Source organism: Marmota monax, unplaced genomic scaffold, assembly GCF_021218885.2.
Source record: "Marmota monax isolate L192 unplaced genomic scaffold, Marmota_monax_Labrador192_F-V1.1 WCK01_AAM20220418_F8-fsc00103, whole genome shotgun sequence".
NCBI lineage: Eukaryota > Metazoa > Chordata > Mammalia > Rodentia > Sciuridae > Marmota > Marmota monax.
Window position 1 is genome coordinate 3,108,633 of NW_026694286.1, and position 144,179 is coordinate 3,252,811.

At 38.7% G+C, this 144,179-nt stretch overlaps 1 protein-coding gene across 2 annotated transcripts; it reads right to left on the reverse strand.

Moving 5' to 3' along the window:
- Positions 1-62,898: 62,898 nt before the first annotated feature.
- On the reverse strand, positions 62,899-113,543 carry Akain1 (A-kinase anchor inhibitor 1). Of its 2 annotated transcripts, none has more exons than XM_046467462.2 (2): positions 113,388-113,543; positions 62,899-65,012 (listed from the first exon to the last, which is right to left on the reverse strand). In XM_046467462.2, exons 1-2 carry the CDS (start codon positions 113,401-113,403, stop codon positions 64,819-64,821), a joined length of 210 nt encoding a protein of 69 aa, XP_046323418.1. In that variant the 5' UTR covers positions 113,404-113,543; the 3' UTR covers positions 62,899-64,818. The 2 variants fall into 2 exon arrangements, 1 of the variants encoding a protein (XP_046323418.1); XR_006856834.2 differs by lacking the exon at positions 113,388-113,543 and adding an exon at positions 87,364-87,500 and having other exon boundaries at positions 64,900-65,012.
- Positions 113,544-144,179: the final 30,636 nt, after the last annotated feature.

Here is a 144,179-nt window from a genome sequence, read left to right on the forward strand (position 1 = left end):
CATCTTTCATTTGTGACAGCATGGATGGAACTGGAGATGATTATGTTAAGTGAAATCAGTCAGGCACAGAAAGACAAGTATCCCATGATCTCACTAATGTGTGGAATCTAAAGAAGTGATCTCAAAAAAAAAATGAAAATAGAATGTTAGTTACCAGAGGCTGGAGAGAGGGGTGGGGCAGGGGAGGATAGGGAGAGATTGGTCCATGGGTACAAAGTTACTATAGTTACTATCTTACTGCAGTAAGATACAAGCAAGAATTTCCAGTGAGTTATTGCATAGTAGGCTGATAGGTTACAATATTGTGCTGTACATTTCAAAAAGATAGAAGAAAGAATTTTAAAAATTTCCCCCATAAAGAAATGGCAACTGTTTGAGGGGATAGATAGACTTAACTTGATTAAAACATTAAATAATATGTACATCATCAAAATATTATATGCCATCCTGTTAATATATACAATTTCATGATTTTTCTATGTCAGTTTAATATAAATGAAAATTTAAAAAAATAAAAAATTAAATGATACAACCAATATACTGAATCATTTAAGATGCTTAACAAAAAAGTCTAATTTTTTCAACCCAGTAATAATGATTAGTCCTCTTTCTAAAATGGAATTAATTAAATCATAAACTATCCTAGGAGAAAAGTTCATTTTAGGGTTAGTTCGGAAATGATTAAAATTTCTCTTAATTTTCTAAGTAGATATGGTTTTATTTTACATTAAATATGAGGGATAAATGTTTCTCATATCATTTGAATCTTTTCTTGAGAGGGTAGGGGGATTGAACTCAGGGGCACTCAACCACTGAGCCACATCCCAAGCCCTATTTTGTATTTTATTTGAGAAAGGGTCTCACTGAGTTGCTTAGCGCCTTGAAGTTGCTGAGGCTGGCTTTGAACTCACAATCCTCCTGCCTCAGCCTCCAGAGCCATTGGGATTACAGGCATGCGCCACCTAATGGATACATTCTCATCACTAAAATGAAACATATCTTCTTAAAAATCAAATAATCTTAATGGGAGGATGGGAATTCCCAGTGAGCAAAGGAAGAGACATGAGAGGGTTTTTTTCTATGTTCTTGTGTGTTAATGTAGCTTCATCTCTTTAAGTAAGTCACAGTGGGATTGTTAAGCAGTATGGTGTTTAAGAGCTTGGTCAGGGCATCTCCCAGACATGGCTTGAAAGTGGGAACTTAGTAGCTACAAATCCTCTTAGAGTTTACTCAATCTCACTAAACATCTGTTTCATTGTCTATAAAATTCAAAAAACTGGAAGCTGCCTCCCAAGTTTATAGGAAGGATGAAATGAGATATTGTCATAAGGTTCTCAGGACCTGCTTTCATCTAGTCAGACCTTAATAACTGAGAGCTGTTGCTCTTTTAAAGGTTTCTTCTCAAAGACAAGACTGCAGAATGCACAAGCTCAAATTCCATCGTCACTTCTTGCAACTTTTCCCTCAGCTCTATTTCAGGGAAGCCAAAGCATGTAGCTGTGATTCAAGAAGCTGGCTGAGACTTCTTTGTACCCCAGAATTGCTGACTAGATACAAGAAGAGAACAAAGAAGCAACCAATTGTGTACGTGTGTGCATGCATGTTTTATAGCACTAGGATTGAACCCAGAGCCTTATAAATGCTAAGCCAGTGCTCTACAGCTCAGCTATACCTCCAGCCCCAACAATATATATTACAAAGAAATGCCAACCATTGTGATTCAGACACCCTTCTAAGACTTAGCAAGCATTTTTGTAAATAAAACCCAGCCTCACATGCCCCATCCCAGCCAAGAAAAGGAGGCCAGAAAGCAAAGTGATGGAAATAAGAGCAGGGATAGCTCAAGTCACATTTATAGGAGGAGTCGTCCTCCTAGAAGGGAGAGCTGTGGATCTTCCAGCCTCTACTGGAAACGAATGAGAAGAGACAATCCAAAAGGAATTTAATATGTATCAATGAGTTTGTCCTTCCCCCACTCACGAATATTCTTAATCTGAAATCTTTATCAATAAATAGGAATTGGGCTAGGCATGGTGGTGCACTGTAATCCCAGTGGCTCAGGAGGCTGAGGCAGGAGGATCGAGAGTTCAAAGTCAGCCTCAGCAACTTAGCAAGACCCAAAGCAACTTAGTGAGACCCTGTCTCAATATAAAAAATATAAAGGACTGGGAATGTGGCTCAAGTGCCCCTGGTACTCCCTCTGAAATAAATAAATAAAAATAAAAAACTAATAGGAATCAGTGGGACAAAACAAAGAGACATACTCCTGGAAGAAAAACTAATCATCATGTGGGAAGCCGAGTAGCTACAAACATTCCAAGGTTGCTGTCTGCAGCTACACAAAGCTGACATGCCCCAGGTCCGTATATGCAGAAGCAGAAGCTGATAGGGCAAGAACTCTTAGCAGGCTGCTGATGGTCATAGGGTGCTAAGACATGTACAGTTAGGACTCAATGCTGTAAAGTACCAAGCATCAAATCATGGCTGAAAAAGAAAAATCAAGGAAGTAGTACCTTCATGATAATCTCAATCAAAATCAGCAGCAGGTGACATCAGTGTCTTTTAGAGCAAGCAGGTTCTCGTCATATGAAGACATGTAGATCCAGGGAAGAATTCAAACATATTCTGGGCCATGGCCTCTGATGAGCATGGATTGCTGCTGATCAACAAAAGTCAAGCTGCCCAAGGTCATTGCAATAATCTGCCTTCATTTTGAGTTCTGCAGCTTATTCTTACTAAAGCAATCAAGATGTTGCATGATTACAAAAGATAGTCTCTAAGCTAGGATTTGGGAAATCCTCTGGCACTAGAGATATTTTAGGAGGAGAGAGAAATAAGGAACCATTAGCAAAGGTCTTGCTGTGTGTATTTACTACGCTGTTTCCTTCCAGGAACTACATTTCCCAGCTCCTTTTGCTGCTAGTTTGGAGCCATGGGTGATTCATTTTGAATAATGAAATGTCACTTCCAGACCAAGGCAGATAAGAACTTTTGTACCCACTCATCCCTCTCACAGCCCCGTAGGCAATGCCCAATCTCCATCTGATTGCTCTTATCTCCTTAGCCTCCATCTGGGACCTAGCAGCCTGCCTGTTTTGCTTGGTCCCTTCAGCCCTCCAGGCAATCCTCTTGGGCAAAATGTTTATAGGACCAGGCTGGTCAATATGTGGCCATGGGATCACTTTTGACCCACATGTAAGTTATAGTAAATTTTATTTGGATATTTTAACCTGTTAAGTGTGTGCATTTTTTTCTGTACCCACCCAATTGAACTTTAAATAAAACAAAGCAAAACCTAGTATTAAAATTAAATAAAAGATAGCTTTGAATGAGACTATGATGCAGTCACCATGCATTTTCAGTTTACAGCTACAACCTTGCTGGTCCATTCGTGAAGCAAGCTTGAGCTCACTTTTTAATCAGCTGATCATCAAAGATCTTCCATGTGGCTGTCAGTGTGTACTGAAGGTGATACTGGTGTAGTAATACTGAACGACATGGAGATTTTGTGCAGATATTTTATGACCCCTGGCCTTGCTTGGGCATAATTCCAGATATTCTGGCGCAGTTTAACAATGTATTGTTCCATGGCCCATTCAATAATATGACACAGTGGTTCTGATAGAACCAAGCTCCTGATGGGTTGCTTTGGTCACAAGGTCACTCCGTGTCCTGAGATTAGGTACTCTATCTAAGGTTCCCATAGCATGCCAATACTGTTGCTTAAAGATGTAGGATTCTCTGCTGAAATAGTGTATCCTTGGTCTGGAAGTTCGGGTGTCTACATTGTGATTTTGCCATTGGGGCTTGCCAAAAATTCAACATGGCATCTTTTCCCACCAAAAATAAACCCAATACCAAAAGATCTGCAGAGCCATGTTGTCCAAGAGGCATTGCTACTATAGCCTTGACCCAATGCGGGATCCAGTCTTTTTCTGGTCCACCTGATGGGATTAATTGAGTGGTGGCTTAAGGCAGGTAGGGTGTAGCTGGAGGAGGTGGGTCATTAAGGGCATAGCTTTGGGGTATATATTTTGTATCTGAAGTGGGGTTTTCTCTGCTTCCTGATCATCAGGTGAACATCTTCCCTCTGCCACACCCTTCTACCCTAATGTTCAGCCTCACCTCAATCATGAGGAATGGAGCGGGCTTCCTATGGACAGAGATCTCTGAAACTGTGAGCCCCAAATAAACTTTTCCTCTTCTAAAATTGTTCTTGTCAGGTCTTTGGTTACAGCAGCAAAATAAAAGCTGACTAAAAACAATGTGAATCGTTGTTGCACTATATTGTTTAGAGAATAATGACAAGAAAAAATGTACATCTTCAATACAGATACAATTTTTTCCATTTTTTTTAAATCTGAAGTTGGCTAACTCTGTTATGTAGAGCCAGTGGATCCAAAAGGTCAATTGAACAGCAGACTTTCTGAATGATCCTCTCTTTTGGCTTGAAAGAAGAAGAAACCACTCCTCTCCCACAACATGCCAACAGAAAACATGCTACAGCCATCCATATCTCCCTTCTTAGGGGTTCCTCTCCCAGTCTCCTCAAACTATGCTGCTTTTAGAACCTGGAAACAGAAGATGAACAGTCCTCATGATCTTGACCTGTCTCCTCACTCTTGAATCTGGAAACACTTTGGGGGGAACATTTAAAAAAATCACAACTAACCTGAGAAAGATAATCTCAACTCTGATTGTATCAGTAACATGATCACGATATAGTTTATCTAAAACCAGCTGAGAATTACTCAACCTGACAAAGATGCTTTTTCTATCTACAAAAATGGAACAGTACTGGTAAGAGAAATGAGAAAATGCGTTCCGTATATGTTCTTATTTTTATCATACGGAAATTAAGAATCGTAAGGATTAAATGAGATAAAGTGTATGGTTGTTACTTTACAATATATAAAAGTCTATTTTGGACATCAAAGGTTTTTTTTAATAAGAAACCTATGTTAATTCACAAAGAAAGCATGAGGAAAATGCAAACACATTAGTAAAAATTATAATGTTGTAAAATAGCAACATTATACAGTATTCTTAATAAATTCTCAAAAAAGCAAAATGCAAAAAAAAAAAAACCAGGAGATTCAGTGCAAACTACAAGAATTTGTTCAAATAAAATATTAAACAGAAAAAAATATCAGGAACAGGAAGCCTGCTCTCACAACCACTGTCTCTTCCCAAACACGCTTTATGTACCCCAGTAGAGAGCCAATAACATCCATGCATCCCATTTTCCCCATTCCCCAGGAATATTCAGTCTTTTTCTCCAAGATGGTATTTCTCCTTCATGTTTGAGATCAATTGGAGCTGAATATAACAGAATATGATTTGATATTTAAACCTTTCTTGGTTTTAACTTCCAAAAGAAACATCGTTTGTTAGTATTATACATTTCAAGCTCTTGTTTTCTTATTGAATAACCCTTGGTCAGTTTGTATCAATCATTTAAGAAGTGAATTCAATTATTTCTGAATGAAATCTATTTTGCTTTCCAAATGTATTTCCCTTCTCAATCTCATTCTGAAATTGGAGGCTGGATGGCTTTCATTTTGATGGCAAACTGCCTGACTTGACCAGTTTGGGCAAGAATGAAATTTTGGGCCCAGATCTAATGGCTCCAGGCTTCATGTAACATTTGAAGGAAAAGTAAACTTTGAAATCTTTGTCTGGGGTGTCCATACTCACATAAGACACTTTGTGACTGAGAGATGGAGCCAGGCAGGAGGATAATTTACCCTTCCACCACCCCACCTCCCAGAAATCCAGAGAACAAAATCTTCCAATTGCTGTGAAGGACCATTTGTCAAGGTAGAAGGAACATATGCAGTCATTTCATTTAAAAGGTTGTTAACTCGGTTTCTAACTGGGAAGTATTCAAGCACACAGTATGTGGACCTCTCAAAGATTAGGAGCAGAACTACTTGGGTTAGAGTTAATTCCACCTTAACATGTTCTCAAACATATGTCTTGGTTCTGGAATGTTTAATTAAGTTCTGACAAGGATCCTTCTGAACCCACATAGAGGATGTTTCCTCTTGAGGACTGTCTTCCTCTTAGATTCTTCTAAGAACAAAAATCCTCATTTAAAAAAAATCCTGCCAGCAGGATCATGAGTGACATATACCACTGACTTAGTCTGAAGTTTACAGTATATTCCCCTCAGGTGACAAGTGAGGCTCACCTTGAATAAATAACTCAGGTGGGGTTAATAGACAATGGTTGCCCCCAAAGGAGCTAGATGGGGTCAGCACCTTCTCTACCATTTTGCTGCTAGGTTATTTGTATCTTGATCCAATTTGAGTTTCTGTAACAGAAAGTCACAAAGTGAGTAATTTTAAAAGAACAGAGATTTGTTTGTCTCTGTTCTGGAAGCTGAGAAGTCCAAGGTTGAGGGGCCCACCTCTGGCACCGGTCTTCTTGCTGGCTCATCCTATGACACAAGGACAGAAGGCCAAAGGATATTAGCATGGGAGAATATAGAGTCCAAGCCAGCGTTCATAACAACTTCACTCTCAGAATAATGAGCCCACTTCCAAGTTGATGACATTAAGCTATTCTGCCCTCATGACCTAATCACCTCTTAAAAGGTCCCACTTCATTCTACTGTTACAATGGCAATCAATTTCAACCTGACTTTTAGAGGGGACATTCAAACCAGTGAAAGGAATGAAAGGAAGCCTCAGAGCACACACCCCCAGTGCTTACTAAACGAACATTTATAAGCTTATTACAAATATTTATAAGCTCAATACTCTAAGCTCAATAATATTGCTTCAGGTGATATGACCATACCTCCCAAATAGCGTGAGCCAATACCTACAAGTGCGCGTGCACACAACACATGCTACTGATTCTGTTTCTCTGGAGGATTCTAATACTCTCACCCTCGTCCCTTATCTCAGCAGTTCTCCTGAAGGGACAGCTGACCCAGGGAATTTAGTGTGTTTCCAGCTGTGCAAACCCTGCAATTCCTTGAACGTCTGAGCAAGGGTCGGGGGAGAATGATGGTCCTTTATTTGGTCCACCCACTCCACCTATTAAAACAAACCTACAAGTGCCATAAATGTGATCTTTCTTTGGGTAGATTTCTGGCTTCTGTGATTGAGGACACGAGTATTATTTTCTCTCGCAAAAGTATGAGAAGCCCACTCAGTCACCAAACTTGCCTCTCAGCAAGGGCATAATGGTTGTCTATTTTATTTTTATTTGGGGTACCAGGGATTGAACTCAGGTGCACTCAACCACTGAGCCACATCCTATTTTGTATCTTATTTAGAGACAGGGTCTCACTGAGTTACTTAGCACCTCACTGTTGCCAGTACTGAGGCTGGCTTTGTGGTCCTCCTGCCTCAGCCTCCCAAGCTGCTGGATCACAGGCGTGCACCACCACACCCAGCTTGTTGGCCACACAGAGCACAAAACATACACAAGTATATTTTTAAAATCTTTCATCTGAGAACAGTGGCAAAGGTTAGTAAGTAGCAATTACTAAAACTTTGGAAGACTAGATATCCATTATATACATAAAGCAAAATACCACACTGTATCTCATAAATGTGTACAAATCTTGTGGTGTGTCAATCTAAATAAATAGATAGATAAATGAATAATACTTGATATACCCCTGGTGCGGGGCTTCAGACACAGGCCTGACACTGACTGGTCTCACAGGACTCCAACCAGGCAGGGGAAGCCATCTCCCTGGTTCTTCCCACAGGATCTGAAGGCTGACAGTAGAAGAGGTTGAGGAGCCACACAGCCTCATCATGGTCAACTTGGGCATAAGGGACTCTTCCAGGTGCCATTTTTGAAAAGCAAATGGATAATTTGGAATGACAGATCCAATTATCTAATGTCCAAAACAAGCTTCAAATCATAGAAGTTAGAAGAGAAATACACCACTGTACCATCCAGCTCAGCTGCCAGGAGTCAATGCCAATGTCTTTACAATTATGTAACATTGTACCATTTAGAAAAACATCTTTACACAAGTTAATTCCTTTCATCCTTGCCAAAATCCTAGGATGCCGATTGGTTAAGTATTGTAAAATATCATTTTACAATTAAGTAAACTAAGGCTGAAACTAATTAGGTGATTTGCCCACGCTTACCCAATAGAGTGTTCAGTGCAATGACGGAGGTAGCCTGATTTTTTTAATCCTCTACATCTAAGTAACATATTGCTCATGACTTCATTTTCCTAAACTCCGTAAACCTTGCAAAGTTTTGCATGATAAGGAAAAGCACTAAATTAAAATAAATTTACTTAATAAATTTATTTATATTTAATAAATTTTTAAATATGACTTAACACATTCATTGTTGGCTGAGGGTGCAGCTTGGTTTCAGAGCCCTTGCTTAGTATGCATGAAGCCCTGGGTTTGATCTTCAGGAAAAAAAAAAGGCAATTATACAGGGCAATTGGAATGAAACTAGCAAAAGACTGTAGGTAAAGATCTGCAGGAAATCGCCCACACAAACAGACAATTTGTGTTCTTTCATAATTAGTATTCGTCAATTATGTACATAAATGGTGCTGCCTGAGCCTTTGTCAACCATGCATGGCTCTGTTTGAGCAGAGCAGGTCGATGATGCAGAAGTACCAATCCTAAGGGAATCGTCACTGTATCAGAATCTGGAGCTAAAGCCTACAGTTTTACCTCTTATGAGGGCTTCTTTCTCAGTTGTCTTATGGCTAAATTATTAGCACAATTCCCCCAAGCTTGAACCTTCCTTTTTCTTTTAAATACCATAAAAAATTCTCCACAGAAATTAATTAGGACTGTAAAAATAAATGACCAATGCCCTGTTTTATAATACCAAATAATATTGCTATTCATATTCTTCCCTGGTGAAATTAGGCAAGGTAACCATCTCCCATTCCACTATGACATCCCAGAAGGAAAGGTTAACATAAGAAAGTTAAAGCAGGAAATGGGGATTTAGAAGCCACTGGAAAGACTGAGAGCAGCCAATACCACAGCAAACCATAGCCCTGTGAGGCTGATCTAAAACTGGGTTTCCATCCAAGTTCTCTTAGGTATTTCCATTCCATTTTGTTGACTTGAAAACATATGCGGTTATGATATGTGATGATTTAATGTGAAGACAATGACCTCTTATGTTAAGGGGGTGGGGAGATTGAGAATATAATCCATGGCATTGAAATATCAAGCTGGAAAAGAAAAGTGTTAGAGGAGAGAAAAAATAAGTTGCATCCCATAGCTCAGCAGAATGTACAGGTGCAAACACTGATGGGCTAGCATAACGGCAGGGAATGGCAGAAACGTTAAGAGTTGAAAAAAGAGACTTGAAGGGAACTGATGATAATAGGGATGAAGCAGAGACTTAGCGGCATGGAAATGGAGCTTAATTTCTGGGAATGAAGATATTGCATTGGTTAAAAAGATGATTTTCAGTCTAGTTTTAAAACCTAAACATGTTTGGCAATGGATCAAACTCCTCCCCATGTTGTGGGCACCTCCCACACACACCAGCATATCAAAATACCTATGTTATTGTTCCTTATTTACATTACCAAAGGACATTCTCCTTCTGGGATCATGTGTATCATATGCAGATGGATATAACTCCCTGCTCAACAGGTGAGTGCTTTGGGCAAGTCAGAGCTATTTGCAAGGATCTGAGCTCTGCCTGATTATTTCACAGAAGACTTAGAGATTTAAAAGCATACAGATTCTCAATTCACGTGTGAAACTATGTCCTGGTGGCTTTTTATAATTCTAGAAATGGGTGCATGGTCCAACCCACCCAGAATCAACACTGATTATAATTTAATGAGGAAATATTTTACTAATATCCTGCTGTGTTTATCTTTGACATTGCACAATGCATTTGTTCCAGCTCATTCTTTAAAGGGGCCAGGGAGGGCTGGCATAGATGGGGTCACAGTCTGGATTGAAGCAGGTTGTTTCTATATCTATCAGGGATAAGTAAAGCTAGATGTCCAGAATGGCTGTGCCATCCTAATGATGCCAGCAATGCTAAAGTATATTGAAACCTTGAAGTAACCAAGGCCATGCGTCCACTCCCAGAATTTGGTTGTGAAATAAAATATTTGGAGTGAAATAGTTCCATGGCTCAGAGAAAACTAGTGGTGAAAAACCTAAACACTCCTAGATGCTACCATTTCTTTAATTCTTGCTCTAAAACATATATAACCTAATCATGTACTTATGTGATTAGATTGTGTATGTCTTAATATATTTTCAGTTACTTCATTTTATTTTCAGTGTAAAAATACTTTCTGAACCTTTTTCTGTTACTGTTATATGGTTAATCTCTTTTATATTTCCCTTTTTTTCAAATATCATTGCCATATTGGACTCCTAATACCCTATCTCCAAATTATTTTTACAGCCTTTTTTTAACATTGCTTACTACCTCATATCACTCTCCTTCAAAATGATTTTTCAAACAACCTCAATTTGATCTTTCTTTGCCACCATTCCTCTTTAATCAAACAATCCACATTGCTGGATTCAGTATTCAAAGATTTCCATGGAGCTGGCAAAACAGCCACTTTTCAGTGTTAGCTCCCTGCTTCTTTCTACAAAGCTCCAGACCACCACAAATATCTGCAATTCCCTGAATTGGCTGTGGGCGTGGCTTATTATTTCTTCTACCCCTGCTCCTCCTTGAAGAGCTAGCAAGTGGGAATCCAGCCATCTCTCCTTGAAACACCAGAGACACCAACAGGAGGTCAGGATGAGCATCCTAAACCAGAAACCAATTCTCCTCTGGCTGCCCCTGGAGCCCCTTCCTCTTCCTTAAATCCTCCAGACTCTGCTGCCTTGATTCATCTCCAAGCTATTCCCCTTTATGTTTTTACCCGGTGTTCTGGCTCCTATGAACTTCCTCCAGTCGTCCCTGTGGTTTTTCTCCATGCCACAACTTCATTAAAACAACCCTCTCTCCAGACACTTTGCTTAGAACGAGCTTACCTTCCTCCTCAGCTCCCCATGATTTCCCCTGGCTACTTCATTGTCCTCTGATCTGATGCTTTTGCTTACTCCTAGGAAAAGATATTATCGAATCCCAGCTTCCCTTTTAAGGCTCACCAGTTTGCTGAGCCCGGAGACCTTGAAATGCAGTGGAGGCTCTTTCCAGCTGGTGCCTTCCATCTAGTGGATATATGTGGTAACTACACTGAAGCAGGGCTCAAACACCCAAGAACCAAAGGATTTTATTCCCTCTTTGCAACACAAGACCCCTTAAATGCTGCCCTGTACACCTACCTTTACTGATCACTCTGGTCTAGAAGGATTTATCTAGTCTCTGTATTCCTACTGATCTGTTCATATACTGTCCCTGATAGTGATATTTAGGTACCCGCTTCATAAAACATCTTACATAAATCCCTTCTGTGTCCTGCAGAGCATTTAGCACTATGCTTTTTTTTTTTTTTTTTTTTGCAAGCACTTAATAAATGTTCTGGAAAATTGAAAATCTAGCTGTTCCAACCATGGGCCTATAATTAACTTGGAGGCAACTTATCTTAATTGCAAGTCAAATGCTGGAACCTTTTGCTTACCAATAGATTAAGTTCCAAAAGACTATTTTTAGATCCATTCATTTTATGAGAAATTTAAGCTCACAGTCTCCAGATGTATTTCCACCAAATTACAGTGTGAAGCAGTCCTTGGAAGTTTTGAAACAAAGCACATTCTCATTGTCCTTGTGGACATATGTTCTACAGGCAACTTTCTTCAGCTATGTCTTGTGAATTTTCCCTTTGTCTTAGTTACTCTCAGCCTTCCTGCCCCCCACCTCCCATTTGCATTACAGCTTTTCCCCCATTTTGTGGGCAGAAGGCTGATCTATTTAGGCTGCATTCTCTGAGCTCCCTGCCCTCTGGCTTTCTGTGGGGCTGGCCCACTAGAGGCAGGTGGGAAGGGAAAAGGATGTTGTGAAGCAAATTCATGTGTCCCCTCAAAACCCATATGTTGAAACCCTCGCCCCCACAATGGCTGTATTTAGAGTAAGAAAGGCATTAGGTTTAATGAGGTCATAAGTGTGGGGCCCTAATCCAATACAGTTGGCAGCCTAATAAGAAGATGAAGAGAGGTAAATCTCACCCCTCCATCTTTATCCTTATCTCCCTCCTTCCCTCCCTCCCTCTTTCATCTCTCCCTCTCCCTCCTTTTCTGTCTGCACATGCTCAGAGGAAAGTTCATGTCATCCTCTCTAAGCCAGTATAAGAGCCCTCCTCAGAAGCTGAATCCTGTTAGATCTTGATATTGAACTTCTAGAACCCAGGACTGTGAAAAAAATGTTTTCTCTTTTGTTTAAGTCACCCAATTTGTATTCCAAGTCAATTAAGATAAGAAGTCAGGTTGTATTCTCTCATCGCTTTCCCAATGATTCTTCTGTGACCTCACCTCTGCCAGACTTTGGTTTCCTCCCTATCCGCCATGGGTCGAGCAGTGATAACTGTTTCCTGCTGACTTTAATGTCTGGGTACCTCCCTCCTTTGGGTTCCCATATACCCATCTACATTTCTGGGAAGAGATTCATCACTGGACAATTTTCATTAAACCCTTTGGAGCATGCTCTCTGTTTCCTTAGGATGTTTTTTCGTGTTTTCGTGTTTCACATGCTTTTTCTGTAAAGGGCTAGAGAGTAACTATTTCAGGCCCCGCCCACCATATGATCTCTGCTACCATTACTTAACTGTAGTGGGAAAGCAACCAGAGATTTTGTAAGCAAATTAGCATTTATGTTCCAGTAGAATTTTATTTATAAAAGAAGGTGGCAAGGACCAGTCTAACTCCTGTTCAAAAATCCTGATGGATGCACACACTACCTATTAACAATAGAAGGTGCTAGAAGGCTGCAGAACCATCTTGCTTTTCCTAGTTTGCATCAAAAATGGCATCAGTCATTATTTTGGTGAGCTTCAAAATTCTGAAATAAATGCCTAGCTTCATCTTGAATTAACAAGGGTAGACGGCCATCAACATTAGTAATGGTATTCTGGGTGAGTCAAGCCAAGATTGCAAAAGTGTTTTGTTTCACAAATCACTTCTCCTCATTCTTCGCTACTTACTGAGGATTACCTAGGCACAACAGTTTTCATGTTTTCCTGGATTGACTCTGTTCTTTAGAATCATCCCCAATGTCAAATAATCCTCTCATGTATGGGGGCAATCAGAGATTGGATGGATCAAGAAGCTAATAACTCCACAAGGCCCCACATTCTCACCCACCCCTTCATGGTCCTGAGGAGCACCCAGATAATGCTGTATGTTTCTGTAAATTTTGAAAAATAAAATAGTTTAACCACTGCTCAGGAAGAATCTGTCCACTTCTACCCATTCACACACTCCTAAGGTGGGTGCTTTTCATTGCCGTAACCCAAATACCTGACAAGAACCACTTGGCTCATGGTTTCCATTTGTGTGAACCAGCTCCATTTCTCTGAGCCTGAAGTGAGGCAGAACATCTCAGGGAGAAGGGCATAGCAGAGGAAAATGGCAGCTGGGAGACAGAGAGAGGTCAGAGAGAAGAAAACCCTTCTGGGAGATATCCCCAGTGACCTAGTTCCTCAACTAGTTCCCATCTCCCAGTGTTCCCTTCAGCCATCAATGGATTAATCCACTGATGAGGTCACAATCCTCATGATCCAATCACTTCCCCCAAAGCCCCACCTCTGAACACATGGGACTTTGTTTGCCATACCAGATCCAAACCATACCACCATGAGAGTGATCTGGTTATCACAAAAGTGTATTTGTTACAAAAGTGACAATTTTCTCTCTTTGTCTCACATCTGCTTATGGGCCCTTCTGCCATGTTACAATACAGCACAGAGGTTCTCCCCAAATATTGGTGCCGAGCTCTTGGACTTCCCAGCCTCCTGAACAGTGAGAAATAAATTTATTTTCTTTATATGTTTCCCAGTCTGTGGTATTATGCTATAGCAACAGAAAACAGACTAAAACAATTTGGGAGTATAATTAAGATTTTGCTGGCTGTCTCCAATTTAGAATGATTTCTATTAATACTTCTATTAATACCTATCAAGATACTTAAACTTAAGACTGAGGCTATATCTCAGTGATAGAGTACATACTTAACATGAGTGAATGTCTGGGTTTAATTCCCAACAGTACCAAAAACAACAACAACAACAACAAAACATTTAATTGCAATTGCAAAGTCCCTTTTGTCATGTAAGGTGTCATATTCACAGGTTCTGGGGAATAGAACATGGCATCTTTGGGAGCCCATCACTTTATGGTAGGAGTTGTATTTTTCTACTTTGCGTCACTGCAATGAAATGCCTGAGATAATCAACTTATGAAGAGAAAAGGGTCATTGTTGATTCACCATTTTGGAGGTTCCTATCCATGACTGATTGGCCCCATTGCTTTTAGGCCTGTGAAGAGACAGCACAGCATGGTGGAAACATATGCGCAGAGCAAGGCCATTTACCTCATGGCCAGAAAACAAAAAAAGAAAGAGGAAGAGTCCAGGGTCCCACAGTGCCCTTCAAGGACATGCCCCCAATGACCTAAGGACCTCCCACCAGATCCCATCTCCTAAGATCCCACTACTGACCAATAATAGCACCTAGCTGGGTACCAAACCTTTTCCACAAGGGCCTTTGGGGAACATTCAAGATCCAAACCATAGCAGGAAGAGTGAGGCAGAAGATGAATTGGATGAAGCGGTGATTATGGCATTAAAAGGTAAGAAATGCAGGAGAGTAAACCAATCTGGAGAACTAAAAGGTAAAGATGGTTATGTCCAGCCATGAACTTAATGCTTATATTCCCTCAAACTCCATATGTGGAAACCCTAACCTTCAGTATGATGGCATTTGAAGATGAAGCCTTTGGGAGGTAATTAGGGTTAGATTATCTCATGAGGGTGGGGCCTCCAGGATAAGATTAGTGGCCTATAAAAAAGGCACAGAGGCCATACGTGGATGCAGCAAGAAAGGAGCTATCTGGTAGCCAGAAAGAGCCCTCGCCAGAACCTGCTCCATGCAGGAACCTTGATCTTGGACTTTCCTGCCTCCAAAACGGTGAGAAATAAATGTCTGTTGTTCAAACAACACAGACTGTGATGTTTGGCTATAGAGGCCAAAGCCGGCTATGATATCTATTTTAAATATTTTGCATTAGATTCCCTTGTGGAATGTCCAGATGGACACGTAGTTTGGGATAGAGAAATTGCAAGTTCAGGGAATAGATTAGGGCAAGAAGTGATGATGTGAAGTTGTAAGTTTATCAGGAGTTGAATAAAATGCAAAGGTGTCACGAGAGCACTGAGAAGGAGGCTAAGAATTCAAGGGGTGCACCAAGGGAACAGCACCCCAAGAGTCTGGAAGGACAGCGAGGGCAGGGAACAAGCCTCAAGAGAGAGCAATGGCTGAAGGCTTAGGAGGGGCTTCGAGAAGGAAAGGAAAGAAATGACCTGAAGAAATGGAAGGAAAGTCTGCAAAAGACTTTGAGGTTAGCAATTAGGGGGCCTCTGTGATCTTTGACCGAGTATTTTCGGTGGAGGGTTGAACCCATGATAGATCTACAAGGAGTGAACACCAGGAGCAGGAGATGTGGGATGGAAATGTTCTGAAGGATAAGGAGGGAGGCTAAGTAGATGGGGGACTCTTCCAACCGTGGTTCAGAGGGGACACTGTGAAGGAAGGCAGATGGCTAGGAAGAGCTGTGACCTGCTCTGCACCTCTGAGCATCTCAGGCAGGCCACTGGAGACTCCACAACAAGAGTGTCTGCTACCACAGTCCTGCATGGGGCAAAAGGGGCTCCAATGAAGTACCATGTGCCCAATTGTTGGCTGGAGAGCCTGGGTATGACCACAGCTGGGCAGATCTCACTGGGGTATCCACTGCAGAGTCTCGGCTCTCTGCCTCTTTCCAGAAGGTCCCTCTTGAAAGCACATCAGAGCTGCAGACTCTTGTAGGTTGAGGAATGATATGGGAAAAGAGGAAGTTAAAATGGCGAATCTAAAGCCTTATCCACCTACCTACTGAAAAGCTTAGAGCAAAGACAGCTTCTGGAAGTCTTCCAGATACAAACCTCTCCAGAACCAATTTCTACTGCTCAGCCCTGTGTGCACCAAGGCCAGCAAGACAGGTCTTTGTCTGAAAATGGCAGAAGCAAGTCTAATTAATACAGCTGTACTTTGGGAGATGGGTCTCACCTAAGATTCTTGTTTCTGAATCCTGAGCTGTAAGTATGATTTGTTGTCATATTAATTAAAGGTCTTAGATTTTGCTCAGCCTGTGCTAGGAGAAAACTCTCTAGCAAGACACCATAATCCCAGGGTTCTTCTAAACCCTTAAATAGCATGGTCAAAACATTTCCATGTGCCACAGAACACTGCTGATGGGAATAAACTATAATGTTTAGCAGTGTATTAGTGGTAAAATATGTGGGTAAAGCACACGCATCTCAGAGCATTGATCTCCAAGATATATAAAGAACTCAAAAAATTTAATGCCAAAAAAATATTAATCCAATCAATAAATGAACCAAGGAACTGAAAAGACACTTCACAGAAGAAATATAATTGATCAACAAACATATGAGAAAATATTGAACATCTAGCAATTAGAAAAGTGCAAATCAAAACTACACCGAGATTCCATCTCACTCCTGTCAGAATGGCAATCATCAAGAATATAAGTAACAATAAATGTTGGTGAGTGTGGGGGAAAAGGTACACTTACACATTGCTGGTGGAACTACAAATTGGTGCAACCACTATGGAAATCGGTATAGAGATTCCTAAGAAAACTTGGAATGGAACCACCATTTGACCCAGTCGTCCCACTCCTTGGTTTATACCCAAAGGACTTAAAATCAGCATACTACAGTGACACAGCCATATCAATGTTTATAGCAGCTCAATTCACAATGACTGAACTATGGAACCAACCTAGGTGCCCTTCAACAGATGAATGGATAAAGAAAATGTGGTATATATACACAATGGAATATTATTCAGCCTTAAACAAGAATAGAATTATGGCATTTGCAGGTAAATGGATGGAACTGGAGAAGATCATCCTAAGCGAAATAAGCCAATCCCAAAGAACCAAAGGCTAATTGTTTTCTCTGATATGCAGGTGCTAATTCACAATAAGGGGTAGTCTCAGCGAGTAGAGGTAATTTGACAGAGGTAGAGGTAACTAGACAGAGGGGAGTGAAGGGAAGGGAGGGGATATGGGAGTGAGAAGGATAGTAGAATGAATCAGACATTATTACCCTGTATACATATATGACTACAGGTCCAGTGTAACTCTACATCATGTAAACCAGACGAGTGAGAAACTATACTCCATTTATGTATGAAGCGTCAAAATGCATTCTACTTGTCATGTGTAATTAGAACAAATAAAAATATTTATATATTTTAAAAATATGTGGGTAAAAGTGACTAGATTTATTAAAGAAATTTGCCTTTCATCCTGTGATAGATAATCGAGCCCACTGGATGGCTCTTTCCCCACATGGGACACAGCTCACAGCAGATCTATCTCATGCAGAGACAGGCCCATTGCTCTGGCCTAACTCATTCCTGGGGGACTCTGGGAGCAATGGCCCTTCTGCAATTGCATTTATTTCTCTCCTAAAACACTAGGAATAATGACTCATGTGTCCTAAAAGCTTTGGCTGTAAAGGAATTGCTTCTGGGCACTAAGCAAGTAGAAGCACAGCGACTTTGGAGAGAACAGGACTATTCTATTGATATCACCTCCAGATAGATCAAAAGATACCCACAGCTTAACATTTTTTTAAGCACTTTAAAACTTTTTAAACTTATATTCACCGCCTCATCCTTGTGGGGCTAAAATTGCCAAAACCAAAACATTTCAAGTAGACTTCTCTTGGCACATTGCAGCCTTAGCGTGCAAAGCTGCACCCCCAACACTCTGCAGGAGTCCCCCTTCCCCGTCTTCTGCCTCTTTTTCTTCTGTCACTGTCACTGTCCCTGCAGAGTGGCCAGAATCAAGATCCTGAAGGTAGAGATTTGGGCTAACTCTAGATTTCCCCTCTTTAAATTGCTTCTGTCTTAATTTGGTACAGTAGAGGGCCCTGGGGCACCCTGCTGGGGGTTTATACAACCATTCCAAGCCCCTCTTATTGGGAACTCACCATCCTCAAAACAGCCCTTGAGGTAGGTATGTGACTTGGAAACCAACTCACAGAGAGTTCAAGACTTCAAAGCCACACAGTGGCTGAGCCAGGGTTAGCACTAGCCTAATAGATGTCTCTGTATTGCTGCCTCCTCTGGGCTCCAAGGCCTGAGGAAGTGGGCCCCTGCCTTGCTCGTTTGCCTTGGCCACCTTTGCTTGTCATCAGAGGTATAAGATCTATGGCTTGGTATTAGGGGTTGGGTCTTGGAAGCCCATAGTTATTTTTTAGTGAAGACCTTGGCTCAACCTGTCTTCTAAATGTCTTCCCGCTACACATGGCTCTCCTAGATTATTAGGAGATGGTATTGGGTGTGGGGCAAAAGCTCTGTATAATAAAAGCAAATATTGCCTGCATGTGGCTCCTGCTCAACCCCCCAAGGGCCCTGTGGTCCAGGCATGTGAGCTCCAAGGCCTCACCCCAACATTAGCTCTTTACCTCTACCACTGATCTCTCCAAGGACATTGTCTACATGACATGTGAGACTCGTTAAAGAGACCTGAAATATAGAAACTTTGGATCTTCTCCAACCCTCTGCAAGAATATTTGTTTTGCTCCCAGAGGGCTGAGGAACCCTAAAGGGTGTGGCTCTGGTCTTTCCCCTTCTGTGCAGCATGTGGCAGCCCTAACCACTTCACCTAGCACCTTCACCTCCATGCTCACCAGTCAACCTTGAACTGCCAGCGCCTGCCATCTTTGTCTAAGGGCCAAATTCAGGAAGCTCTTCAGTCTCAGGGGCTGCCACAATAGAACAGAGACTGAAGGTGAGAACATTCTTCTGAGATGTGCATTCACTTTCCCAGAGGTCTCTAGCAGAATTAAGTACCCTTTGCCCTCAGTGAGAACTTGTTAGATTATACACCCTTTCTCAGGCTCATCGCTTCCCTGTCTGAATTCTCCCCTACTGATGTTCACTGAGATCACCCTCCAAATGAATGATTTGAAATCAAATACTTACCTCAGGGTCTGTTTCTGAGGAAATACAAACTAAGACACTCTATCTCAAGCCAACTCAATAAAGCTATTACCAGCCAGAGTATATGCCCTGTACAGTCCCCAAGGGATGGATGTGATGCACCTACCCCATGTCTAATATACAGCAGATGCTCAATAAATATAGTCGAATAAGAATCAGCATGCACACAGCATTCCCTGAAAACCTGAATTTTACAGACATTCATTACAGAGTGAAAAACCATTTTCATTTTCAGGCACTAGAAATAGCCACAAAAAGAAACACAGGTTTGATTTGGTTTTATTTTGTTTAAACTTTAAAAATTAAATAAATCCTGGCCTACTCCCTGGTGTCTTGACAAATAGAAAAGGAATCAAACACATTAGATCATGTGCCCAGCCAGCTTTTGGAACAACAGGACAGAAAAGGAAACCCATTACATGTCAAGCTCAGGTGGTTAGATTAGATTTTTCCATATTTGACCTCTCCAGGCTGCATTTACACAAGCTCAGGAAATGCAGAAGAGGCTAAAACAGGTTGTCACGCTGTGCCTGGCAGGACTTGCTAATGCCATCATGACCCAGTGAGCTCCCAACGTCAGCATCAGCAGAGTTAACTCTGTCTTAGCACTTTGGCCTCCAAATAAAATAATTCACAAGGATCTCAGTTCAGAGAATAGTTACATCCAAGGCTTGAGACTCTGCAAGAAATTCTGCAAAGCACAGAACTTAAGAGAGAGATGGAAGAATAATGCAACAAAGTGAATTGAGAAAAATTGGGTATCTTCCGAGAGGGGAAGAAGGAAAGAGGAAAATTGAGGATTTATTTTTTTTAAGTACTACATCATTTGATTTCAGTTGAGCATGAGTTATACTCTCCTATATTTATTTAGTGCTGTAAGCGTTCAAGGCACTCTTGAATCTATTTTTATTCTAACAACACTCTCTCCTCTGCTGACATGTCTCAACTATGTCTTTTATTGACTGTGGAAACTGACTCTGAGAAGCTAAATGACTCTGATAACATCAAGATTAGCAGCCACAACTTAGTACTTGCACTTGGGTTTTCTTTTCCTCTTGGTACTGTAGTTCCTATAAGAGATAAGTTTCAAGACCCCCAATGGATGCCTGAAATCTTGGACAGTACTGAACTCACATCTTTTCTTATGTATAGCTGTGATGATGTTTAATGCCTACACTAGGCATGGTAAGATATTAACCATAATTAATAATAAAATAGAACAATTACAGAAATACACCATAATAAAAGTCATATAAATGTGATCTCTCACTCTCAAAGCATTTTATTATACTGTCCTCTATTTTCAATAGACTATGGTTAACCAGGGTAACTGAAATCACAGAAAGGGAATCATAGACAAAGGGGGACTACTTTATGTGAATTAAACTGTGATACTGGAGCATGTTAAGCAGAAAGATTTATTTTGTGTAGAGTTTAGAATGAAGGAAGAGGAAGGGTGGAGGAAAGAAACCGCAGTTCCTTGAAGCTTACCCTTTCAGTCAGCTTTCCTACTGCTGTGACTAAAACACCCGACCAGCACAATTGTAGAGGAGGAAAAGTTTATTGGGGGGTTCACAGTTTCAGAAGTCTTAGTCCATAGAAGGTCAGCTCCATTCCTCAGGGCTCCAGGTGAGGTGGGACATCATGGCGGAAGAGTGTGGCAGAGCGAAGCAGCTCACAGGATGATCAGGAAGCAGAGAGAGAGAGAGAGACTCCTGTTTGCCAGATAGGAATATATACCCCAAAGCCACGCCCCCAACAGACCACTTCCTCCAGCCACACCCCACCTGCCTCCAGTTACCACTAGTAAATCCCATCAGGGATTCATTCACTGATTGGGTTGAGGCTATAACTCAGTCACCTCTCCTCCAAACCTTCTTGCATTGTCTCACAGGTGGGCTTTTGGGGGACACCTCACATCTGACCCACAACATGTACCTTCACACCGTGACCCCAGCCACCCTCCTCTAAGGTGTCAGACACAGGCTCCTTGGTCTGTCCCAACCTCTGCCAGCCTGAACAGGCCCTTGGTTCTGTAATCCGCTTCACCCCAGGACCCATGGCCTTTCGACCTCCCTACAGCCTCCTTGAGAGTACTAAAGTGGCTTCTAAGACCTGGTCCACTCAGACCCTTGTCCTATCAGTCCCCAACCTAGACCTTTTCCGCAGGCCATTCCTGCTCTGGGGATGCTGTCCCATCCTCTCTGTTCTTGTTTTCTTTTAATGAGTGAAGTCCATTTTATTAGTTCTTTGTGTGCTAAGGATCCAACCTAGGGCTCCGGCATGCTGGGCAAGCACTCTACCTCTGAGCCACACCTCAGCCCTTCCCTTTCCACTCTTGCTGCTGCTTGAGATCTTATTTCCTTACATATAGATGCTTCTAGAGGGTTCCAGCATCCAAGTCCTGCCCACCTTCCCATGCATCACTGCCATAGAAGTCTTACTAAGGGGAAATGTACAGATTGAATGGTTTCTCTATCCCGGGAACTTGAATTTCAATTTCACAAAACACTTTAAGTTTATTAAGACTTTTTATTGTTACATAATATCAATGTAGGAAAGAAAAATGGGTATATCATCATGGTAAACTTGATGTGTGTTCACAAACTGAATAGAGCATGTTCAGCCCAAGCAATACAAAACAAAACAATCCAGAATATACCAGGCCTGAGAAGATTCTGGAATGATCCCTCCCAGTTGTCTCCCTCAGTGCCAGGCTCACCACTGTGCTTTTAGCAGATGGATGGGTTTCTTCTGTTTGGGAAAAAATATACAAGTAGAATCATTCATTATGTATATATTTGGGTTTGGATTATTTTCTTCAATATCACTTTTGTATTATTCAACTGTTTTGTTGTGTGTAGTTCTTGTATATTTATTATAAATGATAGATATAGATATAGATATAGATATAGATATAGATAGATATTCCATTTTGTTAGTATTCCACAATTTATTCATTGAGTAGTTTCCAATTTGGAGCTATTATGGATAGTGTTGCTGTAGACCTTTTCAGACATGTCCTATGGTCTGAGTTGTTGAGTCAAACATTCCACACATATCCATCTTTCCAAGATTTTTCCATTATTCCAAAGTTGTTACAGTTTAGTTATGAGGTGTCCCACAAAAGCTCAACAAGGACATTCAGAGGTGAAATGATTAATTTATGAGAGTTGTGACCCAATCAGTGGATTAATCCAGTGATGTGAATCAACTGGATGGTAACTAAAGGCAGGTAGGCGGTGGGTGGAGGAGATAGATCACTGGGGCATGACGTTAGGGTTTATATTTTGTCCCTGGTGAGCAGAGCTCTCTCTGTTTCCTGACTGCAGTATCCCAAGCTACCTTCCTCTGCCTCACCCTTCTGCCATGGAGGTCTACCTCATCTTGGATCCAGAGATGTGGAGTGCCAACCACAAACTGAACCTCTGAAATCTCTTACATGTTTGGATACTGTTCAATATTGCAGATTCTTATATTCACACAGCTACAGTGAGTGAAATTAGAATAGCTTTGATTCTGAGATAAGGTCTTGAGAGTCTTCATTTTCATGAATATAAAAATTAGCGTTCATTAGTGGCTACTGTGTAACTTAGCAACAGACCCCACTCACTACAGTATGTTTTTTTTATTGCTTCCCTTGGTGAAGTACTTGGTTCTCTAAATGAAAACGACCACACATTATGAGTGAACAGGATCTCTGTTAGCACAGTTGGGGGATATCTATGAGGAATTGCCAGACAATTCAGGGAAAGCCCCCCAGCGTGTGAGTCTTGGTAACAGGCTTCCTCTGCCACAAAAGGACCAGTTTCTCCCTCTTTGCCATTAGTTGGCATTGAGTGAGACTTGTCCAATCACATGTCCCATCTAGGTCTTTGGTACTGGGGAGCAAGATGGAAAGTGTGCATTCATGGCATCTGAGAGAATCCCTAAGAGGACCAGGGCTTGGAGGAAACAGTATCAGAGATGGCATTAGCCAGATCCTGTGGCCTGACTCCATTCCCATGCTATCCAGTCTCCCTGTCAGTTAGAGCAGGCTCTCTACCCCTACTGTTGAATTGGTGAGAAGAAACTGTACTTCCATAAAAGTTACCCATATTTGTCTTCTCCTGCATGCAATCAAGGACCCTAAGGATGCACCAGTTTTCACTATGTTTGGATTGCCCTGACACAGGCCTAAATGTCTTTTTCTGGTGGTTTTGGAAGTCCACATGACTCAGTGTTTGTTTCTATAAAAGGCTTATTGAGAAAAATAAGCTCATAGTAGCCTTATAATGAGAATCCCTAAAGAAAAGAGGCTCTGCAAACATGAGTCTACCCTCCGACTTCAAAATTCCTAGCGTTCCGGGATTATACAGAGAGGTTTCGATCTATACTTTTATTTATCAATTAGATCACTTAAGAAAGAAGCATTGGCCCATGAAGATCAGAAATGCATGACTATGGACACTCAGCCACTTTCCACTCAGCTTACTGCCTATACAATCTTACTCAGCAGTGAAGACCCAAAAGCATAAAGAACTGTTCACAAAACAAAGGAGTTAGGGAATCTCACATATATTCTTAGCGTCCTGTTTCATGAGCAGCTGTTATGGCTGGATATGGTTTAAGTGTGACCCCCAAGCATTCAAGTTTCAGGAGATTGGTCCTCAAGATAGTGTTAAGAGGTGTGGGAACTTCAAGAGGTGGGGCCTAGTGGGAGGTCATTACTGGACCCTCCCCTATGTCTGTCTGGATTCCTGTCTTGCCCTGTGATCTCTCCCTGACACATATGCTCCGGCCATGATGCCATTTTCTGTGATGTCACCCATCCAAGGGGGCCCTCACCAGAGATCCAATCTATGGGGCCATCCTGTCTTGGATTTTCAGTATCCAAAACTATGAGCCAAATAAACCTCTTTCCTTAAAGAGAATCCTGCTTCGGGTATTTTCTTATAGAAAGGACTAATCCAAGACTGCACCAAGAAAATGGTCTTAATTCAAATCCAAAGAGCTATCTCACTGCATCCGGTTCTGTGTGACCCAAGTGAGCCTGCACTGGTTCTGGCTCTGCCTCTTTGCAACAAAAACCAACATTTGTCTCTTGAAAGCAACTTAATATATAGAAAGGATCCTCCAGAAACCAGGAAGTTCCAGGGAAAAAAAAATAACAATAGAAACACCACCACCCATAACTACACCACTAATCATTTGCAGGCAAATTACCTGTATTACTCCATTCACTCTTCCAAAAACCCCAGGGGGTATTGTCTAATGGAATTCTCATTTGACACATGAAGAAACTGAGGTTCAGCAAACTTCAATAATCTGCTCGTGATCTCATAGCTAGTAAATTACAGAGCTGCCACTTAAATGCACCCTGGCTGGCTTCAAGTGCCTTCTAGAACCACTAATGCACCATTAAAAGGCATATGCCCTGGGCCACCTGTGAGCTATGTCATTTCAACTTCTTAAATTCTCAGTCTGCCACCTGCAAGCTGGAGAAGCTGAACGGGGTTTGTCCTCATGTTGTTCTGGCTTAAAATTCTATGATGTCATCTGATGGAGAGCCAAGGAGCAGGAAAGGAAGAACTACAGTCCCAGAGGATATTATTGTAATTTCAGAATGTGGTCACCAGGTGACAGCATTGTACTTTATTTTGATATAGTTCCCAAGGACCTATTTTGCCCCCAAGGGACTTCACCCAGGAGCCCATTATGAAAATGAGTATCTTTCTCCTAGAGACTTTCTTCTTAACAAAGAAATTCCCAACATTCAGATGGGATATATCTTGGAGTAAAGTGATACCTTCCTCCCAATTATTTTTTAAATAATTTGATGTTTCTAATGAAAAAAAAAACTTGCAAATAGTTATTCTGGGGGGCGTGGAGATTCAGAATTTCTTCAACTGCACTACACTTATTCCCATTTAATACCAATCTCATCTTGTATTACATGCATTGGGATTGGGTTCAGAAATGTTTTGATTGCTATGCCCTCAGTCTGACTTTGCTGTTGGAATCAATCAAGGGATTTATACACATAAAGCATTTGCATCTTTCTTTCTGTCAACTGAATGCATTCAAAACTGTCAAAACAACTTTTTTTTTCTCAGACTAAATTTTCAAACACTCTCTTAAAGGAGTCAAGACTTTCTACCCACTAGGGAACTTTTTTGAACACAGACACACAATCACTTCATTTATTCCAACACCAAATTTATATTCTTCTGTTTTCAATTAATCTAGGGCCTCAAACCTCCAGGTCTCGGCAATTGAGACACCAGAAGGCTTATGGCGACCCTCTATCTTGTGTTTATCTTTAGTCTGCAGCTGGGAACACACAGCCTAAGATCTGCAGCGCCCACCTGCTTCCCGTTAAGGTTACCAGGAGCCATCCCTGCAGAGTGATCCAGGAGAAATTGGACACAAGATTAATACTGCATAAAAATTCCCACTGTGAATGTCAGCTCTGGGCTGCAGGATTTCTGTAATTAGAAGGGGAATCAAACCTTAGAGACATTTCCTCTCACTGCAAAATATTAATCCACAAAGAACCAAAGATAAAGATCTTACTTATAATAACACAAGGAGTTATATTAAATGGGAGAGAAACTTTTAGTCTGGGTATAAAGAGCCACAGAGCTCTGTAAGCTCTGGGGAGAATATAATACCTATCAAAAAAATGAATAAAATTCATAGGGAAGCTATTTAAAGACAGAATAGTTATAAAAAATATACAAATGATGAGAGATTATTTCTAACATCTCTGGGACCCCCTTTTGGATTCCAAATATGCACACTAGGCACACACACACACACACACATACACACACAAAAAAGTATTTATTTATTTGCCACTAAGAAAGATGCCTGACCTTTACAGGGCAAATTTATCTCTTTTACATGGCAAAATTATCGCTAAGCCATCTTTCATAGGGTAGTTCAGGAGGATAGAAGGCAAACGAGATCTCAAATGTCCAAGACATTCACAAACCTCTTCAACTCTTTCTTTGACTTGACTTGGTCTACAGAATGTAGTTTCATGATCCCTAGCATACTTGTATTTAACTTACTAGGAACTGTCATCCCAGATGAATGATAAAACAGCTGTTCTGTCATTACTTCATCATTCGATTTTTAAAATGCATACCAATTACCAGTCTCTCTTCTCATTTTTGGAGAAAATATCATATACCCCCAAAATTATTTCAAGTCATCTTGCATTTCAGAAAATGAATGCCTTGATAATCAAAATGGAAAAATGTCAATTGCTGAGGCTGAGGCAGAAGGCTATACCATAGGTGGTTCAGACACATAAAACAACTCCTAGAGAATGGCTTGCAACCTAGACTGGCACTTGTAATGTTAAATTCAACTTCATATGAAAGATTCAATAATTCAGAATTACTGACAATTCAAACTAGGCATAGTTGTCATTCATTCATCAAATTTTCATTCGCTCTCCACTGCATGTTCGACTCTGTTGGGGATTAAGGAAAAGTAGAGCGTGAAGCAGACACAGTGCCTTCTCTCATGGAGCCACATTGCAAGTGCTACGAAGAAGACACTGTGGTGCAGTGTCCACAGAAAAGAAGAGGGATGCAAACACATGAGAATATTTAGGAATTCCAGATGGAAGGACTCAGCAGTTGGGCACAGGATTAAATTGTGGACAATGTGTCAAAAACAAATCCTAAGTTTTTGTTTTGAGTTTACCCATTAAATTGATCCTGCAAAATGTATTTTAGAAATGGTAACAAAATAATGGTTAAGCCTACTGATAAGAAGAATTCTAATAGAGTTACCTATGATTTCAGAAAACTGATGATAGGTTAACATTTCTGAATTTAGAAGTCTTAACTTCAACCAATGCAATATTTTGCAAAAACGCTTGGCCTATAAGGCAATAGGGAAAAAAGATATAAAATATAACAAGAAGTAAGTAAAATATACAAAGTCTATTGTTTAGACCAAATCAGTTGAAGACTATATTACATATCAATAACTGATTCCTCTCAGTTAAAACTACCTGGTGCAGGTCAAAGGTGGCGCATACCTGTTATTCTGGCTACTCAGGAGGCTGAGGCAAAAAGATCAAGGCCCAAGGCTGGCCTTAGAGACTTAGCAAGACCCTGTCTCAAAATAAAATTTTTTAAATGAGCTGTGTGTATAGCTCAGTGGTAGAGCACTTGCCTAGCTGGCAGGAGGTCCTGGGTTCAATCACTTGTACCACAGAAAAAATATATATAAAAAATTAGAAAAATTACTGGGTGTTATCTGAAAATAAAAAAATATACACTACTACAAATACTAGAAACATAATAACACATTTAACATAATCTTTTGTGATGATGAAAATTCGAATTACATATTCATTTTCTTTTAAAATGGTAGATAGAATTGTCAACCGTGTTAGAATTGTTTGTGGGAATCTTTATTGAGCTATGAATGGGAAGGTGGCAAAAAAAATCACTCACCATCGGAAATGATCTTTTGAAAATATCTGTCAACATCCTATGCTTGCTTTAGCAACATCTTCCTTTACACATTTTGCTTGTCTATACTTGTGAAATATCTCTTGCTCTGAAGTAAATAATCTTTGTTCCACGCAACTTGTAAGATTTTCATAACATCCAACTACTTCTGACAGAGTCATTTTTCATTGTCTGTTAACATATCCCACCACTCTGTCTGGTCATGTAGTTTGGGCCACATCCCCCATTTCTGCAGCCTGGCATTTTATATATTTTCATACCCCCAGAGGAGACTGTTCTTCCATGTTGGTGGCAGCGTGATTACAAAAGAGATGATCATGACTGCAAAATTCTTTCAGAGCTATCCCATCATTGAGCCACGTCTCAGTTATTCGCCCAAATCAACCAAGTTCATCAACATGCATTGTACTGAGAAGCTTCAAGAACTCAGCACAGAGAAATGTTTCCTGTCCTGAAGAGCCGAGGATCTGGTTGAGAAGCCAAGATGAGTGCACACAGAACAGCAGCAAACATCCTACATGTGTTATATGGACCAGCAGAGTCTTCAGGAAGTTTCTGTAGAAGTTCAGGGAAAAGATTCATATTTGGATCCTGCCTTGGATCCATCAATAAGGGCTAGTTGTGAGGAAAAAGAGCACAAAAAACTCATCAAGATTAAAATAGACAGAAAAAAACAGCTATTATTCTCTCTCTCAAAATCTATAGAAATCCAAGTCACTAAAGATTTGTTAAAATAATCCATTAAAGGAAACAGGGTGATAATGACATATCCGTGTAAACCCATCAGTTCTAACAAATGCACCATTCTGGTGGGGGGAATGATAATAGGGAGGTTTTGCATGTGGAGGGACATGTGGTTGATGGTTTATGGGAAATCTCTATACCTTCCACTCTGTTTAGTTATGAATCTGAAAATGCTCTTTTTAAAAAAAAAGTCTATCTTTTTAAAGTAGGTTCCTTTGAAAACTGTTTATTGCCAAGCCTGATACCTGGGACGGCTTGGAACACTCTGTGCTACTGTATGGCTAGCTTCCTGGCTGGAGGCTGTGCCTGACCCACCTTCTGCTCCATTGCCTTGAACTTCACAGTGGTAAATCTGTGTTCCACTTAGAAGAATTGACCTGCATTTCCCTGTTCTGCTCTGTGCTTCTCTCCTGATGAACTGTGTGTGATGTGAGAGGAAACTACTCAGTCTCATTTGCAGTCTGTGAAAATGTGGTTGCAGCCAGCCCAACCCACAGCTCTAATTGTTCCAAATGGGTCAATGCAGCAGATGAACAAGGGTGATGAGGACTGTTCTAGTTCAAGGGCAAGTCCTCTGCAAGCCAGGCCCTTAGCATTTCTACCAATAGGACTCACTAAATATGCAAATGTGGACAAGCTACCAGCTCAAGGGGACTTTTTTGCCTGTCTTGTCTTCTATAGAAGACAATCCTTTGGTTCAAGAAATATTCCATGCTCCACAGAATGGAATCACATCAGCAACCATAACTGCTTTACCAATTTACCCAAATGCACACTGTACCATCCTGGAGCATAACTGATGGAGAAGCAGTTCACTTTGTCCTCTGTCCATAAAATAGATAGGACATTCAGCACCACATTTAAAAGGTTTGGAGCAAGTTAAAGGAGCAAATGTCCTTCCAGTGAAGACAAAAATCAAAATTTTCAGTCCTCACTTAAGAAAGAAGTACTGGCCCCTGAAGATCAGAAATGCATGACTATGGACACTCAGCCACATTCCACTCAGCTTAGAGTCTATACAATCCTTACTCAGCAGTGAAGACCCAAAAGCATAAAGAACTGTTTACAGAACAAAGGAGTTAGCCATGTTTCACATGGAGCATCTATCTGGCCTTACCTGCTACAAGATGCTGGTTTCTATGGGTTTCCATAGAACTTTAGGATTCAAGACAGGGGAGCTCATGGGCTATGAGGGATCCCAGATCTTGAATGGGTGCTGGTACATCTCCTGTATCATGGACATGGGGAAGGAAAATAGAATATTTCCTCAAGGGATGGAAAATCCTTTATACACCAGAAGTCCACCGTCTTTTCTAGTGCTCCACCCTGAAGCCTTTCTCCCCCAACACCATCATCAGTCACATATAGAATCTATTGTTATGCAAGCAGACAGATCAAGGAAAGGAGATTTAGTGAGAGAAGCCTTTAGTAGATAAAGGGTCCTGGAAAGATCCCCATCATGGTAGTACTTGTAGGTGTTTGATAAGAAACATTTTATCCACTCAAATAATGACATGAACAATGTGAGCCAGGATTGAACCATTTATCACATCTTGGGAAATGAGAAGCATAGAAATTTTGTGTACCATCTAGCAGCATTTGAAAACACTCATGCTAGCAGTGAACCAGTGACTAAATGCATGAATCTGCCCCAATGGGGACAACTTTAGACAAAAAGGAAGACATAAACAGTTAAGTCAGAATGAAACACACTCAGTGAACACACATGTTGGACATAACAGGGCACAAAGGGGCCATCTGACCCAAAGAGTGGTCATGAGTGGCATTTGGGGAATATTGAGTCTTGGACTTTATCTTCTATGAACATAACAGGAAATAGACTTTGGATGGGACCAGACCCTGGTGCCAACTCTGACTCTGCTGCCTTCAGGTGCCCTAAACAAGTGACTTGACCTCTCTGATCCTGTTTTCTCTGTAAAATGAAGCAAATAGTATTCACTTCTCAGAATTACTCTAAGGAATGTATATATTGAGCAAGCAACCCACAGAGAAAGTCGTTCATAATTAGGAGTTATCATGAATACAAAGAGTTTGCCAAGATAAAGTCTAGGGTGAAAAAGGTATACAATATTGGAAGGATGAAAACATAATGTGCATCGTGAAATATAGCACAATAAGACTTTAAGCTGTGGGGGGCTGGGGTGTGACTCAATGGTAGGGTACTGGCCAAGCATGCACAAGACCCTGGGTTTAATCTTTAGCACCACAAAAAAAGAAAGAAAGAGAGAAAGAAAGAAAATATTTAAAATTGTGCAATTGATTTTGGTCATAGGCAGTCTTGTATAACCACAGTGAGAGCGCTTTTAGTAAATGGTTTCTAGAAGCCAAGTTCAGCAGATTAGGAATGAATGGGAGTGGAGGAAGTGAAAATGAGGAGTCAGAAGGTGACTAGAAGGAGAGAGAATGCAAGATCAGGAAAATTCAAGTGTTTTAAACTGGGGGAAATCTTGAGCATTCTTATAGAGCATTCGAAAACAACAGGCAGATACGTAGAGGTAAGACAGATCAGGAATAATTGATAAAGTTTGGGAATGAATAGGTTGATAGCAATTCTAGAATCCTGGTGAATTATCCTTAGCTAGATTGGAGACATCTGATTCTCCAAAACTACAAGAAATCAGATAAAAATTAGTGCAAGTGTCTCTACCAGGCAAGAATTTAAGGGTCAAACACCTATACTTTGTGGGGTGGGGGGGAGCTGCCACCTGCCACCCATGATAACAGCTAGCACCCCATTCAAGTTGATATTTGTGTCAAATGACAGCCTCCAAAGAAGATCACAAAATAAATATCTTGAACCAGTCAAAACTACCCAGCTTCTCTTCTAGGTGATCTAGCATAAGCTTGGCTATTGTAATAGCATTAAATGCTCAGTTTTCCACAGTTGAGGTGTTTCTGTCCACCACTTTTAAACTGACAATGCATGAAGAAACCTGATAGTGAACTGCAATTGCACAAAAATATGTCCACAATTATATGTTACAAAGTCTCTCCAGTGTGAATACTTGTAAATCTCCAAATAAAATTCTCCTGTTTCCTCTTTGTGAGGGAGACACTGCTTGAGGAGTGATCCCAATGCTCTCCTTACCTGCTGCAAGTCATAAACCTTCCTTAGCCCTCTGATCTCCTGGTTGTGCCTATTGGCTCAGCATATGCCTAGGGACAACCCTGTTTATTTTGTTTAAAAAAAAACTTCCTAAAGCATAAGAAGTAAAATCAAGAATCAATAAATGGGATGGATTCAAACTAAAAAGCTTCTTCTCATCAAAGGAAACCATCAATAATGTGAAGAGAGAGCCTACAGAATGGGAGAAAGTCTTTACCATTTGCACCTCAGATAAGAACTAATCTCCAGGAGATATAAAGAACTCAAAAAACCTAACACACACATAAACACACACATATACACAAAAATAACAATAAATGGGCTAAGGAACTGAACAGGCACTTCACAGAAGAAGACATAATCAATCAACAAATATATGAAAAAATGTTAAACATCTCTAACAATTAGAGAAATGGAAATCAAAACTACTCTAAGATTTCATCTCACTCTAGTCAGAATGGAAGTTATCAAGAATATAAGCAATAATAAGGTTTGGCGAGGATATGGGGAGAAAGGTACACTCATACATTGCTGGTGGGACTACAAATTGGTGCAACCACTATGGAAAGCAGTATTGGAGATTCCTCGGAAAACTTGGAATGGAACCACCTTTTGACACAGCTATCCCACTCCTCGGTTTATACCCAAGGACTTAAAATTAGCATACTACAGTGACGCAGTCACATCAATGTTTATAGCAGCTAAATTCACAACCTAGATGCCCTTCAACAGATGAATAGATAAAGAAAATATGGTATATATACACACTGAAATATTACTCAGCCTTAAAGGAGAGTGCAATTGTGGCATTTGCAGGTAAATGGATGGATCTGGAGAATACCATGCTAAGTGAAATAAGCTCTGCCCCCAAAACCAAAGGCCAAATGTTTTCTCTGATAAGTGGATGCTGATCCATAATGGGAGAAGTAGGGGTGGAGAAACTTTGGATTAGGCAGAGGTGAGTGAGGGGAAGGGTGTGGGGGTGGGAAAGATGGTGGAATAAGACAGACATTATTACCTTATGTATATGTATGATTGCACAACCAGTGTGACTCTGCACTATGTACAGCAAAGAAATGAGAAGCTGTGCTCCATTTGTGTACAATGTATCAAAAATGAGAATGATGCAAATGTGTAAAGGTAACTGCTAGGAGACAGGAGAGGAAAAGGTCTGAGAGCAACAAAAAGGCAAAAAGACAATGCTGAGCTACATGAACATATAGCTGAGCCAGTCTCCTTGTTACTGACTTCTCTCCGGCAATGCTCAGATATCTAGGTGCAGGGTGCAAAAGAGAAAACAGATGCAGAGTTAAAATTTTGCTGGAAATAGGGGAAGAGGAAAGTAGGTGATGAATTGGAATTTCTGCAAGAGTGATTATGAGGTCCAGGCTGGGGAAGCAAGGGAAATTCATAGAGAGCCAGACAAAAGAGACATGGAAAAACATAAGGGAGCAGCTCCATTCTGTAAGTAAGGCTAGTGCAGGAAACACTCATGTAGTAAGCCCAAATGGCCAACAGTCCACACAGGGACACTCAGCCAGCTGCTGAATTTGGAAATAATTATGGGTGAAAGTGTTCAGGGAACACTTCTTAGTGGGATCAGAATTTTATAAACAAATTTACATTTGGGGAAGGAGAGAGGGAGTATATGAAAGAGCAGGTAGGATATGTAAGATGCAACCAAGTTTTCCAGGTGTTCAGAGAAATAGGTTAAGGAATTTAGCCTTTACTCCACAGTCCGTGGAAAAACCACTGGATGTTTTGATTGGAGAAGTGTCAAGATAAAGACTGCTTTGGTAAATATGAAAAGTAGAGGAAAAGGGGACAAGAGATGGGAACGAGCAGGTGCAAGGCCTTATGTTTGAGGGGAAATGAGGTTTACAGTAGGAAAGGGAGGAGCATCATCTTAGCTGTGTGGATGGTAATTCCCAAATGTGTGTGGAAGAAAGAAAAATGAAACATCTGGCAACACAAAAGAAAAGGAAAATATTGGCTTAAGAAAGACAATTCACAGGATACTTGTAAGGCTTAATAACAACCCATGAAATTAGACAGGGATTACACTAAATATTTTGCATTCTATCTTATTGCTTATTGTTTTGACATCCAGAAAAAGAAATCGTATTCTCATTTTTGAGAGAGCCTCTAAGTGGTTACAATTTATTCAAAGTCATGCAGCTAATAAATTTCATGGCAAGAAATAAAATCCAGGGTTCCTCTGATTCTAAAAGTCTAGGCTAAAATCCAAGTTTAAAAAAACAGGAAGCTAGCTTATACAATCAAAACTACTGGTGGTTAATAAAAGAAAGAGAAAATGAATCTTGATGATAGTAGGTCACAATAAATATTATGTATAATAATATTTTTATCTATTAAAATGTAAAAAGCTATGAGCCAAGAGTTATTACATATGCATCCCTGTTGTTTTTTTATTGCTATGCTTAGGCATGCAGAGAAGAGATCCTTACTCCTATAGGGAGGATAATTTTTATCAGAAATGGAAACTATTGGATTGGAAACAGCAAAGGTAAGTTAGTAGAAATATAATGAATTAAGTTAGTAAATTTATTTTTTTAAAAATCATATAAGCCAAGGAGACCTCATGAGTAACAGATGCAGTGGAGAGAGGGAAAGTGAAGAATCTAAAATAATTTGCATCTTTCTGATGATAAAATTGAGCCAAGCCAAGATCTTTATTTATTTATTTATTTTTACACTACATTTAACTTTGATTCTTTCCCTGATTACACAAGCGCAGCAATGCCAACTGATTGGTTCCATTATTTCTAACCCCTCTCTGTTCAACGCTCTCAATCTTTTACTCCATTGGATTTTTATGCTTTCCCTGATGCCCTTGTGGAAGTCCCCAATTCTTTAATCATTTGAATCTCTGGGTGTTTCAGGCACACTGTTCCCCTAGAGTCTTACACAACATTTTTACCCAAGTCCAAGTCTGTTCCAGAATAGACAACAGTGGACTTAGGCATTTATTTTTTTTAATTTTGTTCTAATTGGTTATACATGACAGCAGAATGCATTTCGACTCATTATACACAAATGGAGCACAACTTTTAATTTCTCTGTACTAGATACAGAGTCACATCATTTGTGCAATCATGCATATACACAGAGTAATAATCTCCGTCTTATTCCACCATCTTTCTCACCCCCACACCCCCTCCACTCCCCTCACTCACTTCTTCCCAATCCAAAGTTCCTTCATTCTTCCTTTGCCCCACCCTCCATTTGGGATCAGCATCCACTTATCAGAGAAAATATCTGGCCTTTTGATTTGGGGTACTGGCTTAATTCACTTAGCATGATATTCTTCATCTTCATCCATTTACCTGTAAATGCTGTAATTTCATTCTTCTTTAAGGCTGGGTAGTACTCCATTGTGTATATATACCACAGTTTCTTTATCCTCTATTGAAGGACATCTAGATTGGTTCCACAGTTTAGCTATTGTGAAATGTGCTGCTATAAATATTGATGTGGCTGTGTCCCTGTAGTATGCTGATTTTAAATCCTTTGGGTATAGACCAAGGAGTGGAATAGCTGGGTCAAATGGTGGTTCCATTCCAACATAACTGAACTTTAAACGATAGAGGCAAGTTCTCTGTGAGGAATCACTATGTACTACTCCCATTACTCGGGAATGAGTTGCCAACATGATGGTTGAATTATAAGGAGTAAGGGCTAACATCAAGGAAGTAGAGATATGCAAACATGCAAGCACAAGACAACACAGATGTGCCAGCTCCACTCTGGGGAAAACTTAGGAGATGTTTATTCCACAGTGACATGATGTCATGGGTTTGAAAAATAGTAATATTGGGGTACTGCAAAGCCTGAGCTAGTCTTCAAAGTTCTGGAAGCTTGGGGATGCAGCAGATTTATACCTGAGAGGTCTTTGGTCACGGCCAGTGCAAATAATAACTTTAATTCTTATCAGTGATGTCATGGATGAAGAGAAAGAAACCATAGAAAGAACATCCTACCATGACCACAGACTGGGAAGTGAAATCACAAGATAAATGATTTAGCCATGAACATAGTCAGAAGACCTAGAATTCGTGTTCTTGTAATTGGCAATCCCATGATTTGCTTCTTTCCAGCTATAGAAGAAATCTTGAAAACGATTTTCTTGGTGGTCCAAAGCATGTAGCTCACTAATTTCTACCAATAGAAAGGGAAGTGAGAAAGCCACCTTCAAGGCTGCTCCCAAGGTCATGAGCCTGCCCAGGGGATGACCCCTACCTAAATGCCTAAGTCCACTGTTGTCTATTCTGGAACAGACTTGGATTTGGGTAGAAATATTGGGTAAGACTCTAGGGGAACAGTGTGCCTGAAACACCCAGAGATTCAAATGATTAAAGAAATGGGGACTTCCACAAGGGCATTAGGGAAAGCATAAAAAATCCAATGGAGTAAAAGATTGAGTACGTTGAACAGAGAGGGGTTAGAAATAATGGAACCAATCAGTTGGCGTTGCTGCACTTGTGTGATGGAGAAAGAATCAAAGTTAAATGTAGTGTAAAGAGATGTAAGTGAAGACCCCAGTTCAACTTTTCCATTCCCTCAATCTATTTGGTGTGTAACTCTTCAAATCACTGGTTCTTAAAAACTATTGATGAAGAAGGTAAATATAGAGATTTTTGTTTCCATGTTAAGCAGTTGAATGTTATTATAGAGTAAAAAAGATATTGTTTTTACTAAACATCCTCTTTCTGGTGCTTACAAAGGAATTCAGCTAGAATATAGATTAATACTTAAGACGTCTGAAATTATATGTTCACCTGAAAAATGTTAGGTGGTTCTTAAAGTATTTGGATTCATTCAAATTTTATTCTAACTTATTAAGACCCTCCAGTCATATCAAGACGGGATGCTTTCTCCTGAATTCATATTCACTAGTTTTTATAAATTGTATTTCCAGATAAGCAGTAATAAATCCAGAGAGAAATATGTATACAAAATAGGGCAGGATAATGAACAAGAAGCACAAGAGACAGTAAAATGTGGGATGAAGGAGGAGCTTCCCAAATTCCAAGCTCCAGAGTAAATGCAGGGTTCTCTCAGAGGAATGATTTTAAGTCCTATCCTAGGAGAAGAGTTAGATTTAAAATCCTACTGTGTCTCTAGATCATAGTCTAAGTGAAAACGTGGTAAGACAAAAGCTTATGACTCTCAGTTGTTCATTGTATTTTATTTTCTCAAAAGGGTTATATGTTTTGGCAAGGACAGAGGCTGATCTTGAAAATGAAAGACTGTCGTGAGGTGCTGCCCCTCAGCTCCTCACCAGACCCTGGGGCTACATCACTGAAAGATGAGGCTTATCTCTCACAGCCCCTGTCTGTATTGTGGGAGCCACCAGGAGCAATGTCTTGCTCTGTGAGCCTCTCCTCTCATCTAAGCAATCCATCATCCCATTTGCAAGGATATACTGAGCAGGGAGGTGATAGACTTCTGTGCCCGGCATGCCATTTACTGAGAGCATTGATTGATACCTGCTGTGTGCTAAGCACTATGCGGATTCTAGAGAAAACAATGAGACTCAGCCTCTACTCTCAGAACACTTACTGTTAAATAGGGAATTGATAGTACATCTGTGAAGTGATACACTGAGAGTTCCCAAGATCAACATGTCAAATGTATTTGTGCCTTGAAACATTATATGTGGTCATATTCTGTTGAACAAGGAGAACAACATCTCACCTGCACTGTGGATGACAAGTTGTTCTTATGTGGTGGATATTTAACCACCCTTTATTTGTCAAAAATCAACTTTAGAAAAAAAATCACATCAGCTCTTTGGAACTCCAATCCAATGGTAATTGAAACTCGATGATTACAGACATGAATCTCTGAATTTAAATCTGTCTCTTTATGCATACATCTCATGGGAAAAATTACTTCTTAATTAATATGTTCCAGTTTTCCTCCTTTCCATGGAAGATCCCAGGTTATCTGGAGGGAGTTGATGTAAATGCGCAGTTGAGACTGTTAGTTTCATGACAGTCTGGGTACTGGTGGTCAGAAGACCAAAGATGAAGTCTCAGTGAAGAAAATAAACCCATGCTTGTGAGAGCTGTGTGGTAAGCAATCTGCCTAAAAAGGGGCCACAAGAAGGGCATTGTAATGATTGATTTTATGTGTCAATGTGGCCAGGCTATAGTGCTCAGTTGTTTAGTCAATCAGCAGTCTAGAAGTTTCCATGAGGCATTTTGTAGATACAATTTGTATCTCCAATCAACTGACTTTAACTAAAGGAGATTTTGCTTGATGATATGAGTGAGCCTCATCTAACCAGTTGAAGGCCTTAAAGACTATGGTTTCCTATTGAAGGAATTCTACCTTTGTACTGTAACATAGAAATCATACTGGAGTTTCCAACCAACCTGCCATACGCATTTTGGACTTGTCAGCTCCCATAATCCAATTCCTTAAAACACCTCCATATCTGTCTTTCTTCCCCTCCTCTCCTCTCCCCTCCTTTCCTTCTCTCTCTCTCTCTCTCTCTCTCTCTCTCTCTCTCTCTCTCTCTCATATTGGTTGTATTTCTTCTGTGCACTTTGAGACACTCAGTGAAAAGAAAAGTGACTAGTAAGTGTTTTAAATAATGTAATTTCATAAAATCAAGAGATGTAAGAAAAAAAAAAAAAAACCCTCTCACAGAACTGACCTGGGAAGGATCAGCAGCATCAATGAGGGGTTTTGTCTACAGAACACAGGAAGCAGTCCACTCCTCATTTGGATGAGCTCTAAGAGTTTCACTTTGACATGAATCAGGGCTGCACTGTGGCCTAAAATGAGGAAGTCCAAGGTCTAGGATTCCACCCTGGACAGCTCACTTAAAACCTGGTATCTATGAAAGCAGATGCTACATTTCAATCCTTCTGGAGCTAGACTGAAGATTAAGCTAGGTACTGCCAAAGAACTACAAAAATCAGGCAGATGGCAGCTCCCATGTCAGCATCAAACAAGAGTCCCTTGTGATCTTTGACCTGTCCTGTTGGTGAGGACTTGGACACCTTCCGGGGACTCTTAGACACCCCTGAAGTAATTTTGCCACGTGCACAGAATCCTGCAAGAACCTGTCTGCCGTGTGTGCTGCAAACCAATAAGACATAGTGTTCACGTGGTGGTGTCACTAAACCAAAATCAATTGAAACGTTTGGAGGTAAGTAGTCCCTGCGGGAGGATTGTAAGCTTAAGTACTGTTTTATATATCATATAATTCCCATGTGATTATTCACTATTCAAAAGCATCAATACACAGAGCAGCCACACCAGGCCTCGTAGCACACAGATTAGCCTATAATGAGATTTTCTGTCTTACAAGGTATTAATATGGGAATAGCCAAGCAAAAATTATGTTTTTTTTACTGCAACTAGAAATTCAACTCTTGAGAATTTTTTTTCCTTCTTCCAACCTTAAACAATTTCAAAATCTACACAGGCTTAAACACAAACAACCTCATAGGGCCCCAAAAGAAGAGCCACTTTGCTGAATGATGACTCATTCTGCCTTTTGTGACTAATTGGGCACAAATTTCACAAAGCAGAGCCCACTTATGTTTTTACATCTGGGCTGGAGAAGGGCCAGTTTTTGCAAACCGCTTTTCCTATCAAAGCAATGTGAACTTCAGTGCAGGGTATATTTTGGAGTCATTATGATTTTAAGCCTTCTCTTATCCCCACTCTCATAGGGCCATGGAAACAAAACCCAGATGAAACTTACAGAAGTGGCTGAATGTACCTTTCGACCACATTGCTGCTTACTCTAGGCTCCCACCTACATCCACAATGTGCAAGTTCTTTCTCTTTTCTTCCCTTCCTTCTCCCTTTCTTCCTTGGTCTCCCCATGCCCCCAGCATACACCTCCCTCACCTCCACCCCACCACCCTCTCCTGCCCATGAGCAACCACCAAAAGAGAAACCTCCATCAATAAATAATCCATTTACTTTGTCAAGAGCAAAAGTGTCCAGATGATCTACCTGCCAAAGCAGGTTAAAACAGCAGCTGCAGTAAAGGAGCAGATGCCACTCAGCCTGCTGTTTCCAGAGCATTCCTGTCTCTGGTGTTCTCTGGGAAAGAATATGCAAGATTTGCAGCAGGAAGTTATTTCCTCGCTGAAAACAGCATGAACATCTGCAAGTCAAGGAATCGTTAGGTTTGGATCTCCTAACGGTAGGTATCCAGCAAGAACGACTTAAATGCATCCAGTTTTTTGAACGGCACCTACCCCATCATTGTCAAGGGCCGGGTAAGACACAATGATGAACAAAACATAAGGGTCTCTTCTGCCCTGAAGAAACTTGTGGCCAGGTCTAGACTCAGACACCTGTAATTTCGATCTACATTAGCTGGGATTTTCCTTTCATATGTCAATGTCAGGCTTAAACGAGGTGAAATCGGAGCAGCTGGATTGATACTTTACATTCTTTCTATTTAGGCCCTGTGCTTTTAGGCTTGAAGTTTCTCAATATGCAGAACCTTTTTTCCCCCTCTATTCCCTAAATTATATCCTTGTTCTTATAGAAATAAAAAAGATGCATAGTGGGAGTTGGAAAGAACGCATGGATAGTGGTGACCCCCATCCCTGTTTGCCTGTGTGCCTGGGACCTGAGAGTCAAAGGCAGCCACTGCCACCAGCCTCCCCACTCACACATCCCAGGTGCATCACATGAAATATTGCATTCTTGTGTTCAGATGCCTGAATTTCTACCAGATCCCACCTGTACCACCTAGGCAATTAGTCTGAAGAAATCAGTATTTCTAGGCTCTTTTATCTTCCTCATGGCCTAGAAACTTGTAGAACCTTATCAGAAAGGGTTTTCCAAGCCAATCTTGTAACTGGAAAAAGCCTATGGATCTACATGAAGGTACCAAGTTCTTAGACTAGTATATTTCCAAAATTCAACATTGGAGAGGATGTTGTTTGGGTCTGACAAAAAAACTCTCCACTGATCAAATTCTGACCAGGATCCTGAGAAACCCTCTTTTCAATAAGGCCTCAATTGTGGGCTACAAAGACTTAAACAAGCACTAAGATAGCTCTTAGGCCCATCCCTAGGATTATCCTAGCTCCCTTTAAAGTATCTGCCTGAGAAAACTCAAAGCTGCAGCAAGAATCTGCTGTTTGTTTCAGCTAACACTTGGGAAGGAGGATTCCCAACTTCATTAAGTGCTAATTAGGAAACCCAGCCAGGCTTCACCCACCACCAGTACCCACTTCCTGCTATTGGTAATTTTTTATTTCCTAACTCGCTGAGCTTGCCCTTCTCCCTGCCCCCTCACTATTCCCTCTAAAATCACCTAATCCCCTTAATGGTGAGTTCAATTCATACTGGACTCTGTTCCCTATTGCAATAATCATTACAACCTAAAATCTTTTCTGCTTTTTGTTGTTGTTGTTGTTGTTTTGGGGATTTGTTTGTTTGTTTGTTTGTTTTTGCCACTTCAACTAGTGCTCCCCTCTGATATCTTTGACAGGGTCAAGGACAGCTGTCAATCACGGGAATACCTCCAGTTAAGTGAGTGAACTTAGGACAGTCTAGACAACGCTATAGTGAAAAATCACTCTCAAAATCTCAGTGATTTACAACAATAAAGGTATATTTTCACGCAGGTAAAATCATTTGCTCTCCTCAGTGAGGGAGGGGGAGATAGGGTGAAAATAATCATTTACTCCCTATTTCACCCTTTTTGACAAATAACCCAAATAGGTTCCAAGGCTTTGACGTTGAAGCATTCTTCTAGCCTTCGTAAAAAAAAATCTACCTGCCCTCTCCCAACCCTAACCACCTTCACCCACAAATAAATGATATGTGCTAAATTTAAATCACAATGACCCATATCTGGCATATGTACACACACACCACACACACACACACACACACACACACACACACAAATCTGCTTTGGCAGAAAGGGAATGGGTGAGTCAAGTTTGTAAGAATCAGGAAGAATCAAAATTGATGATATTGGTAGGTACTTACTCACATGGAAAGAGGGCTGGGGATGGAGCTCAGTGGATGAATGGGCTTATTATGTGTGATACCCTGGGTGCAATCCTTAGCACCAAAAAAAAAAAGAAGAAGAAGAAAAGAAAGCCATGGGAAGATGTTGCATATTTACAAGTTAAAACAAATTATGTGTATTGGTGCATACAAGACATATCTATCTCATAATCCCATGGGTCTGTTATTTGTTTTCTATGTACATTGGAGAAGGTGAGGAAGAGTATTTTAATGTGAAAAATGGTTACTTCTGATAGTAATACCATACTTAATTCTCATTTACATTTTTATTTGTTTTCTAATTTTTTATATCATAAACATGAATTATGTGTACAAAACTTAATCATGGGTAACTTGGGACCTCCCCTCCACCACCCCGTGTGGCCAGCTAGGCAGGAGCTGGCAGAATACCCTGCATAGGCAGGAAGGAGGACAGATAGGATCACACCTTGGCTGCAATGGTGGTGAAGGTCAGTGTCCTGCTGAGTGGCATCGAACACAGAACAGTCAGTAATCCTGACCCTATTTTTATTAAAGTGGGTTACTTCATTCGTGGGTTTCTGCATTAATTTTTATTTTTAAACCGTTTCATCAAAAATAGTATTTATTTTAATTACTAAGACATTGGGACCAACACAAGGTACCTCTCTAGTCTAATCTATCCTTCCCTGGGTCTCATCCAGGAGGCATAGAGAGGTGTCTGGCACTGGTCTAGAAACAAGAGCATTCTGAGAAATGAACCCAACTTCCAACAAACACAGCAGGCCAGATGCAGTGATGGCATGGGAATCAGGACAAGGTTGAAGAACTCTAGTAGCTGAGGGGGCAGCTCTAAAAGACCAGAACATACACACATATTGAATACAGTGGGGATTAACAGCCTCTTCACTTCAAGCCATAAAACTTACTCGCCCGTGAGTTAGGTGGTGGTGGAAGCATTTGAAATGTACAAGTAGTTGACACTGAAAAAGCAGATGAGTTGGAAAGATACCTCTTCTTCTGTAGACAACGGAAGCACTTATTCTTGTCTCTGGTCCTTCTCTACTCTTTGGTACAACACAACCCCTCTTCCTTGTGAAGAACCCACTCTGAGAGCATTGGGCAGGTGGACCCCTCTCATTACTATGGGCAAAAAGGGCATGAGACCCAGGCCCAGCCAGGGAACCCACCTCAGGGGCCAGTTCAGGGACGTGCACAGGTCCTGCCTTTGACCCAGACTCACCAGGAAGGAGGCCCTCTCTTCCCCTCTGGGATGAAGTATAGCAGAATATGTCATGATAGCATATTGATCATTTTGAAATGATGACAATTGAGAAGAAGCAGATACAGGAAAAGCTCACTTCCCTCCCCCTAATTATGTCCTAAAAGCAGGACATAAGTGTGTCAAGTTGTCCCTTTCTCCCCTTTCTACCAGCAAGGACAGAAGCTAATCACAGGGCATGACTCTAGACCCTCATCAGTGACAGAGGGCACTAGAGGAACCTACCTAACAAACCTTACTAATAAGTCCTCATCCTCCACAATTCCCCCAGGTATTCACCTTCCCACAACTGACCACTCTAGAAACTCAAAGTCCTTTTCTTTCGTCCTAGCACTTCTCTAAAGCTGCATTGTTCTTTGGTTAGGATACCATAGAAGCCAGGCACAGTAGCAGACACCTATAACCCCAGCAGGTCAGGAGGCTGAAGCAGGAGGATTGAAAGTTTAAAGCCAGCCTCAGCAACTTGAGAGGCCCTAAGCAACTTAACAAGACCCTGTCTCAAAATTAAAAAAAAAAAAAAATTTAAAGGGCTAGGGGATGTGATGGCATGGGAATCAGGATTCAGTGGTTAAGCATCCCTGAGTTCAATCCCTGGTACCAAAAAACAAACAAACAAACAAACAACAACAAAAGCTCTAGAAACCTAAATCAGGCCTTGCCTTGGAGTTGCATACCACTGACTGCTCACATGTGTGTTTGCAGGACACAATACGATGAATGAAATTCTGTTTTTCTCTTGTTAATCTGCCTTGGTTGGTCTCATTTAAGGGCCTCGGGGAGGGCACCAACGAGGGGAGGGAAAAAAACTGATTTCTTCCTCCAACGTTGATGACATCTGGGAAAGCCATTGCTGGCCTATGGCTGTCCCGGTGGCCTATTGGTTGTTGTTCTTTTGCCACTTTATAAAGACAGCTTTTTAACATGAAGGCAAGACAGAGAGTTAGAAACAAGAGAGAGGGAGAAAAATAGATCTTCTTGAAAGTTACTTTCTGTACAGTTATTATCGTCATGAAATCCACCATTGCCATTGGATCTAGATTTGCCTGAAACTTCACCAACATCACTTTGTATGTAAGCAATGAATTTTTCCTTGTGTTCATATTAGTTTGGCTGAGTTTCTGCTGCTAATAGAAAAAAACATCATGACTGACACATCTTTTTGGTGTACCTTTTTCCTTTCCCAAATTTTTAGTGTGAATATCTATTATTTTAATAATCAGATATGAATAGATTATTTTTAAAGATAATTATACAGGCAAGTCTAAGTGTCTGGTTCCAGTAGTTCTGTTAATGAAAGTATTCTAACGGGGCTCCTGCATCTTTTTCTTATCTTAGGTATACAGAATCCTCTTACTATATCTCTTATAAGTAATTCCAAAGCATTAGAAGAATAAACCAGATTTTTCCCAAATAAAGGACAGTCACATAATTTGACTGCAACTCAAAGATTCTCAGCTTGTGATTCAATCTAAGGGGTTGATTCAGTCAAATTATGTGACTGTCCTTTAAAGAATAGGAGTTTTTCAGATATCAGGTGCCAACCCCAGAGCTCATCCACAAAGATTTTCAGAAAGACAAGAATAATGCCCGAGTGTTAGTTTCACTGTCTACAAATTAAATGAGAAGAGAAAACAGATGATGTTAATTTAAAGTTCTGATCCCCCACGAACATGTCAAGTTGGCTTTGTAACTCCAAAAGACACAAGGCTGAGAAATGTTGCCCCCGCCCACCCCACCAATAAAAAATCCATAATGATGTTTGGAAAACACAGTATAACTTTAACATCAGCAGGTCCACCAAGTGCAAATTCCAAGAAAACAAGGGAACTAGCAAGTAAATTTATCAAAGCCTCTCGATTTATTGCGAACAGTCACACCGAATGTAAAAGTTGTATAAAGGAGTCTCATTTTTCTCTGAAAGGTGACTATCTCATAAATCTGCTCCAAAAGATTTTTAAAAAACCGAATATCTCTAAAATGGTAATGTTGTGAGTAATTGAAACACAACTCAATTAAGAAGTTATCACAGCAGGACAAAATTATGGCCCTTCTAACATTAAGAATTGGTTAGTTCTTTAGAATCGATTGGCAGTATATATTAAAATCTTTTAAAATGTGCATACCTTTTAATCTGGTAATTTCATTTATAGTGATCTATCCCGAGGAAAGAAACCGATTTAGAAGAAAATAAAACTCTAAGCACAAAGACATTCATTTCCCTGAACACTTGGAATTAACATAGTTATCCTATCAAGAAAGCCAAGCAGGCTGGTTGGGGAATTGGCACATCCATCAATGTCAAACTTAACCTCCCTAATGTAAAGGTCAACTCCAAGTGATCTGCCCTTTTAAAAAGGACACTCAACACCATCCTTCTAATCATTGATAACCCAAGAAATTAACCACTTGTGGCTCTTGATGGAGTTTCATGTAGCATGTGCCTTTGTGCTGTGTTCCTGAAGTGACCTTTCTTCTCCACATGCCCCATAATGACCTTTCAGCCAATGACAGGCTACAGGCACGACAGCTATCCCATAAGATTATAATGGATGAAAGTCACCTGGTGACATCAGAGCTATTGTGATGTCATAGTGCAATGCGTTACTCATGTTTGTGGTGATGCTGATGTGAACAAACCTATAGTGCTACCAATCATGTAAAAGGACTGCATGTACAACTATGCACGGTGCATAATACTTATAGTAAACAACTGTGTTATTAGTTTATGTATTTAACATCTTAATTTTTAACATTATCTTAGAATGTGCTCCTTCTACCTATTAAAAAAATAATTCACTTTAGGGCTGGGGTTGTGGCTCAGAGATAAGAGTGCTCACCTAGCATGCGTGAGATACTGGGTTTGATCCTCAGCACCACACAAAGTAAAATAAAGATATTGTGTCTACCTATAACTAAAAAATAAATATTTTTTAAAAAAAAACAGTTCACTGTAATAGTAACACTGTAAATAGTAGGCTCTCTTATGCCAGCCAGAGCCTCATGTATCTTGTGTTTACCAACCCCCTCTCCCCCTCTGGTTTTTGTTTGTGTTATTGTTAGTATTTGTCTGCAGTACTGGACACTGAAGCCAGGGATGCTCTACCACTGAGCTACATCCTCAGCCCTTTTTTATTTCTATATTTTGAGATAAGATCTCACTTAGTTGCCCACACTGGCCTTGAATTAGTGATCCTCCTGCCTCAGCCTCTTGAGTAGCCAGAATTATAGGCATGTACCATCAAGCCAAGCCTATCATGTTTTCTTTTTTAAAATTTTATTTTATTTTACTTTTTAATTTGTTCTATTTAGTTATGCATGACAGGAGAATGCATTTTGACACACTGTACACAAATGGAGCACAACTTCTCCTTCCTCTGGCTGAACACAGTACAAAGTCATACTGGTAGTGTAATCATACATGTATATAGATAATAATGTCCTTCTCATTCCACTGTCCTTCCCTCCCTTCCCCTCACTCACCTCTGCACAATCCAAAGTTCCTCCATTCTTCCCTACCCCCTCCCATTATGGATTAGCAGACACTTATCAGAGAAAATATTCAGCTTTGTTTTGGGGGGTTTGGTTTATTTCACTTAGTATGATAGTCTCCAGCTCCATCCACTTACCTGCAAATGACAAAATTCCATTCTTCTATAAGACTGAGTATATCCGTTGTGTATATATACCACATTTTCTTTATCCATTCATCTGTTGAAGAGCAACTTGGCTGGTTTGATATGTTAGCTATTGTGAATTGAGCTGCTATAAACATTGATGTGGCTGTGTCACTGTAGTATGCTGATTTAAAATCCTTTGGGTATAAACTGAGGAGTGGAATAGCTTGGTCAGCCATTCCAAGTTTTCTGAGGAATCTCCATCTTGCTTTCCAAAGTGGTTGCACCAATATCCAGTCCCACCAGCAATGTATGCGTGTATCTTTTCCCCCATATTCTTGCCACCACCTGTCATTGCTTCTATTCTTGATAATTCTGACTGGAATGAGAGGAAATCTTAGAGTAGTTTTGATTTGTATTTCTCTAATTGCTAGAGATGATGAACATTTTTTATATGTTTGTTGATTGTATTTCTTCTTCTGTGAAATATCTGTGCAGTTCCTTAGCCCATTTATTGATTGGGTTATTTGTTTTTGTTTATGTTTTTTTTTGGGGGGGGGGGTGTTAAGTTTTTTGTATTCCCTGGAGATTAGTGCTTTATCTGAGGTGAGTGTGGTAAAGATTTTGTTCCATTCCTAGGCTCACTCTCTGCATTATTGATGGTTTCCTTTGATGAGAAGAAGCTTTTTAGTTTGAATCCATCCCATTTATTGATTCTTGATTTTACTTTTTGCACTTTAGGAGCCTGGTTAAGAAAGTCAGTTCCTAAGCTGATGTGGTGAAGATTTGGTCCTACTTTTTCTTCTATTGGGGGGAATAGGATCTCTGTTCTGGTGTCTAAGTGTTTGATCCACTTTGAGTTGATTTTTTTTGCAGGATAAGAGATATAAGTTTAATTCCATTTTGCTACTTATGGATTTCCAGTTTTCCCAGCACCATTGGTGAATAGGCTGTCTTTTCTACCATATCTCTTTACTGCATCATTTTCTCTGTGTTTGATTTAATCTCATACTGCTTTGTTCATCATCATGGCCCTAAGAGCAATAGGCGATATGATATGGCAACAAGCCCTATGGCCAAGCTATGGTGTAAACTATACCATCCAGGTTTGTGTATGTTGATATTAGTGTTCACACAACAACTAAAACGGCTAACAACACATTTCTCAGAACACATCCTCATTGTGAAGCAATTCTCGATGATATACAAGCACACACCAGGATTCTGGCACTTAACAATTAAGCCAGGATTAACATTTTCCTACACATTGGCAACATATGGATAACTTAGAAGCAAGGTTTTTCAAAATTCATGTTCCATTATTTAACAGAAAACTATAAAGTGTTCTGTTTTCTGTGAGTACTAACAGCTGGATTGAGACTCCTCAAAGTTAAGACCCCATAGCACTTTCAATCCAGGTCATTTGTGTGGCTGATCCATTAGTTGGTTGGTTGATTTTAATCTGTTTGTTTTGGGTTATAGTTTTGCTTTTACTTTATTCTAACAGATAAGAGTGAAAGTAAAACTAATATTTTGTAGTTTTTTTAAAAAAATTAAACAAAACAGAAATATAGTGTGCTGATTAAACCAGCTGAATGATGGTGCTACTGGATAGTTATGCAAGAGAAAACTAAAAATATACAAATAATTGAATAAATACATATAGGAAAAAAGTAAGAAATCATTGAAAAGCTTAATTGACTTCTCAAAAGAACATTTCTAAAGATGGCCTGGAGTTTCATTTCAACGGCTAAAGCGCCACCTAGTGGCAAAACGAGTCCTCTCACCTGAGCTGTGTCTTCACTGGCTTCATTTCCTCTGTGGAGGGTTCCTCTGGCTCCTCAGAGCTCAGAAACATTAAAGAAAGTGATAAGTAGAGCTGCTCAAGCCATCAGCGCTGACAAGAATAATGAAGAAACATGACTCTTAACATTCGAACAATGCACGTTGTCTGTTTACTTGTAATTCAAGAAAAGGTCCAGAAATATCCTTCAGTAAAAGATCAAGTTATGCAAATTCTTTCAGCAAAACCCTGAAAAGTGTAACTGAAAAGCTAAAGTATTTAATAACAGCCGGGTGTGGTGGTGCATGTCTGTAATCCCAGTGGCTCATGAGGATGAGGCAGGAAGATCGCGAATTTAAAGCCAGGCTCAGCAACTTAAGGAGGCCCTAAGCAACTCAGTGAGACCCTGTCTCTAAATAAAAATACAAAAAAAAAAAAAAAACCTCCTCCTACACAACTAGGGATATGGCTCAGTGGTCAATTGTCCCTGGGTTCAATCCCTGGTAATAACAACCAAAAAAAAAAGTGTTTAAGACACAGAGGAACAGAGGAAAACATTTATGAGATCCTGCTTAGTAGAAAAAATAAGTTGCAAACAGCATATAGAAAATGTTCTATTTTTGTTTAAAAGATTTAGAAATGCATAGATCTGCACATGGAGTACCAGACATTAACAATAATAGTGTTTCCCTGAGAGCAACTGAATTAAGGGTTATTTTTTTTTCTTTTTCTCTTTTTGTAAGTATATGTTATTTTGCAATAAAAGTATGATTTAATTTTCTTTACCAAAGGCAAAAATATAAATAAGAAGAAAACTGGTATAATAATACGTTCATAAAATAGATAAATAAAAGCTTACCTGATTTTGGCTAAAAATCAAGAGGAAAGTTATTTTAAAATGGATAAAAGGAAATATTGATAAATATCAAATTTACAAAACTTACCACATTTTCCTGCTCATCTACCCATCATCTCCCTCTGGGTCCACTTGATCACTTCCTCCTCTCTCCTTTATAGCTAATTCTGAGGCAAAGTTGTCATCTCAGGTGTCAAAGGGTCCAGGACATTGAAACGCACCCTTCAAATCCCAGTAGGAAATAGAGGGCTGTGGGGATCTGAGGGATGGACACCTCATCAGAAGGCATTCAAGTTCAAATGCTTCTCATCCTCTCTCCTGCTGTCCCAAGGCATTGAAAGTACTCGTCAACCACTAAATCAGTCAACAACTAAAGCAAGTATTATGTTTAATTCATAAGAAACCTGGTACTTCACTCCATGGATGCTTTGTCAAATGTCCCGAGTGCTGTACTTCTTCTGTTTAGGTTATCCTGGGCAATGAGAGTCAAAAGCTTGCCTGGACACTTTGATCCAAGGATAGCCAAAACCTGATCAAGGTCCTGAATTGTGGACACAAACCTGGACATGAATGCCTGCCCTGTCACTTTTTAGAATCTTCAAAAAATGGTTTAACCTCTTTAAGTCTCAGCCTTCACCTCTGTGAAGAGTCCTGATGATGTTTAAACTTGGTGGTGCTGAGGATTCAACTAGATTATACTTTGCAAATACTTGGGCATCCATCGCAGAAACTTAGGAAATGTTATTTATCACTGTGTAGCTATGCTACCCGGAATCAATGCTGTTTTACATCCTGACTCCTACTAAGTTGACTCAAATTGTTTGTTGAAAGTGGAGTCCATATCCACAGACCTTTCTTTCTCTGCTCTCCTGACAGCTTTTTTTTCCCTAAAGCCTACCATTCTCCCTTGATTTTCATGTCCCATCACCTCCCACAGAGTGGAACCCTCCATGAGGCCAAGCTCTCTCCTCTTCCGAAAGACAAGTTTTCTCCGTGGTTGGCAGCCATCAGTAAGTCGTACAGCAAGTGTTCTTCTCCTCAGGGGGAACATTCTGAACCTACCTACCGTACAAGGGGTGTCTTCTCAAAGCTGCACAACTCTGAGTCATTTTTCCACTCCAGGTTATGGCCTTCATGGATTCAGTCCAACAAATGTCCTTTGAGGTTGGCCCCTCCAAACTCCTACTATATTTCAAGAGCCTATAAATTCTCTCAGCTCTGGTGTGTCTTTAGGGAAGGCTTATCTCAAGACTTTCACAAGTATCCCAGCTATACACTAAGTACCATGCATACAAGGGATATTTTTGGTTTTTGACCCAAGTGATATTCAGCAGGATAGCAGGGTTTTTCTTCCCTGGAGTGGTAAGGATACTAATGGGTTAAACTAATCAGAAATTAATCCAAGGATATGAGTGATTTTTTTTTCAAGATCAAGTCTGGGTACACTACAGGGTTAAATTCAGATTATGGGTGCTGTAGTTTGGATCTTAAGTGGTCCAAGTGATAAAGGCTTGTTCCCCCTGTGTGGTACTTTGGGGAGACATTGAAACCCTGAAGATATGGGATCTAGTAGGAGGTCTCTAGGTCACTGGGGGCAGGCCTTTGAAGAGGACAGTGAACACTAGCCCCTTCGTTTTCCTCTCTTTTTGCTTCCCAGCCATGAGGTGAGTGGTTTTACTCTACCACACACCCCCATCATCATATACTGGCTCAACACAAGCCCAAAAGCAAATGGGACCAACCATTCATGGACTGAAACTTCTAAAACTGTGAGCCAAAATAAACCTTTTTTTATTTATATGTTGATTATCTCAGGTATATATTATAGGAACAGAAAGCTAATACTATGACCACATGATAGATAAATATTTAAAAATATTTAATGGTTTTGGTCAAAAGCTTAAAAAGTCAATCTACAAAACACATATGAGATTAAATTACACATAATTCATGTTGTTCTGTAGCACTGGAAATAAAAATTAAAATACTTCCATTTTTCTTATTTATGAAGGTTAATTGGAAGGACCAAGAAGAAATTAAGGGAAAAAAGAAATCAAGATATATAAGAGTAATTTGTTGCTTCTAATCATTTTAAATATCCAGCCCAGAAGAATTATGCCATGTAGGACTCAAATATATGCTTACAGAATAATTACCAATGATATTTGCAATTCACAACAATTTTAAAATTCAGAATATTCAAGTTTCAAAAAGTTGTAACTCAAGTTTGAGGAGCTTTATAACTGACAACATTTTAAAGCAAATTATTAAAGACATGGTTTGTATACATTGATTTTTAAAAGACATTCAATGGTAGTTCTCTAAAAGCAGGCCATCACAACTATGCATTCTTTCTCTTTTTGGAATAGACATCAGCTAGCTGTAGTAGATTGGGAATCAAGACCCCTGAGTTTGTGGGACCATGGGGAGGTCCCTTGACCTGGACTAAGTATCCCAATGTGTTACCATGCAAGTCGTTAAAGGCTGTTTAGCTACAGGGTTCTGTGGTGAAGCACACTGGTGAAATAATCAATTAAACAAAGACTGATGCATTTCATTACCAAAACCTTATCAGAGTCCATGCACTGACACTTTCCAAGAGTGGGTGGCCATGCTGAGAGTTTTTCAACTTGATCAGCCTAAGAAATTTTTCAGAGTATCCTGCAGACCTCTGAGAAAGGCTGCCCAAAGAGCCCCTCAGATCTAGCATTTTATAATTATAGATGGTTAATTATAGACTATTAAAGTTAATATTGCTACTATGGCTATAGTCAAACCCCACAGTATATACAGATAGGGTCACATTTTCACATGAAGAATAAAGAAACAATATAAAACAAAATACATCCTATCTTTAGACTCTGGAACTTATATATTAAGTGATTTGAAATTCAATTTCAAACTAAATTTTAAGGCAATGTTGGTTTCAGTTAAGGCTATTTTCCTATTAGTTTTTGTTCTAGGAGCTATTAAAGTATATCTTCTGAGCAGCAATAATTCATTGATTTAAATTGCATGTTAATTCACTTATAAAAAGGAGCAGGAGGACCAGGGAAGGGGATGGAAAGAGATCAGCTCTTTTATAATTGAGTTAGCTAATCTTACATCCTTAATTAGATGAGAAAAAAAAAACTTTTAACTTTATCCTGTACTTGAAAGGAACACCAAGATATATTCCAGATACGACATAAAATAAAGAGCAAACAGTATATAACATCCTCTAATAATCATTTAAATTATTAGTATGTACTTTAAGTCTTTTAAAAAATATTTTATAGCATGGATCAAGAGCTACTCAGGCCAGTTAACATTTATGATCTAAGTAGGCATATAGATTCTGCAAATCCCAATCTGTTGGGTTTTTAAGTTTTATTGCTGTATTTACTTAGCATTTCAAAAACAGCTCCTTCTTTGCCAGATACCAAAATCCATGGAGGCTCAAGTCCCTTACATAAATAGCATACCTTACATGGTGTGCTATTTGCAAATAACCCTCACACACCCTCCCATATACTTTAAATCATCTCTAGATTACTTACTATATAAACATGTAAATACAATGTACATGATTGTTACACTGTATTGTTTATGGAAATAAGAACAAGGAAAACCTTCTGTGCATGTTCATTAAAGACGCTGTCTGTTATTTCCAAATAGTTTGGGTATGTGTTTGGTTGAATCATTGGATAAACCTGTGGAAACAGAGGGCCAAATAAACCTATTTTACATATTTCACATATTTTTCATACTTTACAGGTTTTGTCTCACTTTCAAAATAAATCCTTACAACAACCCAGCATAGACACAGAGAGGAGGTTGTCTCTTTCCACACTGACAAGTGTGGACCCTAAGGCAGGGGAGGTCAGATGCCCAGTAAAGGGAAGAATCAGGAGCTTGCTTTCTGGTGCCTTCCATGGTACCTCCTACTCTCTGCACAGACCCACAATAAAGCCCTAGTCACAAGTTGCAAATAGCAGCGTGTTTTCCTTTGAATTCTTATCTCAATACTTATTAGAAGGATTCTTTGGGGCAAGTTACTTGACCTTCAGAGTTTCCAAAACTTTCAAATGGACATAATGTGCTACACACTTCATACAGAACTAAGAATTTAATTGGCCAGTGCATGAAAGAAACTAACCCTGGATTTTGGAATGTAATATATGCTAGTGAATGAGTTAAAAATTCTATGAATAGTTAATTAATATATTCATCCAACAAATATATATTGAGCACCTGCTCGTTGCCAGGCAAGGAAATTGAGGTCATGACCCTCACGGATTCTCTAGTATTTTATTATTATAATGTACATAGCACTTAGCAGATGAAAAGACTAGAAAGCTGAAGACTAAGGAATAAACCAAAAGAAAGAAAGACTCCATAGTAAAAGAGTAGAATATACCTAGATAGGGGCTGGGGATGTGGCTCAAGCGGTAGCACATTCGCCTGGCATGCACCGGGCACTGGTTTCCATCCTCAGCACCACATAAAATAAAAAAAGAAAGATGTTGTGTCCACCGAAAACTAAAAAAATAAATATTAAAAAATTCTCTCTCTCTTAAAAAAAAGAATATACCTAGATAAGTCAATGTATTTTAAATAATAATAAAATAAAGATGGTAATTTAGAAAGCTTATTTAAAGCAATAGCTTGTCTTTATGATTCTTCCCTTTATCTATTCTGTAAGTATTCCATTGAAATATCCATCCCTCCATGAAACCATTTCTGCTGTCCACTATTTTGTATCTTATTAAACCTGTTAGTGTCTACATGACATTAGATGCACTGGCATCAATAGCACTTTACATCTCTTTTTTCCTTCACCTTAAACCAAGCTTTAAAGTGAAGATTTTCATACAGTGTGTAGTGTCACTTCTCAACAGAATCAGTTTGTGTGGTACCTTCTTTTTTCTTAAGTGGGTTCCTTTCATTGTTCTAGTGAACAAATCCCCTGCAGTAGTGTGAATGACACATTTTGTGCCCTAGAGGGAGCTCAACTCACTTCCTCTCACCACAATTCTGAATGCTTCTCATGTGGGTCAAGGACAACAGGCAATCAATCTTCAGAGATCTATAACTAGATCTTTCACCAAGGGATGTAGCTTTTAGGAGATTCAGTGAAGCTTTTATGGGAAGAAGTATAAATCAAATTGTATTAAAGAAAAAAAGTATATTTTCTTGAAACTATTCTACATGGAACCAATCTCTTAATGCTTCTCATCCTTTCTTGCATGTGGTATGAGAAGTCCTTGCCTAGGATGACCCCTATGTTTGGAAGGCAGAAAGAAGGGGCAAGGGGCAAGAAAAAGACACAAATTGGGGGTAGAGCAGGGTGCTCAGGACATGTATTAGTCTATAAAAAAGGGCTATCCTGCTTTTTCACCAGGTGAAGAAAACTCACGATAGTTTTTTGGGATATTTTTGTTTTTGTTGTTCTTTTTAGCTATACCTGATAGTGGAATACATTTTCATTATTTCAAGGCAAGAGGATCATTATACCAGTTACATTTGCTATCAGCCATATTGGTATATATATATAATACGTTATCATACAAGCATGAAATATATTTTGTTCTAATTCAGTTCTAGTACCTCTCCTTCTCCTTCCCTCCCTACAAATCAATGCTCCCTTCCCTAAACTGATCTTTTTTCCATTTACCCATTGTTATTTTTTTAATTAACTTCTTGTATGGTGAGATTCACTGACACACGGTAGTCTTAATATTGCCGTCCAGCTAGTGGTAAGGATGAATTTGCCTAAACAGCTTTCATTTGTTTAGACCCTACAAGGTCTAATCCAATGATTCCAACATTCTGATATGGATCACATATCAATATGGCCGACACCAAATGGAACTGGTATAATTATCCGCTTGCCTTGAAATAATGAAAATAAACCTAAGAAAGATAAATTCATTTGTTTAAGGTCAAAATCTATTTAATTTTGAACAACTCCCAGCATCAAGAAATTGGTAATAGCTTAATAATTATATTATTTCAGCATGAACTCTAATTTTCAATAAACCTTTAATTCAATAAAAATAAATTATCTGAGATAAATTAGTGGAGTAACATGCTACTCCAAAAAGAAATTCTTTATAAAAATGAAACATATTTTCTGAATCCATTATCCACATTATTTATTCCCTGGATATGTCTAAATCATCTACAAAAAGGTCATTTCCTTACATAATTTCTCTAGTATGCACATAGTATTTATTATCAATTTGTTTGCTTATTTTTTAACTCACAGAATATTTATATGTAATTTTAATGCTCTCTTTAGTCATTTAACTTTATAAATTTAGAGTTATAAAGTCTCATGGGATTAAAAATATTATGTTAGAACACATTTTGCTGTAAGATATCATAAGTAATAAAAAATTATATTATATATTATGTAATATAATATATATTATATATTTTGGAACCATTATATTATGGTCCCAAAAATGATAGAGAATATTTTCATCATGTGGGGTTTTAGGTGTTTGTTTTTGTTTTTTATTTTCTTTTATAAAGCAATAGCAAGACTCTGATTTCACCATTCAATACAAAAGAAGAATTCTCTTGGAAGTCCAGCTGGCAAGTTCCCAGAAAATCTTGAGGTCTTTTGTCTATAGCAGACCACTTTAATTTAACCTGGTGCCACAGAGATCTGACCTCCTGAGAAATAGTGAAAGTCTAAGTACGAACTTCTTATGTAAATTATTTCTGTTTAATAATGAATGAGTGATTATTATAAAACAGGCCTACTTTTCATATAGAACCAAGACCAAAAAATACTTATCTGTAATTTCATTCTGAACATACATGTGCGTACTTTGGAAGCAAGTATACCCTAACATACACAAAGTCAAGAGTTGGAAAGGGTTGCTATTTAATGACCCTCTGGGAATCTTTATTACCTGCTTCAAGTGTAATTTTAAGTGAATTTAACCCTGGCAAAATTTCTTCAGTGAACAGCACTTTCTATCACAACACATATCCACTACTCAAAGTTTTCTCCAATGTGGTTTTTGAGGTTTTGGTTTTTGGTTTAAAAGTATGCCTGTGTAGTGCTAGGGATCAAATCCATGGCCTCACACAGGCTATCCCAGTACTATCCAATATTACGATTCTAAAGAGTGACCGTTAGGTTTCAGCTCATACACTTGATCCCAAGATTATAAATATGATCCTTAACAGTATAATATCACTGCCACCAACGTGTCTGATTCCTAGACTCAGAGGACTTCTGCTCCTGGGAAGAATGTAGCCCAACGCTGCTAATGCAGAAAAAAAATGGACATATTACAAAAGGCATATTTTAAATAAAACAGAGTAGCAGGTATGCAACAAAGGCTAGATGAACTGGGAATATAGACCAGGGGAGACCCTTCCACAATAAGCAATCACCTACTTCTGATGGCCAGCAAGGAAGGGAAAGGGCATCTTGGCTGATTCTTGGTGAAGACTGAAAATGAAATCAGCAAGCATTTGGGCAGTCAGATGAACTGAAGGGAAATGAAATTGTTAAAATGAGGCTAGTCCCCCACCCCCGAGAGTCTCGCTTAATTGCAACACTGTACATGGGAGGCTAGGTTTGCAAGGGCTTCAGGGCAGAAGCTATTTCCCATGGTCTCACCAGGCTTCGAAAGCAAGTGCTCTGTAGAAAGACCAAGCCTGCCTTGAACATTCAAAGCAATTGCAACTCAGCTGCAGAGGAAAAACTAGCACTATCACATTGGAACCCTCTGCCGCAGAACCTAGGATGCTAAACACACGTACGATCTGATTCTACAAATTCTATTCCTGGATATTTACCCAAGGGACATTCATGTACATATTCAAGGACATGTACAAGAATCTTTATAACAGCTTTATCTGTAATGGCCAAAGTTAGGGGGACCTTTAATATTCAATGGTAGAATGGGTGAATTATATTTGTACAATAGAAGTCATAGCAAATAAAAAGAACACATTACCCCTATTTGCAACAACACAATGAAATCTCTCACAAAATATTCAGAGGAAAAGGAAGAAAAAAAAAGGAGACTGTATTGCATGATTCTTTTTATATGATATTCAAAAATGAATCTATTATTATATGGGTCATAATATCATTTTGATTTGGGGAGTTAGCAATTGGGAAGAGCATAAGAAAACTTGCTGTATGGTAGAAATGTTCTACAACCACCAGGCAGTGCTGATCTGGGTATATATGCACATAAAAATTCATCAAGCCGTACACTTATCCTCAGCAAAAAAATACAAAACACCTGGAATCATTTACTTTTAGAACTAGAAAGAAGCCCGGAGATCACCTTAATGAACATGTATTTCACAGCTGAACAAAACAAGGCTCAAAAGAATTAAGATGCTCCTTATTATCATATAGATAATTTATGCTTTTATTTAACAAGTAGCTACCAGGTGCTTACTCTTTGTGAGGCTTTAGGATATAGGTTAAACCAAAAGGACATTACCTGTTTTCATGAAGTCTACAGTCTATCTGTAGAAATTGAAATGAAAAAATTTATTAGAAATAGAGATATAATTGCATATTATGATAAATGTGTGAGTGACTAGCACAAGATGTTTTTAGCAATTAGAATGTTCCTGAAACCCAGGTCATAGGCTTAGAGTTGTGTGCTCTTGATTCAACAACATTGCTTTTTTTTTCTTTCTTTCTTTTTTTTTTTTTTGAAAACTGTGAATTTTTTAATATTTGTTTTAGTTGTAGTTGGACACAATACCCCTATATATTTATCTATTCATTCATTTATATGTGGTGCCGAGGATCAAACCCAGGGCCTCGCATGTGGTAGGCGAACACTCTACCTCTGAGCCACAATTCCAGCCCCTGAATTTTTTTTTTTAATTGGGAAAAAAACTATAGACCTACTTGAATTTATTTCTCCAGATTTCAAAAGGCAGCTTTTAGTCGTAAAGCATAAACAAAATAATAAATTAATGGAAAGGATGTCTTTTTCCCAAAACTTGACCAAAATACTCAGCTTTAACACTGATTAAATTATTGGGCTCAACATGCATCATCTGTACACTAAATAAATCTCAGTTCTTCAGTTTCGTAAGTTGTGTGGACTGGCAATATGCTCTCTGCCACTTTCCTTTAGCAGAGCAGCCTCTAGTGGCTGTCTATTTGTTATCTGTGTGTATCCGGTGGCTATAAATCAGCCAGCTTAGAAAATAGAACCAAGGTCAATTAATCTTAAGACAACCAAGACATCTGTAATAAAAATCAAAATGCACAGCACATCTTATTTCTTAACAAGTCACAGCCTATTACTTTGGGGGTTTGTTTTCAATGACACCAGCTCCAGCTCAATATCTGCAGTTTCTCTGCAACAAGACACAAATCATTATCAACTTGGGTTTCTTTGATAGAAAGCACCATATTATGGTTTGGATTGGCAATGTCCCCCATGGCTCATGTATTGAAGGCTGGTCTTCATTGCAGCAGTGTCCAGAGATGGGGCTTTGGGGAAGGTTGAATCATGAAGGCACTAACCTCATCAATGGGTTAACCCATTGATGAATTCATGGCTGAATGGACTGTGGGAGGTGGGACTTGGTGGAAGGGTGTGGATCCTCTCCTCCTTTGAGTTGCTTCCCTAAGGTGTTATGTCACAGTGATCAAAAGCTGACTGACATACACCGTAACACCACAGTCTTTTAGTGTAACACCCCTAAAAGCAGATCCTAAAAAAACGACATGAGTAAAGGTGGTTCATTCAGGAGCTCAGCCTAGGAAGTACCGAGGGGAAGGCGGGAAAATAGGAGAGAGAAGAAAAGGGTTGTGTGCATCTGGACTGCTTCAAGGGACCCCTGCTGGGAAATGGAATATGCCTCAGAGTTGGTTCATCTGAGAAGCTAAGGGGCTGGGGTGTGTAGGCCCCAGCCCTCAATCATCATTTTTTGAGGTCTCTCCTGGGGCTTTAGCTCCCTGATACTTCCAGCTGGCCCCTTATGTAGGCTGAGCCCACAGGCATAGGTGGAAAAGATCCACAGGCAAAAAGTGAAGAATTTTGCAGCAGGCAGCCATCTGTGCAGAGAGAAATGTCCAGACATATGGATAGCGGCAACAGCGTCGGCGACACTGATCACTCAATTAGTAGAACATTCGTGCAAGGGTGTCCAAGACAAGCGGCAGGCTTGTGGCAAAAGCACTGGTTAATCAGTTGAGTAAAACTCAGTTAAGGGAGGCTTTACTGCACACCAGCAACCTGCTTGAACTTTGAAAAGTCCTGTAGGAATGAACCCTTCTCTCTTCTCTTCTTACTTGGGACCACCTGTGGCCTAAGTCCAAAGATAAAAAGAATTATTTTTCTCAGAGGGAATATCCTATGCAACAAAAATCTTCCTGTGGGGCTGAGGCTGTAGCTCAGTGGCAGAGCGCTTGCCTAGCAGATGTGAGGCACTGGGTTCGATCCTTAGCACCACAACAACTACAAAAAAAAATTTTTTTAAATCTTCTTGGGCAACTTCAGGCAGAAGAATGAGAGAATAATGAGCTGTGTATGGTGCTAAGGAATTATTCCAATGGGAATGGACACAGTAAAAAAAACTATGTGTTTGTGAGATACATACATATATATACGTACATACATATGTACATAAAATACCTCATTGCTTTTTAATTTAATGAAAGAAAAAATAATCAGAAACAAAAGAAATTGCTAAACTTTAAATTAGTTTTTCTTTATTATAAGATTATATCCCAAAACTTTCCTCTAAGGTTAAGAAAAGGAATTATGATCACAATAGCTAACTATGGAACCAACCAAGGTGCCCTTCAACAGATGAATGGATATAGAAAATGTGGCATATATACACAATGGAATATTACTCAGTCATAAAAAAAGAATGAAGTTATGGCATTTGCTGGTAAATGGATGGAAATGAAGACTATCATACTAAGTGATAAGCCAGTCACCAAAAAACAAAGGTTAAATGACACAGTAAGAGGGAAGAATAGAAGTTCATTGGATTAGACAACGGGAATGAAGGGAGGGAGAGGGAATAAGATTAAGAAAGACAGTAGAATGAATGAGACATAATTTTTCTATGTTCATATATGAATACACGACCAGTGTAACTCCACATCACATACCACCACCCTAATGGGAAGTTATACTCCATATTTGTATAATAGTCAAAATATACTTTACTGTCATGTATATCTAAAAAGAACAAACAAAAAATGAAAATTTAAAAAATCTAAAAAAAAAATAAAGGAATTATGAAATCTAGTAAGAGGTTGGTACTCCTGAAGTTCATTAACTAGATCATTCAACTTGAGTTCACATAAATGTTCTTTCCGTCAACAGGTGAAGTCATTAGCATAATGGCATTTCCTCCATCCTCCTCCTGATGTTTGTTAGTTATATTTGAGGTTGTCAAGATATAACAATGCACATTCATCCTTTGGGCCACAATTGCCAATTATGGAAAACCTGCTTTAACATTAATGTGAACACACGGCTTTTCTCAGTCTTTTTGTCACAACCTCTCCATTCCCAAAGGATTTGTTTTAAAGCATCTCTGAGTCGGCTCGAGTTCTTGGTCAAGTGCTTTTTGCTCACAAAGGGCTCTTGAGTACTTTTGAGATTTACTTTTATGCTTGCCCTAATTCTAAGTGGCTGGGAATAATCCTCCCTTCCCACCTTCCTTCCCTGGGAGCTCCTCAGAGACTTTTCTCCCTGTGTTCGGGTGTTGAAGGAGACTGGTGCTAGGTCCACACACTGTAGCCAGAAGATAAAGGGTAAAGCCACACACTTGGTTCGTTGTTCTTCACACCCATTCAGGAATTTGCATACTTCTCAAGGCGGCTTCTGAGGGAAGAGGAGAGGACTTCCTGTGCTGTGGTGTGAGCTTCTGTTTTGTTCCCTGTCCTTCCTTAGCTACCAGTGGTCCCTGGGATGAGTGTTCCCTCAGGTCCGTGTGTTGAAGGCTGGTCCACAGGATGGTGTTATTGGGAGGTGGTGGAACCTTTAGGAGCTAGGGCCTTGTTGGGGGGTAGTTGGGTCCATTGAGAGTGTGTCCTTGAAGGGTCTTATGGGAGCACAGTCCCTCAGATTCTCTCTGCCTCCTTGCTCATAATGTAAGTAGTTTGCTCCACCACAAGCTCTAGATATGATGTTCCACCCTCCCCAGAGCCCAAAGCCACGAAGTCATCCAATCTTAGACTGAAACTTTCAGAGTTCGAGCTAAAAAAAAAGACTTTTCTCTTTATAAGATAAATATCTCAAGTATTTCCTTATAGTAATGTGAAACTGACTGATATAGCTACCACTCTTTGAGGTTAATGATATTGAGCTTTTTCTATTGATGAATAGTTTTGCTGGCCCTTTTCTATTTTATTTGGAAAAGAATTCTCTAAAGTAGTTTTATTCTTTCATCTTAATGTAGATATTCCTAAAATGTATATGCAAGCTCCCTGATTCATATTCTCACAAAATTTGAGATTAATGATTCATACATTTGTGTGCCCAGTAGTGCTCAACTTAGGTTATATTTATCCTCCCTGAGATTCAGTGTGACGCTATCTGTAAAAGAAGAATATGGTCTTCTCTGGCTACACCTTATTGTGAGATTGTGGCAATAAGGTAAATGAGGTAATGTGTACTAATATATCTCAGAAAAAAAAATCCCATACTCAAGAGAGAAGGCATTATTGCTGTTTCCATTTTCTCCTTATGTGAACTGAAAAATTTGCTCAAGTACCTACCTGCTCTTTACTTCTGTGTGGATAACACGGTGGCTAAACTTGTTACCTTTTGTCATGGAGATTTCATTCTACTATTTCTTAATAATATTGACATTACAGTGAATAAAATAAAAAGGTCTCTTTTGTGATGTGTTTTCATAAAGATCTTAAAACAACCTTGAAAATACTCAGATTCTCATTTCTCAATGACATGAACACAATGATTAATTTTATATGTTGAATCCGTTTATCTGGAACTTGAAATCCCACCCCAAGGGAAGATTAGTCAGTTCAAAACTTTCTAAAAAGACAAAGAATTCAAAAGGGAAAGGATGCCCAGGAGCCATTAAGTTGTTCTGTATCTATTTACAGTATTGTTTGTACTGGATAGATGATTACAGAAAAGCCAAGTAACATAAAAAGAGAAATCCTTAATTCTACCCTGGAGACAGGCAGAGCAAAAGATGAACAGCTGAACACACAGAGCTGGGAACTTCATGTATACTTTACCTTGCAGTAAATCAGGGAGATAAAGGACTTGAAATAAATGTTCCCATGAATTCCAAAAACTAAAAGCTGTGTGCTGGCTTATGATGACAACCAAGTGGAAACCCACTGGAATCCTACATTAAATGACTTCCCATACCCCCTGCCCATGAAAACCAATAACTTTGTATTTGTACTGAGAGGGATATAAGAAAGAGTTTAAAAGATGCATTCATTTTCATGACTGAGTTTTCTTAGGATTTTGCCAATATGGCACCTACCAATGGAAAGCTGTGGTTGCTTAACCTGTGCTCTCAAGAAATTATCACCATTTCTGTTCCTTGCTATAGACTTTTGCATTATGGGAAGATTATGACAGATGTTCAAACTTCCAGATCCATTAATCTTACTTTCTGAGATCAGCAGGCAACTTCTTAACACACATATATTTACACTTACACTTTTCTTAAACATCCACAGTGAAGAACCCATTAAAGAAACATTTCTTCCAGCCGTGATGATTATCTTGGGGTTTGAAGACAGACACCTTTTAAAGTCTGGGGGTACCATATGCAGGTAACATCTACATAGAAGGATAGCCAAACAGGGTGTAGAAAACTTTGCTTAAAATAACGACATACTTCAAAGCTGGGTATATTTTATTTATAAATAACATTTTGATACAGAGGTTAATAATATGTTTGTTCCCAAAGATCCCCAGTTTATTAGTACAGATACATCAGAGAAGAAAGATAACATGTTTTTATGCTTCTGTATTGTGACAGAAAATAAACAAGGCTGGTTATATTCAGACATCTTAGTAGACATAGTGCCAGATAACTTGCAAACTACAAGCATTGGGTTTGTTTCTTATTTGTGGGCATCCCTGAATAATTTTCCTGAATACTTTCATTTCCACTATCTACACTATGCAATTATATCACATCATTCATGTGCCTTTACATTAACTTAAATTTATTCTTCAACTGTCATGAGTTCTGCCAAAAAATATTTAGGGATAAGCAATATTTAAATTTAACCTCCTTTACTTCCCCTCCATTCTCTCCCTGAATTAATTTATTCCATCTGTGCCATAAGGGAAACAGCCTAACACAATTGATAAAGAGATTGTTTTCCTTTATCTACTCTTATCCATCATATCCATCTGGAAAGTGTAACATACTGAAATTATAGACATATACTTAACGTTAGTCACATTTTATATGCCGATTCTTTGCTTTTTAAAAAAGAATTATCAAACGTAGACACTGATACTCTGAAGCCTCAAAGTTTTAACAAAGGTCAAATACTTTTTCTGCCCCCAATAGCACCATCTCTGTAACTTTTGTATAGCACAGGAAATGATATTCTCAAAGACTCCATAAAGATGGGCAGGAAGTCATCCTGTCCAAAGAGAGTTGGCTCAAACACACACACACACACACACACACACACACACACTTCCCGGAAATGCCTTCATAATACTGTTTGTGTATGCTTCTTCCGTATTTGCATGCTTCATAGAATCAAAAAAAATGCCTTTCCCATTTTAAGCATTATTCATTTCTGATCTGTATGATTTTCATAATCTCAAAAAGCAATTCTAATTTGTGCATGGGAAACGGAAAGTTTCTATGGTTAGGTATTAATGAGAATGCATAGCCTGATATGACACAGTTTTTATAAGGCCCCAAGGTTCCTTCCAGGGATGCTGCAGTCCATAATCAGACCAAAGGCTAAGTAGGTCCAAGGCGAGCAGCAGTTTAGGGATTCGGAGCTGCAGTTCTTCTCCACTGGACTGTGGAGGAATCAAGCAGTCAGTGGCTCATGCATGTAGACTCACCTGTCTTATTTTATTTAATCTTGAGATGAGAAAGGAAACCCATAATATTCCCAGTGGATTTCTGCCCAGAAGGCAAATGTCAGCTATGAAACAATTTAGAGAACTGGGATTAAAGGAATGAGTTCTTAAAAGGCCTATATTCCTTTTTTAAAAAAAAATAATAATATAAATACATGCTTTACTGAGCTTCTGAACTCTAAGAATTTGCTTTTGCTTAATTTGATCTTGGACCTGAACTCATTTCATAAAAAATATATGAAAGGGGCTAAGACTCTATTTCTTCACTCCAGCAACATCTTTTAAAAATATTTATAAAGAACACAGAACTCTACTCAGTATTTCATTTAAAATAACAAAAGGCTGATGGTTGAAATCACAGAAAGAATGCATAAAAGGCAGAAGTAAATAAACAAGACTTAGAACTCTTTAAAAAAAAAAGAATTTAAAAACTAAATTGTGCTGCAAAACTACTTTTGCAATTACAGTGTCAGGTATGGCCCCACTCTGTCTCAGAGGCACTGTATAAATATGAACAGAATCATCTGATGCACTTTTTGAAAACACTGCTTCTCAGCCAAGGGCTAGCACAAATTCATCCTACGGCTAGGTGTCCAGAACACATGTTGGTTTGCTTATTGGCGACATTTTGGCAACGCATCCTATACTAACAGGAAGGCTAGAGACCAAGCATATGACAAGAGCCAAACCCACCACCCTGTTACTTCTTTTCGTGCTTCTTGGTTAACTCCTGCACACCCAGCTGGCTGCGGCCCCGGGCGTCGCTGTTCTTGTCTTCCCGGGGCTGACTCTCCTGGGAGACCTGCTGCACAGCCTGTAGGATGGCATTCTGCACAATCTGTTTGCTGGCATTCTGCAGTTTCACCTCCTCAGGCTCATTTCCAGGCTTCTCACCTAACCAAAAATATAAAAGGGAGGTGGGAAGAAGAGAAATCAATTTGGAGAACTGTGACAGAGACGAATAGAGGAAAAAAGTGCTGGAGTAGCCCAGTCACAGTGAGGAGCCCTCGTAGCACATGCTGCTATTGCCTCCCCTTCCTCATTTCCAACAGAATCTCCATACCGTTCCCCCATGATGCACCTGAGTTCATCTTCTCACCATCCCAGAATCCTCATTTGCGAATGGTGGTCGCCAGACAGTCCCTGGCCACAAAAGACCCCTGGGAAAGTTTGGGGAAAGGGACAGGCTCATGCTCCACTGGCCTTTTGCACTTCCCCCTTAATTCCTGTGTGGTTTGCAAACCCAGGGCTGGCAGGGGCTGTGCTATCTTGCAGTAAGTGTGGAGATGAATGTCAATATTCTGAGGATGGTTTGGAGAAAAACAAAAAAGCCCAATTTCAAAGGCATCATTGAGCATCTACACAAGCCCTGGACCATGTTTGCAAGGAAAACAATCCCCCTTTTTTAATGCATATTATATAGATTCTATGTTATCTGCAGCCAAACACATGCCTGATGGGTATAACCTCATGGTGCTGAAGAAGAACAGACAATCCCCTACACCACATCAAACTCAGCTCTGCTCACATAATGTGTCAGAAGGACTGAACCCATTCATCAGAGCTGTCCTCTGAGATCTAGAACAGGGCAGGAAAACTCCTTCCATATAGGACCAGTGATCTATCAGGCTTGTGGGCCATATGCTCTGAAATAAATGCTTAACTCTGCTGCTGTAGCATAAAATCAGCTATAGATTGTAGGTAAATAAATGTGTGTGACTGTGTTCCAACAAAATATTATTCATTAAAAAAAAAAAACAGGTTGCAGGTAGATTTGGCCTATCAGCTATAGTGTATCAATTCTGATCTAGAAATGGTGGGAAATGTCTAAAGAAAAAGTGAAATAGTGTACTCAACACTAACCAACACTTTCTATTTTTCCTTAATTAAAAACAAAACTTTGCTGGGTGCGGTGGCACACTCCTGTAATTCCAGTGACCCAGGAGGCTGAGGCAGGAGGATTGCAAATTAGAGGGCAGCCTCAGCAGTTTAGCATGGCCCTAAGCAACCTAGGGAGGCCCTGTCTTGAAATTTTAAAAAATAATAATAATAAAAAAGGCTGGAGATGTAGTTCAGCGGAAGTTTATTTAGTGAAAATTCTAGAAAAGGGCTTTTTTAAAAAACAGGCGAATAAAACCTGTTGCCCTCTTCCGATTTTACTGCTCACAACTCTGACCCAATAATTGTCATTACAAGGCCGCTGAGAGTCCTAAGGAAATCCTTAGAATAGAAACCATTTTCAGGGGGGTTGGAAGAAAAAGTTAGAAGGAACCTGGCATTCCCATGACCAAATGGCCACCAGATCAATTCTCAGTTGTCCACTTCCAGGCCCCCTTCACATTACAAAATCATTCCTTGTTTAGGGCAACTGTTATTTTAGATTTTGTTTTATTATGCAGCACACTTAACAATAACGCATACAGGGGCGAATGATGGTGAGTCTAACATTTGAGTGCAGTGCAATCCTGAAATTTTCCTATTCCACCTCTTTACATTTATGGTGATGAAAAGAATGTGTACTGCTCCTTATTCAAAGTCACCTTTTCAGATATTTCCTCTCTTCAGATACATTGCTACCTTAAAATATATCTAAAGTTGGGGGAGGGGTGTGGTTTTTCACCAGGATCGATTTGTAACAATGGAAATTATACATCCATGAAAAGAACACTGTAAGGGAATATTGAGTCCTTCTGGAACATCAGACAGCTCTCATCCCTTTAGACAGACAGCTGTCATTCATTTTGCATTCCGGTCCATCCCCAGGGGGTTTATCTTACCCTCTAGTGCACAATGCAAGATTAACCTATTCAAAACCAAGAGCAGTATGGAAAAGGATAAAATGAGCCACCCACACCACGCCAAGCCAGGAGGAAATCCAGACAGGCTGGAACTCCAGAGGGGCAAAGAAGAAGGCTTTGAATGCTCTCTGTAGAAAAAGAGTGGACAGTAGTGAATGGCAATATTATGGGACCCTAGGGGACAGCTATTAAGAATACAGGTTTGAAACGCTTCAGAGTTGTGCTTAAGTCCTTTCTGCCACATCTGTCACACAGTCTTGAGCAAAACACTGCTAAGCAGGTTTGCACATCTGTAAAATGGGCAAGCAGGACCTCTGTAGTATGGTTGCTAGAGAAGGAAGTGACATCACAACTATTCAGAACTCTGTGTGGGTCCTGACACATCAAAATCACTTAGTAAGTGACCACATGGTGTACTAGTTAGGGTATAGACTGAGCTGTTGTAACAGAGGCACTCAAAAATAGCTCAGCTCACACAGGGAGAGAAGTTTATTGTTCTCTCACGTGACAGTGCAGAAGTAATCTGTGTGTAAGTGGCTTGCTCCAGAGGTGATCTCAGGACTTCTTCCTCCTCTCATCTTACTGCCATGCTATTCCCCCCAATAGGACCCTCATTTACGTGAGTGAAGCTGGTCAAGCAATATCCTAGTGGAGTTGGAAGGGAGCAAAAAAAAAAAAAAAGGAAAAGGACAAACAATTTCCTGTTGGGGGGGAATGCACTGGGGATTAAACCCAGAGGGGCTGGTTACTGAGCCACATCCCCAGCCCGTTTTATTTTTTATTTAAGAAAGCATCTTGTTACATTGTGTAGGGCCTTGCTAACTTGCTGAAGCTGGACTTGACATTGCAATCCTCCTGCAACAGCTTCCTGAGTCTCTGGGGTTACAAGAGAGTGCCACCACACCCGGCAGGAAATTTCCTTTTAAAGATTTGTCAAAGAAGTTGCAATCGTCAGTCAACTCCCATTCTATAGAGTGAAACTTAGTCATCTGGCCACACCTACATACAAGGGAGGCTAGGAAATATTGCTGTTGCTGGGTAGCTGTGTGCACTAACTGAAACTTATGGTGTTCTAATGCCAGAATGAAGAATGACAGATTTTTTTAAATTACTTCCATGCAAGGGCCAGGTTTACATTGAAAAAGAAGGACATATACTTACAACGACTTAAATCTGATATTAAGGGAGCTCTTTCTACTACCACTATCTAGCATAAGTGTGTAGACAAACAAACAAGAAGTTCTGAAGACTCATGCTTGCTCCAAGAAAGAGTATCGAAGTCAAACTGCAAGTGTCTTCATTCTAGAACGTTCCTATTCTCTAGCTATTTTTCTGTCATGGAACAGAGGAAGGAAAAGTCCAGGGACAAGAATAAGCTGAGTCTTTAATAAGAGAAAAAGAGGAAACTCTATTCCAAGTTCAACTGGGATCTGATATTTGACCTAAATTATCATGTTCTCATCCAACAATTATGAGTAATAAATGTATATAAAAGTCAACGGCAGTCTATACCAGGCTATACCCAGGGCACCACAGAGTGACAGGAGGTTGACTTAAGCAATCTTCCCTCTGTGTTTAACCCTCTTGTCCTCATTTCCATTTTGTTCTAGGCCATCAATATTCATCCATCTTCAGTGGAGGATGTGGGACAGAGGGTGGCAAGTGGCTGGCAGCACAAGAAGAGAGGAATAAAGACAAGGAGAGACACCACCATGCACTTAAGAGACAATAAAAACAAAATAAAGAATTATACAAACCACAGGTATGTACTTATTTGTGTAGACTCTTGTGCATTCGAGGAATCACACTCTCTTCTATACCTTAAGCTATAGCACAAGAAAGAGGGAAAGGGCTACAAGGATACGAATGTCATAGCTGATTTTTTTAAATGGTACCGGGCATTGAACCCACAGGCACTTAACCACCGAGCCACATCCCCAGTCCTTTTTACTTTTTATTGTAATACAGGGCCTCGCTAAGTTGCTTGGGGCTTTGCTAAGTTGCTGAGGCTGGCTTTGAATTTGCGATCCTCCTGCCTCAGCCTCCCAAGCAGCTGTGATTACAGGTGTGCACCACTGCTCCTGACTGCGTACCTGACTTCTTAACTGAGGCTCACAATACAATTCAGAAGTCAGCAGAATCCAGTAGAGCTCCAGTCATTGCATTGTCTAGATTTCCCTCTCCCCTGAGAGGGCCTCGACTCTCCATCTGCTACTGCCCCCAAACAACCCCTCCTGTTCTTCTGGAGTCACCCTGACTTCATGGAATTTACTTACCCTTTTCTCTACTTGTTTATGACTCGCTGTGTTTAATGATTTTACATGCTTCCCTCTCCCAGAGGACATCCCAGCTAAGGTTCTGCTTTCAACTGATGCTCACATATCTTCTGCTAGAATTCTTAAGAGAGTCTGCTGGCCTCTTACCATCATCCCTGCAAACTGCCCTAAATCATGCCAGCCATGCCTCAAGTCAGCTGCCACTGAGTGCCTTTAGCTCATGCTGGCTCCATCAGCTGTGGCTAGAGAGGTCAGGTCCTGGGGTGAAAGTAGAGATCCTTAGGAAGAAGGACCCACCCATGAGCCCCCTGCCCCCAAGAAGCACTGTAGGCAGAGCAAGGGTTCACAAGATAGGTTTGGGGCAGTATAATACCAACATGTGATCCAAGCCTTTGACTGAAAGGACATGGTATTCATGAAAATCCTGGTGGGGACCCAACCCTTCACAAAAGCACAGGGTGAGGAAGCGCAACCGGACAGGAGGCAAAGCCAGCCACGGAGTTCCTTGGAGTGTGGCCATTTACAGGCATTCCACTTACTTCAGGGTAATGAATCACCTACACATCGTAGGTGGCCTATTGCCTAGTTTTAAAGGATGCAAATGTCCTCCAGCCTAATTAGCATTTACATCATTTTCATATTTCACAATTATGACAAATCAATGTAATTAGCTTTGAACCCTAACTACCCAATATAAATACACTGAAGTCAAGGATGTGGCATAACTAAATTTGTCTTCAGTGCCATTCCACATAAAATTATTACCCACCATCCCTACCCCCAGGCACCCATATGGTTCTGCTTCCCAGTGACCAGCCAGCCCACGTCAGGGGACCAGCCTTCCACAAATCACCTGGAGCTCTACATCACCCCCACCCCCACCTTACCACTCCCCTCAGAGCTTTCTGTTTCTTTCTTACCTACCCCTGTGAAAGGTGTCTGAGAACTCAGTTACAACATGGCTAACAATCGGTCTTCATTCCTTATGTGTAACTATTAAAATTGTGCCTCCAACATTATAGGAAGATCCTCTTGACCCAAATTTGCACCAACACCCCCCACCCCGGAAGAACTCAAGTGCTATTCACCTCTCTTACATTAACCTATCATATTCCACTGAGGTGGATTTGGGAAATGGTCAGTGTTTCCTGGCCCAATCAGCTGTGGCTACAGAGATCAGGTCCTGGGGTAAATCTACATAGTGATTTTGCCTAGATGACACAGATAGGGTGGCAGAGCATGCAACATTATCAGCACCTCTCTCTCTCTCTCATCGCCCCCCACTGAGTCACTGAATATTCCAATCCCAGAGTCCCCCATGAGGGCAGAAGGATACCCACCATCACTACTGCACACACTCTTCAAAACGCTCAGCTGCTGATGGTAACCATGGGGCATATTTTTTATCTTTTCCTCCGACCGCTCTCGGGTGTAAAGACAGTGTTATCATTCATCAGTGACTAGCATATGGAACACTGAGAACAAGGACTAATTCTAGTCCCCTTAATAATGGAATGATGGTCTTTTTCTCTGCTCTGTAACTACAGGAATTTTCCATGAAGGACCAGATGCTAGATCTCACCCATCTGTGCCAACTGCTAATGAAGCCATCCTGGCTGCACTGCTTTGAAACTGAAAACACTGAAGTTCCAGCACCTGGGTTTCCAGCTCGCTGTCAACCCCACCAGGCCATGCCCTTCCCCCAGGCACCACAGCCAAATCCACAGCAGCCTTTTAGGGTCTCCAAAAAATAGATTTGAGATATAGAAGGCAATACGGTGTCAGCAGGTATAGGACACTTTTACATCTAATTCAAGTGATGCCCCAGTATTACAACCACAATCCCTACTAAATCGGGCAGAGCATCTGGACTCACCCTTGCCTCTGCCTACAGTGGCCAGGCACATTATTTCAAACTACAGCAAGCTATTCTTATAAATTATAAGGAATTCTTTATTTAAATTTCCCATAGAACGATGTATCAGGAAGATATTCATGGAGCATCTGTATGCCCAGTACTATGGAGTGTAACATAAGCCACTAGGCCAAAGTGTTTTATTTATTCATGCATTAATTCATACAAGAACTAGAGGGCTCTTGCTGTGTGACCAACATGAAGCTAGGTACTAGAAATGAAAATGTTGAGCAGAACAGTCACAACCCAGGCCCTGTTTAAATTTATAATCTAGTGGAAGAGTCAGATGCTAAATAGTCAGGCAAGATTATAACTTTGAGCCGTGACATGCACTATGACAGGAGCACTAGATCCTATCCACAAAGAGAACTGATCTAGTCTGACGGTCACAGAAAGAGGTCCTGAGGTCTTGTGGATTAAAGAGGCATTAACCAATCAAAAAAAAAAAAAAAGGTAATGTGAGAGCCGGAGGACAAGAACATGCCTAGCAGGAAGGTCAAGCCCAAGTGGAAAGTCCCCAACATGTGTAAGAGCCTCGCCCTGCCAGGAAACCAGGTGGTATGAGTGGCTGTGTGCCCACCAGGGGAGAGGGATCCCAGGTCCAAATGAAGAATGGAGGCCAGTCCGGGTCAAGGGTGGGAGCCGGGAACTCATTTGTTTCTGAGAATAAAGCAGCCAGGTACCGTCCAATCTCGCCACATAGTACAGCTGAAGAAGTCTGAGGAGAGTGACATTATCATGGTGGGAATATGCAGGATTTGCAGCAGATCTTAAAAGAGAGAAGATTTGGAAAGATCAAAAGAAAAAGAAAAGGAATTCTTTTTCTGTCCTTGGAGGGCAGGGCAGGCATGTCACTAAGAGTTCAAGAAAGTTTTTTGCCTTACAGAGCTACTGAATCATCTTAGAATGTAATGAAATTTAGACAATATTACTGGGTTGCAATGTCTTAAGAAAACCAATAAAACCTAAAAAGGAAGACAATTTTAATCTGGAATCAGATTTGAATATTTTGGCCAAGAACAGCAAAGGTAATTTTGAAAAAGACCAATAAATAGAAGGACCTAATTCAACAGCTACAAACGATAGCTGTAAAGCTATACTAATTAATCTGTTTAAATCATGGTATGACCTCCTCATTCAGTTTGGGTAGGTCACATGTCTCTAGAAATTTGTCAATGTCTTTGATATTTTCTATTTTACTGGAGTATAAATTTTCAAAATGGTTTCTAATTATCTTCCATATTTCAGCCATGTCCTTTGTGATATTTCCTTCTTCATCTTGTACTTTAGTAATTTGAGTGTTCTCTCTCTCTTTTTTTTTTGTTAGCATCAGGAATTTATCTATTTTATTTATTTTTTTTAAAGAAACAACTTTTTGTTTTGTCAATTTTTTCAATTGTTTCTTTTGTTTCAATTTCACTGATTTCAGCTCTGGTTTTAATGATTTCCTGTCTTCTACTGCTTTTAGTTTTGATTTCTTCTTCTTTTTCTAGGGGTTTGAGATGTAGTGTTAGGTCATTTATTTGCTCACCTTTTATTCTTTTAATGAATGCATTCAGTGCAATAAACTTTCTTTTTAGTGCTGCCTTCATAGTGTCCCAGAGATTTTGATATGTTGTATCAGCGTTCTCATTTACCTCTAAGAATTTTTTTATTTCATCATTGATTTCTTCTACTATCCATTCATCATCCAATAGTGTATTATTTAATCTCCATTTTTTAGAGTATTTTCTATTTTTTACTTCATTGTTGATTTCTAATTTCATTCCATTGTGATCTGATAGAATGCAGATCTCTGGATTTGGGGGGGTTGTTTTGTTTTGGGGAGGGTTGTATTTGCTAAGACTTGCTTTGTGGCATAAGATATAGTCTATTTTAGAGAAGGATTAATGTGCTGCAGAGATGAAAGTACATTGGCTCATTGATGGATGAAATATTCTATTTATGTCTGTTAAGTCTAAATTATTGATTGTATTAATTAGTTCTATAGTTTATTTATTTAGTTTTGTTTGGAAGATCTGTCCATTAGTGAGAGAGATGTGTTAAAGTCACCCCGTATTATTATGTTGTGGCCTATTTCATTCTTGAAATTGAGAAAGGTTTGTTTGATGTATGTAGATGCTCCATGGTTTGGGGCATAAATGTTTATAATTTTTATGTCCTGCTGATGTATACTTCCCTCATTTGGAAAAATAAAAATAGCCAAAGCAATCCTTAGCAAGAAAAGTGAAGCAGGAAACATCACAACACCAGATCTTAAACTATACTACAGAACTATAGTAACAAAAATGGCATGGTATTGGCACCAAAATAGACTTATAGACCAATGGTACAGAATAGAGGACACAGGAGACAAATCCACATAAATCTCATACTAGACAAAGGTGCCAAAAACATTCACTGGAGAAAAGATAGCCTATTCAACAAATGGTGCTGACAAAACTGGAAATTCATATGTAGCAAAATGAAATTAAGCCTCTGTCTCTCACTCTGCATAAAAACCAACTCAAGGTAGATCAAAAATTTAGGCACTAGAACAGAGACCCTGCACCTAAGAGAAGAAAAAGTAGGCCCAAATCTTCACCATGTCAGCCTAGGATCTGACTTCCTTAACAAGACCCCTAAAGCACAAGAAGTAAAATCAAAGGATCAATAAATAGGATGGATCAAATTAAAAAGCTTCTTCCCAGCAAAGGAAACAATAATGTGAGGAGAGACCCTACAGATTGGGAGAAAATCTTTACCACATGCATCTCCGATAAAGCATTAATCTCCAGGATATATAAAGAACTCAAAAAACTTAACATCAAAAAAAAAAAATAACCCAATCAATAAATGAGCTAAGGAACTGAACAGACATTTCACAGAAGAAGAAATACAATTGATCAACAAATATATGAAAAAGTATTCAACATCTCTGACAATTAGAGAAATGCAAATCAACACTACTCTAAGATTTCATCTCACTCCTGTCAGAATGGCAATCATCAAGAATACAGGCAACAACAAATGCTGGCAAGGATGTGGGGGAAAACGTACACTCAAACATTGCTGGTGGGACTGCCAAGTGATACAACCACTATAGAAAGCAGTATGGAGATTCCTCAGAAAACTGGGAATGGAACCACCATTTGACCCAGTTATACCACTCCTTGGTATATACCCAAAGGACTTAAAATCAGCATACTACAGTAATGAAGCCACATCAATGTTTAATAATAATGTTCAATAGCAACTCAATGCACAGTAGATAAACTATGAAACCAACCTAGGTGTCTTTCAATAGATGAATGGATAAAGAAAATGTGGTATATATATTCAATGGAATATTACTCAGCTTTAAAGAAGAATGAAATTATGGCATGTGCCAGTAAATGGATGGAGTTAGAGAATATCATGCCAAGTGAAATAGGCCAATCCCAAAAAAAACAAGACTGAATGTTTTCTCTAATATGCAGATACTAATTCACAATAAGGGGGCGGGGCACTAAAGAAGAAAAGAGTTACCTTAAATTAGGTAGAGGGAGGTGAAAGGAGGGGAGAGGAGCGGGTGTGGGGATAGGAAGGAGAGTCCAGTGAAACAGATTATTTCTTTGTGTATATATGGGACTGCATGACCAATGTGATTCTACAACATGTATACTCAGAAAAATAAGAAATTATATCCCATCTATGAATGATATATCAAAGTGCATAAATGCATTCTGCTGTCATGTAACTAATTAAAACAAAACAATTTTAAATAAATAAATGAATGAATAAAGCTATAGTAATGAAGAAAGTGTGATTTCATAAAGGAATAGAAGATTTAACCAATAAAATAGAGTCCAAAAGCAGTCTCATAGAAATGGGGACATCTGATTTATGAAAACCTAACACTATCATGCAGTAAAAGGAACATATTTTTGACCAATAGCACTGGGCCATATAGAATTTTGACTACTTCATATTGCACACCAAAGAAATTAATTCCAGGTAGATTTTATATCCACCTTAGAAAAGCAAAACAATTTGGAGCACAAGATGTTTTAGGGCAGTGAAACTACACCTTATGATACCATACTGGTAGACACATGGCACTCACTGCACATTTGTCCAGACACAGGATACTCAACACCAAGAATGAACCCTGTAATGAACACGGGACAATCACAGATTATAACAAGTGTCTCACTCTGTCTGGGGTGATTATGCACGGTGTAGGGACAGAGAGCATATGGGAAATTCCTGTATTTATCTCTCAGTTTTGCAGTGAGCCTAAAACTGCTCTAAAAATAATGAATTCCAATTATTCCTTAAAAAAAAAAACTAAGAGAATCAAGTTTTTGGAAGAAAATACAGATATCTTTGAGACCTGAGCATAAGCAACGATTTCTTAGACAAGTCGGAAAAATGCACATGAAGGGGAAATAGTTGTTCCATTGGGCTAATATTCTAAGTGGCTTGGGCTGGAAACAGACTCAAACCCAAAGGCTTTTCATGTGAGGAAGCTGACGCAGGGAAAAGGCTTGGGTACAATTCCACCTTGGAAATGTTGCAGTGGTTCATTTTCAGAGCATCTGGAATAACAAGTAACTCCACCAGAACTGGGTGATGAGTTCAGGGAGACCCAAAGGGTGTTCTGACCACCATGCAGATTTCTGTCGAATAAAACAGAAATCAAGGTTTTTCTCCTTTCACCTCAAAGACACTCAAGGAGTCCCTAAGCCCCTAATTTCTTGCAGTCAGTAGCAGCTATATAACTTCTGTGCAGGGAAGGTTTGGAAATGACAATCGGAGGAAAAGGAAACCAAGAATCTGTCGCGCCTCTGGGTTTGGGCGTGTGTGACACTGTACAAGACCGATGACGTGTTGTCCCTTCTCTGAATCAAAGAACAGATGGCGAAGGGGGAGGTGGCCCGGCCAGCCTGTGTGACAGTCCCGGCCCCTGTTTACCTTCTTTAAGCATTTCACCTTCCGGAGTGACGCCTGCCCAGGGCTCACCGTCCCCTCCCGGAGCCCGCAAAGCATAGGCCCAGTGCTCTCGCCCCAGGGACCCGCGGGCGGGGAAGCGCAGCCCAGGCTGCCACCACGGGACACACGAGGGGAGCAGGTGTTTAAGGGACAGAAAAAGAATGCATCCTCTATACGAAAGCAAACACTAATAGGAAGCAGGGTGAACACTGGAAACCCGGGTATTGCGTACTTTCTTCGCTGTCGCAGGGCCCAGGTCCTGGCCCAGACCTGCAGCTCCTCACTGCCCCCTGCCCCGCAGCTGCGCCCCGCCCGCCGCCAGGCGCCGCTCGCCTCCGCCGCCTCTGCTGCCCCCTTGTGGCGACTCCTGGGGTTGCCGCAAGTCGAGAGAGAGAGAGAGAGAGAGAGAGAGAGAGAGAGAGAGAGAGAGAGAGAGAGAGAGAGAGAGAGAGAGAGAGAGAGAGAGAGAGAGAGAGAGAGAGAGAGGGAGAGGGAGAGGGAGAGGGAGAGGGAGGGAGAGAGAGAGAGAGAGAGAGAGAGAGAGGTTTCATTTTATCCAACACACTTAAGATAACTGCTCCAACGATAGTACTTTCTAACCCCCAAAACTCCATTTATTCAGTCCATTTATAGAATCATCGTCCCAAGAGTTCTGAAGCAGCTGGAAATGTAGTCCAGAGGTTTCCTGTCCTCCCTCAGATAAAAATTGCTTGCCCACATTACCAGATCTCTTAAATATTTAATAAAAGATTCTGAGTTCTCGGACAAAATTAGTCAAATGCTCTTGTCTTCCACCATGGGAAAGAAGGAAGAAAGAAACCAGTGTTAGTACTGTGATTTCTTTTAATGCAACCCTTAGGGCATTGGGGGTGTGGCTAGCTGGTAGAGCATCTGCCTAGCCTCCACAAGGCCCTGTCTGATCCCCAGCTCTAAAAGAGGAAAAATAAACCTTCAAAAAAAGAAAAAAAAGTACTCTTGTCAGGCTTGATGGCCCACACCTGTAATCCTAACATCTCGGGAGGCTGAGGCAGGAGGATCACAAGTTCATAGCCAGCTTCTGCAACTTAGCGAACCCCTGCCTCAAAATTTTAAAAAGGGATCCAGGGATGTGGCTCAGTGGTTAAGTGACCCTGGGTTCAATCCCCAGGACCTAATAATAATAATAATAATAGTACTCTCATGTTTTTCCTAGAATGAACCACACAATCCCCACAACCATGGGGATTGTTTAGAAATTCTTATGAAAGAATTAAATTCCCAGATATGGCAAGTCCCCAGAAAGTGCAGTTCTAGAACTTAACTACATAATCTCTCAAAAATCATTCTTAGTCCCGAGAGAAAGTGAGTATACAGCAAGAATCTCAGGAAGCAGAGGAAAACCGTAAAGAAGCCAACTTCAGCAGTTTGAAGATGATTCCTATGTAAGTCCAAATATTTCACATAGCCCCTCATGACACAACAAAAAGAGGGTATGAATTTGGTAATGCTATTAGATGAGTTTAAATAGTATTAATCATTATGGCCTCGATATGAATTTAAAAACTGCAGGAGTCACGTAAGACTGTGTGTTCTATCTGCAAGTGCAAATGTGGCATTCCTGTCCCTGCAAACAGCTCCAGGGACACAGGATATTCCTGTTCCCCTAGTAGGCCAGAGGTCTTAGAAACAGCAGTGAAAGGCAAACCCAGTAGCATCAATCCAAGGCAGACATGTGTTCTAAAGAAATTCCCAAGAATGAATTTGCAAAACTATAACAGGGCTTAGGGGACTTTCATGATGTGATTCAGGAAGGGCACAGCCTTCTACCTGCTATCCTCTATTTCTGGCACCTCTATCTAGTCACTCATGCAACATTCATCAAATGTGCAACTCTGCCAGTTTGCTAGAAACAGGCTGGTTTTTGCCTTCAAGAACAATGAGATGTCTAAGATTTCTCAGTTTTTAAGTACCACGAACTATTTCAAGACCTAAAAAGATATAAAGAATCAATTCTCTCTGTTTTTATTTTTTTCCCTTGCCTAATTGTTCTGGATAAAACTTTTAGTACTGTATTGAATAAGAGCAGTGAGAGTGGACAGCCTTGTTCCTGGTTCTGAAGGAAATGCTTTCAGATTCTCCCCTTGTATTATGACACTGGCTGGGAGTTTGTCATGTACACACTTTATTGTGCTGAGATTCATTTCTTCTATACCTCATTCGTTCTTTTTACATGAAAGGATGCTCTTTCTGCATCTATTGAGATGATTGTATGCTTTTCTACTTCATTTGGTTGACGTGACTTATTACACTTATTGACTTCCATAGGTGGAATGATCCTTTCATCCTTGGGATGAAACCTGCTTGATCACAGGGAATGATCCTTTTGATGTGCAGTTGGATTCAATTTGCTAGTATTTTGTTGAGGATTGCATCTATGCTCATAAGTTTGGTATATTCTTTTTATTTATTGGTTTGGTTTTGGTAACAGGGTAATTCTAGTCTTATAGCATGAATTTGGAAGGGTTTCCTCCCTTTTTTTAAAAGTCATTCCCAGTAGATTTAACATATATTTATGTATAACAATTTTTTATCTTTTACTGATTTTTGACTGTTTGGAATAGTTTGAGAAGAACTAGCATTAGTTCTTTAAATTTGGGGTGTATTTCAGCAGTGAGGTCATCTGGTGGGAAAATAGAAGTGCAAAACATTGCTCCACTTGGGGTTCACTCTGATAAGCCTGGAGTCCTTTCCCTAATACATGGCTGCTGGTGCCTCCCACCTTCAGGAGAAGGAAGGAAAGCAGAGAGCTGGATGATGGTAACAAAGCACGGAAACTACTTCCTCCTCTGCACACCGTGGAAAACACATGGACACTTCCCCCATTCACTTCCTGTTCATCTTGTTTTTTCCCACATCCATCATTGTCTTGTTATTACACCTTCTGATTGTACTTCCACTTGCTCCTCTATCTCTAACAGCAGCCAGTCATGTTTTTAAACATAAATCCGTTATGTCCCTCACGTGTTCAAAACTTTTCCATGACCAGTGCCAGTGCAATCTCAGCCACTGACCGTGGCCTTCAGACCTTGCATGGCCTTCAGATCAGCTCCCATCTCCTGTACAACCTTACACTCTCACCCTTTTTCTCCCTCATTTGATGCAGACCTTCCTGTAGCCTTGGATTCAATTCATCATGGATAAGACCTAGTTTTGAATGTACAAATAGCCCATGGCCACCTACTATGAGACCATGGGCAAGCCACATTCCTTATCTATAACATAGGCACAATAATGGCATGCCATGACCAGGGTGTATTGTCCATCCCCACGAGGGACAATACCTCCCTGTCTTGCTTGTCACTGCCCCAGTACCTAATGTTCCAAGCTGGACACTCAGTAAGTATTTCTCAATACATGACAGTTGTAGTGGTTTTCAGCTTTCCAGTCTGTTCTATCTTTCTTCCTCTCCCTCCCTCTCCCTCTCCCTCTCTCTCTCTCTCTCTCTCTCTCTCTCTCTCTCTCTCTCTCTCTCTCTCTCTCCCTCCTCCCATTAATTTTCTGTTCTTGGCCTCTTGCTGTTTCCCTGCAGTGAGTTAAAGCACAGGGGGAAACAGCGGAGGAGATGCTCTTTTGGTACTTGCATGAAAAAACAGTGCAAGAAAGCTTGTAGTGAGACATTAGGAAGAATGTTCCCAGGCCACATAGCCCAAGACTGATTACCAGTTTTGAGATTTTGTACCAAATTCATCTCTCTCATCTCCTACTTCTGGTCTTCTCCATTCTTTTTCCTTTGCATCTCTCTAAGCCCTTCTAAGGATCCAAGAATCTTTCTCAACTCCCTCCAATTGCTTTCAAGTACTTTTCAGAACAAGACGGTGTGAGAACACAGTTGCTGCCTCCAGTTGGGTCCAGTACTATTCCTATGTGATTGTGTTCCAGTTTGGCAAGAAAACACTCTCCACAAAGTTATAAACTCCCTGAACCCTGCACACACTGGTATATAATGAATCCAGTCCCACCGCCAATTCCTGAGGCTCTGTAGCCATCAGCCTGTGCTGAGAAAACACTCGTCCTAGAGGCTTTGGGTCTGAATCCCATTTCTGGAACTTTCTGAGTTCACTTGAATAAGCATTGGCTTTCTCCTAGTTAAATCACATAGTGCAAGTGAAAATGGCTGATTAATTTTTAAAGTAGAAGAATAAGAAGATGAGACACCATTGCTTCATCTATAAATTAGGCCAAGAAATTTAAAAATCCTGCTCCAAGCCATGAGTATCCCTTAAGCAAAATTCTAGTATATGTGGCTTTTCTTTTACTTTTACTTTTCTTTTTTGCTCTAACCATGAGAATCTTGGCTCTTCTTACTGTGTTGGGGTTAATTAGAACAAGAGAACAGGTGGCTGGAAATAGAAAAGGAAGTGAAGAACAAGATCAGATGTTTTATGTCTTTTTTTTCCCCCAGTGATATTTCAGGAGGAAAATGAAACTAAAGAAAAATAAACCAGGCAGGGCTTCAGAAGTGTTTGTCAGAGTCATATGACTGGAGGCTCATATCATGTGTTGTACCCTGTGTCTAAGACAGCCTGGGCTGCCAGAGTCAAAACCCAGATCTGTTAAAGTCAGACCCCGTTCTCCTGGTGCCCCATGTAAAGATTCAGAGCAATCTAGGTATCCCTGCTCTCGTTGCTCTCTCCGCCTTTGCACTGAAGGATTGGATCTGCCAGAGGAGAGGTACAGTCTCTGGGGTTACTCAGACATTTACTGAGCTGCAGGCCATGTGAGGTGTGAGGCATTAGGGATATTGAGATAATTCATACTCCCTGGTCCTCAAGATGCTCGTGAAACATACAGGATATAATCTGGTTCTATGATTAAGCCTCTTAACTGCTCAGTCTCATTTTTATTATAAGAATATATAATATATATATATATATATATATATAAAGATATAACCTGCTAATAAATATTCAAATGCTTATACAAATATTCAATTAAATATCCAATGCTGTGAAGCATTGAATGGGATTGTTATGTTAGGTAGTAGCTAGCAATGAGCAGGGAAATGCATGCAAGGTCACACGTATTCTTTCAGTTACTTTAGGGTCTTCTTTCAAACTACTTTCAAAGTAGACAAGGAAACAAAGCGTGGTAGTTAATTTGTAGAAACTAAACAGAAGCAAAGGAGCTAATGGGAATATATGTCAAAACAAAAGGATTAGTGGGACTAGCTCTTGACAGGGTCCATTGATGTTGATGTGAGGCTAGGAATTATGGCCATGGGTGTCTCCATTTGATTGGGAACGAAGATTCCTTAGTAGTGCAGGTGCACTAAGGTAACTTCTGACCAGCTATTGATCTCAGTGCCCTCATTAACATGGGATTGACTTGTGGATGAAGCCCCCTTAAATAGGATGGCCCCCATGACAGTTCTGGAGAGGACCAATTAAGGTCAAAAAACTCCACCACCCAACATGAACTCCTGATGGGCAAAGAGTAGAGAAGGTGGCCCCCATCTCTCCTGGCAACATCAAACAGTAATAAATTTGGAGACAGCCTTGTCTCCTGTGCTGTTCTCTGCTTGGAGATGGCCCACTCTCTCTTGAGAGTGCTCTCTGCTTAAGCCTGTCCTTGCTTTTACTCTACTTCCACCTCACTTGCACTTATGATAAAGTCCTCTTGCATGACTTTTGGTGTCTTCTTTAAATTCTCTTTCATTCAGAACACAAGAAGGGAGGTTTGGAATTTCAGCTGCCCGCTTTCCTGTGACAATTTTATGTATCAAACAAGGCTCCTGGGCTTCTTTCAGAATCTACCATGAGTTCCAAATTCTTCAGATTTCAGTTCCATATTTTTTTTCAGATTTCTATTTGAAAAGATTGAAAAACAACACCACGAGGCAGAAAGAGGAAGTGCTGGCCCTGTCCTGGCAGAGGCAGTGGAAAGCAGAGAACAAAGGGAAGGTGATCAGGGGGTGACCAGAGAAGGGCAAGTCCAGGTCTGAGGAGCTTCCGGTTAGCATGTGGTTCTCAAAATCCTTATTAGCAAGAACGACTTAGGATTGGGTTGTGGCTCAGTGATAGCGCTTGTCTAGCAGGTGTGAGACGCTGGGTTCAATCCTCAGCGCCATACAAAATAATAATAAATAATAATAATAACAATAACAATAATAATAATATTTTTTTAAAAGAAGAACTTAGAATTAATAGTTATTTGAATATTCTCAGGGTCCACCCACAGCGATTCTGCTTCAGTAAATTGAGACTCAGCTCAGGAATTTATATAATTAGCAGGAAATTCTGGTACAGGTTTCAGGGCAGTGACCTTGTGGTTTCATGTGTTATTTAAGGCGAGTCTAGATTTAGTCCATAATTACAGAGCAGGAGAAAATTCAGTGGATATGTGACCATCTTACAGTTTATTTAATGGGGACAACCAAGGATATGACTCAAGTTCCAAAATGTAGTTTCCTTTTTCCATTCACTTCATAGGCTAATTGGCAAGTCGGTCCTGTACCTTGGGGAACACTAATCAATGATTACTCTTGGACCAGATTTGAACCATTAATTTCAAAATTCATCTACATCCTCTTTAGATCTCAAGCCAAGGTTACAAATATTAGTATAATTTCCAGGGTTGTCCCTTTTAATTATAATTTAATATATCAAAGCACCCAGATGTATGAGCAATATTAAAAAAAAAAAAAAAAACTTTTTGTTGGGGGAAATGGAACTGCTTCTCTGATCATTTTTGTATCACTGACAGACAAAAATAAATCAAATGGAAAAATATTCAAATTTTGTTTTGTTGTAAAGCCAAAGGCATTATTGGCCAGAAATATTCTCAAATGAGAATTTCTTATCTATGGAAAAACTTCCCCTTTTTTTTAATCTTTGAATTCTTTGTATATTGTATATTGAATTAAAGGCAAACTGCCTTCTTGGCAGTCTTCAAGCATTTTACTTCAATACTTGATTGGAGATAATAGGAATGAATTAAAATGGCTTCCAGAAAGTAAGAAAACCAGAAGAAACACTTCCAAATCTCATGAAGCATTAACAGGTGAATCAATACAGAACATTTGCAAATGACAAAAGAAAGGCTGGCAGATAATGTTGTCAATATGTGTATTCAGAAGGCTGAATAATATGACTCAATATCTTTCAGATCCATCTGGTATACTTAACGTGAATCACATAATGTACTGGACAGTTTATTTTAAAAATACAATAGTACAACAATTTTTAGAAAACTGAAGAAAGGATGTAATTTTATTTATCAGATGAACAGAAAAGACCACTACATATCTGAATGTATGTTATAGGCAGATATTAACTTGTATTTAGAACACACTATCTAACCATGTGCAGAAAAATCTAGAGCACGTTGAAAAAAAAGGATGGTGAAACAAACCCAACTCACATTGGTATGTAAAATGCATGTAGAAATGATTTTATGTAAAATAATGTTCCCCTGAGGAATAGATAAGTCATAGAAAGATGATAATGAATGAAAATATTAGAACTTATTACCAAGTTCTTTTGCCTAGCAGGCTGGAATTCAGTAAAGTAGAGGAGTAAGAGATTCAATTTTTATAATTTGGGATAAGGTTATAATTTGGAGCCACAATCATATTGTAAATGTGTGACTTTTTAAATTTATAAGAGTAGAAATTTTTATTCACTGAAAAAAAATCACCTCTGGAAAAGTAAGTAAAAATGTTAGGTTTTACTTCATTATTTCTAACCCAATTTACCCAGGTCTTTTTTTTTTAAACATAGGGCTAAGAAGGACAAGGTCATGTCTATAATTAAAATAAGCCAGTAGTCTAAGTCCCTTAAGGAATACAGACAGCCTCTTTCAGTGACACCTGCCGTCCTCAGTGCTTGCCCACCCGCAGTCTTGGGGAAATGATGGCTAAAGGAAAATAGCTTATTAAAATTTTATTACAATATTCGAAAACACTTCTGGTACCTGCCTTATATAATACATTTGTGTCATTCTCTACACAAAGGGAAGCTCATAACATTTATATCAGCCACATAATATAAAAATAAACTGGGCAGATAATGCATTCCTAGCGATGATAAGTAAGGTGAATTGAATTAATATTAAGAGTTGGGACCACAGACTGCTAATTTTTATTCAATTTTATATAAAGATGGAAAAATTTATAACTAAAATTGTCCTCTATGCCTTGGATTCATTTCCATCTTTTTAGTGCATTGATTGAATAATTTTCTACACATCATTTCAATTCCTGCTGTATACAACTGGTGTCGGCCATTATGCCAGCAAGCCAAATAGACTGTAAAGCATAAAAACTGAGGAAATATGAATGTGTACAAGAACTCACTGAAAGAGAAATAGGAACCCAGCAAACAATGCTATTGGAATATCTTAACCAATGGGTTCTACTTATCACAGGGAGATGTCATCTAACATATCCAAGATCTCCAAGACATTGGCAGCTAATCTAGGCAGGTAAAATGGTCCACCAGCTACTGGCTCCATCTCATGCTCCCAAAACTAACCAAGAATGGCCAGGCGATCCTGGCAGGTGTCTGTCAAAGTTCCAAGAAAGCAGGAAAAGAGGAGGAGGAGTGTAGGGCTGGGGCTGTAGCTCAGTGGTAGAGCATTTGCTTAGCACGTGTGAAGCACTGGGTTCAATCCTCAGCACCACATAAAAATAATAAATAAAATAAACTATGTAATGTTTTGAACAACCAACAATAAAAATAAATAAAAAAAGAAATGTATTAAAAATGGAAGAGAAGGTTTACATTAAAAAAAATTAAAAAAAAATAAAAAATAAAGGTATTGTGTGTGTGTGTGTGTGTATAAAAGAGAAGTGTTTATGCAGAACAATACCAGCAACACAGTGCTTTGCTTTCTTGTATTGTCTCTTTTTTTTTTAGAGAGAGAGAGAGAGAGAATTTTTTTTAATATCTATTTTTTAGTTTTCGGCGGACACAACATCTTTGTATGTGGTGCTGAGGATCAAACCCAGGCCGCATGCATGCCAGGCGAGCGTGCTACCGCTTGAGCCACATCCCCAGCCTACTGTATTTTCTCTTTTCTGTAATTAATTTATTAACCAAACTTCTAAAAATCAGCATAAGAATAATAATACTTTTGTGCCCCATCCAATATCTAGATAAAAATGAGAGTTTTTGAAAATAGGATGCCAAGGATTCTAATCTGAGCATGTATTCTACTTCCATGTCCTGTCCTAAAATCAGGTAATAGGGAGCTTCTCCCATGCATCCTATATGGCCTAACTGGAATCCTTCATAGATAAGTAAGGATACCTACAAACAGGTGTCTTGAAATAAAGAAATGTGTAGTATTGGAATAGTAGACATCAACCTCAGGCACTACCACTCCTCTTCCTAAGGAAGGTACTGCTCATCCATCATGCAGCTTGTCAAAAGAAAGGTTGGCTATATCCTCAGGATGCTTAACACAATTCCCTCGATGGTCTTTGTCCTGTGATCTGCGTAGAAAGAAGTCTGTACTTCCTCTTGTGTTGAAACCTGCCCTGAGGTTCGAATAAAGGTCTGTATTTACAGCCAGCCTCCTCACCAACCTAAGTGATTTCAACAATTCACTTCCATATTTAGGTTTAAGTATCCTTTCCTAGAAAAGAAATTTCCTCTAATATTTAATGCTCAAAAATTTGCTATGCAATTATTGTGAGAAGCTATTATTTTCATGCCTTTCAAGCTATCTCATTTCTAGCAAATTAATTAAAATGAAGATGGTATCCAGAAAGATTATACGCATATATTAGCAAGGAAATTCCCTGAACTAAATATCAAATTACCTAACATGTCATATAATCATCTATGTATAGTCCTACTTCCAAATATTATATTACTTATCAGAATTAAGATGCTCAGGCTTATACTGAAGTGTTCATTATTTTTCTTTTTTGTAACAATATTAGAATTTTCATTTTTCTGAATTAATAACTTTGATTCTCCAGGCACTAGTGGTTGCCAACTTTTTCCCACTCATTTTGTCCTCCAGAGGCATATAAAATATGTTTGCATGCTCTTTCTCCCTTCCTTTCCCAAAATCAGGCACATGGGACCACAATCTAGTGCTATTTCACAGAACAATGCAGCATTTTGCATCCCAAGGCAGAAAATCGGATTCTCAAAGCTACATACTTTATAAGCCACATATTATATTTCCACATACTTCACTGGAACAAGGACAATTTTTAAACCATATCTCAATGATAGGCATGCAAAAAAGTATAATATTTGTTAATAATGAATTTCAGATATGAGTGTTTGCTCAACATGGGGGGGAGGTTGGAGAAGTTCAGAAGCTGACAGTTATCCAGTTATTTCACTGATGCTCAAAATAGCAACTGTTTGAAACTGTTTCCTTAGAAGATGACAGAGTATAATTTAAAGTTGCAAAAATGTTAATCATAGTAAGTATCTTGAGTACTCCAAACCAGAGTTCAGAAAACATGGGAGCATCTGCTTCCTTTTGAGTCAGCCATAGACCTTTCTTTTAATCATGTTCCTGCTCTTCACGTCACAACTTCCATAACACTTTTCTCCATCTGCAAAATGTCATACTTGGTTGGCTTAGGTGACAGTGACTAGCAATTTTCTAGCATACGTAGATGTGTTAATTATTAAAGAACGGTCCCTTTTTTCCTACCATGTTAAAAAAGAGAGTATATGAAACACTAAGGACATTACACATGATTTTTCACTCCCCACACTAAAACATTTTATATAATAATAAGTAAAGCAGTATAATGCTAATGCCAAAAAACAGAGAGATGGAGAAATGGGACAGGTTTAAAAGTCTGGTGCTTGATATACAGTAAAGATGGCAGTTCAAATGAGCAGAGAATGGAACTAGAAAATTAGATAATTTTTAAAAAAATTGTTTAATATCTAACTTCACGGGTGAAATGTGAAATGTCCCCCTTACACACACACACACACACACACACACACACACACACACACACCAGCAGGCTTCCTTCACATCTGTTTAGTCATATGGTCATCCAGCCCTGAACCAACTGGCAAGAGGTAGTTACAGAACAAAATCAGAACTCTTCAGCATGAATGTAGGAGGAGTTAGTTAAGCACAATTAGCAGTGTTGTCATCGATGTAGAAATACCATAATTTTATCCTGTTGAGAGTTTTAAACAATTGGTTTTAAAACAGAAATGTTTTCTGGGGCAGATTCTCATAACCATTACCAAATGGTGGTGATACTCACCACATCACACAGCTTTGAGTTTTATGATTATCCTGGCCATACCTTAAATATATTATGTTTTACTTACCCCCAGTGTAGACTGTCTTCTAACGGTGGGTCTAGTTGGTGCCAGAATACACATCATGTTTATTTTCCTGTTTTACCTTTTTTCATACTTTCACTTCAATCTCTGCAATGAAATCCCTGCTGTTACCACTACTGCAGGGCTGCTGCTTCCTAGCTAACCTTGATCAAACACTTGCCCTGTTCATGTACACGTAAGCACTTCTGTGAATTATCTCATTTGCTCTTCTAACCCTCTGAATTAATTGTTTTCCCTACATTATGCAGAATGAGAGAGTCAGCCCACACACAGGGACTGACTGTGGAAGAAATGACTGTTTCTTTTACTTTTCCTAAAATCCATCAGGACACAATTCGCCCTGTGTTCCATCCCAGAATTTTAGCCATGCACAGTGGCACACACCTGTAATGCCAGCAGCTCGCAAGGCTGAGACAGGAGTATTACAAGCTCAAAGCCAGCCTCAGCGAATGTGAGGCGCTAAGCAACTCAGTAAGACCTTGTCTCTAAATAAAATACAAAATAAGGCTGGGGATGTGGCTCAGTGGTTGAATGCCCCTGAGTTCAATCCCTGGTACCCCCAAAAAAAGAAAAACCAGAATTTTGTCACTTTCGCTTCTTTGTAAACCCTGCTACTTGAGAGAAGCAATAAAGGAACACATAACCACTTTATTATTGTGCAATTACTCTAATGCAACCTTTTTTTTTTGTACAAAGAATTGAACTCAGAGGCACTGCATCATTGACCACTGAGTCACATCCCCAGCCATATTTTGTATTTTATTTACAGACAGGGCCTCACTGAGTTGCTTAGCACCTTGCCAAATTGCTGAGGCTGGCTTTGAACTCTTGATCCTCCTGCCTCAGCCTCTCAAGCTACTGGGATTACAGGCATATGCTACGTGCCTGGCAGCAACTTTTCCTAAAACAAAGAAACCACCATTGATTGAGCACTGACACTGTCTACTACCCACCAAAAGATGGGTATTCTTTCCAGTTTTATACATGAGGAAAGTTGGGTCTCAAAGAGGTTAAGCTTTTTGAAGGCCACACAGTTGATCAATTGAAGATCACAGTTTAAATCCAAAACTCATGTCCATTCCTTCTTACCACCACACTGTCTTCATATTTTCATGTCTTCTACTATTTAAAAAAAAATGATACTTTATCAGGAAACCTGTGTTAGTCAGCTTTCTATATCAAAATACCTGAGATAATTAACTTATAAAGAGAAAAATTATGTTGGCTGACTGTTTTAGTGGTTCCAGGCCATGATCAGTTGGCTCCATTGCTCTTGAGCCCGTGGGGAGGCAGCACACCATGGCAGGAGCATGTGGTGGAGCAAAACCACTCATATCATGTTTAAGAAGTAAAAGAAAATGAGGAAGAGACTGGGGTCCAACAATCCCCTTCACGGGCATGCTCCCAATGACTTAAGACCTTCTGCCAGCCCCTCCATATGGGTCTTTGGAGGAATATTCAAGATCCCAGTCACAGCAAAACTTACTACAAATTTCTTGCATTTGTCTTTACATGAACTCTTTCTTATGCATCCCACTTCAAATCTAGACTCCCTAGAAATTAGGCACTTGGATAACATTAACAGGTGTTTGTCTCTTTGGGAGGCAATTTTTGAAGAGGTGAAGGATAGGGAACCACATAAAGGACCTCTGAAGAACGTGGTGCAATCGAGATTTACCAAAGAAGCAGAGTAAATGGGGTGTGCACAGAGAAACAGGTTTAAGGAACTGGCTCAGCAATGGTAGAGACTTCGAAGTTTAAAATGTGCACAACAGTCAACAGGTTGGAGGTGAAGGGAAGAGATGATGTTACAATCTTAAGCCCAATTTCTTGGGGGAAGCATATTGGAAAAACTAGGCAGGGTTTTCTATGTTGCAGTCTTGAGGAGAATTGTTTCTTCTTCGGGGAACCTCAAATTTTGGTCTGATATCCAATTTTTAGTCTGATATTATTCAATGAGACCCACACACATTATGAAGAATAATTTGCTTGACTCAAATAAACTGGTTTGAATGTTAATCATATCTTTAAAAAAAATCTTTCCAAGAATATCTAAACTGATGTTTGATCAAACTGCTGGATACCGTGGCCTAGCCAAGTTGACACATGAACTTAACCATCACAGGAGAGTCTGATGAAATTCACAACCAGGACAGCAAATACACAACACAAATGTGCAGCCACCCACTCTGCCTGAGAGCATGACAGACGTCACTCATCAGCCAAGACCCTCACCCGTAATGAGCTCCACACAGCTCAGCTCCAAGAAGCCAGGTTCCAATGGAACACAAGTTGAAATCAACCAACACAATTCAATGCCTCCCAGGCAATGGAGCGCCATTACCATAGAGCACTATAACATGGCCACCATTAGCAAACTTGGCAACTCTAGTCTCCTCTGAGGTCTCTGAGGATAGAGGTCTCTGAGTCTGTGTGGTATATTTTAGAAAATTCAGATACAGTAAAGACAAGAAAAGCCCTTTCTGCCAGTTCACATATTTTGGGGCAAAAACATAAATCTCTATACTAAACTGCATTCATAATTCTCTAGGAAAGCAATGACCACAATCTCATGAACACATACTTATGTTAACTATCTACCATTATAGCCAGTGCTTGGCAGCAGGTTATAGTTACTCTTCACCTGTAGCTTTTCAGTCCTGTACTAGTCCAAAATTTTAATAACTGTAACCACAGGAAATTGTAATTTAATGATAATTATATTTGTCACTAAGACTTGCATTACTAATTCACACATTTGGGATATTCAAAATATTCTTATTTTTAACAGAAATACTGCCTATGATGAATTACATGGCAAAATATGTGGTTCCTAGTAATTTGGGCAGAAATTCACCTGATCCTAGCAATCACAAAATAAAAACATTACAGCAACTTTGCAACTGAATACAAACATGCTCCAAGTTAAAGGGAAGACCTAATGAGGCACAGTGGCACACACCTGTAATCCCAGCAACCCAGGAGGCTGAGGCAGGAGGATCAAAAGTTCAAAGCCAGCCTCAGCAACCTAGCATGAGGTCCTGTCTCTAAATAAATAAATAAGGCTGGGGATGTAGCTCAGTAGTTAAACATCCCTGGATTCGATCCCTGGTACCAAAAAAAGGGGGGGGGGGACAGAAGTGAAGACCTATTCTTTTTACTCAGGTTTATCTTCAAATCAGTTTTCAAGAATCTCTGGAGACATAATATTCATTACTTGCCTCAATTAACTATTTAGAGGTCTATTCTGGGATTGCCCACTCTGTTCACTTCTGTACTCCATTGCCTGACCTGTGATAAGCACTCAACTTTCACCTCAGGACTCCAGTTCTTTGAATGGATGGCTGAGGAAGTTGAACTCTGGACTTCAGTTTCCTCACATTTAAATAAAGGAGTCCGAACTGTCTACTCTAAAATCCAAGTCTCTGCTAATCAAGGAGGTTCCTGTAGTACTCTAGCACATTTTGTTGGTGCTGTAATAACAATAGCACACTTATATTTACTGCTATTTGTAGACATTCTGTATCTATATTGCTTTGTTTAATTCTCACCAAAGTTATATTGAGGAAGTATAAGGCAGTATGCCGCAGTCTGGCTGGGCACACAATCACGAGCCACCACACAGCTTGTAGATTCAAACAGCAACTCTTTATTCCCGAACTCACACCAGCCGTCTACAAACACGTTCTGGGGAAATCCACGTTCTCTGCCCAAATCCACCTCCACTGGGCTTCTATCTCCAAAATATACTGTCTGAATCCCGTGAGAACTCAAGGGGAACTCAGGCAGCAGGATACGCCCTATTCCCAGCAGGAATAATCTTAAACCTTAAACCTGGAACCTAAACCGGGAACGCCCTAATCCGCCTTGGTCCTTGAGCAAGGTCACCTACATTCAATGTCACTGCAACATGGGGTACGCTGGCAAGGAAATTGTCATACCTACTTGGCTAATGGCTCCCAGCAGCAGTATTTTCCCAAAATGAGCATAGCAATACCTCTGCCCCACCCCATGTTCTTCAGAACCTTGCCATTTCTCATCGACAGATGGAGTCCCCACCCCTCCCTTTGAGTTTGCCTCTATTAATAGAATACACTAGAGGGGACATGACAGGGCTTCCAAGGATGAGCTATAAAAAGGTGAATCTGATATTTTTCCCCCCTTGGGATGCTCACCTTGCTACCCAGCCACCATGCTGGAAGGAGATTCAGGCCATGCGGAAAGGCCACGTAGAGATGTTCCTACCAACAGCACCCAGATAAGATTTTAGCTGATGATCAGCTTTAGCTACTAACATGGTAGTGAATGAGCCTTTGATTCAAGCCCTCCACATGGAAGTCATCCCAGCTGATGCCAAACAGCACAGGGCCAAGCTCTCCCTACAAAGCTCTCCTTCCAAATCAAAGATTCACTACCAAAATGAATGTCATGTTGTTAAGTCACTAAGTTTTGTGATGACTTATTGTGCAGAAATAGATTACCAGGATAAGGCCAGCAGTATTTTATCTTCATTTTATACAAGAGGAAACTGAGATAAAAAGAATCTATAGGCCAGCCTCTTAAATACTAAGTTATACTGTCACTTAAAAAGTAATTATGGATAGAATGATTAGTCACTGATGCACAGCCATATTTATTCCATTTGCTGTTTTATAGTGCTAACAAAATTATTTAATATACTGTATATTTTTACATAATTTTCACGTAATCACATGCAATTTCTCCAATAAATCATGTTACCAATTTAGAAAAGGAAGAAAAGATGCCTTGCATAAGAAAAGAGTGTCTTGGCCTCTTCTGCTTGTACTTTCCAAAAATATAAGAAATTGAAATTTTACTGCTGGGACACACAATTTATAAGAACTTGACTCGAAATTTTTTATATCGTATCTATAAAACCCTCTTTGAGGAACATATTAAGACTGAGAGTCAGGGTTCTGCCAATGAAGAAGAATTATGATAGAAGCAAATAGGCATGGTATCTAAAATACTCATTTTTTTGTTTTAAAGTTTACAGCATAATTATATACTTTGAAGCAAGAAGAATGTTGGTGGAAAAGTCTTATTTAAACCCTGTCTGAGTTATATTGTGTGAAAAATGTTTCACTTTGCAATGGCTAAAAATTATTTAATCATTAAAATCCTACCAGATAATATTATAACATGCAAATCAAAGATCTTAATAGACCATTCTAATTAGTAATGGCCATTAAAATACTCAGCTTCTCTCCGGGAGACAACTTGCTTTTACTGACCCAAATGAAGCTGCACAATACATACAAATTTCCTTGGGACAAAACTAACCCTGTTGTTGAATGCTTTTCTTAGAATTAAAAACTTCAAAAAATATGTCAAATCATGGTTCATGATTGGTGTTTCTGCATATGTTGAGGTTCATTCTGTAGTTTTACAAATTTCTGTTATGTGTATATATAAATATAAAAATAAATGTATACACATATTTTTTTCCCAAATCATTGATTCAAGAAACTGACATTTTTTTTCCACGTCCAAAAAGAAAAAAAAAAGCCATTGGGGACTTGAAACCCTCACAAAAGCAGCTGGCAACTCTACTGGGAGCCAAAACAGAAAGGAGGGGCTGAGTTTTGTGACACTGCAGTTGGAATAAAATGATGTGTTTTCCTTTGGAGGACAGCACACAGTCAAGACCACTGGCAGTAGGCAGTTTCTCTTGGCTCTGTGCCTAAACATATAAAGCCCTCCAAGGGCAAGGGTGCTTCCTGTTGACCACTAGCCTAGATCTAGAACAAAATGTTTGCCTGATAACTAATTAATATGAATTAATAACTAGTTAATACGAATCAAGCTCTGTTTCAGAAGCTGGGAACTCAGAGATAAGGTTCAAAGAATAATCTTGACCTCTAGGAGTACAGAAGAGCAACAGTATCCGTGGCCACTGAGTACTTAGCCTTACTGAGTACTTGGTCCCACTGAGTACTTGGTCCCACTGAGTACTTGGTCCCACTGATTATGGTTAAGTAGCTGCGTTCCACGCTTCTCCCACCTGGGCCCTTTTTGGCATGATCCTCCCCTCAGCCATCTGCTGTGCTTGGTTAAAGACCTAGAAATGGAATTGTAGCCAAAAATAGAGGAATTAAACTCTGGGCCTTCCGGGATCTTTGCTCACCCCACCCCCAACACTCTTTCTGGCACGTGAAGAGGCAAGGAAGATGTTCCATATACAGAAGGCTCTTCTGTATCCATCCATGATCTGCTCTGTGCTCCTTTTCCTACGTTCCCTGACTGCCAAAGCCAACTTTTCTCCCATGAACATTTTTATTTAACCTGCAGGGAAATTTTAATAGTGCAGAGGATTCCAATATTAGAGATACTCCAGCCTGGGTTAGACAACTGAGAGGCATTTGAAGCTTTTGAGGACCTCTCCTCCAAATGTCCTTCTCTGTGAAGGACCGTGCTCATGAGGCAGTGCTCATGAGGAGTCCCTTTAAGAGGACACTGCCTAAGGGGGTCCTGAGTCCCACTTGCCACAGCTAGGAGCTAAACTACCTTGTCTGGCCTTATCAGCAAATTGATGGCCAGAGCAGTAAGCGAAACTGCTGCTTTGGATGAAGTACTGAGGAGGCTTGGTCATTGCAGAGTCAATAGTCCCTCAAAGAGTAGAAGTCAGTGATCTCAGATGGAAGTCACATTGTGAACACAGAGCAGACCCCACAATGAGAACAACCCTACTGAATAAGGACTGATCTCAAGGGCAGACCTCCAATGACCGAGGGAGACACAGTACTAACCTTTGCAGCCAGAGCTTAGTTGGGGCTGGGGTTTGTCCTGTGTCCTGTAGGAGATTTGAAAGCATCCCTGACTCCATCCACTAGATGCCGGTGACCAGGACTAGTTTCACAGGCAGGTGACAAGTTAGTCATATTGGGCCCCAAACTCAGAAGCTCTCTCCGTTTGGTCTCATTCTCTGCTGTTGCCATCTTGAAATTCTTACTGATCTTACTTTTGAATTCATGTTTTGGAAGTGAAATTTGGTGGGACAATGGAACCTATGCCTATGCAGAAGAGCAGCATGCAATATGTCATTCCCTCCTGTTTATTTGCACACACATATGTCTTTGTAATGCCCCATGAGCACAGAAGTCCAGTGGCTCCATGCGGCATATGAGTTTAAGACTTGAAGACTTGAGTACAGTCTTCCTCCATATCTATGGTGTCTGCATGCACAGATTCAATCAACAATGGAGAGAAGAAAACATTTGGAAAAAAAATGTGTCTGTACTGAACATGTAGTCTTCTCATCATTTTACAAAAGGGACTGGAGTATCTGCAGATTTATATAGCCAAGGAGGATTCATTCCTGTGGAAAATCTTTTTTTTTTTTTGTAAAAAGAGAAAAGGATAATTTGGAAAAGTGGTTGACTTCATAATACAAGGTAAATGTGTGGCATCTACAGCTGTGTAAGGGTTGAGGGGAGGCATCCTTTCTGTTTGAACCACGACTTGCTTGGAACACAGAAACAAGATACTGACATTTGAAGAAACATGAACGATCAACTGACCCTATCATCTTTTTTGCTCTTGTTGCTTCCCTGTATTAACTAACCATTTACAATGCATTTGACACAGAGGAAAAGGAAGAGTACCCTGTAGTTCCTTTTCTTTTCAATCTTTGCTGACTCATCAATAAGCAGAAAGTAGAGCATGTTGGTAGCATATGCAAATCAAGAAGTGAAATAAACACAGTTCAGTCAGTTTGTGCAGCATTTCCACGGTTCTGGTACGAAATACATCTGCATATGTGCAAGCTATGAAACTCAAATTGTAGAATTTTGTGATTCATCCTATGATCTACAATTTGCAATTAAAACTAGTATTGCACAGTATTAAGATGAATGATAAAACTTATGCTAATAATTAAAATTTAGAATTTCTTTTTTACTTAGAAAAATATTAAGTAGCAAATTTAAAGCACCACGATAAGTCAAGAGAGGGAGACCAACAGAAGAAAGGAAATGTCCTTTATGTAGCTGTATCTTTAATGGCATTTTGTCCTGATTTTTGAACAAGGGCCTTACATTTCCATTTTGCACTGAACTCTGCAAAATAAGAGCTGGCCCTTCTGGTAACACCACTCAATTGTGACAAGTGTAAATATCACCAGACTTTGCCAGATGTTCTTTAGAGAAGGGAGGGGCAGGAGAGACAAAATCACCTCTGGTGAAGAACCACTGCACTGGACAGTGTGGACTCTGCCACAATCTCCAATTGTGTTGTGGAGGCCAAGTGCGAAAATCCTGTAGAGTCTGCAAAATCCAAATGCTGTCACGAGATGCTAAGGCTTAAGATCCTTTTCTGAAATTATGGCACCTCCCATGGTGAACAATGATTAGAGAAGGATGTGCTAGATCACTTTCTTTTGTGAAAAGAGAAAAGGATAATTTGGAAAAGTGGTTGACTTCATAATAAAAACCGTAGGTGGTTTCTCAAGCAAATCAAGTTTAAGAAAGTACATTATTTAACACAACAGAGAAACAAATTCTCTTAAAAAACGGCACCCCTGGATCCCTTGGAAAGTTCAGATAGTTCAATTCAGACACTATGGCTTCAGGCTATGTAGATCTTTAGTGATGCAGTGAAATACAGCAATTCAGCCAGGCATGGTGGCTCATGCCTGTAATCCCAGGGGCTCAGGAGGCTGAAGCAGGAGAATTGAAAGTCCAAAGCCATCCTCAGCAATTTAGCAAGGCCCTAAGCAACTTAGCAAGACCCTGTCTTAAAATATAATATTTAGAAAAGGGCTGGGGATGTGGCTCAGTAGTTAAGCACTCCTGGGTTGGATCAGAGAGAGAGAGAGAGAGAGAACAATCAATTCAGGAGCTGCAACACCAGATAGCTCAGTTGCAGCATGGGTTCATAGCAAAGGCTGATAAATGCTTAAGAAGAAACTTAAATACAAAACTATAAATTCAATGTGTATGTAATGTGTAGTTCATTAAACACATTTTACAGTAAGTTTCTTTTTGAGTCATGATTGCCACTCTATATGATAAGAAAAACAGATTATTATTACTATTCCATAATTAGGTAGACCAAGGCTCAGAAAGACTAAGCAACTTTTCTCAAAGAGCAGATAAGTAGAAAAGCATTCTATCAAATTCAAATTTCTGATTGCAAGTCATAATTCATATATTGACTTGGAATTGTATTTTAAAGATGTGAAGATATTTTATATATATATAACTCTTATTTGAATATATATGGATTTTTTCCTCACCTTTTACAGCAGTACCACAAACCTGTGGGCAATTCAATTCTAGAAGTCTCAAAACAAAGTGAGCCATTTAACAAATTAAATAATGTTAAATATTTATTTCGGGATGATGCATCATATAGATACTCTATAAATAATAAATATCCTGTTTTTATTTAACCATACATAAATTGCTTCCATGTCAAATAATTTTAAAATAAACCTTGAGCCTAAGGGAAAGTTGATTCAAAAACATGTATCAATTATTTCCTTCTATGTTTGAAATTTGCAATGATATGGGTTTCTGAAATGTGGAACCAAGACACTGTCCCTATTTCTCCATTCAACCAAGATTATTATCCAAATGAACATAAAATGCTGCTTAGAATGTAATTGATGAGGATATGCCTGAACACATATCTAGTGAGTTCTATTTTATTCCTTATTCCCCTCTGACATCTTATCCATCTAAAAGTCATGCCTGTGAGTAATAGCCAGACAAGAGAATACTGTTACTAAGGTCCTCCGTGCAGAACCAAGGTGTCCCTCCAGGGGGCTCTTGTCTCCTAGCCCCTATATTGGAGGACTCTGCTAGTTCATATGTCCCCCGCCTAACCATCAAGACAGGATCCAACTCCCTGAGAGTTTGCAAACCCTCTTGCTGCTTGATGAATGTGATTCTCCTTGCATGAGTTCTATGATCATGGAATGATTGAGATTTCCCCATGAATAAGTGGGACAAGATGACTCCTATATCTAAAGAATGATGATCTTACAGAGCCATCAATGACAAGTGTGTTCCTCTAACTAGCGGAGGACCTGGGGGCAAGGGCTCCATGTAAGAAGCAGGGTTAAAATTGTCTCTTGGTTTTTACTTTAATGGGAAGACCTTAAGGTAAAAAGAAAGATGACCAAGTGTTCATTCATTCATTCTTTCATTCATTCATACAACATGTGCCAAGCACATGTAAGTACTAAGAAGAGATACACAAAGAGCAGAAGCAGAGAATCAGACAAGCAGCCTGCCTGTTGTTTGAGGTTAGATCAGTGCTTCACAGCTCAATGCACAATCAACCACCAGGAGAACTTTAAAGAAATACTTACCATTAGGGTAGAACCTTATATAGATTGTACAACCTCCCAGTCTTCACTGATTCCAGTTTCTCAGGTGATTTTAATGTGTGGGCAGGATGGAGAACCCCTAAGTCACAGCACAAATAGTATTGGGGTGATCTGGGGAGTAAGGACTGAAGTACAAAATATCTCTGATGACATCAAAATCTTGAGCCTTTTGAGAAATTTGTAAGCTAATTTTCTTTGGGTGTTCTTGTTCTTCTAGTGTTTAATAAAATTCTGCCTCAGCTATGCTTAGAGAAATTAAGAAAAAGATTTGTCTATCCATGCTGGAGGCAACTCTTTAAAGGGAGTCTCACTTACCCTTGTCCTGACCTGATAGTGGCAATGGTCATTAAAGGGAGATGACATCAAGCAGAAGATAACTTCAGGAACCAGAGTCAGGGCCCAAATATAATGCACCTGCTCCCCTTAGATTGTCTCTTCTCAGATCTATGATATGTACCTTCATCGTGGGCATTTTTATTGTCACTTAAATGTATTATAATATATTTCTTTACAAAGTTCATTTATGCACATAAAGTACATAATAAAAAGGATTTTCTTTCTCTTTCAGAAGTCTCTCTCTCTCCACCCCACACTCCAGCATTCACACACATGTGGTCAAAAGGTTCTAGGGCCTGTCTGTGAAGAGGGTAGCTCTATAAGATCAAGGTTCTATCCATCCTCCAAGTGTTGACTCTCCAAAAAGAATCAGATCCAGGGCAAGAGAGTCACTTTCTCCCCCAGAAGCAGTGACCATTCCTCCTCTCCAAACCCCTTGACTCTTTGCCCTTCAATCATAGAACTCTAACCCTTTGATATACTATATATTGAAACCACAGTGCCTACTACCTAGCAGAGTGTGTAAGTCACAGAAGATAAGCAATGAATATTTACTTTTAAAAATGAATGAAGTTATCTAACGTATTTATCCCCCCATGCCACTCTCCTATGTATAGCCTTACCTGATATCCCCAGCCCCATTCCCAGCAAGAAAGCTATGTGTCCTTCCACAAGTGCTATGGTATAGATATGTGATGTCCCCCTAAAAGCTCATATGTTAGTACAGAAATGTTCAGAGGTGAAATTGTTAGATTATAAAAACAATAAACTAATCAATGGTTTAATCCCTTTAATGGTTTGATTGTTTGAAATGACTACTGTACTGCACGGTAACTCTAGGCAAGAAGAGGCATGGCTAGAGAAAGCTGGTCACTGGGGGTATGTGGTTGGGAACTAGTTTTTATCCCTGGACTCTTGTGCTTTTTCTCTGCCTCCTGGATGCCATGAGCTGAGCAGCTGCCCTCCACCACATCTTTCTGCCATGATGTTCTGCCTTACCTCAGACCCAGAGTAATGGAGACGGCCATGGACTTAACATCTGAAACAATGAGGCCCCAAAACGTATCCTCCTCTAATTTGTTCTTGTCGGGCATTTTAATCACAGAAATGAAAAGCTAACACTCCTGACCAGCAGTGTGTTACCTTTACTGAGAGATCTGCCCCTGTCTAAGGTGACTTGATGGGTGGAGGAGTGGTCATACATAATTTTTATTGCATTCCATTTTAATGGCCAACATGTTCCATGCAACTAGCATTGCCCTCTAGGCACAACAAAGAACGGCAAGATAAGTAGGGATTGTTCTTCTTGACATAAATTATTTTTGAAGTAAAATAACTATTGTTTATTGACTTGCGTAGCATGGCCTGATCATGTGGTAAAGTAATGTATTCTGAAGTATGAGTCAGACTGCAATTAAGGCTATAGGGAACTTCAGGCTAAGCTCCCTGGTTAGTGGTGATTAAAATCTCATCTACAGAACTGAAATAAACACACAATTTCATTTTTTATTCCCACAAAAAATGTAAAATTAAAATGGAAAGACATAAATAAGTGTGCAAGAAGGTTAGAAATAAATTCCATGGAGATAAAAATTAACAACTTTTTTTCTGACAACCCAAGATATGGATTTCATGAAGGCCTCCTGTCTAAATATAAAACAGATCCTTCATAGTTGTCCAGAACAGAAATATTGCATTCATAATATGAGAATAGTTCTTGAGTACCATAAGAACTACTTTGCAAATTTGAAAAAAAAATGTAATTTTTTAAAGGAATAGAAGGCATTTCTCTTTTGTCTGTTTCTTTCGGCAAATAGATTAGTTGTGACTATTAGGAATATGGGACAGCCCTTCAGCCACAAGTGAAAGAAAGAAGATTCTAGTTTGGCGTGTATAGTGGTAAAGTTGTTCCCTGTGGAAAGAATGCAGGTGACATATCTGGCACACAGTAGGACTTTTTTATATTTTCTTCATCCATTGATGGGCCCCTATGTTGATTCCATACAAGGTCCATGCTCTTTTCTTATTCTCATGTCCTCTGATGTTCGTCTCTACAATACAAGCAAGTCTTTACTGAGAACTAAGATGCTGAACCTCAAGAGATGTTGCAAATGACCTTTTAGAACATGAGGGGAAGAGGCAGACTCAGAGTCACATAGTAAGTTGGTGTTTTTGGAATTAAACTCCAATTCCCTCCTAATTCCTAGCTAGTGACCATGTTTTCGTTTCACAAAGTTTGTGACTTTCTTCCTAAGAACATCCGCATAGAACCAAAGATAATATTCAAAGGATAATGCATGAGGGGTTATGACATAAGATTACAAAATGCAAAATTAGGTCTCAGAAAAATAAAGGATAATGAATGTGAAACAATACCTCAAAATACAAATTTACCCTAAGCAATTAAGTATTAAAAACATAATGCATTATGCCCTCACCAGACAAGCTTCCAGGGCTACTGGGTGCCCTTATGCATACATCTTCATACCTAAATGCATTCAGTTTTTAAATTTAGACAAGATCAGAATTATTCAGATCAGCAAGATGGCCATCTGCTTTCAAGCATGCAGCTGCTAGCCTTTAAACAGCAACTTTCTGTGATTCATAACTTATTCATCCCAGGGTGCACTCAGACATCTGCTTTATCATCAGTTCAGCTTGTCATAGCATTTTGCTTTAAAATTTCATAACCTCTACCCAGGTAACACAGTGATCCAGCAAGTCAGTCTTCTTCCACAGAATGAGCCAAATGTATAGCTCTCCAAGACCAGTGGTCCAAATTTAAGATCATATATATGCATATGTATGCAAAATACACACTAGTAAATATTCCCCTTTAAAACAATAGTATTGGTAATAGCTACCACTTGGTCTTCATCTTTTTTTCTGCTTAACTTTACTTTTTAAACTTTGTTCAGTGGCATATACGAATTATACATGTTAACAGGGTTCAATGTGAAATTTCAATGCATTCACACAGCAAGAGGTGATCAAATCAGAGAAATTCACATTTTCATCTCCTTATCTTGTCTTTATGGAGCCTTTGAGTTTCTTTCTTCTAGATCTTCATAAAATATAAAACAGATTATTGTGCACTGTAGTCATCCACTGTGCTGTGAAACACCAGATCTTACTTCTTCTATGGAACTTTGTTTCAGTACCTGTTATGCAAACTCCCTTTATCTACCCCACCCTACCCTTCTTCTAGTAATCAATTCTACATTCAAGTTGACTTTTTATTAGCTTCCATATAGGAGAGAGAATGTGTGATATTTTTCTTCCTGTGTCTGGTTTATTTCATACACAATGCCTTAGAGTTCCATTCATTTTGATACAAATGATAGGATTTATTTTTATGAAAAATATTCCATTGTGTACGTGTACAATATTTTATCTGTTCATCTGTTGATGGGCACCTGTATTGATTTCATATCTTTGCTATTATGACTAGTAGGCTCTTCTTCTTTATCTTCATTACTATTCTGGAAAATATGTATCATGATTTTTTTGTTTTACAAATAAAATGAGCAAATCAGCAATATTGGATAATTTATCCAAGGTCATTAAGTGTGGAAATGGCAGGAATGAGTTGTTTGTACCCAAGTCTATCTCTTTCCAAACTCAAGCTTCTGTAACAATCAACTTCAATTCATATTTGAATTGCTATGGAATAACTGAAGTCTTCTCAACCCCTCTATACAGACAGAATATACCTATCTCTATGCCATGTATTCTCAATCCAAGAAAGTTTCTGCCTATGGCATTTAGTTAATTAAAAATGTCTTAAAAACAGTAAAGCACTGTGCACACTCACAGAACTTTGTTCTAGAGAACTTTTGGAATGGATACATTCTTTTAGTCTCCATCACTAAGAGGGCAGCCTGGGTGGATGAAGAATCCAGGAAGTGTGCAGGAAAACAGAGAAGAGAGTTCATTTCTCTGTGATGAGAGAGACAAGTGCCTGGTCTACTGTTATTTGGAAAAAGTGCTTCCTATACAGAATATTCTCTCCAAAGGAAACCAGTTTTATCAAGTATTATTACAAACTATTGCTTCCAATTGATTTAGTTAATTATGTTTTTATAGGAAATAAGTAGATCCAAGTTCAAATCTTGGTTCTGTGACCTAAAATTGGTCAGGCCTCCGAACCTTCACTGTTATTATTTGGAAGAAAAGAAAAGAATGACACCCTTTGTACTGTCTTAAAAAAATATGTAAGAGACAAACTGGATGGCATGAAAAGAAGATAATGGTATATTGTGTAAATAATCATCTCAAAAAGTAATATTCGTGTCAGGATAATGTTGTGTTAAAAAGGAGAGATATATATTCATAGAGACAGCCTGGGAAGTTATATAAAACATTCATATTACTGCTGTATTATAGAGTGAATTATTTATTTGTTTTGATTATCTATGTTTTCTAAAATTTCTAAAACAATAACAACACAAATTTTCAAAGGATAAAATTAATTTAAATGATAATAAAGAATTAGAAAAAATACTTATTATAGGAGAAATATATCTAAGCAGTTCTGTTGGTTTTGCATTGCCATAGCCAAAATACCTGAAAATAACAACTGAAAGATGCAAAAGGCCAGGAGCTGTAGTGCAAACCTGTAATTACAGTGGCTCTGAAGGCTGAGGCAGGAAGATTGTGAGTTCAAAGCCAGCCTCAGCAATTTAGCGAGGTCCTAAGCAACTGAGGGATAAATAAAATACAAAATAGAGCTGGGGATGTGACTCAGTGATTCGGTGCCTCTGTACCAAATTGCCAGTACCAAAAAAATAAAAATAAAAAAGGTGGAAAAGTTTACTTTGGGTTCACAGTTTCAGAAGTTTGCCTGCATGGTTGGCTGACTCCATTGATCAGGACCCAAAGTGAAGGAAAAAATTATGGCATAACAGTGTGGTAGAGGAGCACTGCTCAACTCAGGACAGCAACGAAGCAGGGAGAGAGGAGCCAAGGGCAAGATAAGTCCAAAGCCATGCCACCAGTAATTCACTTCCTCCATCCATGCCCTACTGGTGTCTACAGTTATCTACTGGTAGCCTATTCAAATTATTAATCCATCAAGTGGATTAATCCACTGATTAGATTACAGCCCTCATGATCTAATGATTTCAATTCTGAATTGTCTGACACATGAGCTTTGAGGGAGAGGCACCTCAAACCACAACAGCAATCAATATAACCAATGTAAACCACCTTTAAAAGTCTACATCTAATTAAAAAAAACAAGACTCAATAATATGCCACATAAAAGAAACCCACACTGATTAAAATTAAAAGGTAATTTAAAAGCAAAATGATGAAAAATGATATGTAACTTATTCTCATTAGTCACAGTTGTTATGTTCTAAAATGTTGCAAACAATGAATCTTAAATATGGAACCTTTGCTCACAGGGAAAATGCAGTTATATCCTGGAAGTCCCTATCACAATATTTTTATCAATTGATCAACATAACCTTGAATTACATATGTTTCTCTTTAAAGTAATCTATGCTATTTGTTTATCATTGGACTCACAGCCAATAGCCTTGTAACTCAGGCCATATAATGCAGCCTCTCTATACATGTATTTTCTTTATAAGGCACAACACACCTGTCTTGTGATTAGGAACACTAGACAGCACCCAAGCTTGAAATCACCAACAGAAAGCATAACAATGTGAAAAACATGGCATTAATCAAGAGTGAAGCCACACTTATTTACAGTATAAGAGCTGAAGCACCAAGGGAGAGTGTTCAACTTCAGCTGGGAATATACATTTGGAGTGACTCAAATTTTTGACCAATCCGCACATGCCTGAGAGTGACAGAATGTTTTAGTTACAACTAAATTTTAGTGAGTAGAAAAATGCCCATACATGGAATCCTCAAATAATGAGATTCCATTATATCATGCAACCACAGATCAAAAACAAACCTGATTATTATCAGTCAAAATAGACTTCAGAACAAGGTCAGCAGTGATAAGAGGGATACTACCTATTGATCAAAGTATCAGTTCACCAAGAAGACACAACAATCTTAAATGTATATGTAATAAATAAGAGAGCTAAAATAAGTCCAAAAGAGATGAAAGAAAAATGGCCAGGCATGGTGGCACACACCAGTAGTACCAGGTATTTGGGAGACTGAGGCAGAAGGATCACAAGTTTGAAGCCTGCCTAGGCAACATGGTGAGACTTTTGCTCATAATAATTTTTTTAAATGGTAGGAGATCAGGGCTGGGATGTAGTTCATGGGTAAAGAGCTTGCCTAGCAAATCTGAGTCTTTGGGTTTAATCCCCAGGTTAGAAAGAAAAAGAGGGAGGGAGGGAGGGAAGGAGGGAGAGAGAAAGGAAGGAAGGAAGGAAGAATGGATCCACAATTTTTGCTAAATGCTTCAGCATTCCTTTCCTAGTAATCAATAGAATAAGCAGGCTGAATATCAGCTAGTATATAAAAGAAGAATCCACCAAAAATAGCAGAGTGTACATTCTTCCAAAGTGTACGTGACACATTCACCAAGGTAAACCACATTATGGCCCATAAACATATCCTACCAAATTTATAACAGTTGAAATAATAGAAAGTTTGTTTTCTAACCATAATGAAAATAAGCTAGAAGTAAATAACAGAGAGATATCTAGGTAATTCCCAATCAACTGAAAATTTAAAATGTCCTTTAAGTAATCCACTGTGGTGAGAAAGAAACCTCACTTACAATCTATATCAAAAAAACAAAAAAAAGAAACACCTAAAAATAAATTTAATCAAGGAAGTGAATGATGTCTACAATATTACAACAGAAATTACCAATCACTGATGAAAGAAATTAAAGAAGACACAGACAGAAAAAAAAATGAAAAGCCTTCCCATGTTCATGGATTGAAGCAATTAATATCATTAAAATGTCCATACAACTCAAAAGTGATCTAAAGATGCAATGCAATTCCTGTAACAATAGCAATCACATTCTTTACAGAGCTATAAAAAACACTTTTACAATTTATATGGAGCCACAAAGGACCCTGATTAGCAAAAGAAATTCTGCACCAAAAGAACAGGGATCACTATACCTGACTTCCAAACAGTACAAAGCTGCAGTAATTAAGACAGCATGATACTGGCATAAAAACAGACACATAGACCAATGGAACAGAATAGAGGTCGAAGAAATATATTTATAGTCAATTAATTTTTGATAAAGACACCCAGATCATACATTGGAGAAAGAGCAGTCTCCTCAAAAAATGATCTGAGAAAATTGTATATCTGTATGCAGAAAAATGAATCTAGACCCTACCTATCGCTGCATACAAAAAAATAAACTCAAAATGAATTAAAAACTTAAATATAAGACTCAAAACCATAAAACTGTGGAAGAAAACATAGGAAAAAGACTTCAGGACATTGATCTAGGCAAAAAAAATTTCAGTATATGATCCCAAAAGTATTCACAGAAAAACAAAACTTGACAAGTAAGATTATATCAAAATAAAATAATTCTTCACAACATAATAAACAAACAACAGAATGAAGAGACAACCTACAGAAATATTTGGAAGCTATTTATGTGATCAAAAATTAATATCCAGAATATATAAGGAAATTTTAAAACTCAATAATCCAAAACAAATACTCCAAATTAAAAATGGGCACATGATCTAATTAGACATTTCTCAAAAGAACAAACACAAATGGCCAACAAATATATTTAAAAATGTTTGATATCATTAGCCATCAGGGAAATGCAAATGAAAAACCAATAAGATATCATCTCATTCCAGTTAAAATGGCTATTATCAAGGGGCTGCGGAGGCCCTGGGTTTGATCCCCAACACAACATACACACAAACACACACAAAAATGACTATTATCAAAAGGCAAAAAATAACAAATGCTGCCATAGATAGTGTAGAAAACTAAACTGATACACTGTTGGGAATAATATGAATTAATACAGACATTATGGACTATGGTATAGAGGTTCCCCAGAAAATGAAAAGAAAATCTATCACATCTGGGTGTATATCCAAAGGACATGAAATCAGCATATCAAAGAGATTCCTACACTCACATTTATTGCAGCATTATTCACACTAGCTAAGATATGGACTCAATCTAGATGCCCTTTAGAGGATGAATAAAAGAAAATGTGGCAAAAACATACAATGGAATATCATTCAGCCATAAAAAGAATGAAATCCTTGGAATTAGGACAAATTATATTCCATGCTTGTATAATTATGTCAAAATGAACTTTAATATTATGTATAACTAAAATGAACTAATAAAAAAGAATAAACTCCTATCCTCAGAAAAAGTGGAAATTAGAGGACATTATGTTAAGTGAAATATGCTGGACACAGAAAGATACAACGTGTTTCTCTCTGATATGTGGAAGCTAAAAAAAGTCAAACTGAATATAGAATTGTGCAGGCTAGGAAGGGTGGAGAGGGAGGCAGATAGAGGGAAGTTGGCTAACGAGTACCAAAACACAATTAGACAGATGCATTAAGTTTCAGTGTTCCACAGTAAAGGGGTAATTATGGTCCATAATAACCTTTTACACATTTTGTGAAAAATTAGAAGAGAGGTACTCAAAGTCTCCAAACACAAGAAAATGATGAAAAGGAAATGTTAACTATCCTGATTTAATCAGTACATCTATATTCATGTGTTAAAAATGTCACACTATAGCCCATAGAAAAGTAAAATTATTAAAAAACAAAAATTTTAATTGTTAATAAAAATTTTTTAAATCAACCAGATATGAATTACAGATCTAAGTGTAAAATTATAAAGCTTTGAGAAGAAAACATGAGAAAAAAATTGTTAGCACCTGAGATTCAACAAAACTTCTTAGGTCATCAAAAGTAAAAAAAAAAAAAAAAAAAAAAATGATAGACTATTGAAAGTAAAAACTTTTACTCTGATAAAAGGTAGTGTTAAAACATGAAAAGTCTAGCGACAAAATGGGAGAAAATATTTGCAAATCATATGTCTCAAAACTTAACTTTATGAAAATAAACATTCTCCCAGGAAATAGACAAAAGTTTTGAACAGATCATGCACCAAAGAAATTATACATATGGCAAATAGACTCCTGAGAATAAAGGTCCACAATCATTAGTCATCAGGGAAATGCAAATTAAAACCACAGGGAATATCATTACACACCTATTAGAATGAGAAAGTTGCAGGACAGCTAGAACTCTCATAAATTGGTGGAGGTAAAAATGGTACAACTTTTTGGAGAGCAGCTAAGTTCGCACTTATGAGACTCAGCAGTCCCAAGTCTATGGTATTCTCCAAAGACAAATGAAGTCTGTGTTCACATGCAAATATATAGGAATATATCACTCAACAAAAACTGGAAACAACCTAAATGGCTTTGGGTATATCCACACAATGGCATACTACTCAACAACAAAAAGCAGAAAACTTTTGATCCATGTAACACATTATACTGAGTGAAATAAGCCAGTCTCCAAAGATCACACACTATGTGTCACGTTCTGATTTGTTACACCCCACAAATTCATGTGTTCAAACTCCTAAAATGATGGTATTAAGAGATGTGGCCAGTGGGAGATGATGACATCACTAAGCAGAGTTTTCATGAAAAGGATTAATGCCCTTATAAAAGAAGTTTATGAAAGACCCCTCACCCTTCTGCCATATGAGTCTACAATGAGAGATGGCTGTCTATGAGGAAGCATATTTTTCCCAAACAGTGAATCTGTTAGCACCTTGGTCTGTCTTGGACTTCCTAGCCTCAAGAACTGAAAGACATAAAGTTCTCTTATTTGTAAACCATCCAGTTTATGGTATTTTGTTGTAGAAGCTCCAATGGACTAAGATCCGGTTTCCAATCATATGATATTTGTGTGTGTGTGTGTGTGTGTGTGTGTGTGTGTGTGTGTGTGTAGGGCTGAACTCAGGGACACTGTACCACTGAGCTACATTCCCAGCCCTTTTTTATTTTGAGACAGGGTCTCACTAAGTTGCCCAAGTTGGCCTCAAACTTGCCATCCTCTTGCCTCTGCCTCCTGAGTAGCTGAGATATAAGCATGCATCACTATGCCTAGCCTGGAAAAGCAACTCATTAGGAAGAGAAAACCAGTCAGTGGTTGCCAGAGGTTAGGGGTTGGGGGATGGATTTGATGACAACATATAACATGAAAAAAATAATTCAGTGCAATGAAATTTGCTCTGTGATCCTTACATAAATCTATAATACATGTATTAAAATTAATAGACCTATGTGCCAAAAAGATCAATTCTACTGTATATAAAATTCTTTTAGTAATAAATTAATAAGTTTTTTAAAAGCTAGGCTAGCAGAAGAGGATTTATTGAGTTGGCAGACTATAAACCCAGCAAAGACATTCTGCTATATAATTTATTCATCAATCTCTCAGGAAACCTTGCAATAAATACTTTCTTAATATCTTTGATAGCTTTCTCTAGAAATATTTGTGCTAAGTTCTCTTCACACTAAGTTTAGATGTTAGGGTTTGCCTAATTGCTTATGATTACAGCAATTATAATTATGCCCTCATGAAATTCTTCTCATCATAACTTGCCTAATTTATATACAAAAAAAATTAACTTTTTTGCTGACAAAGCATTTGACTTGAAGTAAATCCAAAGCAAGTTATATATATATATATATATATATATATATATATATATATATATATATAGAGAGAGAGAGAGAGAGAGAGAGAGAGAGAGAGAGAGAGACAGAGACACAGAGAGAGACACAGAGAGAGAGAGAGAAGAACACTTGTCCACAGAAAGGTGCATTAATCCCTGAAATACATGCTAATTGTTGGGGGAAACGGGGAACTGCCCAGAGATAAAGCAACCTCTGTCCTCACTTTTCATTTAATTTTCTATTCTTAATTAGCCCCTCCTTCAAGCATGAGTTACTAATCTGATTGTTCAGTGTCTAGAATTCTTTGGGAGAAACTGTGGCACTAAAAAGACATTTGTAATTGTGAGCATATCTGCTTTCTCCTCCTGGAATTAGCCCAAGAAACACTCTGACTTCTCTTGTGTACTTTGTCAACTTTAAAATCAACAGTGAGTGATCTTTCTTCCTTTTTACCACTTACCTATAAATAGAAAAGAATGTTTTGCTTCGCCCACTCCATAAACAAAAGCAACAGCACCACAAGAGAAGGCCGTCCTCTCCTCTCCATGGTTTTTATTTCTCCCTAAATGGAAACTTCTGTTATGATCACTGTTAAGATTTGGATGTGAGGTGTCCCTCCCAAAGCTCATGTGTAAGACAACTCAAGAAGATTTAGATCTAAAATGCTTGAGTTCTGAGAGCCTTCACCCTATCAGTAAATTAAACTCCTGACAGAGATTAAGTGAAGTGGTTACTATAGGCAGGTAAGGTATGGATGGAGGAGGTGGGTCATTGGGGGTGTGTCTTTGAAGTATATATGTTGCTTTGTTGAGGAGAGCTATCTCTCTCTCTCTCTCTCTCTCTCTCTCTCTCTCTCTCTCTCTCTCTTTCTACTGAAAATGACATAATTTCATTTTTATGACTGAATAAAACTTCACTGTGTATATATACAATATTTTCTTTATGTAATCACAGCCGCTTTCTTCCACCCCACTCTTCCCTCATAATGTTCTTGCCTTACCTAGGGCCCTGAGGAATGGAGCTGGCTCTCTCTGGACCAAAACCTCTGAAACCATGATCCCCCAAATAAACTTATGCTCCTAAAATTGTTCTTGTCATGTCTTTTGGTCACAGCCCTGAGAAAGCTGAGCAAAACAATCACACACTAAGTAAACTGGGACAATTTAGTATTATAAATGGAAGCAAAAATATTTCTCTGCATTGGTTGTACTGCCCTTCTTTTAACCCTCATGACATAAATGTAAATTTTCTCATATTGCTCTAGAAATATTTTACCATCAGTTTTGGAAAATGGCAGGTGGAAGAATAAGGGGAGATTTAGAAAAAGAAAGCAGGCCTCATTTTAGCCTTTAGCCTAAGCCATCTGCTCCAACTTAGGTTAACCTCTATTTTTTGAGGTACTTACAGATAAATTAACCGTGCTTTATTCCTCATTTAACTGTGATTAATTTTGTATAGATCTCTTAGAGGGAAGAAGTAATAAGTGATAGGCTTCAGGTATCTAAATCCTCAAAAAAAAGTAACAGTTATGGGTCCTTAACTTTAAAGAGTTTAAAAATTAGTATGCACAAAATTAAAATCCTTCTAAAATACAATGCCTACTAATGATGTAAGAGAGAGGAAAGGTATAGAATTGACTTGTCTGCCCTACACAAACTAGAAACCATTCAAAGATCCTGCTCAACTTAAGCTCCATTCCTTAAGTCCTTAGACTAACTGAAACTCAAGAATGCAAATATATTTTAGAACATATGTTAAGCATGAACTTCAACTAGGGTAACATAGAGTCCCATTCAAATTCTCCCTTGTTTCCTTGTATTTCTGAAATGAAGCTTGCTATATGAATCTTCATCGCTATTCACCTTTGCCTTTAAGACAAGCATAGAAAACCATTCAAAAACAGGCCATTTAGCTGAGGCAAGGCCAGAATTATACCTCAGAGTTCTTGCTTACTTTTGCCAAAATCCCAAAATCTACAATGTGTTTTGAAAAAGACAGTACCCACTGACCCAATTTTATAAATAGCTCATTGCTAATTTTATTGCTAAATTTATCCTTTTATTAATTTTGGAATGATTTTAGCACATGGTCTCTTTTTTCCCTTCCTGAATGTTAGGTTAGCTTGGAGCAAAGCTGTGGGAGAGTATTCCCCTGAACCAGTACAGAACATCTGGATTTCAAGATTATAGAGATTTAGAAGAATGATATGCTAGAAGTGAGAGAATAGTGCCTAAAATCTGTCAGACTTCAAAAGCAACTCATTGTTCTCATTTTCCTTTGGAATTATGTCACTATATAAGTTAGAAAACATGAGCTGTTAGTAGGAATGTAAAATAGCATAATATTTTAGCACTCTGTTCTTATTGCCCCAAAATGCAATAGAGGTTCCAAGGAAACCTCAGAATTGAAGAAATGTTTCAAAAATTGTTAACAGATTTCTTTTGTAGATTTCTGTGCCTATCCTATATAAGTTGATTAATGCCTTTTGGGGGTGGTTATAGGGGATTGAACCCAGAGGTGCTTAACCACTGAGCCACATCCCAAGCTCTTTTCTATATATTATTTAGAGCAGGGTCTTGCTAAGTTGCTGAGGGCCTGGCTAAAGTGCTGAGACTGGCTTTGAACTCACAATCCTCCTGCCTCCACCTGCTGGGATTACAGACATATGCCACCACACCTAGCAATTAATGCCATTTTTGACAGGAATCAGTTCTACTTTTCCCCTACACCAACAAACAATAATACCAAACTTGAAAGTAAAATAGAAAAGTAAAGCGCTGTCCCAATTACTGCTTGAATCAAGTTGGCCCTCTCCAAATATTCCCCACTTTTCATTACATTATCCTTTATCCATGATCATGCTAATAAAAAAAAAATGCCCCACACTATCTCCTATTTCAGAAGTGGAAGGATCTGATTTGCCTTTGGCTACATCCTAGCTGAACCAAAAAGCATCCATTCCTGTAGTCAAGGAAGCTAGTAGAACACCATGTCAAGTGGAAAGGCTCTGAGGTATGGAGGAAAGAGACCCAACCTTAGGTCAGACAATTCCATCCCTGCCTGGCAGGACTATCCTTGATGGTGATAAAATAGGGATGGTATTCCTTACCTCACAGGGTGATGGGAAGATCAAATAAGAACAGGAAAGTGTTGAGTGGTTTATAAATGTAACAAAGAGATGCTGTTCTCCAACTTCACTGATCCTGGGTTGATTGAATGTCCTTTACTGTCCAGAATAATTTCTTCTCTTGAGTTATCTAGTTTGAGAGGAGAGGGACTCCTGAGAAATTCCCTAAGACATTCTACTAAAAATCATGACCTGCCTTAAGGCTCAGAAATGACAGAAACTTCAACCTGCTTCCTCAGCTAGCATCCTGAAGAGAAGTGGGAAGATAATTTCCTCTTTTCAGATTTTGCTAATTGAAATTTTTTTTGAAACCAGTCTCAATTCTTTCCTTCTGTTTTTTAAAATTTTTTTTCTTAGTTGTAGTTGGACACAGTACCTTTATTTTATTTATTTATTTTTATGTGATGCTGAGGATTGAACCCAGTGCCTTGCACGTGATGTGCTAGGCGAGCGCTCTACCACTGAGCCACAACCCCACCCCCTCAAGTCTTTCCTTTTAAAAATACATTATGTTTTTCCTCCTCGGCTATCTGTGGCCCATGACCACAGCAAATGCAAGCCAACCTTCCGAGGTAAAGACCCATAACAAAGCTAGAGTTTAGCTCGCCTACTCCTCCCCACTCCCTGTTTCCCACCGCAGAAGTTGATGAGAATAGAGCCTAAATCGCGAGATCGAGAGGCAAAAGGAACGACGGAGAGAACTTTTTTTTATCTACCAGACAGAGTGGAACGTTAAAAATGACCAGGCTTTCCCCTCTGCTCCCCAACAGCCCCACCTCACCGACGCACACGCACCCAGGTCCTTGCCCCAGTGGAGTGCACCCCCAAACACACGCGCACACACGACGGTAAGTCTGCCAACCGCAGACAAATCTGACTCGCCAACTTGTAACCCCAGACAGCGGCACAGGGACCAAGGTCCTTCATCACCTGCTCCAAAAGACACCCGCAATCACCAAGGGCGTCGCAGTAGCAGCCTTTTGTGCTGCAGCCTCGGGCTGGAGTTTTCACCCTTTATTAAAGGTGTCGCTTTTCTGCCCTTCGTCTCACTCTCCCAGACTTCTTCGCCTGCCTGGCCTCATTCTCCTCGGAAGGCCTGGAGGAACCGGGTCACTTTGCCACTTCTGTGGAGGGAGATGAAGTAGCGAAGGAAACTCCCACCGAAGTAGCTGGAAGCCCACTACCCTGCTCCACCTCTCTCACTCCCGCTGTAGGCGCAGGTGCTGATGCTGCTGACGAAGGTCCCAGTTCTCAAGGTGCCTGCGCTCAGATTAGGGTATGGAAGGGCCAGGCGTGAAGCAGAGCGGCGGGACGATGACCAGGGAGGGCTGGAGGTTGTTAGAGGACAGATGGGGCGGGACTGAGGAGAGGGGCGAAGGCTACACGCGGAGGTACTCTCGAGCCCCTCGCGCACTAACAGCGACTCCAAAGGCGCAGATGGGTCCTAAAGTCAAGGCCTTTTCTTCTTATCCTCCTCCCCTTTCTACCCCGCTCCCCGCCTGCACACCTGGGGAAAAAGCAAGGTGCGAATGTACCTGGGGCGAACACCATGATTTCCTTCGACTCCTGGGTTAAGAGAGAAAAACAGGCAGACCGAGGGTGGGAGGAAGGCCAGGAATTGGCAGGATCGGGTGCAGGTGGACGCGCAGGGCGCCGGCGGGCTGCAGGCGGGACGGTCAGCACCTCGGACAGCTCCCTGCCGCGCGATCCCGGGCCGCAGCTCCAGCCGCCGCGGCGCGCTCTGCCACCACAATGCACTGCTGCGCCCGCGGCCACAGCGGCGGCGGAAGGAGGAGACCGAGTCCCGGCTCAGTTCATCCCTCATTCCTGTGCCAGCCCAGCGTAAGTCGCTGCTTAGGAGCAGAGCACTTCTACCGCATTCATGGGAAGAGGAAGGACGGAAGGAAAAGAGAGAAAGGTAATTGCCCGGCTTCCCGGCAGGGGAACAACTAATTGCTTCTAATTACCTGCTGTCACTCGCCCCGGTGGATGCTGGACTGACATTTAAGATGGGCTTGTCCTTTTTGTTTGTTTAAACTCCATAAGCTTTACTCTAGAGACCGACTCCAAGTTCTCAGACTCGGGCCAGCTCTGAACCGAGGGGTGGAGTCAAGTTAAACCTCAGTCCTTGAGGTCCTTGATTTATCTCTCACAGGAGTCCTTTGCTAGCTTTAAGGAGAGAGCCTGAGAAAGAGAAAATGACTATGAAGAGCTCGAGGAGAACGCCGCTAACAGGCCCTGCTCCCAGATGGCAAATCTGGCTAGGACATCTCCTGATCTTGATCACTTCAGGGAAAGCAGGGTGGGCTACTGGAGAGGAAAAAGTCCTCCATCAAACCCACACCCTCTACAAGGATGAGCCAAAAGAGTCCCCTTCAAGTGTGCAAACATCCCAGAAACCAACCAAGAAGCATCAGTATTTCTCCTGCCCTCACTCAACTGAAAATTGTGCCCCTTCCATACCCAGTTCTACCCTAAAGACACAGGGTCGTGCCCCACACTCACTTCATGCTCCTAATGCATTGCTCATTTGAAGATGTCTATTCTCCAAGTAATGCTTATGCAGCATGTACAGCCCACATTATATGTCACCCAGCTTGCAAAAGGTCCGTGCAGTTTACAACCCCAGAGTTATGGCCACACAAGATCCTCCAGCACACTTTGGGTCCCCCCCCCCTACTTTTGTAGCAGAATAGTTTTCCAGGAAAAAAAAAATGTTCAGGATCCTCCCCAATGCTCTGTGGGATTTCTTCACTTGCACCTCTCACTGTAAAATATAGTTATTCTGAAAATACAGCATTTCTTAATAATTTGATAGGAAGCCATAAGTTCTACACTCTTTTGGCAAATATGCAGCATTCAAATAGCCTTGTTGGCACTGGTTTTGTTCAAAGCCATCTGATAGATTAAAAATGCAAATAGTTTTGCAGCTCTTGAACTAGAGTTTGTGTGGAGGCATATGGGCAGCCTCAACAGAACACAATCAGTACTGCTTTTAGCACCTGGCCCAGTACAAACTTGAACAGATGGAGCATGCCTCAGCAGCAAGATGCAAGTCAGTTGATGGGCAGGATAAAGTATGTGTGTAAAGGATGCGATCCTCTTAAAATCTCCAAGTTATACCAAAAGCCAAGGACCAACAATGTTTTACCACTTCTTGGCTTCATCACCAGCAAAGTGTGAAACAGTATTTGAAATAATCCTTGAATGAAAGACCTGTTAGGATTTTTTTCCTTTTCTCTTTCCTCCCCAATCCCACCCATTTTTTACTTTTTTTCAAGCTTGAGTCTTGCTGTGTTGCTCAGGCTGGACTTGAACTCGAGTTCCTCCCACTTCAGCCTTCAGGGTAGCTGGATTACGGGTGTGTGCCATTGCACTCAACTGACCTATTTCTTTGAACATGCTCAAAAGGGCTCTTTTTACAAACCTAATTTTTAAATGGACCTTATTTTACTCGTGCATAAATAATTACCCATAATTAAGTTCAAGGAAAAGCAATATAGCATAGGAAAAGATAAAAAGACTTGGGAATCAGTCAGACCCAATGTTATGGTTTGAATGTGAGGTGTCCCTCAAAATCTCCTGTGTTAATTCTGGAATGCTCAGAGCTGAAGTGATTGGATTGTAGTAGCTTTAACTTAACAAGTCCATCCTAGTTTGAATGACTGGGTAGTAACAGTAGACAACTGGAGCAGGCTGGAACAGGTGTGTTATTGAGTATTTACCCTGGAGCGGTGCATATCCCTACTGTCCCTTCCCTCTCTCTCTGCATCCTGACCTTGCCAAGAATTCCACTGGTTTTTTACCTTGGGCCCAGAGAAATGGAGTCAACCATTATAGACTGAGACCTCTAAAACCATGAGCCTCAAATAAACTTTTCCTCCTCTAAGTTGTTCTTGTGAGGGATTTTTGTCACAGCAATGCAAAGCTGACTAAAACACCCAGACCCATCTTCACCATTTATTAGATTCGGGAACTTGGATAGTTACAGGATAGTTACCTGTCCTGTCTCACCTGCAATATGAGTACCAAGGTATCTTGAAGATTTGTTGTGAGGATTAGCTGGGGATATAGATTAATGAATCAATTAAGAAAGAGCATGGCCTCAATTAAATTCATTTCAAGAAACCACTGACACCTGGGGGAAGGGGGTGACACACTATGGAAAAGCAAACAAGTTAGATCATGTTTCTGAGACATTAATGTGGATGTGAAACTCCTATGAGTTAATGTACAGACTGTGATTCAGTATATGAGGGTAGATCCTGAGATTCCGCATTTCTAACCCCCTTCCAGGCAATGCTCGTGCTGGGTCACATACTAGCCTTTGGATAATAAGGTATTCTTCCATGTATTAGCATTTTAAAAAGAAAGTACTTATATCTATCTCTCCAAATCTGAGTATATCTTTTTAAGCGTTAAACAAAGAAGGAACTGAGATGGATTCCAATAGATTGCCAAGCTAGACAATGGCCAAGGTGGTAGTAGGAAAAAAGAATGGTTGAAAATGGTCCCAGAACTCCTGTGGCTGTTCGGTCAGCCTGCTGTGGCAATGGGAGGTAATATGATCTAATAGAAACCAGTGCAACAGATCAAGGACAAAAGAGAAAAATCTCTGCTTAGTGCCTTCTCAGTTCTTCCCTGCCCTTTATCCTATTATCTCTTAATTTTGACTACTCCAACACTACTGCTACCTAGCCAGAGTACAGTGTAGTCCTTATCCAATATTTGCTTGTATATATTTTAGTCAGAGCAATTATATTTATCCCCCTCCACCCAAAACATCAAGTTTCTTCAGAGATATTTTTATTTATTTTAGTTATTTCACCAGTAAAATTTGCATTCAACATATCTCTGATGTGTACTACTACTGGAGTTATTCTCTAGGTTTTACTTAAATATCTTAATAAATTTTAATGTCTTTCCATCTTCACATACATTATCAATTTATTAATAGAATGCCTGGTAGGAAAATAGAAGTTTCCTTTTATTTTACCATGATAACAGCCAGATGCTTTGATGGATCTCTATCCAGTCTTACCCTATAATTGGGATTCAAATTCTCAATATAATTTCCCTGTCTCTGTTTAAACACCTGTATTCAAGGTGCTCACTCCCTGGTCAAACAACTCATTGCATTTGAAGATAGGCATCTATCAGTGAGGCAGCTACTCTATTCTGACATTTAACACAGTTTTTCATGAATAATAATAGGAAGCAAGATGATACACAAGTTGTAATAGATGTCCCTATTTTCTTACCCTGGCATTGAGCTTACAAATTGGGGTACTTCTGCTCCTTTGGGATACTTGACAAGTTGCTGCATGAATTATAAGGCACAGGGGGGAAATGGTCACCTAATAGAACCAATGATTTCACTCAGGGATTTGGGAGAATTTTTATACAAAAATTAACATACATACATTATGAAGTAGAATGCAAAATTCATGTGACATATACACATTAAATGAGAGATTTCAAAGAATTCACTATAGCTATCTTAGTACTATAACTTTCTAACTTCACTTATCCTCTTCCATTCCCTCTAACCATCATTTATTCTACTCTGTCTTTAGAACATTAACAAATAGAAAAATTTGAAAACCATTCTGAAACATTCCCATTGCCCCAATTATTTACAGTGCACCCTGGACCTGGACTCTTGATTCTTCCCACTCTACACTCATCAAATACGTTTTATAATAATTTTAGCATCTCAGGGGATAGTTGAAATGGTTGAAAAGAGGCAGTTTTTAATTACAAAGAATTAAAGTATAATTGTTTAATGTCTTGGCTTGAAGGTTTTGAATAATTACAGAAATATAGTGCAGGGAAATAATTCTTCCTCTTCTAAAAATTGCTTGAGAGTTGGACCTATGGAAGGGCATACAGGTGAAGTAAAACAAAATTAAGAAAAGGAGTGAGACAATGTGTCTCTCTAGAGACCTGGAAATAGAAAAGCTGAATAAGGAAGAAGAAATTGAAAAGCTAATTTTTGTGCTATCCAATCTGTAAAGACATAAAGAGAGTGAGATAAAAATGTATATGCAGAGGGAAAAATAAAAATGATGTAGAAGATGAAATAAAAGAAAAGGGGAAATTTAAATAGTGACTGTGCTATGTTAAAAGAAGAAATAGGAAATATTAAAGAATTTTGCAGGCTTGAGGAGTACAAGACAATGTCTCTGTAGGTTTGCATTTTATGAGCAGTTTATGAGCCCTGCAGGATGCTTTAAAAGCAAGTATGAAATAGCCATATTTTCTGAAAGGAAAACATCAGCAAAACATTCTTATTGGAAAAAGTACATTCTAACAGTTAAAGTGTTATATTGTGTTTATAGAAAATGAATATTTTCCCGAAAAAAATTTCAACTTGGAAGATAATTTTCCCTCCCAAAGAGCTATTATCTATGTTCATTTTTGTAGAAAAGGTTCTCCCAAGTTGCCAAATAAAATTATTGATTCTACTAGATAACAAGGGATAGAAAACCAATTGAGGATAATATTCAAATTCAAACCCATGGTTAGTTTGTAAGGGGTATCATGAAACATTCAACTCAATGTTCAACTTGTCTTCAAAGTCATGAAGAGACGTTATGAAACTTTGATAAATTCTGAATATGTAAGTCTATTTGTTTACAGATAGGTTCCACACTAAGACAATGTCAGAGGAATAATGGGGACAAATCTAAGAGGAAAAAAAGTGAAAGGAAATCAATGGAGATTTAGAAGTAAAATAGACATGAAAAGGGAGACAGGGAAAGAATGAAAGGGAAAGACTTATACACTTAGAATTTGTCAAATAAAATTTCATAATGTCTCTTCATAATTTTGAAGATGATTTAAATGTTGAGTTGAATGTTTCATGATGCTCTTTAAAAACTAAACATGTTTTTAAGGCAGGACATAGAAAAAAAGGAGGAAGAGCATGTGTAAGGAAGAAAAAGACAAAAGACAGAAAAAATGGCACATTAAGATACTCTGAGAAGATTTTTAAGAAAACAGAAGGAGAAAGAGAAAAGAATAGAATGACTAACTTTTTTAAATGTATGACAGAATGAAAGCCTAAACAGTCCAAAGTGAGAAATATAAATGCTCTTCTCATTTCCTTGGGCTGCATGTTTGAGAATAAATTTAATCACTACCTTAGAAAATGCCTATTAATTTTTTAAAGCAATTGTTCATTGTTCTTCATGTCTATTCAGTGGCTCAGTTCAGAATTTGGAGAGGCAGTACCCTGGAACTTTGATATTACAGAAGAATTGGTCTTTAGACTATAGTAGTTAAAATCATAGCAACAGTAACTCTTTGATTACTTTTTAGCTTATGTAAAAATCTGCATGTAACTCAGAGGCACATATACCCATTTATCTGTTCATAACTCTTGCAAAACAATAAGCCAAAAACCCAACTAAAACTTGCCAAAATATTTAAACAAATATTTCACAGAATTATTATAATATTCATGGCCTATAAGCACATAAAACTTCTCATTGGCAACCAGAGAAATACAAATTGAAACCAAAATTAAGTATCAATTACACACATGTCCAGTAGCATGGCAAAAATTTAAAAGACTAAGAATGCTAGTATTGATGAGAAGCTCAGCAATTTCAACACTCATTTTGCTGGTGTGAATGTTAAACCTCATGATCACTTTGAAAAACAGTTGTTGGTATAGTTTCTTACACCATTAAATATACATACACTTATCATACATTTATCAGTTCTACTCCTAAGTGGTTAGCCAAAAGCAATGAAAATCTGTTTCTACACAAACTCTTACACATGAATGGTGACAGTAGCTTTATTTGTCATATAGCCAAAAAGTGAAAACAACCTGAACATCCACAAACTTGTGCATTGTTACACGTATTATAGTATATACAGACAGACAGATATCAAAAGCATGCTGAGCAAAAGAAGCCAGACACAACAGAGCGCATACCATATGATTCAAGTAATATGAAATTCTAGAAAAGGCTAAACTAAGCAGTATTTGGCAGAAAACCCGTCAGTGGTTGCCTAAGGCTTGGGGAATTTGGGGAAGTAGATTGGGATTGATTGGAAAGGGAACACGAAGTAAATTTTTGGAATAAGGAGTATGTTCTACATCTTGACTATATTAGTGGTTATATTGATGTATATATATCAACATTCATAGAATTGTATACTTATAATAAATGCTTTTACTTTATATAAATTACACTGCTTTGAAGTTGATCTTAAAATCAGTTTATAATGATCTAATATTTCAAATAAATATAAATATGTGTGATAATATTCTAAAATTGGAATATTTTGAGACTTAGAATTATCAATGTATACTCACTCAATTTTTCCTAATTTTTAAAATTATGTTTTAATCTGACATTCCTGTTCAACACTTGAGTTATTGTAGTTAGCCAATATTAATGACTAAAGAATGAGTAAACAGATACAAAATGGTGCAATTTATTTTAAAAATAACCATTCCCCTTTCCTTCCTTCATTTATCCAACAGCCACATATCAATCTGCCATTATGTACTAAGAACACTAGTAGATGAGACGCTAAAGACTCAGGGGCATAAGGCATAGGTATGCTCTCTGGTAGCTCAGAGCCTGATGAAGAAAAAGAGCAAACGCAAGAAGGAAAGAACACTGAGACCCAGCAGAGACCCCCAATATTGATCTATAGACATGTCAGGTAGCAAGGTTACTAGAAATCAAGGGTATAGATGAGAACATCACTAAAACAATGGGCCCCAGTTGGGAAGGCAAGAAAATTAAGGCAGGAGGAATTCTCAGAGGAGGAAAATAAGAGATCTTTCTGGACCAGAGTCCTAAAGTTCAAAGTCTTCTTTAGGAGAACAAAGAGTAAGAAACTAGCAGGACTGGAGGCGGGACTTGTGAGTTTAACATTTCAGACATGGCGCCATTTTGGATGACAATAATCTTGAGAGTGGCCTTGTAATTGACTGCTAAACAATCAGCAGAGAGGAAGTGTTAAACTTCTGAAGGTGCATTTTTGGTCTGAGTCATTCTGGATGGTAGGTGGGCACCAGAGGAGTGTTCAGAGAACTCTGAGCACCCTCTTTTGGGGGTAAGGGGGCTAGATAGAAATATTGAGGTGTTGCCTGATAGATGTAAGGAGAAAAAAAGTCAAAAGTTTTGGGAATAAGCTAGTAATTCTTAAGTAGCATGATACCATTAGGAAATTGAAATTCATGGCTGTCACATTGGGTAATTCCCCTTTACCTTGCCATATGCAACAACAATAGACATGTAAACATTTTGGCTAAATTCTGCTGTTTTAGAAAGAGACCTCTGTTCAGAAAATAAGTAATCAGATTCTTGGCTTTCAAATTTTAAAATAAGCACTTAAAATGCAGAATAGATACCAAAGGCTTGAAAGCCAAAGCTTTCAATAATTGCCAGTAAGAGGAATTTTTTTGTTTTTTGTGTCCTAGCCTGATTGATAAACAGCTTTAGGGTAGGGTGCAAAAAGGCATTCCAGATTTTCTACCCCAAAGGAAAATTTTTGCATTTGGAGATGAGAATTCTTTTTTTAAGTGGATGGATAGAAAACTAAAGGTTAAGCAGGGGTCATGGGCCTCCAAAGAAGGAAACTGTGTCTCATGGCTGATATCCAGTAAAGGAGAGGTGGGACCTGGAAAGGGAAATGACTGAAGGACAGATGAATTTGGAGTAATCCCAAGACCTTCATCTGACTTCTGTCTATCCATCTATCTATTTATCTATCCATCTATTCCATCTCAGGAAGACCTCTGGCTTCCTGAAAACTTCCTGACTATAGTGATAAAAATCAATATCAAAGTAAGTTTTCTGAGCAGATGAACTTTGGTCCATCTCCAAGGTTCTCCCCAACCCAGTGTAGAGCAAGAAGAGAATGCTCCCAGCCATGGAAGAACTTGGACATGTAGCCAGTAGGAATCTTGAGATCGGAATAAGGAAAGAAGAACCACAGACCCTGGTAAGATATGGCCATTTAAGATGAAGTTCCACAGGTGAAGAATAAAGTCCCATCTCAGCAGTTTCCAGAAAACAGACCATCTCTGTAAAATAGGTGTTTTGAGTTTAGACACAACCTCTTGGAAAAGGAACTAAGTGGAAATCCTAAACTAGCTATTTACAAAATTTACATGGATGAATACGAATTTCAGTCAGAGGCTTCTGAATTCACTAAGTAATAAATCATTTTGACTAAGTTTGCTTAGAATTTATTGATTTTCTACTCTCAGACAAATGATAAAAATATTAGCTTTATTTAGTTACAGAAATAAAGAAAAAAATTTCCCCAGACATCTGAGGTTATGTCCTATAAAACATGACTCACCTTGCTTGCTGAATGTCCACATAATAGTCCTATTTTCTGAAATACATTCCTTGCACCCCACACAGGTGCCTTTTCTCATCTAAGTCAAAGTTTGAATATTAGTCCTTGGAGAGGTTTTTCCTATACCCCAATTTAATAAGTCCAAAGCTCCTCTACCCTCCACATAGCAGAATGGAGTCTGCTCTCCACTCAGAACATGCTCAGGCCTAGCCTGAGGTGCCCATAATACCATAGCTCTCTCCACAGTCACTAAAATTTCATTTCTGACCTAATTTAAATAAAGCTGGTTCTGTTAAGCTCTTTGACCACCAAAACTTTTTTTCCATTTTATTTTGTTGGTGCATTATAATTGTGCATAAGGATGGGATTTGTTATTACATATTCATAAATGCACACAATGTAACAACATAATTTGGCCTCTATCACTCCCTAGCACTTCCTCCTTTCTCCCCATCTACCATCCCCTGGTCCTTTTTCTCTACTGATCTTCCTTTGATTTTCATATGATCCCCTATATCTTTCCTTCTTTTTTGTCTCTCTAGCTTCCACATGTGAAAGAAAGCATATGATCCTTGACCTTTTGAGTTTGACTTATTTCACTTAACATAGGCTTTCTAGATACCTCCATTCTCTGCAAATGATAGTTTCATTTTTCTTTATGGCTGAATAAAACTGTATATTGTATATAAATACCACATTTTCTTTATTCATTCATCTGGTGATGGACACCTAGGCTGGTTCCATAGTTTGGCTATTGTGAATTGGAGCACCCAAACTTTTGAGACAGAAGTGTATGATTCAGTGGTCAAAGAGGAAATTGTGCATGCTCTTCCTCAACTCTCAGAACCCTGAGTCCTGGGGATTAAGTTTTCTTTCCAGAAGAGCTCTTAGCAGTGGCTAGGCCCTTGATGCAGTGAACTATGTACATAATGGAAGAACTCGGCAGACATTTCATAGCACCCTGGTCTTTGAAGAACAAGATCAGGCTTCAGGAACAGTTTTCAGGATTTCTGGGGAGCCAGTATGTACAGCTCTACTACTGATTGCCTTTTTTCTCAGAAATAACAAAATGTACAGAGATTGCAAATGGACCAAGGTAGGTCAGGTCCTATACATTCTGACACATCTATTTTTGGAATTTCTTCATCTTTCAGATTTGTATGAGAAACCCTTACTGTGCACATTTCCCTGACACAAGACACCAGGCACCTTTGTTCTGATTTTTCAACATGAAATCTTTTGACTTTAATCAACAGCTCTGACATAAGACAGACTAAGACCTGGGTACACTATTACCTAGGAATTTATGCTTAAAGCTAAGCTATTGTGTGATTTCATCTCTGTAGCTTGCCTTTAACTTCAGAAGTTAGGTTGGCATAATCCTTACAGAGGATAGAGATCTCTATCACATACATGGGATTCAGAAAGATGTATAGAAGGGTTCTTTTACTCAAGTTCATACATACGTACAGCATCTGCCTTGAATGGAGTAAAGGGAATGGCTTCTCCACACCACCACCCTTGTACCATTTACTTTTGAAAATCTTCATTGCCATCTTGCTGAGGTTACTCTTCTCCTGGTCATTAGTGGTACCTCTTTCCTCACACAGGACTCGCCACTTAGCCTCACCTGGATTTTCAGGCACTTTGTTTCACCCTCTTCCCCAAATACAAGAGGCTTACAGGACCCCAAATGCACAAAATTACAGCAGACCCACACCAAGATGCATTATAATGAGAATGACTACCACACAGAATAAAGATAAAACCTTAAAGGCTGTGAGAGAAAAAAAATCAAGTTACTTATAGGGGAAAACCAATTCAGATTTCAACTGATTTCACAGTCCAGACCCTCAAAGCTAGGAGGTCCTGGAATAATATATTTCAAGCTCTGAAAGGAAATGGATGCCAACCAAGAATTTGATATCCAGCAAAGTTAAGTTTCAGATTTGAATATGAAATTAAAACATTCCATGATAAACAAAAATTAAAAGAATTCACAACTAGAAAGCCTACACTACAGAGCATTCTCAACAAAATATTGAGAAAACAGCAAAGGGAGGATCTACAGTAAAGGGACATTCATCCAAATGAGAAACCAAGACAAATAAAAAAACAGAAATAAATCAAAATGACAGGGAATACAAATCATATCTCAATAATAACCTTGAATGTTAACAGCCTAAACTCATCAATCAAAAGACATAGGCTGGCAGATTGGATTAAAAAGCAAGACCCAATAATATGCTGTCTTCAAGAAAATCACCTCATGGGCAAAGACATCCACAGACTGAAAGTGAAAGGGTGGTAAAAAACTTATCACTCATATGGACTGTGTAAACTATCAGGGGTTTCCATTCTCGTTTCAGATAAAGTAGACTTCAAATCAGAGTTAATCAGAAGAAACAAAGAAGGACATTTCATACTTCTTAAGGAAAGAATGTATTAGCAGAACATAACAATTATAAGTATTTTTGCCTCAAACAAAGGAGCATCTATGTACATCAAACAAACCCTTCTAAATTTCAAGAGTCAAATAGTTCACAATACAATAATACTGGGTGACTTTAACACACCTCTCTCCCTACTAGACAGATCTTCCAAACAAAAACTAAATAAGGAAACTATAGAACTAAATAATACAATCAATAATTTAGACTTACAGATATATATAGAATATTTCATCCATCAACTAGAAAATATACTTTTTTTTCAGCAGCACATGGCTCCTTCTCTAAAATAGACCATATCTTATGCCATAAATCAACTCTTAGTAAACACAAAAAACCAGAGATAACACCCTGCATTCTATCAGATCACAATGGAATGAAATTAGAAGTCAACGATAAAATAAAAAATAGAAGTTACTGAAACAAATAGAGACTAAATAATACATAATTGAATGATGAATCGATAGCAGAAGAAATCAAGGATGAAATTTAAAAATTCTTAGAGGTAAATGAGAAAACTGATAATAATATATCAAAATCTCTAGGACACTATGAAGGCAGTACTCACCACCATCCTTTATTTTATTTTATTTAAATTTAAAGAATAAAAAGTCAACAAATAAATGACCTAACACTACATCTCAAAGCCCTAGAAAAAGAAGAACAAGTCAACAACCAAAAGCAGTAGAAGGCAGGAAATAATTAAAATCAGAGCTGAAATTAATGAATTGAAACAAAAGAAACAATTGAAAAAGTTGACAAAACAAAAAGTTGGTTCTTTGAAAAAATAGATAAACCCCTAGCCATGCTAATGAAGAGAAAAAAGAGAAAACTCTAATTAATAAAATACAAGATGAAAAGTAAATATCACAACAGACACATCTGAAATACAGAAGATAATTAGAAATTATTTTGAAAATTTATACTCTAATAAAATAGAAAATATCAAAGACATCGACAAATTTTTAGAGACATATGACCTACCCAAACTGCATGAGGAGGTCATACATGATTTAAATAGATCAATTTCAAGTAATGAAATAGAAAACTCCATCAAAAGCCTACCAACCAAGAAAAGCCCAGGACCAGATGGATTCTTAGCCGAGTTCTACAAGACTTTCAAAGAAGAATTAACACACCAATACTCCTCAAAGTATATCATGAAATAGAAAAGGAGGGATCCCTTCCAAACTCATTCAATGGGGCTAATATCACCCTGATACCAAAACTAAAGACATAACAAGGAAAAAAAATCTTCAGACCAATATCCCTGATAAACATAGATGCAAGAATTCTCAATAAAATTCTGACAAATCACATACAAAAGCATATTAAAAAGATAGTGCACCATGACCAAGTGAAATTCATCCCAGGGACGCATTGGGTCAATATATGGAAATCAATAAACATAATTCATCATATTAATAGACTTTTAAAAAAGAATCATATGATCATCTCAATAGATGCAGAAAAAGCATTTGATAAAACACAGCACACCTCATGTTCAAAACATTAGAAAAACTAGGGCTAGTAGGAACATACCTCAACATTGTAAAAACTATATATGCTAAACCCAAGGCCAATATCATTCTAAATGGAGAAAATTTGAAAGCATTCCCTACAAAAACTGGATGAAGACAAAGATGTCCTCTTTCACCACTTCTATCCAACATCATCCTTGAAACTCTAGCCAAAGCAATTAGACAAAACAAAGAAATTAAAGGGCTACAAATAGGTAAAGAAGAACTCAAACTATCACTGTTTGCTGATGACATGATTCTATATCTAGAAGATCAAAAAATTCCACCAGAAAACTTCTAGAACTAATAAATGAATTCAGCAAAGTAACAGGATATTAAATCAACATAAATCAAACAGATTCCTATTCATCAGCAATGAATCCACTGAAAAAGAAATTAGGAAACTACTCCATTCACAATAGCCTCAAGGAAAAATAAAATTTAAAAACCTGGGGATTAATCTAACAAAAGAGGTGAAAGACTTCAACAATGAAAACTACAGAAAACTACAGAACAAAGAAAGAAATTGAAGAAAACCTCAGAAGATGGAAAGATCTCCCATGCTCCTGGATAGGCAGAATTAATATTGTAAAAATGGCCACACTACCAAAAGCATTATACAGTTTAATGCAATTCCTATTAAAATCCCAATGACATTCTTCATAGAAATAGAAAAAGCAATCATGAAATTTATTTGGAAAAATAAGAGACTCAGAATAGCTAAAGTATTCCTTACCAAGAAAAGAAAGCTATAGCAATAAAAATGGCATGGTATTGGCACCAAAATAGACTTGTAGACCAATGGTACGGAATAGAGGACACAGATACAAGCTCACATAAACATGGTTATGTCATATTAGACAAAGGTGCCAAAAACATTCACTGGAAAAAAGATAGCCTATTCAACAAATGGTTCTAGCAAAACTGGAAGTCCATATGTAGCAAAATGAAATTAAACCTCTACCTCTCAGCCTGCGTAAAAATCAACTCAGATTGGATCAAAGATTTAGGCACTAGAACAGAGACCCTGCACCTAATAGAAGAAAAACTAGGCCCAAAAATTCACCACGTTGGCCTAGGGTGTGACTTCCTTAACAAGACTCCTAAAGTGCAAGAAGTAAAATCAAGAATTAATAAATGAGATGGATTCAAATTAAAAAGCTGCTTCTCAGCAAAGGAAACAATTAATAATGTGAGAAGAGAGCCTACATATTGGGAGAAAAATCTCTAGGATATATAAAAAACTTAACACCCAAAAAACATAAGAACTAAAGGGGAAAAATAGAGTAAAGGAGTGGGCAGAACTGCATAGAGGGTTCCAGGTAGTCTATACGGGAGAGTCAAGGAAAGCTGCACTGAGAAAAGAACATCTGAATTCTAGAATCTCATCTCTTTAGGTCTTTGTTCAAATGAAAACCTAAAGAGATGAAATTCTGGAATTCAAAGAAGCATTTTTGTCTGGAGATATGAACTTGGGAATCGTCAGCCATGAGACTGGAGGAGAGCAAATAGGAAGACAGTGGGACAGATAAGAGTCCTATGGGCCAAACTGAAATATTCTGAAACATGTTTAGAAATCAGAAATATGAGGAGAAATCAACAAAGGAGACTGAGAAGAAGCAGTCAGCAAAGTGATTCAACACAGCCGGCCCCTCCTGCGCCCTCCTTATTTCTCCCTGAGGAGGAGTGACTTCGTTGGTTGGTCAATTTGGAAGGGAACCCAAAAGGCATGTTCTCACCTCCTTTCTTGCCTTTAGGGAGCTGTCTTCCTGTTAAAAACCAGTGCTCTGCTCTGCTCTGCTCCCCTGTATGAAATTTTTCCAGGGACAGTGTGAGAAGGTCTTCAATATTCCCTTGTGCCCACCCCTGGTGAGTAAGGCTGCCTCATTCTGGAATTCAGTATTAGGAATCCCCTTTTGACTTCAGCAGCTCTAAGCCATATTCACCAAGAGATCCACCAGTTGTCAAGACAAAGGCTTAATCTATGACTTCCTGACTTCTTTGCCTTATCTCCTCATTGGGTCAAAATTCTGGCTAGCAAGAAGGGTCAAGTTCATCAGCCCCCCTTGAACTCCAGAACACTAGAGCAGGAATTCAGACACATGACCCATGAAAACACTTTTGATTCCATGACTTCCATCCCTGCCTGTAACCTGTAAACCAAGATGGCGTCAGGATGCCACAGACTCAGAGATTTCAGGAGTGGAAGGAAAATAAGTTCATCTCTTCACAGCATTTTGATAAGACTGAAACCCAGAGAGCAAAACCTAATAGTGGCAGAACCAGATCTAGGACTCAGGTCCCTTGACTCCCACATCATCCAGGGAGGACTTTAACTCTCAGGAAAACCTCGTCTTTTTCTATGTCACTCATTGCCAAAGGAGAAAAACAAAACAAAACATTATGCTGTCTTCCACAGTATTTTTCTCCAAAGAGCTCCATCATTTCTTCACATGCATTTGTTGACTCATGAGGTAGCAAAAAGAAAAAAAAAGAAAGCTGTTATGGCCCACTTAAGAATAATGCCTCCCTTAAATATTTCCCTCAGTGATTTTTACCAGATCAAAGAAAGATGCTTTTATTTCCCATTTCCTAGGTAACTGAAGAAATGTCTGCTGATGATTCATGATGACCAGCCTCAAAAGAGCCCTTAACAGGTTTCTTAGTCAGTCACTTTTCTCACTCTTTGAAACTGCTTTAAGCACAGACACTGCTTTAAGCCTTCCTCACTCTCAGATGGTCTTACCTCCTGCTCCAGCCCCAGTGCCCTCTCCCTCCCACAGCCAGTCCTAATACAGCTGCAGGTGCCCAGCCTCTCTTTCATTCTTTCCATTGTGTCAGAAGAAGAAAACCTCCACCTGCCCAAGGCCAGTCCTTCCATCTGCCCTCCCACCTTCTCAGATAAAGTGCCACCATGAGTTAGCTCCTCTCTCCCCAGTGTGCTCAGCTGGCCTCTCTCACCTGAAGTCTTTCCATGGACATTTAGCAAGCTCAGAGCCTTCCAAGCAAAAGTTGAAAACAATCTCTAAGTGCCACACCCACTTCTTCCCATAACCATACTCAAGTCCAGATTATATCCTAGGGAGGACCCAAGTATGGAGATAACTTTCTCCTGTATGTAATCCAAACTACTGTCGGTTATCAAAACAACTGACAAAAGACCAGTGAAAGCATGAGATATTTTTATTTGTTCTAATTTCTAATTTGTTAGACATTCTCAACAGCTGCCTATGCCAATGAGATGAGCTGGGTTCAAAGGAGCTGGCTGCAACATTAGACTAAGAAAATGGTGAAAAAATCACGCAACACACAGACATGAGTTTCTCAGGTTGAGGGTGGAACTGCTCTGTGACCTCTAGGGTCCTCTTCTGCACTGAAAGGCAAGAGAGCATGCACCTGGAATCTCTTTATTTAATCGGGGGGACACAGGAGCTTAGATGGAATGTTCTTCACCAAATAAGGCAGGGGATAAGGTTTCAAAGGTGGGTTTCCATCCCATTGGGTAACGCCCAAGTCCAGGGCTAAAGCAAGCTTCTTTGCTGGGTGAAGGTGGAGGCCATTTGCTTCACACGGTGCATGGAGTGAGATGCCAGATCAAACACCCCCCTTACTCAATCAAGGCTGAGAGAGGGTGCTCAGCCCATGGGCAGGGCGGCCCCCCACAATACATGACAGTAGAATGCACATTGACATATCCTATATAAATGGAGTATAACTTCTCATTCTTCTGGTTGTACATGATGTAGAATCACACAGGTTACATAGTCATATAAAAGCACAAGATTTTTTATGACGACTCCTTTCATTCCTTGTTTTTGAACTGTCAAGTATGAAATTATTTCCATTTCTTTCCTTGCTTTTGATGCCCTTGCCTTGCCTCAAGGTTAAATTGATAATTCAGAATCAGATCTTTCTCTCTTACATTCACAACCAAAATACTTGAATTTTCTATAACTTTCAGCCTTCATTTCCTCATTTCTCCTTGTATTATTTCATCACTCTGATTTTGTACTAATTATTCCACCAAAGGCCTATCACAGAGGTAATCCTTCTCTGATTGTTCCTTCTCAAGCTCATTTCAGGCTCCTCCTCCTCTACAAGCCCTTAAAGGTCATAAACCTGAGGGCTCTTCCTAGATTCTTGTTTTCATTTGATGTGCTTCCTCCAGACAACCCCATTCAGGGCCACAGATTCAATTGCTGTGTATTTTGAGGGGGTCATCTGAACCAGAACAGTGCTCTTAAAGGAAGGTGCTACTGACAAGTATACCTGTCTGCTCAGGGCCAACTTGGACATATGGTCACCTTATCTCTACACTAACAAGTTCCTAATGTATTGTTTTCCCAGTGAAGACTCCTTCTCTGAGCTGCAGCCTCATAAACCTAATAGTCTGTGCTCACTATGTGCACTTGGACTCATCAACTCACTCATTTAATAATATTGAGAAGCTACTATGGATCCAGCACTATTCTGAGAAGTAACGGTAAAACAATGAACAAAACAGACAATACTCCTGCCCACACAGAGCTCACATTCTGATTGACAGAAGAACAACCAAAACATAAATGCATAAAAAACAGATATTTTTCAGCATGATGAATGCTATACAGAAAAACAAAGTGGGGGGAAAGGGAATAGGAACTATGGGGAAGAAGTTTGAAATTTTAAATAGTGTGATTATGTTGAGCATCATTGAAAAGGTGACATTTGAAAAAAGACCCGAAAAGGAAATAAAGTGGATGTCTGAGCAGAGGAAATTAAAAGTGGGAAGTCCTTTTATTGGCAATGTGGATGGCATCACCAGAGAATAGTGACAAGGCCACTGGAGGTGATGCTGGAGGACAGGGAAGGGCAAGGAAATCAAATGGAGCATGAGCAGGAGGTCTGGTAATGGCGGGGAAGTCATGGGGGTCTTGATATATTCAGGATAAGTCAAGTGATAAGAATGAAAATCTGACAGAGGTGGTCCCAGATAGAATTAGAAGAGATTAACTAAAGAAAGTAAATATAAAAACCTCTTTTGAGATGTCTGAGATCGGCATATTACAATGACACAGCCACATCCAAGTTTATAGCAGCACAATTCACAATAGCTATGGAGCCAACCTAGGTGCCTTTTAACAGATGAGTGGATAAAGAAAATATGGCCTGTATTCACAATGGTGTATTACTCAGCTGTAAAAAAGAATAAAATTGTGGCATTTGCTAGTAAATGGGTGGAACCGGACACTATCATGCTAAGTGAAATAAGCCAAATCCCAAAAGTCAAAGGTTGAATGTTTTCTCTGCTATGTGGAAGCTAATTCAAAATAAAGAAGAGAAAAAAGAAAGAAAATATCAGTGGAGTAGAGGAAGGGGTTTGAGGGGAAGGGAGGAGGGACAGGAAGAAGGCAGTACAGTGGAATGACCTAAATTTCCTATATATATATATATATATATATGAATATACCATAGTGAATGTCACCATTAAGTATTTACACAAGACCCTAATTTTAAAAAACTATAAATAAATAGCAGAAAGATAAAGTGTAGAGAGAAAGGGAACAAGAGGAGGGAGGATGAGGGAGAAGTTAAGTACTAGGGACCGAATTAGAGCAAATTATATATTTTATGCTCATATAATTATGTCAAAATGAATCCTGATGTTATGGATAACTAAAAAGAGCCAATAAAATATTTTTAAAATATTCTTTTGAGGAGTTTTGCTGTTAGAGGAAGGAAGGATACCAAGCACTGAACAAGCATTAGTCAGAGAGAAAAATGAGGTCAAGAGAAGATCTTGGTAGAAGAGAGGAGTGATAATGGAAAGAAAAGAATTTTCTGAACATTTCCTGTCCTGCAGTAGTTCCATCCTAAAAGGAAATGAAACCACAAGTGAAGAGGTCAGCCTTTGCTCAGAGAGAGATGGTTCAACTATAATAACAGGAGAAGAAGTCAAACAAAGAAACACAGATACCCGGAGGTGGGTGGACGTGATGGTGGAAGTTCTCTTCTGATTGCTTCCATCTCTTGGTGGAATGGAATGCAAGCTCCCTCTCTTGGAGGGAGAGCTGGGGAGGAAAGTTTGAGGTGTGTTCAGCACAAAACAATCACACTTGAGAGATAGAGAGTGAATATTAACAAAAGCTCACGTGAGATCCAGGAGGCATTATGCTCACCCTGGACGTAGGTGGTCGTATAAACTGAGCTTCTTCAGCCTGGTCTTCTATTTTTATCCAAAAAAAAGATAGCATGTGAGAATCAAGGAGCAAAGAGCTGGATTTAAGTAGGGTTGTGGTTTTTCCAGGAAGAGAGAACGAGGCTACAGGTCAGGGGAGTTAATCATGACGGGAAGGAGTGACTAGAATGATGTTACGGAAAAAATAATTGATTTAATGAAGAGGGCAACGAAGGCAGGAGAGGGTGAGAAGCAGTGGAATCGGGGAGGGACCAGTGGATTCCAGGTGCTGGCCAGCAAAGTCACATTTGCAGTGGGTCTCAGAGCAAGTGAGCTGGAAACTTAAGAACTGATAGGAAGATGGTGTTTGCAATTGGGATTAAGGAGGGTTACAGTTATTGTGTTGACTAAGTCAACATTTCCAAGATGACACCATGATTCTCTTTCAGTGTACCGTCCCCCAGTAAATGAAGCCACCAAGCTTTTCTTTTACCTCATCACTGCATTTGTACATTTGACCCATTATACAACTCCCAAAGCAATCTACTTCTCTCTTCTCACCTGTTACTCTTCTAATCCAAGCTACCAGCATTTGGTCGGGGGAGTGGGGGGCAATTGTAATAACCTTTTAAACTGGTCTCTCCAGATCTGTTCTGACCCCAAGCAGTCCTCACTATTGCCAATGTGACATTTTTGAAATGAATAATTAATCATGTAACCATTCATTAAAGCTTCAATGGCTTGCTATTACTCTTCAGATGAAGACCAGAACTCATGGCATGGTTTACAGGCACCTGCATTGCCTTCCCCCCACCAGGCTTCTCCAGCCTTCTTTTGTACTATTCCCCTCTCATGCTCTGCCATCTAAGACACACCGGTCTGTTTTTGATCTTCAAGCATGTCACACTCCCTCTGACAACTATGTCTATTGCCTTTGTAAAAATCACCCATCTCCACCCTCCCTTCCACCTGTTTGATGCCTTCACGTCCTTCAGATCTCAACTTAAGTGTCTTTTCCATAAGCACCACTACTCTGATGCTACAGGTATAGGTTGGGAACTCTTGTCATAATCTCTCTCAGTATGCAGTACATGGGTCATGAGCTCTAGAATAACAGTCATTACATCTGTTTTCATTCATCATTGGGGCCCTAGTGCCTAGGACAATCCTGGATATAATTAACTGTCATAAATATTTTTATTAATAAATAATTTTTTATTAATAAAAAATGTTATTTGCATGTAATATGTCTAATGCTTTTTTCCTGAAAAATATCTTGCTACATCTTAAGCTAACCACCCTCCATTGATTTTATCTCATGTTTTAAGGTGGCTTTTACTCAATTTACCAACAATTTAGTATGTACCATGTGCCACAGAGAGGTAATTCAGAAACAAATAGGTATAATCTCCATCCTCAATTTGTATATAATCCAATATGACAAACAGATATGTGCACACACAAAAAAACTATAATTAGTTTATCCAGTGTTTTTTGAATGCTTATTAAGTGCCAAGATTTCTAAGTCGTGGACACATAGCCCTGGATAATTATCTTGTGAAATATATAATCTGGTGACTGGGCATCTGCTCATTGGGTGGAATTCTGGGACCAGAATTTTAAGGTCTTTGATACTTTATCACAGTTTTTATTTCTTTCTGAGGCTACTGAAGCATGCTTAAGCATTACAGTGATACCTTTAGTTAGACATTACACAAATACAAGATTGGCAACATGAAGGATGGATTCTAATGGTCACAATCAATAGTGACATTTGAGAATGATTCCAGAGTCCCGCAGAAATGTCAAGGTCCAGTAAGAATAAAATGTAAAGGATAAACCTAAGGGAAAAGGTTGAATGTGGTCACTAAAATGAAGGAAATCTTTAAGATGAAAAGGTTTTTAATTTGAAAGTAAAATCTACTAAACAAAGTTCTTGTAACAATGTTGGCAATGTGTCCATATTCACATGTTAAGTAGTTTCCATGATTGTAAAACATTTGCTGCTGTTTTCTGTTATTATATAAGATTAAGGTCTCATTTCTTGTTAGTGTGAAATGATTTGCATATAGATTAATATATATACTATAAAAAATTTGAAAGTAAAGGTGAATTATGGAAGATATAGTCCCATCAAAACCATTCCATCTCACTTCTGAGCACATAGCCAGATAGCATGTGCCAACTCCTTACAGTTAGGTGAGGCAATGTGACTGATTGTATGATAGTGAAAGGAACATGAGTGGAAATCGTGAGCATCACTTCCAGTCTTGATCAATTAAAATATCCCCCATTCTATCTTCTATTCCTTCCCTATCAGCTAAATATCCAGCTCAGAGTGATAAAGGAAGGCTCTGTCAGCCTGGGTTGGGTCCCTGAAAGCAGCACCCATATCTCCATTGTTTAGACTTCACATTAGTAGGAAGAAAAAAACCTCTGTCATATTGAGCCACCAACACTTGGGGATTTATCCAGCATCCAGGTTTAACTTAACTGCAGAGATGATGCCATTAGCCAAGAAGGAGATTCAGAGAAGAAGCTGATGCAGACAGAGGTAAAGGCAAGAGTTCAGAGTAGGCCATTTTTGTTTAAGATTCTTTTGACACATCCAAATAGTGATCCAGAATCAGTAGAGAGCTAGACACAAAGATCTGAAAGTTTGGGGAAGGCAAGTAATAAAGGCCCTGGTCCCGATGGATAGACTATAAGAAGATACAGAGCAAGAGCACATGAAGCTATGGGATAAGAAATATTAACATATAAAAGAAGGCAGACAGAAAGAAGAGCCAGAAGATAAAAAAAAAAGACTTTCTCAAAAAAATTTCCCATCAGTATTATGTACAACAAACTATAAAAGTTGGTCTTAGAAGTCTGTGTTTCTAAGTACTACTTACTCATGTAAAAGTGATCATTCAGTAATACATAGTACTGCCACCCCCTGCTATTAAAACTTGAATTCAATGAATTCTTTAATGCTTTGCTTTCCAAATTGAAAGCTCTAAAATTCAATAAAATCATCTTTATAACCTAAAATATCAAAATTCATCTAAATATTGAGTGATATTTTGAAATCTACAAGTGACTTCTGATGAATTCTCTGACAACATTTTATGATTTCTTTGGTAAAAACATTGAACAAACATTTATCCAGCATCCAGGTTTAACTTAACTGCATGTCATCAACCTACTTTTTATCCTATCTGAAATGCTTTTCATACACACGATTCACTTGATGCCCCTAATAAATCCATAAGATTGGTGAATAGAGTTGAGGGCTCCAGACATGCTGAAAAACTATCAAAAGTGGCCATTACCTTAGAATAGAATCCACATCAAGACAAAGTACATTCCAGGAGGCAGGAGAGCTGACAATCAAGGATATCTGCAAGAAAATACACACTGATTTAAAAGTACGACTTCAATCCCAGAGGTTATCTATTCATCAAGTTTATAATTCATGAGTCTCTCTTTTCTTTTTTTTTTTTTTTGTACCAGGATTTAACCCAGGGTCACTTAAACAGTAAGCCACATTGCCAACCCTTTATGTTTGTTTGTTTGTTTGTTTGTTTGTTTTTAGACAGGTCTCCCTAAGTCCTTAGGGCCTCACTGAGTTGCTGAGTTTAGTCTCAAACTTGGAATCCTCCTGTATCAGCCTCCTGAGTCACTGGGATTCCAGGCATGGGCCACTGCACCCAGCTCATGTGTCATTTTAATGTGACATGAAGCTTCCTTACTCAGAATTTGATCTCCCAGAGTGAACAAGAGATAAAGGGAACATCTTGGACAACATTTATTTAATAATTTTTCCATCGTTTGTCACAACTGCTTTGGTGGTTTCAAATATATTCTGATTAATGCCTTACAGATAGGGCCATATACCTTCACATGCCTAAAGAAAGTAACTATTTTGAAATCTTGCTGTTCTGAATTGTTTTTTAAAAGAATCATGAGTCAAATCAAAACTGACATTTAGATGAGTTCTCACAAATGCCCATTTCTGTTTAGGCCATCTCTTTTTATAATATCTTCAAATATTATTCTAAAATGATCAAATTTCTACATGCTTAATTTTATGAGTCAATTTGGCAAGACTGTTGGTGACCATTTGTTTGGCCAAACACTGTTGTATGTGTTACTGCAGAGGAAATTTTTTAAAATATGATTAACATTTACAATTAAATGACTTTAAGCAAAGCAGATTACTCTCCATAACATAAGTTAGCCTTATCAAAGATTTCAAGAGCAAAACTTGAGTCTTCCTAAATAAAGAGCTCTGCTATTTGACTGCAAACATAGAAATTCTGAGTTTTTAGCCTCCACCTCAGGTCTGCAACATCAGTTCTTATATATACCCATCCCACTGTCACTGTTTCTCTAGAGAACCTAATATATTTCTCTTTTATTTCAAAATCTTCAGTCAAGAGTAAAATTGATGGGTATGTTCCTATTGGATATTATCTTTCAAATATTTTCTACCAAAAATGTTATAACTTGTAAGAAGCAGGCACATGACTTTTGTTCTTCTTGTGGATCTGCCACCTTCTCCTGGTGTTTTCAAAGGCTTATGAGAAAATATATGGAATGATAGTACACATTTGCCTTGGACAGGGAGAAGGTACATGTACTAGAGCATGTTAAATTTATTACAATAGACATATGCAGTCAAACCCTATGTGATGTAGGGAAAACAGTACTCAGAGTATGATGCATAACAGGAAGTGCCTGTTACAAATAAAGAGAGAACTTAATATCTAACTCCACACATTATATTTGTCTGCTTGGGTTGCCATAACATAATACTCTAGACTAGGTGGCTTAAACAACAGAAATTTCTTTTCTCATAGTTCTGGAAGCCTGAAGTCCCAGCAAGATGCCATCAGGTTTGGTTCCGATGAGACCTATCTTCCTGGCTTGCAGAGAGCTGCCTTTTCTCTGTGTCCTCACGTGGCCTCCCCCTGTGTGCTTTCATACACATAGCGCAACAAAGCTCTCTGCTGTCTCTTCCTCTTCTAATCAGGACATCAGCTCTCTCATATAAGGGCCCTACCCTTATGACCTCATTTAACCTTAATGATCTCCCTAATGAACTTGCCTTCAAATATTGCTATATTAGGGATTTGGAGAGAAGAGAGAACAACGTAATCTACAACTAACATTAAGGAAGTAGATGGACAAGAGCAAATAACCCAAATCAGAATAAAGGGGGAAAATTGGAGCAGAGATAAATTAAATATAGAGAAAAGGAAAAAAATAGAATCAATGAAACCAAATGTTTGTTCTTAGGAAAAATCAACAAGAGTAACAATCTTTAGTTAGACTAAGAGAGAAATAAAAAGAAACACAAATAATTACAATTGGAAATAAAAAGGGAGACATAAGTGTGGCTCTTACAGAAATCAAAAGAATTATAAAAGAATACTATGAATAATTACACCAACAAATTAGATTAGGTTAAATGGACAAATTCCTAGAAGCATGCAAATGACCAAAGCTGACTCAAGAATAAATAGAAAATCTGAATGGACTGACAAGTAAATAGAGCAAATCAGTGTTTTAAAGAGTAGAACACAACCTCCCCACAAAAGAAAAATCCAGACCAGAAGTCTTCACTAGCAAATTCTACCAAACATTATAAGAATTAACACAAGTCCTCTCAAACTCTTCCCCAAAATAGAAAGAGGCTTACACTTCTTACCTTATTTCATGAGAAATAAATAAATAGACAAAGATAACACAAGACTGTAGGTCAATGTCTTTTATGTATACAGATGTAAAAAAAAGCCCTTGATGAAATATTAACAAACTGAATCCAGCAGCATATTAAAAGAATTATATATCATGAGCAGTGGGATTTATCCCAGGAATACAAGGGCAGTTCATCATATGAAAATCCATATAATACATCATTAATAGAATGAAGTGGAGAATAATCACAAGATCAACTCAACTGATGCAGAAATCCAACATTTTAATGATTGTTTTAAAAAATGTTCAATAAAGTAGGAATAGGAAAACATTTCCTCAGGCTGAAAAAGAGCATATATAAAAAACCCCACAGTTATCATGATATTTAGTAATGGAAAACTAATGTTTTACCTAAAGATCAGAAATAAAACATGCTATTGCTGTTATTCTATATAACACTGTACTAGAAGATGTAGCCAAAGCAATTAGGCAAGAAAAAGAAATAAAAGGCATACAAACTAAAAATAAAGAAGTAAAACTATTTGTATTTGCACATGGCATATTGAAAATCTCAAAGAATCCACACATACCAAAAAAACCTATCATAGTTAATTAGCAAAGTTAGGTCAACTGAGAAAGTCAGTTGTACTTCTATATACTAGCAATTAACAATCTGAAAAGGAAATTAAGGAAAAAATATATTCAAAACAATCAAATTCATAGGAATAAGTTTAAAAAAGATTATAGCACACTGAAAACTATAAAACAATGCTGAAAGAAATTAAAAATCTTTATAAATGGAAGCCATCCTATGCTCTGGATTAGAAGACTTAATATTGTTAAGATGATTCTTCAAAGTGATCCATAGATACAATGCAATCCCTATCAAAATTCCAACAGCTTTTTAAAGCAGAAATAGAAAAGTTAATCCTGAAGTTCATGTTGAATTCCAAGTGTCCCAAAATAGCCAATACAATATTTGAAAAGAAGAAATTACTTTGTGATTTCAAAAGTTACAGTAGTAAAAATAGTGTGTTACCAGCATGCAAGTTGAAGATCAACAGAATAAGATTGAAAGTCTAGAAATAAAACCATATATCTATGACCAATTGATCTTGACAAATGTGTCAAGATGACTCAATGGAGAAATAACATTCTCTTCAACAAATGATAAGGCAACTGGATATTTACATGAAAAAAATATATACCACATACAAAACTCAAAACAGATCAACAATATAAATACAAGAACTAAAACAATAGAAGTCTTAGAAGAAAACACAAGAGTAAAGGTTTAGGATGTTGGATTTGACTATGGATCCTTCGCTATAACTCTGAAAGCAAAAGCAACAAAAATATTGGTCTTCATCAAAATTTAAAACTTCTGTTCAAAGGGCATTATCAATAAAGTGAAGAGACAACATACAAAATAAGAGAAAATATTTTTCAAATTATATATCTGATAAGAGTCTAGAATTGAGAATATAAAAAGAACTGTTATGGTTTAGATCTGAAATGTCCCCTAAAAGTTCAGGTATTGAAGACTTTGTCCCTAGGCAACAATGTTCACAGGTGGATCCTCTGAAAGTTGATTGGACCATGAGGGCTCTGACCTCATCAATGGATTAATTGAGTGATAAATTCATAATTTAATGTACTATTGAGACATGGTGGAAATTTAGGAGGTAGGGTCTAGTTGGAGGGTGTGAGTCCTTGAGGGCATGATCTTAAAGGCTATATGTTGTGCCCAACCCCATCCTCCCTCTGTCCCTCTCTATCCCTCCCTTTCTCTCTCTTTCTCCTTAACAGCTTCCATTAAGTGAACAATTTTGTGCCACCACCTTCTTTAGCCATGATATATACCACAGGTCCAGAAACAATGGAGATAACTGACAATAGGCTGAACCCTCTGAAATCGTGACCCAAAATAAATCTTTCCTCCTTTAATGTGCTTTTCTCAGAAATTTTGTGATGACAACAGAAAATTAACTAACACGATCTCTAATAAATCAACAACAAAAAGACAATTCAATAAAAAAATTGGCAAAGAATCTGAATAGGGAATCTCTCCAAAGAAAATGTATAAATTGCCAGAAAGCACATACATGAAAAGATATCTAGCATAATTTGTCATTAGAGGAATGTAAATCAAACTCATAGTGATGTAACATGTCACCCACTTGAAAGACTATAGTTTGTTTTTTTAACCTTAATAAAAAATAACAAGTGTTGGGGAAGATGTGGAGAAATTAAAACACTTGTACATTGCTGGTAGAATGTAGAATGGTTCACCTACTATGAAAAATAATTTGATGGTTCTTCAAACAATAAATGCAAACTTACCACAAAACTAAGCAATTTCACTCCTTTTAACCCATAAAGAATTAAAAATACTCAAAAAAGTATATGTATGTATATGTTCATAGCAGCATTATTTACAAAAGCCACAAGACATAAACTGCCTAAATATCCATCAATTAAAGAATGGATAAACTAATTATGGTATGTATTTATAATATAATATTATATACCCATCAAAAAATGAAGTACAGATACATGCCATAAGATGTGAACCTTGTACCTCACTCAAAAGGAAGTCAGATACAAAAGATTACATACTACATGTTTCCATTAACACAAAATATATTAGAAAAAGAAAATCCATATATACATAACACAAACTAGTCGCCACTGGGAGAAAGAGGAGGGAGGAAAGGTGTGCAAATCCATAATTGGTACGTTTATTTGGATATAATAAAAATGCACAAATTTCAAATGTCATAAATACCACAGAATTATTCACTTTAAGATGATGAATCTTATGTAAATGTCACCACAATTTTTTAAAACTATGCACCAAAAAAAGAGAGTTCTTTAATACAATAACCTGGTGTAGATTATTAGATTCCATGAGGATTACCCAAATTCTAAATTCCTGCTTAACATATTTAGCAGCATTATTATATATCAGACACTATGTTAAAAGATTTATATATTTCCTATTTATCATAAACTATGTTAAAAGTTTTATATCCATTTATCCTTTAAATTTAATACAGTCATGTGCTTCATAATGATGTTTAGATGGATGATGTACTGCATATATGATGATATATACCTTATAAGACAATATCACCTAACAATGCATTTCTCAGAATGTATCCCAGTTGTTAAGCAACATGATAACTATAACATTCATCACTGTCTTCAACTTAGGGAACAAAAGTCAAGTATAAAGAAGGTAAATTGCTCAAAGTCACACAGACAAGGGAATAGACCTCAGATGATCATTTAGCTATTAATTGAACTTTAATTTAGAAACAGAACTAAAGAAACATTAATTCAAAAAGTTTATTGAGTGCCTGTAAAATTTTTTTATCAGTGTATTATAGTTAACACAGATACAAAAGTTTTGAAACATATATGGATAAAAATTTTTAATAGGTGTGTGCCTTAAATTGTATTTAAATATGCTACATACCACAACTACAAAATCAAATAATTACTCCAGAAAGGGGTAAAGTAGGTAAGTAAGTTTAAAATATAAAATCAATTTAAAGAATAAAATTAAAAATAATAATAGCTGACATTTATTGAACAGTGCTAGGCAGTGTTCTAAGGGCTTTAAATATATTAATACCTTTACTCATTTATTGAACCAATTTTAATGTGATGCTTGCATGTCAAAAATTATGAAGGTGCTATTCATATGACTGAAGTGTGGAAAACACTGGTATAATTGAAAAAAATAGCTTTTGAAACCACCTCAAATTTAATTCTGGGTTCTCCCACTTAACAACCGTGACTTGGGCCAAGAAACTAAGGATGGTAACTGTTATGGCTTACATCTCCCATATTAGAGAAAGGTTTAGATTTAAAAATCCATTTATATAGGTACTCATGATACACACAAAAACAAGGCATTATGAGAGCCATCAGAAACAGTAAACAATAGATACAGACTTCCAAGTATTTAAAATTACCAGATATACCATATAAAATAATTAAATTTGAAATGTTTAACACAATGAAAAATATAATAAAAATGCATCAGAAAAAAATATTATTGAAATCGGCAGACTTTTTTTAAAATGACTAAATATACTTTTAAAAATGAAAATAAAAATATTGAAAATTAAGAATCTGATAGATGGGTTAAACAGAAATTGGAAAGAAAATTAGTGAGATGAATGATAGCTCAAAGAATTTACCCAAAAGCAGCAGAGAAAGAGAAAAGTTTCTGGTAATTATGCAAAATGAAGAGGAAAAAAAGGCTGTGAAAAGAAGATCTGACATACTGTTAATGTGAGTCCCAACAGGAGAGAATGAAGAGGAGCAATGTTCGTTTAATAGCTGGGAAATCTCAGAAGAAACATCATGAGTTCACAAATACAGAAAGCACAAATATATTAAACAAACCACTTTGCTGTGAAACCCCAGCCCTGAAGTCAAAGATATTTTAGACAAAGCCAAAAGAGTAAGATAATTAGGCTTACAGGGATTCAACAAGCTGATTTGAAAGAGCATGTAAAGAGCAAAGACTCAAGTATAGCCAAGGCATTCCTGAAGGAGACAAACAAGACAGAAGAGGGCCCATCCTCCAGATACAAACACTTATTATAAAACTCCACAAATTAAGACTGTTAAGTATTTGTGGAAATACAGGCAAATAGGGAAGAACAGAAAGCCCAGAATTACATATGCTCATACCTAAAACCTGACATTATGAGAAAGATGGCATAGCAAATCAGGAGAGACATTAATAAATATTGTTGGAAAAAATCACCAATCATAAAGATAAAATAATTAGGTCCCTCTCTCACAAAATAGAATTCCAAATACAGCAAGACCTAAAATCAAAAGGCAAAACCTTCAAACTTTGAAAAAAATGAGGAATATTTTTTTGACTTTGGGACTGACTGGGAGAGTTTTTGTTTATTTGTTTGATTAAACATTTAAAAGTGCTGAGCACAAATAAGATGGATAAATACAGCTAAGACACAGAAATTAAGAAGGCAAATCACAATTTTGGAAAACATACATTCAATCTATGTGTCCCTAAACAAAATTTCTTGTCCAGGTTATATAAAGAACTATTGCAAACTGATAAAAACAACAAAGACCTGCCCAAAACAGGTAAAATGCATGAACAAGCCTGACATACACACACACACACACACAAAAAAAAAAAAGAAACATGAAAAGTTTATAACCACACTAGTAATGAAGAAAATGAACTGAAAATAACCAATTAAATACTATTTTACTCCTACTACATTGGCAAATTGAACAGTTCTGAAAATACCAGGTATTAATAAAAGTATACAACCTTTTTAGAAAATAATGTAGCATTATCTTATAAAGTTTAATATTAATAGATTTTCTAATCTATCAATTTCACTCCAAAATATATCCTCTATGGAAATTCTTAATATGTACACCAGGAGACACGCACAGAACAATCGTAACATTGTTTGTAACAGCCAAAAGCTGGAGATGATCCAAATGTCTATTATCAAGAAAATAAGCACAAAAACTAAATTATATTCACTGTGGAATCTTTAAAAAAATATTTTTAGTTGTAGATGGACACAATACCTTTATTTAAATTATTTATTATTATGTGGTGCTGAGGATCTAACCCACGGCTTCACATATGCCAAGTGAGCGCTCTACCACTGAGCCTCAACCCCAGCGCTCACAGTGGTATCTTATGCATCAAAAAAAAAAAAAAAAGAAAGAAAGAAAAAATAGTCTGGGCATGGTGGCCCACGCCTGTAATCCCAGCAGCTAGGGAAGAGGAGGCAGGAGGATCACAAATTCAAAGCCAGTCTCAGCAACTTAGCAAGGCCTCAAGCAATTCAGTGAGACCCTGTCTCTAAATAAAATATAAAAAGGGGCTACGAATGTTGCTCAGTTGTTAAATGCCCCTGGGTTCAATCCCTAGCACAGGAAAAAGAAAAAAGGAAAAAAACTAATGCTACATGACACAACTTCATGGAATCTTAGAAACATAGTCTAGAATTAATGCAGCAAGTTGCAAGAGAAGTCTAAAATAATTGTACTATTTTTAAAGCTCAGAAATAAGCTATACTAATGTATTATATATTCTCATATATACATACACACAAACTATACTTTTTAAAAGAACATATGTAAATATATATATACAAAATT